Genomic DNA, 118,662 nt, shown 5'->3' on the forward strand with positions numbered 1-118,662 from the left:
AAAAATTAAAGGAACGTTATTTAAATAGTATTTTATGTTATTTGAATTTCTTTTAATTTTTTATAATGTTATTTTATTAATTGAAAAATAATTGAATAATACTCCACATAGCTATATAAGAAGTGGACTAATTTATTTATATCTCCCGTTGAGAAAAAACTAAAATTTTCTTGTCATACCATCCGCATTAGTAGCTACAATCAATCTAATATATACATGTTTTATTTACCCGTCGCACTCATTAAATCTATAGACACAATAATAACCTTATATTTGACCTACCTAATATATTTTCCTAAGTTAAGCATTGTGCCAAAAACTATATATTATATAATAGTCATATATATAACCAATAGCTGATTAAATATAGTATACAACACAAATACTTCGTATATAGCTTAGGTATGGATCGGATACTGATAATTTTATATAAATAAAATATACGGAGTATATATTATTAAGATTTATCCCTACCTTAATTATAAAATGGTTAACAAAACTCTTATAATAGTGCATGGACATTTATATATCTAAAAATGTTCTTTTTACATATATTTTCTCCCATTTAATTTTAAAAGCCTTAAAATTGTCTCTTGAATTCGCTAAATTGATTTAAAAGTTATGTTTATTTCAATATTTAAAGCCATTTACTATTTTCATTTCCTTTTGTTTTAATTTTTCTATTTAGAATTTATTAGACTGTTAGGTTTCAAGATCGAAGTCAATATCTTTTTACCGTACAATCACTAAATCAAAGTCGCTCAACTAAAGTTTTGGACATTGCGTAGCTACACAACATCCAACACATTTAATGATTACATGCAAATAATTTTAATAAAACTACGCATTCGATATAAGTTATTAAACAATTTAACTATATATACATATTGATAGGTTTATATCTTTCATATTAACAAAAATTTATAAATGTTATTATTAATTATATTTTGAAAAAAAATTTAGACTTGGGAGTTTTGTATAAGATAGATAAAGGATAAGTTAATTCCCGTCATATATGCATTGAATTTTGGGAGTTCTATCCGGTTCACCCTTTGGGCTAATCCAAATTCGAGGATCTGTTCTAGGCTATTAGGTTCCACTCCCCTTCCGATTGTTGTAGCAGGGGAGCGAACACAGGTCCTCCCTACCAAGTGTAGTTTCAATTACCACTACACCAACAACCAAACACTTGGTATGGAGGACACGTGTTATAAAATATTATATTATATACATATACTTTTTTATATTATAAAAAAATATTATATTATATACACATACTATTATAGTTAAAAGTATTATTATGTATAAAACAACATAAATTATTGCACATGATTGTTGTATATCTATCCCTTTTCAGTCAAATGTCTAATTCAATTTAACTTTTATTATTCTTGTTTTGATTGGTTATTGGTTTTTTTTTCTTTTTTTTTTTATGCAAGAAAAACAAAAGGTTATTGTAAAAGACATTGTATAGAAAATGAAAGGCTGATTAAAATTAAATTTATGTTCAAGATTATGTATTTTTTTCCAAGACAACATTTCGGCTCAACATTCAATATTTGTCAAGGAGTACAACAAACGATAAAAGTAATTTTTACACTATTTTGTATCTTTATCAAAAACTTTTGTATTCATCCGATTACTTGAATTGAATTTAGGATAACTTGTAGACTATTTTGGGTAACTTTTATCAATAAAGCATAAATAACTTTCATTCATTAGAGGGTAGCTTTTATAATAGCTGCACAATATTTTATTGTACATCTGATTTTTTAAAAATGTTTGTATTGATTTCATAATTGACGTCAAACTAAATTCTATCGATTTTATTTAATTTTCATAAAAAAAAAAAACAATATTAGTCTTTCAAAATACGAAATATTTGTTTCCTTAATTATGCCACTTTAATCATATTGCTTCAAATTAGTTATTATTCTTTAACTTGACTATAAATAAAGATTGGAAAGACTTTATGGATTATTTGTAGTATTGGAAAACATATATTTATTATAAAAAAATTAAATTAATATTTATGTTAGGAAATCATGAAAATCTTATGCATGTATAGAAACTTGCTTTTATTGTTTGAAGTATAACAAAAATAACTATGCTTGAATATGTAAACAATAATTATATAGATATATTTAATACTTAAGATAAACCAATGAGAGAGTGACATTTGTCATCCTCACATTGAGGCGCTTGTCTTTTAGTATAATATATAGATAGATAGATAGATAGATAGATGACAATAAAATAATAAATTTTACCAAAAATAATGGATATATAAATATTATAAATAGACTTAGTGGTAAAAAGTATGAAATATTGTGAAAGAAATTAATTAAACATATACGGAGTAATAGTTATAATGGGCAATTTGATATTTAAGGACATTTATTTTAGATTTTATATAAACTAAAAGTCATAATTTATTAATTACAATAAGTTTTTTTTAGTAAGTGGTTTTGGAGGGAAAACATTTTACAATATTTTGCTTAGTGTTCTCTAAGTTTCGCCTTTAGTGTAATGTAATTGACAAGTATTCTCTAAGTTTCGCCTTTAGTGTAATGTAATTGATGACTCGTTTATTTCATCTTAATAAGCTTATGAGTAGTATAATAGAATATCACTTGACCCAAGAAAAAAATAACCTTCAAAGAGAATATTCTTATACTCATTGATTTGGATGACGTGAATGTACTCTGTAGTCATGTATAACTAGAAGGGGTAAGGAGTGAAGGCTAGATCGATGACTAGTAAAATATTTTCAGTGATATCAAGAATTAGACTCAATGCATGTGTACATAGTATGATAGTACATTTACAAATCACAAAATATCATTTTTTTTTCTTTCTTTTCACATAGATAGATGATGGGAAACTGGGATACAACTCTACTTCTATATACTTCTTATGTATTATTTGGATCAGCCACTGGCCACTGGCCACTGCTATCTCTATCTCAAATTAATATACTTATTCATTTATTTTCAATTTTACTTCATCAATTAATGTAATTTTCAAGTGAAGATTGGAACACAACTTAATAAGATAGATAATAATCATAATATCAAAGATGGGAAGAAGCTTTCATCCAAACCAAATTACAAGTACAATTGATCCAACCTTGTCGGCAACCATTTACAATTCCTTTATTCACAATTAAAGTTGCAAAAATCACTGTCATAATTTCAAGAATATTTACCATTGATTGAGAAAGAATAACCTTAGAACATATCTTAAAAATAATTAATTTAACAACCACCTTTATTAATTTTTTAACGGGTCTAATTCAATAAACATAGTACAGCTGCGCATGTGAATATATTACATAATCTTATAAAATAACCAGCCACCTTCTTGTTTGTGATGATTGATGATCTAAAATGTGGCCTCCATTAACTTAGAAGAAATAATGTAAATTTATAGCCTGCAAAAATATGCTAACCACGTATTGAAATAATTCTCTTAGTTTTCATTTGTTCATATTTTTATATGCTTTGTTAATTTAGAGTAATTATTGAAAGAAGCACACTCTTTTTTAAAATAAGCTATTTTATTCCATTAATAAAAAAAGCTACTTATTTTATTGAATATAATGTGTGATTAATTATGATTAATTGATTTGGAGGCCGGCCTATTACTTCGGTGGTCGTTTACTGAAGTGTCACCAACTGACATGTCCAACAGTCCAAGGCTCTTTGTTCTGCTAATTTTACTGAATTAGAAGTACTCTTTTACTAATAACGATTAACTTCCATTTCATTGAATAATATTAGATGTATGTAGTGATTTTTAATTTGAAGCATCACATTTTTTGAGTTGAAATTTTGATTGGAGTATGTATGATTCTGTATTCAAAGTAAGCTACCAATGTCACCCGATTTTTTCCAACCAATCTGCATATCCATTAATAGGTATTCCGTAAAAAAAATGGAACAAAAAAAATAATGTTCCAACCAATCCGCATATCCATTAGTAGGTATTCCGTAAAAAAAATGGAACAAAAAAAATAATGTTGGCATGGACATTTCTAATATGCGCAACATATAATAACAATAGATTCAGATAAACTCGAAACAAGAAAAATGTATCCCTTACAAATAAGGTACGCGTAATAAAATATTTATTAAATTTTAAATAATATGAGTACTCTAATAATTATAGCATTATTCAATTGTCACATACAACAATACATACTACGGGCATGTTTATATTTACTGAACTGAGTTGAAATGAATATTTTATGAGAAAAGGAGTTTAGAAGCTGAACTGAACTGAAATTAGGCAGAAGTGAACAACCTTAATTATGAATTATTTTTTTTTTGAAACCCCCTAATTATTCACTTAATGCACAAAGTTACATGTAATTAAGTTTAATTCAGTTGTAATACCACCAATTATTGTTGATTAATAAGGCTACACATACAATTGTTGTATGTGGTCCCTACCTACAACTCTAATTTGTCATGTTTTTATTGGTTAAAATAATAGGCACAAGTTCCATTACATTCAATTTATATTTGGCTCCTAATTTTCTCCCATTTTGTGTTGAGGTGTCAAAATTCTAATGGTGTTGTATGTAGGGACAACATACAATGGTTGTATGTGTATCAGCTCTCTTGAATTGTTCACCTTGTTTTCACATATTTTTCAAGAAAAATAATTTCAAATAAGAGTTGAACATTAAAGTTGTTCAAACTTCAATTTACAACTCAAATAAATTATACTAATAAGCTTTGATAAATTTATATAACGATCTTGCTAACGAGCGCCCCAGGGCGTTAAATAAGAATAAATTATATTGGTTGAAATGGTATTAAGTTAGGAATTCATGACAAAATCACGCGTCGTTCGGTGTAATTAATGTTAATTTTACTTTAATATTTGTACTTTAATTCTCTTATCTAACGCCCCGGGGGCGCTCATTAGCTTTTGCCTTTATATAAAATAAACAAAAAAATTATACATACAAGCCAGTTTGATCATAAATGATTAAATGAGATATATATTTCCTTAAAAAAAATTATAAAACAATTACGTATTCATATTCCAATTATTCACGTAATAATAATAATAATAATAATAATAATAATAATAATAATAATAATAATAATAATAATAATAATAATAATAATAATAATAATAATAATAATAATAATAATAATAATAATAATAATAATAATAATAATAATAATAATAATAATAATAATAATAATAATAATAATAATAATAATAATAATAATAATAATAATAATAATAATAATAATAATAATAATAATAATAATAATAATAATAATAATAATAATAATAATAATAATAATAATTCCTGGACGGGTTGTGGCTGATGCAGCTCATCGGAAGCGGGTTAAGTATGAGGCTCGTTGTCAGACGATTGGATATGGGTTCATTCCCTTCTCCTTTTCTTCGTTTGGTGAATTAGAGAAGGAGGATGTTGCGTTGCTTAAGCGAATTCAGAGGTTCTCAACGACGCAAGGCATTGGAGCACCTGCTGCAGCTCATATTTTTACTAGGGTAGGCTTTGCTATAGCTAGAGGAGTGGGGGCCCAGATTGTATCTCGGCTTCCCACTAATTTATTGTAGGTTGTATGACTTTTTGTTTTTGAGATAATAATAATAATAATAATAATAATAATAATAATAATAATAATAATAATAATAATAATAATAATAATAATAATAATAATAATAATAATAATAATAATAATAATAATAATAATAATAATAATAATAATAATAATAATAATAATAATAATAATAATAATAATAATAATAATAATAATAACAGGGTGATCACAAAGGTTACCACTTCTGCAGAATCTGCTTATTCTTTAACTCCTCGACAATCAGCATTATGGAAATCACAACAGGGTGATCACACCTCTGCTTGGCTTCGGGCGGTTCCCATTTCAGGGTTGGGTCAGACGATGAACGCCAAGACTTATCGCTGTGTGTTGTCCTATCGGTTGGGTGTTCCATTGTTCTCTATCTCGACGTTGTGCTCTGCTTGTTCGAGGGTTTTTGCTGGAGATATTTTTGGTGATCACGCGGTGTCTTGTGCTGGAATTGTGGGTATTAAACATCGGCATAATGTTGTTCGGGATACCCTTGTTGATGTTTGCTATCGTTCTGGGATTTCAGCGAGAAAAGAGGTTGACATTGGGTTGGCCGGAGGGAACGACGAGGCCCTCAGACCCGCGGATGTGTTACTTTATTCATGGGATCGTGGTCGTGATGTATGTGTTGATTTGACAGGGTCTTCTCCTTTGACTCAGTCAGGGCTATCTGACTTCTTTCCTGGGCGGGTTGTTGCTGATGCAACTCATCGGAAACGGGTTAAGTATGAAGCTCGCTGTCAGGCGATTGGATATGGTTTCATTCCCTTCTCCTTTTCTTCGCTTGGGGAATTGGAGAAAGAGGTTGTTGCGTTACTGAAGCGGATTCAGAGGTTCTCGACGACGCAAGACATTGGGGCTCGTGCTGCAGCTCATATCTTCACTAGGGTAGGATTTGCAATAGCTAGAGGAGTGGGGGCCCAGATTGTATCTCGGCTTCCCACTAATTTATTGTAGGTTGTATGACTTTTGTTTTTGAGATAATAATAATAATAATAATAATAATAATAATAATAATAATAATAAAAAAAAAAATAATAATAATAATAATAATAATAATAATAATAATTCCCCAAAAGCATTAAAAAATAAACAATCAAAATAAAAAAAATAATAATAAAAGGAAATAAGATTATTACAAGTATATATGGCATTAAAATTAAATGAAATCGAATATTTTGTAAAAAAAAAATATGAAATATTGCATGCTCGGCAACTCGTCCAGCTACTACAGATTTCCATTCCCCCCAAATTTATAATCCCCCACGATTTCCTCGCTCTTTCATTTCCCCTTCTTTCTCTCATTATTCTCCCTACATCCTTGCTTTCCATTCTCTCTCTTCCCTCCTACATTCTTCATCTATTCTTAATTACATACTAATAATTCATCCATCATCCATTTTAATCTTAATTAATTATTATTTACAACATATAATTTCATACAATAAATTAAATGGCAGATGTACCATTAAAGAAACCACCTGGATTCAAAGACTCATCAACACCACCTCCGAAACCGCCTTCTCGTGTCGCTCCTCCAAGAAAACCTCCCATTCCATCATACTACCAACCTAAGAGAAAACGAAGCAACTGTTGTTGTCGTTGCTTTTGTTGTTTCCTTTGCATCCTCCTCCTCATCCTCTTCATCCTCGTCGCTTGTTTTGGTATCTTTTACGCATGGTACCAGCCCAAACTCCCGGTCTTCCGGTTCCGTCCCATTGAATTTGACCGGTTTAACGTATCGGTTAAACCGGACGGAACCGCGGTGTTGGACTCCCGGATTATTATCCGTGTTGAGGTGAAAAACCCTAATAGTAAAATGAAAATTTACTACGGTGAAACTAAGGTGAGTTTGACGGCTGATCAGGAGACCGAGTTGGGGTCCGCGACCGTGGCTGCGTTTAAACAGCCTGCGAATAATGTTACGTTATTGAAATTTACTGCGGTGGTGGCGAAAGGGGTGGTGGATTCGACGACGGGGAAGAGGTTAAAAGATAGGGTGAAAAGTGAGCAGGTGGTGGTAAATGCCGCGGTAAAAACTGTGGTTGGTATTGGGGTGTTTAAGACTAAAATTGGGATGCTTCCTGTGAATGTTAATTGTGGTGGTGTTTCTTTGAAGCAACTCAATGATGGCAAAACTTCTCCTTCATGTTCTTTTAATACCTTGAGATGGTAAGAAAAATTCATCTTTAATTTTTCCAAATGTTTGATTTTATTATTATTGGATAAACGAAATAATATAATCACAATAATCATTTTATCAAGGATTAATAAAATAATTAGAGATGGTAAATCAAATTAATAGAAATGCAAATATAAAATTAAATGATACTCCATTTACGTTTATATGGTACATGCGTCTTGCACATTTCCAATTCAGCTTGATTTTAATTTTTTTTAATGAGTATTTAAAATTTCTAGTAATTATTTTTTTTAGTGTTAAAAATTGTTATGCATGTTTTAACAAAAATGCTAATTACTGTTTAAAATTCTGTGTCATGAGCTAGAAGTCAATGGTTTTATTTTAATATACTTTTATCGGAATTTGCAATGTGAAAAGGGGAAAATAACAAATATCAACTTGTTTGGTCATGAATTTTAGGAAATGTATAACATGTATTAGTAAGAGTACTAAATTACTAATTGTGACGTGATATGTTGGATAATTTTGCCTAATATAACCCAAATAGAAATAGAAATAGAAATACATGGAGGGAAAAAAAACACTCTAAAACGTCAATCAATAATAATTTTTTTAAGAAAAACTAACTCATTAATAAGGTTTTTTTTTTTTTTTTGGAAAAGAACTCATTAATATGGTTTTATTATTGCAGGATCAACATAAAGTCATAAAGTAGCAAATTTTCGACAACATATCATAGCACAAACCCAAATATTCTTGGTATTGTTGGATCCACACAAATTGATAGCGTGTGACAAGATCAATTTTTTTACCTTTTTTTTTTTCTTTTGGGTAACATTTTATCGTGTTTGGGTAATGGATTATAGTAGCTGTTTTACATAGCATTCCAATAGTTAATGCTATAGATATTTTATATTTTTTCTTGATTGAATTACAAGTTTTGATATCTTCATTTTTTTTGTTTATCCGCTTTTGGTTAATATATGCCATAAAAGGTTAACATTTAGCCATTTAATCATAATTAATTGTGATTTATTACTTTGTTAAGAGATGATATTGATATATACTTTGAAATCAACTAGTCTTTTGACCCGTTCGATGCACGGGTTGTTACTTATGTTATTTTTCTTGAAAAGTGTTGGTGGTGGTGTTGAATTTAGGCCCTGTTCTCTTCACCTTAAAAAAATAATATTAAGTAAATAATTTCAGTTCAGTAAAAATAAGTTCAGTTCAGTAAAATTAATTTCAGTTCAGTAAAATTAAGTTCAATTCAGTAAAAAAAGTTTAGTTCGGTAAAATTCAGTTTTCTTAAAAAAGAATTATAATAGAAAATCAGTAAAATTAAGTTCAGTTCAGTAAAAATAATTTCAGTTCAACAAAAATAATTTCAATTCAGCAAAATTAAGGTGAATCAAACAGGGCCTTAGTTAGGTATATATACATAGATATGGTAGGGTATGAAATGACACATTGGTTTAAGTTATATTCGTAATTAAGTTTATGAGATGAAAAGACTATTTTATTGTTAATGTAATGAACACTAATTAGTTTAACTTTAACTTATTATATTGAATATAAAACACTCAATTTTCTTACTTAAATTTGTAAGTTTTAGAATGCATAAAGATTAAAGACTCAAACATTATTTACATATTTTGTTTTTATATTAAAATGGGAATTTAAAAAGAAAGGATTAAGTTAGGTGACATGTGACATGTGACATATGAGTGATTATGGTGACATGTGGCTTAGTATAGATTTGTGGTTTTTGTTTTTAAATACTAAGTATAGATGTATGAGATTGGTCTTGCTACAATAATTAGTCAAATACTTATGCTGTCAAATAATATTATTATCATTTCCTTATGGAGTAATAATTTCGGACAGCTCACAGTGTAACATATCAATCAATAAAAAATGAGCCAGTTTTGATCCCTTTTTAAAGCTATACTTATATGTTATATGTTGTGAACTTGTGATAGGAGTAAAGGATTGGTATGCTTGAATTAGTATGGTAAGTTGTAAGTACATTTAGGATTTTAGGGTCTGTTCACATTTATTTAATTTCAGTTCAGTTCATCTTTAATCTCAGTTCAATTTAGCTCAGCTCCAATCAGTTCAGTTCAACTCAGTTCAATACATGTGAACAGACCCTTAGGTTTGTGCACCAAGTTAAAGATTAACGCGCGGGCTTCCTTTTCATCGTCAAGTGGATACTTTTTGAAATTTAATTAATTAACAACAATAATGCCGAAAAAGTAAAATATTATATCACCACACGTATTACGAATTACTCTGTATACAAATAAGAGCACAACATTCACAAGGTTGATTAGTAGTAAATGGAATATAAAGTGTTTCTAAAATTTGTCATACTCCGTAAAATTATTTCGAGAGTACTTGTGTTGATCTATATGTATGAATTCTTAACCATTTTTTAAAGTTTATTTTATGAAATTAATACGTAAGTCTCCAATTTGTTCTGAAAATGATGCATATAGAACTATATATTAACCTCTTTGATTTTCCTTTTTATACTAGAGGTGATAAAAAGTAGGGCGGGTCGGGCCTTAACACAATTCCTCGTGTCCAAACCCGTAAAAAAGGTAGCGGGCTTTACTAGGCCAGGTTCGGTCTTTTGAACTAAAAATGTGTTTTTATGTTTGCCCAAACTCGCCTATTTTCGAGTTGGATCGGGCCGGACCAATGTTGATCACATCTATTTTCCTTAGAAAGAGAGAGAGAGAAAAAGTATCAAGAGATTCTTGATGAGAGTTGGTGAAAATTAGATGGGGAATTGATAAGAATTGATGATTAAAAACGGATGTCTAAGGACGCTATTTATAATGAAAACAGTCCGGATATGATAAAAAAGAATTGGAGTTTGCAAAGGAATAAAACACGACGCTATCGCCGCAACTGCCCTTGTCGCCGCGCGACAGGCCTGTCGTCCGGCGCTGCAGGACAGTTTTTGCGAATTTTGTTTTTATCATATCTTTTGATCCAGAAGTCCAAATAAGGCATATAATGTGTCGTTAGAAAGCTCTTGAAGTCTAATTTCTAAAACAATTTCAATCAGATTAAAATCCTTTGTAGATAAAAAAAAAATAAAAAAAAAAGGAAACCATTTGAAAAAGTGAGTTTACAAAAAGTAATACTTACTGGATAATTAATTTTAACATATCAGCATTTGAATTGGGATTCCATTATTATCAAGATACACCAAGCTAGAGTAATTATTGTTTATCCAAGTGGCTAAGGTCGTTCCAGAAATACGATGAGCTAAAACATATCTTGTCCTAGATACAGCCGGTGGAAATACTCCTATCTGATCATGGATAGCAAATTGGTGTTGCCGAGTAAAAATGTTTGACTACCCGTACCTATCATGCATGAACTTAAATTTGTTCTAAAACATGGGTTCATATTCATGTTCGATTATGGAGGGTTCAAAATTCACAGATTTGTGATGAAGTGAATCATCTGGCTAAGATCTCATTCATTTCAACTTAAAGTTTTTCAAAGAAAAAAATAAGTTAAGATAAGTAAATACAATCAAATTCCAATAAGCTTTAGTTTTCTCTAGAACTTATTTTGTTATTCACAATTTCATACGAGTACAAAATAATGTTTTCAAAAAATAGTAGCTAGTTAAGATAAATTTCATAAATATTTAGTGCTCTAGATCAACCATTTCATTATTCACATTTACCACTTTGACCAAATAAGTTTAAATATATAGGTACTTATTAAAATGGTCTCATTGTATTATTTTTAAAAATCAACTTATTTATAACTCCATGTTTATAATAATTTTAAAAATTATTGATTAAAGTTTTAGCGCGTCTTGTGTGCGACTGCCTACACCATGTGGTCGTTTGTAAAAGAATAAAGTAACCCCTATAATACTAACCGAGTAACCCCTATAATTGTGACGAAGTGACTCTTGTAATACTGACTAGCTAACCTCTTACCCCCATGATAATGGTGCTAGTTAAATTTTTTTGGGAGTTTAAAAAGTCATAAAGGCCGGGTGAGAATCGATTCCAGAATCTCCTGGATTAGGAAAAAACTCTAATCACTTGTGCTATCTCTCACCGACCGTATGTGCTAGTTAAATTAAGGCATATAAATTCAAACACAATTAGGCAAACAACTATGACTAACATTGGACCGCACAACACTTGCTTTAACAAAATTATTAAAAAACCAGCCCACAAGCAAATGGTAGGATAGGAAGCAAATTAAAGATTCCATCTACAAATAATTAAATCGGATCATTTAAAAAAAAAAAAAAAATCGGACCGCAAATGGAAAGGAAGAATATGGAATCAGAAAAGTAGGCCCCCCAAAAATGAGGTACGCGTAAAGAAGAAGCAGCCCTCCTCACAATTTAAAGCCTTAAATCAAATCAATCTCCCCCATAATTTTTCAACCCTCATTCAACTCTCATTTTTTCCCTCTTTCTTCAACCTCCGTCTTCTGCAATTTCCGCCGTCCTTCTCAAATCTAGGGTTTCTTCCTTCAACTATGGCGTCCAAGCGGATCTTGAAGGAGCTCAAGGATCTCCAGAAAGATCCTCCTACTTCTTGTAGCGCTGGTATTAACATTATTTTTTATTATTATTTTTCGTTTTTTCTGTAATTTTTTGAATTATTTTTGCTGCTGAAAATTCTTACGGAGTAGTTTTTTGTGATTTTACTTTTTTCTACGTGATTTGTTGTTGTTTATGTGAATTCGTCAATGGATTCAGAGCGTTTTTGTTGTTTTTTTTCGTGTGAGATCTGGAAGAGTTATTTTTTATTTTCGTTTGATTTACGGAGTAATTATTTTTGTTTGTTTTATCTATTTTTAAGCATGTAAAAATGCTCTGATTTGATTTTTTCCTTAAAAGGAAAGTGATGACAAAAAGTAAGATTAAGATATTTAGTGACCTCAGAACTCCATTTTAAGATGTCGTCGGAATTTATAGTAATACTTTTTTTTCTGTTTTTTTTTTTTTAGATTGAATATTTCTTTGTTGATTATATATAGATAATCGTTCAAAGGACATCTTCAGGTTGATTTAGTAATTAGAATTAGATAAGTTTGAGCTAAGGCAAGATAAAACTAAGGATAAAATGTTAGTAGCAGGTTTGAGGAGTAACTTATGATATGAATACCGAGTTTTGCCGATACTTAGGTAGTAGGAAACACTGCATTTTGGGTTTCGCTATTGCATTTTTGCACACGAATAGCTAAATTTTTTGAGGAAGGTAGTGTGGTAATTGAGATGCTCCAGACTTTCTAAGATTGTTCTCCTTATGTCAAAGTTAATCAATCTCACTGTGCGATTTCTCAAGTATTATGAGTAGAAGCGGAAATTCCTTGCTTACGGTTTGTTTAAAATATTCCTAATGTATCATCCTGATTGGAATGCTATTGGATATTTACTTTATATTGGTTAAAAAGGGTTCATGATGCATGAGCATGGAGGTTATCTTGGTGATAAATTTTAGGGAACAATGTTTTTCACGAAATATAGACTTTGTCGGCAGGTGTTCGTGAGTTAGGAGTCTAGGAGATGACTGGGGTAAGGTAAGGAGTTAAGGATTAGGAGTGTAGGGACTTGGGAGTCTAGGAGATCACAATCGACTGGAACTATTGAAACTCTGTTGATCCTTGATTTATTCTATTAACTCTAAATTTGGTAGCAAGGAAGGATATGATCTTTGCCCATATTATTGGTAAATAAATATTGATTAGCGGTTCAAAGAACGTGTTAATTTAGTAAAAGTTGCAGGACTTGGAGCTAAGGAATTTAAAAAAAGGCAAGGAAAGAATGATAATAAATTTGAGAAGTACTATTGAGATTGATTTTGAGTTGAAGGATGGCTTAATTGAGGGGAAGATGCATCAGTGCTGGGGTAGCACCTTAAGTGCAGGAAACAGTGCATTTTCAGTTTAGCTATTGCATTTTCGTATATGAATAGTATAAGAAATTAGTTTGGGAATTGGGATGCCCCAGGCTGTTCTGGTTATAGTATAAGAAATTAGTGTGGGAATTTCACGTGTTCTCTCAAGTATTATCGGTGGAAGTGCAATTGCTTGCTTACTTCGAGAAATATTAGTAGAGTATCATCCAAAACGGAACACTCAGATTTTGTTTATATTGGTAGAAAGAACCCATGGTTTGTTACTTAGTGATAGATTTTAGTGTACAATGATTTTGTGTTCCTTGTTCTGAAAGTGATTTCACGAAACATGGATGTTTGTCAGTAGAGTAGATTTGTGTTTGATCTGTTGGGGGGGGGGGGGGGAGGTAAGGAAGTAATGATAGAACTTTGGAGTATAGGAGAAAACAATGAGACATAAACAGGATTAGTGATATTTCCCTTGCTTCATAATTTGTTCCATTACCTTTTGGCAATGAGGGATAGGAGGCTAGAAGCTTTGCCTACAGAAGTACAGAGACATAGTTTCTTCTCTTGATATTCTTGAACTTAAATTAATGATAACTCCTTTGCCTCTAAAAGGTTGGGAGTAGGCAAAAGAATCACCTTAGCTGTTTTAGTTGCGAATTTGGATATGAGATTAATCTACTTTGGAATAGGGTGAAAACTGAAATGACAAGAGTAAAAGTGTGTTTGACCGTCTGAACTTACAAGGTTCATTGATGGCATCCAATATCTTCCTTGAGGTTCTTTACTATGGTTACAGGTAGAATCTAGAATATCTGAATTTGCTTCACATAGAAAAATATATTTACGCTGGAAGTTAAATTTGTGGTTTTCAGGTGGCCATTCTTGGAAGTATTTAATTCTCAACAGGTGTTTATACATTTCCTATACCTTTTCTGTTTTTGATAGTTACTCGAGTGATCACTGTTTAAAAATCTTCTGTTTTTGTGTATGCTTGGAAGAGAGAAATTTTGAAAGCCTTATGTTCATAGTTCGTACTTTCGTATGTTGCTACTGTTTAGAATGTCGTACGCAGATATTATTTGTACTGATCCCGAAAAGATCAATGCTACACCTGTTTTTTTTTTCCCCTTTATTGTTTAAAGCCTCACCACTAGCCCTGTACATTTTTGTGAATTATTTATACACTACCAAGGTGTCTTGGTAGCAATGAAGTTTTTGTTTTCCATAAATAAGAAAGCCTTTTGAAACTTTTTATAAAAGTTCAAGCTAGCTTTTGATGACTTGTTTATATTTTGAATTTTTTTTGCATCATTTCTTGAATTCCTCATCTATAGAAATTTATCCTTTCAGCTGTTTCAGCTCATTGTGTGCACATTTTAGCTATTATGTTGCTTATGTTTATGAGATGAGGTGGAAGGAGCTGATTACATTTATTATACGCTTAAGAGAATTGTTTGACCTGAAACATGTGTAATTAATCTCTTTGTATCACAGGTCCTGTTGCTGAAGACATGTTTCATTGGCAAGCAACAATAATGGGTCCTGGAGATAGTCCATATGCTGGGGGAGTGTTTCTAGTGACAATCCATTTCCCTCCTGACTATCCATTCAAACCACCTAAGGTAATGGATGTTCCTTTGATTTGGATTGTATTCTGGTTTTTTTGGATCCCAAGTATATTGCTACTTCCTGTGCAAGAGTTGAGCTGTCATTTTGTATTTTTGATATTACCTGGAATGGAGCTTTTTGATAGACATTTGTATCTTGGTGTCGTCATTTCACACGGGTTATCATTATGTTGGTAAGATGGTTGGGTCGTAGACTCGTAGAGCTTACAAGTGATCTTTTATCCTGTGTGATCTTAGGCCGTAAAAGTCTTTCCTTGCTAGCTAACAACATTTTTATTCCTTGTTGGGTGGTTGATTGTAGAGAAGGGGGTGGATTTTTTTGTCAGGCTTCTTAAATTTCTGTCGATAAGTGATATGCTTTAGGCTTGCTTGTTTACCAGCCATGCTTACATCTTTGTTAATGTTTCCTTGGAACAATTTTGTGCTCTTTTACCCGTGCAGGTTGCCTTCAGGACAAAGGTTTTCCACCCAAATATCAACAGCAACGGTAGTATATGTCTTGACATTCTAAAGGAGCAGTGGAGTCCTGCATTGACCATATCTAAGGTTCTGCTTTAGAATTTCTATAATATTTATTGTTTATATTGTAGCTGCTCAGAGCATGTTGATTGATATTTTGCGTTTAGTAATTAGCGCGATTGGCTTTTGCAATGTATTGGGACCAGCATTTCCCTAATTTTTATGCTATGTATGTGTATGTGTTAGTCTTGTTACTGATTTTCAGACCTTAGTGGCCTAGATTGAGACAATGAACTTTGTATGTGGCTTTTGGAGGTTTCAAGATTTTCTAAGTAACACTTGGTTGTCAACAACATTGATGCAATTGCTGGCTAGTCTGAAAATTGATTGGGTGGTGTAATACATAAAAATCAACTGGATCAAACTAAGATGGGTTTGTTCAGTCGGCTGTTACTTTCTTCCTTGTCTGTTGACAAACACCAATTCTTGATTGTACTTAATTTTTTTACATCTTTTGCTTGTGTATAGTGTATATGATGAGCCCAGCAGTTGCTTTTCAGTTAGTCTCATCTTCCAGTTTTGCTAAAGTTTTTTTGCTTCTGTATACAGGTATTACTTTCAATTTGCTCCTTGTTGACGGATCCAAACCCTGATGATCCCCTTGTGCCAGAGATCGCTCACATGTACAAGACAGACCGAGCAAAGTACGAAGCAACTGCAAGGAGCTGGACGCAGAAGTATGCTATGGGTTAGTCTGCCTTGTTGGTGGGGAATAAGGACCCCTCCCTCCATTGTGTATAAAATGGCAACTCATTCTTCAATGTTTAACTGTTGCAGCAGACAATGAAAATTGAAATTCTTGCTACTTAAGGTCAAAGCAAACGCTTTGCATTTGTCTGTTGGAACCATTATGTTAATTTGAATTTGTTACATTTGTCTTAGTGTGTGCTTCTTTAACGGGGGAGTAATAAGAACTTCTGGTTTACAAGTTTTTTGGTAGTATGATTTCTCTATTATTCTACTGCACGGTATCTAGGATTGGAATATGTTCTTGTCCGCTTAATGCAGATTGATCGGAAAATTTTTACCCAGCAATCAGGGCAGAAGTTTTATGTAATTTCCAACTCTTTTCCGCTTTCTCCGGTATCTTTTGAAATTTCTGGGTACAATCTTGCATTCTCACGTTAAGAGGAAATCAAATTGAAACGTGCTTCTAATACTACATATGTATAATCAAATTCTTTTTATCTTGTAAGTTGCTCTAAACATTGGCCCACTTCCAATATGATAGATACTAAAAACTTCTATCCGACGGACATCATAAAATTGGTGATTTCTATTGTCTAAATGTCTAATCATAATCAAACACAAGGAGCGAAGATAATAAACGGAAAATGACCTTAGAATCAGAGGCTCAAATCTTCTAAAGCTCTCAAGTCCAATACAAACAACAAGAACTAATGGTGTGATGTTATAGGCCACTGAATCCGTCAATATTGGTTGCCTAATGTAGCCGTGCTAAGAAACGACATTTCAGGTGTCCAATTGAACCTTCTTTGCTCAATTGTTGCTGTTATCATTAGTTTCTACTGTAATTACTCCTCGAGGCGGGCCCCTCGTCTATGACCTCTTTAAGGTGTTCTTGAGAGGAGGAAACATAAGCAACTTGGTCGTATTTGAATCGATCAAAAACTTGTTGAGGAGAAATTTAATCTTTCATTCAATAAGAAACCTCAAAGAAGTTCCCACCTCTTTTAATTTGAAATTTTTGCTCCATTTAAGAAGACATTTTTTCAATAATAGAGGTAATGGGGATGCATAGAAAATCTCCACTCTAAAAACCAACCACTCAAAAAAACACTAAGGTTTTTTGGTCAATATTGTCGGTTGAAATGTTCATAAGAGTTTGGTGTTTGTTTCAATCAGAATACACAACTCTATAAACTAAAACAGACCCTTTCTCCAATACAATTTGGCATCATTAGTAGTACGATTACTAGCTATCAGTTTAATTTATTAACATAAAGTATACTTCCAAACCCAAGAACAACTCCATTGACTTAATGATAATCTGGTTAATTTCTTGATAACTTCATATAGAAGAATTTTATTGCAGCAAGATCTAAGGATTAGTTAAGAATTAGGATACGACATCTCGATTTAATCATGTTACAAAAATCACTGTTTTTCTGTACATTGCTACATGTACTTGATGTGTTATTGTTTATTTGTATTTGCATAAATTGTATGCAATAGGTTTTGTCGGCTTATATCATATAAAGTTTACCCTTGTAATCTTGACTTATATTCCGTATATGATTTAGAGAGACTTTCATGTAATACTTTTAGCACATAAACACGCTTTCAAAAACTTACTTCCTCCAATCCAAAATATTATCAATAATAATTCCAAGCATAGTTTTTATTGTCATAATTCATCATATTTATGTAGAAATTATATATATTTAAAAAATCTTTAAATGATTATACTTGTATTATTGTATATATCTGGGCATTTTGTTAACCTTATCTGTTGAGCAATCTTCTCAAAGAGTAGAATTATTTTCAGTCAACCTTTCTTTAAACTTTATAAGAAGGACAAGCAGAAAGAAACCATATTCAATCAAAATGAAAGAGGCTTTTTGACTCCATGTAAGCTCCAATAATGAATGACCTTTGGCAATTTTTTTCATGTCTATCTTTATTTGGTACACTTCCACCTTTGTGCATTATACCTGTTGCTGATATGATCTCTTCATTTGTTCTATACAGTAATTAATAGTAAATTGGTATATTACCTTAATTAATCATAGTATGCTACTATTCTAAGCATTTAATTAGTTGACTTGGTGTAAAGGTAAAAACACCAATTGGAAGTCGTTAAATGATCCCCCACAATTCAGGGCTACTTCTCACAAATTTCTTAGAAACCTTTGAAAATGAAAAATAATAAGAAAAAGGCGTCATATACTCCGTATTTTCCTAACTTTTTTGTTGTTAAAAGATATCAAATGATTTATTCAAAAAGATATCACCCAATATTTAGAAAAATCTTTCATGATCGTCGTGTAGCGCCATATCTATTATCCTTTTTTAGTACAAACTAAGTAAATAGCCTTGAACAAGAAGCAATCATGTAACACAAGGACTAATTGTAGTAGTTGAGCCATACCAACCAAGTCTTCATGAATGATTGGTTGTATGAGGGATCTTGTTGTTGAACGGATGTCTAGTGGAATAATTGCTTATTAATTGAAAACTAAGCAGTCAGACAATCATAAACTTAAATTAACGGTATATTTAGAATTTTGTATCACAAATCACTCTAAAACATCATACGAGAATATATAAGTAACATACTTCGTATCTACTTAAAATACTAAAATAGTGTTTTTGTGTGACTATTAAATTTAAACGAATAACATACTATTATCAATTGATCACTAGCTATCTACCATTCAAATATAAATGATAATAGAATCCATTTTCACTGGTCAAACTAATCGATACATATATAAACATCATACAAGATTCAAGATGAAATAAAAATTTATAACCAAACTCCATGTCTTTATCCAATTGAATAACCATAATCATAAGAAATTGGTCAAGTCAAGATTCAACTAAGAGTAAATGGTAGTAGAAGGTTTAGCAAGTAAACTTAAGCAAAAGTCTTTCCACGTTTCACTAAATATAGTAGAGTAAAAATAAAAGGTTTGATACATAAATAAATCAATGACAAGCGTCAAAGAAAGCGACGGCAACCAATAAGTGTCAGAGTATCTATCTATGTGTACATCAATCCCACTTGCTTGGACCCCAAGGCTTCCAACATAGACAAATTGAACAAGGAATTTAATGGCCATTTTATTCAAGATTAATTATATAATTATTGGACTAACCCCCTTTATTTGCTTTGCATCCTCTACACCTCGTCCAAAGTTGACTCCTTCAATATAATCCTGATTTTTTTTTTTCTCTCAAGATTTTAGTGACCTCATTATCATTCTAGTTTTGTTATAAGCGTTCGATTATATGCATCTAGACAATATATGTGTATGTCGCATAAAGGCAAATTCTCCTGGCCTATTATGGTAGTGAAACGACATAAATTTGAAAAGTTTAAATGAGAATTTAATAAGTATAAATGATCGATGTATTTTGTGTTAAACAATCTAAGATATTGGTTTGTATTATTTTGCGAAAATTGTAAATATAATATTAATTCCATTTTAAAGATATATGAAGTACTAATTATATTTTAATTTGATATACAACTAATTATACATTTATACATCAATCTAGGTATGATCATGTACGTAAAACAAATAATTTTTTTTTTTTTTTTTGAAAGAGTAAAACAAATAAATTACTTGTGTGTATTATTTCAATTTTAGAAATTGTATCTCCCAAAATTCCTCAAAATCCAACTAATAGAATATAGAGAATTGAAGACGATCAATCCTGTGAACAAAATTATAAATTTATATTTAAAATAATACGAAGTATATAATGAAAATAACCAATAGTATATAATACAAAATATGACCAAATATGTAAATTATGTAAAAGTAATTAAATACGTTACAATCAAAAGAGTAAGAAAAAGTTATACGAATATTATTTATTTAAAAAAGATCTATCATAAGGGAGAAAAGGCACAATACAAATTTCTTCATTTATGATTTGGCATGAGACGTCGTCCGACAAATGAATCATGTGCCATAGAAGTGAGATGGCCTGATTGTTGTCCCAGTTTTGTCATCACTAACAAAAACAAGTATTGAAAACATTGGATGTGTCACTTAATATGTGCTGCTTGTGTTAGACAATAGTAGTAGATGAGTAGGCTCCAAAATTACTATCAATGGAGGCAACCACGAATTAATGAGACATCAATAATCATCACAGTTCAAACATATATTTGTCCCGACCATATATATATATATTTTAAAGGTAGGCACGCTTTAATTTTCTGATGATTAACAAGTGATTTAATAATATATATGAAGTACGAAGTATACCTTAGGCGGATAGGTCAATCCTTCGAGGGAAAAAAAAAGTGTTGATGTAAATGTCAACTAGTCGAGCTAGACCTAATTTAAGGTAATGCATGCTCAAGTTGTAAGCTATAATCCAACATAGAATCCTAGTGATTGTGTTAAATACTCTTCTGACTTATAGCATGATTTGCTAGGTTTGGCAATAATGGTAGTATGGAGTTCTTCGTACTACTATTGGAAGTACACTTCTCGTCAAGCTAATAAATATTAGTATGGGCTTTAAAAAAAAAACTATATATCAATGTCTTATGTCTACTAATTGTAATACCACTAGACACTAACTATGCTATATATAGCCTACATTATTCATGTCAATGAATTAAAATCATAATCATTTGGAAGGATAGAACAATATTTGGTATTCAAGCTCTATGTCAATCCATATTCACGTAAATACTGTCATGCTATCTATTGATCATGAAAAATCTCAATTGGCATAAAACTTGAATGTTGGAAAACGATTGATTGTCGCTCAAAAAGAATACGTGTCGTAATCTCGTATCCTTGAATCAACATCATTGGATCTTCAAGCTCGTGCTTCATTGTTTCTCAACTATATTTACAGTGTAGGTACTTTGGAGATGTTATTGAATGTATAGCAAGAAAAGGGAGAAAACATATCATCGAGCCACTTAACATCAATGTTGTGTTAAAAATAGAAAGTAAGATAAGTTCAATTTAGTGACTTCTTGATGCTCGAAAAAGGGTGTCTTTTACTCATAAATAATGACCCTATAGTTTGAGATGAGTTGACATGAAACTATATAGTGTTACTCCACTCAAAGCTAAATGGGTTCACGTTTATTACACACTTTGAAATTGGTATGTGCAAATTGGGAGGTAATCTTCACTTGAAACATACTTGTACTTGCTTCAACTTTTCTTATCTTTAAGGGATGATCACATTGAAAGTGCAATTTTTCCCAATGTTTGTGTGTCTTTTGTATATGAACTATACTAGTAATGTGCCTTGTCTTTACTATTTCGAGGAAAATATTTGACAATTTTTTTTTTTTTGATTAAATTGATCGTTTGATAAGGTGTCAAAATTTCATTTTATCAATAAATAAATATAAAAAAAAAAAAAAATACATAGATGCATGGTTTTTATGTGGTAGATGAGTAAGCTCACAAGATGCACATGTTTTCATTTATAATCCATAAGACTTTAGGAAGTTTTACTAGGGGTTTTAAATGGTTAGTCTGCAAAAATTATAATAACATGACAAAGACTGTTAAATGACATGAGTTACTGCCTATAAATTTGAAGGATGTGAATTGGCATTTCTAATTACAGGATTTTTTTGGGATTATTGTTCATTCTGATTTGTCTACTTCATGGGTAGCTAGTGCGTAGATTAATCATGTGATGTACTAATGTATAATATAAGAGAAGTGAATTATGTATTTCAATGTACAAGTTATATGTATAATTGTAGAAATAAACAAATCTTCCCTCCCATGCTAAATCTAAAGAGTTGTTGCTCTTGTTTCTAGCTACTTGTATTGTGTGAAATTGTCTTCCACCAATATTGTGTTAATTTACAAAGATAAGTAAACTCGATCCCTACATCTATATATATTTTTTTTTAAAAAAAACGAAGAAAGTTAAATCCCTATAAAATTAAATATTTGTACAAAGTAAAACAATGTCATTTGAATAGCACAAAGTCGTCTTTTAAGTTTATCATTGTGTTGATTTGCAATGATACGTAAATTCCTACTCCAAAATTATACGAAGTAAAACAATATGTCAATCTAAACAATTAGAATGCTAACAAAAATAAATAAAAATAAAGAAGAATGGGGATAGTGGAGACACTTTAAGAACAAGCTGATTTTCATGTTCTGCATGCATCTAATTAAAAATTGCGTAAATTCTAAAATATTGGCCCAAACACCACTAATAACTTAAAGATATCATGGATCACTATCATGCTTAAATCAAACATGCGCCTACATTCTTAAAATTTAAATTATTTATTGATAAATAAAGATTTTTTATATTATAAAATGGACTATTTATTCCTAAGAAAGACCAATAATATCATTCTGAAAACTAATTATTCAACTAAGTGGTTGCTTTATATAGAAGATACTAGGAAAATGGTGGGTCAAATTTGTTCATGAATCATGAATTAATGCTCTGGAGCTAATATATATTAGCTGTAGTATATATTATCAATTTATCACCTTATGGACCCAAGAGTGGGCACAATATTTATATAAATAAATCTCTAAATAGTATTACCAAGATGGGTGTGCATTATCTTGTATGTTTGTAGAAGTCGATCTTATTACAATTTAATTTATTAACGTGCGATGTAAAGTTTTAAAGGATATACCGGTAGTCCGGTATAGTGATTCTCAAAACTTGACTTTACTAATCTGCAAATTTGTGATTTATGTAAATATTAGCAAGATTTATTATTAAATAATTAGATTCATGCAAGAAATAATTAAACAAACTACGAGTACATATATGCTATAGTTGGTACAGAATATTCCGTCTAGCTACCTCGGACTATTATTAAACTACGAAGTGCCTACAATCATACTCATAAAATCTTACACATTCTATTTCAAGTTAAAATAATACCCGTAGTAATCCGTACTAACACTATCTTTGTATATGACAAAATACAAGACGTAGATACGGTAATAGGATAATCAATTTGTCATGTACTCGTAATATATTCATGTATGTGAAGAAAAAAACATACAAAAAAAAAAAAGGCTTTACTTGCTTGTATAATATATTATACGTATTGAAAAAGTCAGGCTACATGCATGTGCAAATGTCGAAGTCATTCTTTCATATTGCAATGCTATACTTACAATGCAAAGGCAAATTTGTGAGATTTCAAAAGAATACAAGATAGTTTGCTCCGTTATGACGATCATAACATTTTTTTCACTACGTTAAATTAAGCATTTAATTTAATACATGAATTAACTTTTTTTACATGTTATACATGCATGATTTTGATTTTTTTTTTAAAAGAATGTACATGCATGATTTACCATAAACAACAACAACAAAAAGGCATGATTTTTTCTATTTCTTTTGATTTCAATTTTAACGTAAATCTTTATTTTTAGAATACAGTTAAAAAAAAATTATTTGTAATTTATGTATAAAATAAGATTATACATAGCATTGATGCAAACTTGCAAGTGATAAATAGATAAAATAATATGAAAAGGGAATATTCACTTATAGTTTATTAGTGGAAGATAAAAAAGCACAAATATATAACTTTGTATCAGTAATTTATCAACAATTAATCGCTTGTGAAGTTGTGATAATGCCTTATCGCCCATGCTCAAATTGATTCAATAAGACTATTGATACAAACTTGCAAAGTGATAAATAGATAAAATAATACATATTCACTTATAATTTATTAGTGGAAGATAAAAAAGCACAAATATATACCTTTGTATTAGTAATTTATCAACAATTAATCGCTTATGATATTAATGTCTTATGACTCTTATCATTCATGCTCAAATTGATTCAATAAGACTTCAAAGAAGATAGCTGTAATGACTAATAAGAGAGTTTGCTAAAAAAAAATTAGAACAAAAAAAAAAAAAAAACAAGGAGTATTATGTTAATGCAATGGATTACCAAAAAAACCAAAAAGATAGTTATGTAAAAAATATTTCATTGATTCTTTTTATATGGTAATGTTTAATACAATTGCAACAATACAATCTTATATCATTAGATCTTTTCTATAATTATCGTTTTAAAAATAAGTTTATATTGATTTAATTTTGACAAGATCTAATGTAATTATATATTATCAAAATATTTAGTACCAAAAATAATTCATAGAAAATAGACCGTAGTCTAAACTAGAGTTGTTCAAGCATTGTACTCCGTAAATTCTAAAGATTGAACAAAATACATTAAAAATATATATATATATATATTGAAAATTATACTTGGCACCCAAATTTTTATGTAGTATTTTTTTTACCAAAAATAAAATAATAATAATAATAATAATAATAATAATAATAATAATAGAAATCTTTGAAACATAAAACTTGACACCCAAATTTTATTTGAAAAAAATACTTAAAATTTTTGAAACATACTCCTTGAAACATATGTCACGTGTAGGCAATTTACAAAAATGCTGACTTCTTAATTCCTATAAAGGCTCTCTTCCCCTGTTTTTCTCCTCCTCTCCACCTAATTTACTTCTTCTACTCACTTCACTCTCTCCTCTTTTTATCAAATCAAAAAAATCAAATCTCCCCTTTTTTTTTCTAAAACCCCAATTTTTCAGGGTTTATCGTTTCTGCTAATTACTCAATTAACCCCTTTTTCATCTTCCATTTCTTTTCTTAATTCATTCACGTGAACAAATCTATAAAACTTCCTTAAATAATGAGATCGGTGAAATACTCTGAACACCGAAGTGTCACTACCAAGCTTCTCCATTTATCTTCTCCTTCTCCTTCCCCTAAAATCGTCAAAATTTCAGTAAGAGATGACGATGCTACTGACTCCTCCGGTGACGAAGAAGACGGCCCCACTTGTCGTACCCGTGTTGTAAAGCATGTTTCCGAGATCCGATTCCAAATAACCCGGCCTGAAATCCCGGCCCAGCCGGTGGCCCAAGCACAAGCCCAACCGCAGCCCAGAAAACAGAGGAAATCTGGTAAGCGGGTTCAAAACGAGAATACCCGGAAATATCGGGGAGTCCGGCAACGTCCTTGGGGGAGATACGCGGCGGAGATTCGAGATCCGGTGAAACGTGCAAGGGTTTGGCTCGGAACATTTGATACCGCCGAAGAAGCTGCCGTGATCTACGACAAAGCTGCTCTCCGACTACGTGGTCCCCTCGCTCAGACCAACTTTCACCGACCACCGTTGCCGGAAAGCGGCGTGACGTCACTTTCCGATGAGTTCGAGGAGGAGGAGGATGAGGTGGGTCAGAGGCTGTGTTCGCCGACCTCTGTTTTGCGGTGTCATCAAGGAGGGGATGACGTGGAGGAGAGAGAAAATGGAAAAATGATAGAAATCGGAGGTGGGGCCACGGGTAGTAGTAGTACTACCACCCCAACTAGTACTAGCAGTAGTAGTTGCGATTTTATTGGTGACCGGAAACCGGAAGATCAGGTTATGAGTTTACCGGTAAATGAAAGTGAGATGGAGTTGGATATATCATGGTTTTTGAATGGATTGTTTAGTTATGATGACGCGCCTAAAACCATACTTGATGATTGTAATGTTGTTCCTGATTATACGTCGTTTGATCATGGTGATCTCGAGGATTTTTCCGGCGATTTTGATCTTGACGGTCCAGATTTCCTCAAATGTGAAGTTGATGATTATCTGTTGTGAGTGTGCAAGCTGCTCGTTGATTCAGTCAACGATTTTTGGGGTCGGAGTTTCTTCTATTAATTAATTAATTATTATAAGGGATTTTGTTCAAAGTTTTTCCCTAAGCTAATTAGTTTATTAAGAAAGAAAGGAAGCTAATTATCTAAATTATATTTGTTATTATAATTAATTGTAGTACTAATATTAATGATCACTACCTATCTCCCTAAGTCCCTAGTTTTCTAAGTGTGCATAAATTTAAGCTAGTACTAATAATTTAAGATTATTACGGAGTATAAATTATTACGGAGTATATGCTAATTATGCTAATTAAGTGGTGAATATTATTGGATTCGAGTTTGTACTTTTGGAAGTTTTTTTTGGTGTTCATTTTGATATGGAGTTTATTTTCGTTGCATTTTTAGTTGACGGTTTGGCAAGATTTAACTTTTGTCACTATTTACTTAAGTTACTTTGACTTTTTTTTTACGATAGATTTAAATAAAATTTAAAATATTATGGATATATATGTATGTTTGGTTGGACAAACAATTTGAAAAAAAAAAAAAATAATGTAACAATGGAATGTGCTATGTGCAAAGAAAACTATAGCTAATTGATTCATGAATAAGAAAAAAAAAAAAAAAAAAAAAACGTTTAAACATATGTTGCTCCCACTTGGATTGAAATACGCAATACTAATCATTAAATAAAATACAAAATACTAAATTATGGTTTATATACAGTTTTGATTAGAACAACATTTGGTTCTAATTGCTCCCACTTGGAATAAAGCCATATGCACATTGTGATTTTGTAACTAACGTGTTCTTTTTTTAAAGAAAATCATCTCTATAATACAGGGTATATTGTATCTCTCTTACTTGGTCCTCACTTCCGCATTTTACATTAAGTTCATGAACAAACCTAACAACACCAATTAAACCTTAGATTACTCATATCACCAAATAGAATTGCCAACAATGTACATAATATTTTGATTTCTAAATATTGTTCAAAGATTTATCTCAAATCTTAAAGAATGGAATATATGTTTGACAAGTTAATCATCTACCCTCCCTCAACTTACTAGAAATAAATACTCCTTGGCAGGCAAGCAACAATAAATAAAGTAGATGAATTTTTATATTTGTACTCCGTATTTTCTTTAAAAATAAACAAAATGCTTAAAATGGTACTGATGATGATGTTTGAAAATTGAAAAAAGAGTTGGAAACAGTGGTGTTAGTGTAAACCTGTGAACAAAGGTGTGATATTGGCCAATGTGTTGCAACTTGCATGCCCTTCCTTTTTCTGTGGTTTTGGTGTTTTTTCTTCTGGTGCAAACTTTGGTAGTAGAGCTCACCTCACCACTCAACTACTTGTAACAAGGAAAGCATATTAACTGTTTTCAGCCACTGTCTTTGACCATTTTTTACAGCACAGTAACACAGTAAAAAAATAATTAATTTTTAACCTCACAAACTGCTGCATATATCTATCTATCTACTTGTCTGGTTATACTGTACTGTACCCTACTTTCTGTGGAAACCTACAAGTAACAGCTATTGAAAACTAAGCAACAATCAGGAAATTTTTACCTTGGAATTGGTGATGTGAGAGCAGGGGATGAAGCTCAGAAGCAGGTTTTCTTAGTACAGTACTTAATTTTATTTTTTTGACTGTGTTGTGGTAAATATTTTGTAGCCTAGAGTATGTAGGGTATTCTTTTTCCAGAAAATCCTAGACATGATGGCTGCTTTTTTTCATATCTTACTGAGCTCAACTGTTTTAACCCATCACCTTGCTACTCAAGCTACCTAGCTTTTTAATCACGCAAATTCTTGTTTCAAAGAATCTAACATTCAAATTAGGTCATAATTACTTAAAGTTACTAGAGATTTGCTAAATTTTTACGAGTTGATTGATGTTTTTATTAGCTACACTTTACAAGTAGATTTTGTTTTTAACATGCTATTTAGATTTTGTTTTTAACATGCTATTTAGATTTTGTTCTCTTTAGCTTAATTTTAGTTCAATTCAGTTTTTATTTTCCTTTTCTCATAAACAATTCAGTTCAGCTCAGCTCAGCTCAGTTTAGTTTAGTTTAGTTTAGTTCAATTCAGTTCGGTAATTCAAAACATACCCTTATACTATTCTCCATGCATGCTAATTTAAATGAAAAATATACTATCACTACCTCAAATATATGTAGTTACTACTGGTATTTGGAATAATGTAAACGAGTAATGTGTTGGTCCATTTTGACATTACAAAAATAATTTAGGTATAGCCGTTATATCAAATTAAGTTACTCTCAACTGAATTGATTAAAGCTAATCATTTTTAGAGAGGATGTCACCCTGGTTAATGTTCAATAAGATTTTGGTGTTTTGATCATCTTTAAGGTCATATCAACCAGTATACTAAACAATGTTCAATACTTTGTGATATTCATTTTAGTTGCCTAGTAGGTATATCCAACAATAATGCAGCTTATGGGTCTATGGTATGTACTTGAAAGTTGAGGGGAAGGTAATCACACATTCACACCCCAACCACATCAGTTCATTTGAAAAATCACAAACTAGATATTTAGGATCTGTTTTGAGTTACTGAAAACAACTTAACTTAACTGAATAGAGATGAAATGAATTGTTCATGAGAGAAGGATATTAGAAACTGAATAAAGCTAAAATGAATTGTTTATGAGCGAAGGAAATTAGGAACTGAACTGAACTGAAATTAAGCTAAAGAAAATTGATGTGGCTGGGGTGTGATTACCTTCCCCTCAACTTTAATAATAATACTTCGTAAAAGTCAAAAGCACATACATTACCTCTAAACATATACAAAAAAAACCAACCTATAAACATTTTCTAAAAATTATCCATGGATCAGTTTTATTGTATGCTAATTTAATGCAAGATTAGCTAAATAAACTCGAACAAAAACAAGACTAGCATTTCTAAAAATAAACCTTTTGGTCAAATACTAAAACACAAAAAGGGGGAGCACAATGTCTAGTTACTGTTGAGAATGGGGTGGCAAATTAGATCTCCACTAGCAAGTTGTAATGCTCTTTATCTACATATGAGCTTTTATAATTTTGTTCAGAATTTTTTGGCCTTAAAATTTCTCCTATAAACCCTACAAAGATTAATGAATAATCATAGCAGGCTCCACCTTATAATCTTTGGGGTGGTCCTCTCTAAATTCTCGTCTCTTTTTAACAAATTGTATCTCTTTTTTGGTTTTATGTATTTGTAATTATTATGGATGCATGCAATATTATTTAGTTTTTATATACAAACCAATCTAATTTAATGAAATTTAATTGCATAATCCGTATTGGGTAGCAACTAGTCAGGTACTTTGCATTGCTATGTTGGTTAAATCTTCTCCTTGTAAATCCAATCTCTTTCAAGTGGTTAGGATTCTTTGATTGGGATAGCTCATTGTCCTGATTAATTTAATTAAAACTTTGAGCACATGTTGTTCTCTCGGTTCTTTCTCTTGTGAAATGCACAAAATGTGTTCTTGGCAACACGTTGGCTGTCATGAGATTTGAGTTGTAAGATTTACGAGAGCAATTATGCACTTTTTGGACCACTGTACCAGGTGTAATTTCGACATTAATACTTGTCATTGAAGGGCTAATCATGTAATTGTTATCGAGATTTGTTGTGGGTGTTGTATCTTGTAAGTGTTTATACGTTAAAATTACGTACCAATGTTTTACAAGATAGAAAAGAGGCCATTAGATCTCATGTACATGACTATTACCCTTGCATAGTTGCATGCTCTGCCAATCCATAAGTTAATGATGGTGCAACCGTGCAAGGTTCATATTATTGTATGCAAATATATAACAATTTGCATCTAATAACAAGGTAATGGCTTTGATCATGGAAGAGCTATATTCTCATTGATCAAAATTCACACACATGTATTAGCCTAGTGTCAATGTATATGTAAACACGTTGAGTTAAACCGACTATTAATAACATTGAAAAATCTTTAAATACTCTCTAAGACAAGTGGCAAGGAAAAAAAAAAAAAAAAACCAAAGTGAGTACTTGTACAATAAAAATTAGCATGGAATGGAATGGAGTAGGATTGTATGTCCTAGTCAGCAAATTTTAACCAAAAAAAGTGCACGGAGGAGAATTCTGGTCCTTGATAACAAACTTATGATTAGGCACTGCAATCTTTTTTTTGTCGCTTTTTGTCGGCTGTCCTCCTAAATCTTCTTCTTCCTTCTCTAATCTTTGTTTCTTTCCCTAATTTTTAATTACAAACAAAAAAATTAACAACACTTAATTATTTTAATTATGAACAGTAATACTAAAAACAGTAAAAATAAAGGCAGTAATACAGTACGCTGCGTTTTGGGTTCTGGAGTAATCCATAAGTTGCTGCTGACTGCTGCTGCATATTCACAGAATCACATAAGCACGCTCCTGGGACCAATCACTTTATTTTGGAGTTTAATTCAAATAAAATTAGTTAAAAAATAAAAAGGAAAATTTTGGTGGCGGGTAATGGGCCCAAAAGCTGCGAGCATAATCTTGGGCTTGATTCTTGGGGCTGTTCTTTGACAGCTAATGGTAGAGGCCCACTGAATGGTGGGCCCGTGGGCCTACACCATTGTAATTTTCTTTGGCGGAGAATTATCAAAATACTGGGCACCATTTGCATTTGTGAATATTCAACTTGCGGATGACTTTGTCAGAGGTAATTAACTACTTTGTTTTGTCTCTTTTTTCGGTGACTAATGCTATCTTTATGAATTAGTACCACATCATCAATAGTTAATGAAAGTAACTTCTCACTGTTGCATCTTGTTAAGAATTTAGATCTTTCACCCTATTGGTTCATTACTACAGGGACCCCCTCAAGTTGGTCAATTTTTGAATATGGGTTTTCAAGTTGGGTGAGTGGGATAAATATGAGGTTTTAATTAAGCTCAACTCAATAGTAACTATCATTCTATTATTGTAATTAGTTTGATATTCTAATTAATTTGTACATATGATAAAAAGTATAAAGTAATTAGTTTACTATATCATTCTAATCAATTGTAACTTTCATTATATTATTAATCCATGGCTAATAATAGTAGCCAATTTATTACGTAGTATTACTTTCAAGACAACTGTGTTGTGAGTTTAAATGTAAGTCTATAAATCTCTTTACATTTTTCCAAATACGCATCTAATTTAGAGGGAAAGAAAAAATTCTAACCCATGAACCACCCAACCTAACCCAAATTCAATTGACTCATGACTTAGCCAACACATACTCAAGCTTATCTCAACCCCACTTTTGAATTATCATGGTTCGATTTTGGATCACTAATCATATTCGATACATATCAAAATAAAATATTTTTAATTATATTTTATATACTTTATATTTTGTAAAAACATTGTTAAAAATATTTAACCACTGTGCATTGCATGGGATTTTAACCTAAAATAAAAGTAAATATAAAACAATAATATACTCCGCATTAAACTAACAACTACAAATGCCCCCAAACTCCCAAAGGCGCCAACTTAATAATTTTAAGTATGTCTAACCACTATTCCGTATCTAGTTTTTACCTCTCGAGGGCGGGTTTAATCATAGCTATATTCGTTAGCATCAAAGGATGGGTAAAAGGAGTGAACGAAGTATTTGCGTTTTATGTGATGAGGTTGAGCCTTTGATATTAATAATGGAGTCATCCAATTTAAAAATGAGTGACATAATATTGTGCCTAGTGAGTAGTGACGATGATTCTAGACAATTTTGGGTGGCAAAAGGCGACACATTCCATCCTCCTAAACCGCCTACGCATGCAATGACCATGCGAACACGTCAATATGTCAACCTCTTCGATTTCTTCTCTTTCACGCTGAATCAAATTCCCGCTTTAATTCTTTGGCGCCCTTCCTTACACGCCACCATTCTCTCTCCTACAATTCTCTCTCATCTTCTTCCTCTTTTCCATTTCCAGAAATTTCTACTTCAACTTTAAATTTCCAGATTACTAATTTCAATTAATCAACACTTCAAAATCACCAAATTAATTCAGAATTTCATCGAATTTTTCAATGGGAGGTGCGAGGAACACTCTACCAACACGATTAGGTGCTGTTGCGGCGACGAATAGGGTTGAATTTGACGAAAATGTTGATAAATCGATGTTAGGGTTAGGAAATGATGAAGATTCCAGAATCAAAACCCTAGCTGATTTCAATTTAGGTTTTGGTGAGCGTGCGATTTCCGCCGCTTCTGCCGCCGTCATTTCCGCTCTTATCGTTAATCCTCTTGACGTTGCCAAGGTTTTCCTCTATTTCTCTTATTGTTGCTTTTTAATTTTGTGCATTGTAATTTAATTTTCTTAATTGAGCTAATGTTTCGATTTTCTTGATTATTTTCCCGATTAGGTTAGATTATTTTGTATTTTGAGCATCAAATTGCCGATTTTAACAATGTATTTGAAATTTGTTGATTATGTGTTCGTAATTATTAGTTTACTGTATAAACTAAGGCGATACTTCCGCAATTTGTTTGTTCGATCATGCTGAAATTTGTTCAAACTCGATTATACATTCAACATTATAAATTAATAATTATTTCAGCTAGAATTGAAGTTGTTTAGTTAGTCGTCGGTAGAGTTGTGAATTGTGATTAGGTAATGAAGATTATTTTTAGTGATAAACTTGACAGTTTATGTGGTTGATTGTTCCTTAGCCAATGCAGCAATGCTGCATTAATCCGCATTTCTTGTTATCAACTAGGTTTCTATGCTAGGATTTTTGAGGTGTATATGTGTGTTTTGCAAGTTGAAAGTCTCAGTGGACTTACTTAAGTTTAGTGCCGAAGTTAATGCATCCGCACAAGGTCTCGTTGGGATTATTGAAGCTTTGTACTGAAGTTAATGCATCCTCACAAGGTCTCCTCCTTCGTTCATACCTACTATCATGAATGTTAGACTATGTAAGTAGGGACTGGACGGCGTTAACTGATGTACTATATAATCTCTGTTTAGTGTTTTATGCTTTCCTTCTCTTTTTATTACAATCTTTAGCAACCTGTTATTTGGCCTTAAGCATTTTGTTATGTAGGTCATATGCATAGTCCATATTGCTTGTTATAGGTAGTGAGAAACCTAACATTGGTTTTGATTAGTTGACTGAGAAACTTTGTTTAGTATTCCTGTCTCTTATTTCTCACATCTCTGTTAGGAATTAATAACTTCAGCTATCAAACTTCTCAGCAATGTCATGTTTTGCATGTCAGTGGATACTATCAACTATGATGTTCTTCACAACAATGTTATAATGCTTTTTATTAATGTCTAATTGTCTATATATGCAGACAAGGTTACAAGCACAGGCTGCTGGTGTCCCTTATCAAAATCAATGTGATCCAGCATGTTCTGAAACAAATACGGTATATATATTTTTTTTCTTCCTTTATTAGAAATAGTATGGCAGATTTTGTTATGAATTGACACTATTAAATACAACCTTACATTACACTTGCCTCACTATGAACAAAAATGACTAGTAGCTAGGAATTTATCGACAGAGCTAAATTTCCTTCCTCTCCAGCTTGTATGATTTTTATTATGATTTAATTTTGTGTATCTTTGAATCGCCAAACTTCCAGTTCATTAATAAGATATTTGGTGACCCAGTTGCTGTTATATGTTTCACTTATTGAGCTTATACATTTTTGAGGTAGGCATTAAGCTTAAAACACAAAATTTATACTAGAGAAGTAAGATGTCCTTATCTCTAATCAATTCTAAGAGCAGTTGTATATTTTCAATTATATGTATTCTGATGCTAAAGACTTATTCATCGACATAAGAGGATTGTATTTAAGTGTTTAGGATAATTTATAGCATGGTTGGTTCATTTAGCTTTTTGACAAAGTCAGTATGCTCTAATTAATGGCATACTTATATACGAGGATTGATTTAAATTTAGAGACAAGGATTGATGTAAACTTATTTTGGCTGGTCCTATCCTGTCCAAAGCCTGTTTGCTAGCCCTCTTATTGGGGATGAAAGACCTCTTATTTAGAGTTCTTGCATATTTGTGTCTTGTGGTTGCCTTTGGACTTGATCTTCTGACTAATCCAGGTATTTAAATTGTTGTCCCAGATGCTTCAAAACCCCAGATCTTCACAGCCACACAATGATATAACTCGTGCTGATGGATCAACATGCGCTCGTGAATGTTCACGATATAAAGGAACTTATGATGTTTTCTTCAAAGTCACACGCCAGGTCAGCAAACAGATGTTTTTGGATGACTTGCTCATGTGTTGGTAAACGAAATGTCTAGGTGAAGGTTTAAAATTTTATATGTCTAGGTGAAGGTTCTTGTGATTGGTAGGGGTGAGGTATTTACCTAAACAGATGCAAATATTTTTCTTATTTGTCTCTGTCTTAGGATTTTCCCCCTCTTAGTGGAACAAGTATTTTGTTACCAACATGCTGCCTTTTGAGTCTTGATGGCTGCAGCGTACCTTTTTTGAGTGCGAATTACATATGTTTTTAATAGTGGGATTTACTGATTTACATGTCATAATCGTCAGATTTTATTCGTGATCTGCTGACTATTGTTAACTAATGCAGTAACTATTTGTTGGGCTTCTTAGTGGATATGTTAGGAAATTAAATACTAGTAGTACGTTTCGCTTTTCATGACATGCCCCCTCTTCTATTCCTACCTTTCCTTATTTGGCTGTTGAATCTTGCTAATAATTATTGAGCCCTTACAGGGATGATTGTGCAGGAAGGATTTTCTAGATTGTGGAGAGGTACAAATGCTAGCTTAGCACTGGCCATTCCCACTGTAAGTATTTTCTGTCTGCAAGGCCTAGGTGTATTTCCATCTGAAATAAATTATTATTAATTTTTTTTTTTTGAATTGTAGGTGGGAATTTACTTACCTTGTTATGACATGCTGAGGAATTTTCTTGAGGAGCTTACGGAGCAGTATGCTTCCAGTTTGAGTCCATATTCTCCTTTAGTAGCTGGATCTGCTGCTCGTACGCTGGCATGTATTACTTGTTACCCCATAGAACTGGCACGAACACGTATGCAGGTATCATTTTTTTTGTCCTTGGTATCTTCTGATACCTTTCACAAAATGAAGTTTGGAAAGTTGTTGCAGTATGATATTATGAATGGGAGTTAAAAAACATGCATCTTTAGTGTCTCTATGATATGCCTTAGTGGCTTTTCTTTTTCTTTGAAGCCTCTTATTGTTGATGTACAATTGCAAATGTGTTGATATTTGTTGCCAACATGATATGATATCCCATTGTTATGGAAACTTTTTCATCAAAATAGGCTTCATTGACTTCATTGTGTACAATTGTAAACAACTAACCAAAATTAACATTAATTGGTGTTGAGTAACAAACACATCACCTATATAGGATAGTATAGTACACAAATGTATAGTATGATGTAAACAAGCTATGTAGTACATGCATGTATTAACATCATAATGGTATGGTAATATGCTATTGCAATTGCTGGATTTAGGTATAATTAATAACCCAATGAAAGATTCTCGTCACCTTAATAGGATCTCGGGGTGCCAAATTGGTGATTGGAAATTCGGAACCATCTCGGCCAGCTTTTGACTATCAGTATAACATAATTTCAAAATAGCCGCATAGTTGAACTTAACTTATTATTGGGACTTTATAAGTAATACAGATATAATTAGAGCTGTCAATTCGGGTAAACGGGTCGGGTAAGAGTGGGTCAGGTCAACTCGGGTCGGGTCAATTTGGATTAATTCCATAACCTATGCGGGTCGGCTTTGGGTTGAGTCATGCTTGAGTTGGGTCACGTCGGGTCATACTTCTTATCGGGTTTAGGTTGGAATTAGGTCGGGTTAATAACAGGTCGGGTTACATTTGGGTCTAGTGAACAATAGATCGGGCTTAATTCGGGTTTTCACGGGTTAAAATGGGTAAGGGTAATTCTCGGATTCGAGTCATGTTCGGTTTAAGTCAATAATTTGCGGGTTAGAATCAGTTTGGGTCACTCTCAGGTTTGAATCGGGTTCGATTCAAGTCAATAATTTGCGGGTTATAATCAGGTCGGGTCATTCTCAGGTTCAAGTCGAGTTCGGTTCAAGTCAATAATTTGCGGGTTATAATCAGGTTGGGTCATTTTCAAGTCGGGTCATTCTCAGATTCAAGTCGGGTTATGTTCAAGTCAATAATTTGCAGGTTACAATCAGGTCGGGTCATTTCCAAGTCTGGTCATATACGGGTTCAACTAACTATAAATAAATAATTATCATTTTTATCAAGCTAATTATTTCCTTTTACTATAATATATATGACAATATACTAGAAAACTATAGTCTATAATTTAGGAAGATAATTATCTCCTTTGACCATACAACAAATATGTATTATATTTAACTTTTAAATTTGAGTTAAATTTGAGGATGATGCTCCTTTCTTTTGCTAGCCTTGACCGACTTGGTCTTCCTAGACAAAATGCTGATCAACAATAATAAGGTGCTCTAAATTGCATTTAAGGTGATTTGAAATCGGGTTAGGAACAATTTGGGTTGAATTTAGGTCGGTCAATAACAAATCGTGTTAATTTCGAGTCGGTTTAGTAACAGACCGGGTTGAATTTTTTGGTCGGGTAAGTAAAAGATCTGGTAAAATTCGGGTCGGGTTAATAACAAGTCGGGTTGAATTTGGGTATGGTAAATAACAAGTCGGGTTGATTTCAGGTCGGGTTTGTAACAGATTGGGTTAAAGTCGGGTCGATTAGGAACGGGTCGGGTTGAATTCAGGCAAGTTAGTAAAAGTCGGGTTAAATTTGGGTTTTGACGGGTTAGGGTCAATTTCAGTTCAAGTCGAGTTCGGTGCAAGTTAATTAAATTGGCCGTTGTAAACCGGTAAATCGGTGCTAGTTGTAAACCGGTAAATTGGCTGTTAAAAAGCAAATTGGATGGTTCCACACACCCTATTAGACTCCCAGAGGATATTAGGGACCATGGTAATCATTTCGGCAATTTTTATTTACGGGCGAAAAAAAGTCGAAAATTTCCAAAATTGAAGGCTAATATCCACGTTTTTTGAGAAATTTTGAAGGTTTTGGCACCATATATGATCATTATTTGTTGTCATAAATGTTCGTGGTAGGTTTGAATTAATGAAATCAATGCAAGTTGTAAACCGGTAAATTGGTTGTTTAAAGACAAGTTGGTTGGTTCCATCCACCCAATAGGACTCCCGGAGGATATTAAGGACCATGGTAATTATTTCAGCAATTTTTATTTCAGAGTGAAAAAAGTAAAATTTTCAAAATTAAAGGCTAATATCCACGTTTTTTGAGAAATTTTGGAGGTTTCGGGGCCCTGTGTCAAAAAAGTCTTGATATTTTAGGAAATATATCTCGGGGTCATATAATGTCGTTTAGAACCATATATAATCATTATATGTTGTCATAAATGTTTGTAGTAGTCTTCAGTTATTGAAATCCGTGCTAGTTGTAAACCGATAAATTGGCTGTTTAAAGGCAAATTGGATTGTTTTACCCACCCAATTGGACTCCCAGAGGGTATTAGGGACCATGGTAAACATTTCGGCAATTTTTATTTCTGAACGAAAAAAAGAGAATTTTTTTTAAAATTAAAGGCTAATATATCCATGCTTTTTGAGAAATTTTAGAGGTTTCGGGGCCCGGTGTAGAAAAGTCTTGATATTTTAAAAAATACATCTTGTGGTCATATAATGTCGTTTGGAACCATATATAATTATTATATGTTGTCATAAATGTTTGTAGTAGGCTTGAGTTAATGAATTCGGGGCAAGTTGTAAACCGATAAATTGGTCTATGTAAAGGCAAATTGGATGGTTCCACCCACCCAATTAGAGTCACGAAGGGTATTATGGACCATGATAAACATTTCAGCAATTTTTATTTACGGGCGAAAAAATTTCCATAATTGAAGGCATTAGTCCTCGTTTTTTGAGAAATTTTGGAGATTTCGAGAATCGGTGTCGAAAAGCCTTGAAATTTTAAGGAATACATTTGGGGTCATATAATGCTTTTTGGAACCATATGTGATCATTATATGATGTCATAGATGTTCATGATAGGCTTTGGTTAATGAAATCGATGCAAGTTGTAAACCGGTAAATTGGCCGTTTAAAGGCAAATTGGATGGGTCCACCCACTCAATTGGAATCCTGGAGGATATTAGGGAGCATGGTAAACATTTTGGCAATTATTATTTTCAGGCGTATAAAGTCTCAAAATTCCAAAATTAAAGGCTAATATCCACGTTTTTTTAAAGAAAGTTTGGAAGTTTCGAGGCCCGGTGTCGAAAAGCCATGAAATTTTAGAGGATACAACTCGGTGTCATATAATGTTGTTTGGAACCATATGTAATCATTATTTGTTTTCATAAATGTTCGTGGTAGGATTGAGTTAATGAAATTGATGCTAGTTGTAAATCGGTAAATTGGCCGTTTAAAGACAAATTGGATAGTTCAACCCACCCAATTGGACTCACGGAGGGTATTAGGGACCATGGTAAACATTTCGGCAATTTTTATTTCTCAGCGAAAAAAAGTAAAAAAATTCCAAAATTAAAGGCTAATATCCATGCTTTTTGAGAAATTTCGAAGGTTTTGCGGCCAGTGTCGAAAAAAAAATGAGTTTTTAGGGGATACATCTCAGGATCATATGATGCCTTTTTTTATGCATAAATGATCATTATATGTTGTCATAAATGTTCGTGGTAGGATTGAGTTATTGAAATCGGTGTAAGTTGTAAATCGGTAAATTGGCCGTTTAAAAGCAAATTGGATGGTTCCACCCACTTAATTGGACTCCCAAAGTGTATTAGGGACCGTGGTAAACATTTCGGTAAATTTTATTTTCGGGCGAAAAAAAGTCAAAAAATTCTAAAATTGAAGACTAATATCCATACTTTTTGAGAAATTTTGGAGGTTTGGGCCGTAGAGCTGTCAATTCGGGTAAATGGGTCGGGTTTGGGTCGGTAAGAATGGGTTGGGTCAATTCGGATTAATTCCATATCCTATGCAGGTAAGGTTTGATTGGGACATGCTTAAGTCGGGTAATACTTCTTATCGAGTTTGGGTTGGGTTTAGATCGGTTTAATAACTGGTCGGGTTAAATTCGGGTCAGGTGAACAATAGGTTGGTTTAATTCGGGTTACACGGGTTAGGGTAATTCTCGGGTTCGAGTCGGTTTCGGCTCAGGTCAATAATTTGCAGATTAGAATTAGGTCGGGTCATTCTCGGGTTTGAGTCGGATTTGGTTCAAGTCAATAATTTGCGGGTTATAACCAGGTAAGGTCATTTTCAAGTCAAGTCATTCTCGGGTTCAAGTCGGGCTCGGTTCAAGTAAATAATTTGCGGGTTATAATTAGGTTGGGTCATTTCCAAGTCGGGTCATTCTCGGATTCAAGTCGGGTTATGTTCAAGTCAATATTTTGCAGGTTACAATTAGGTCGGGTCATTTGCAAGTCAGGTCATATTCGGGTTCAACTAACTATAAATAGATAATTATCATTTTTATCAAGCTAATTATTTCCTTTGACTTTATTATGTATGGCAATATACTAGAGAACTATAGTCTATAATTTAGGAAGATAATTATCTCATTTGATCATACAACAAATGTATACTATATTTAACTCTTAAATTTGAGGATGATACTCTTTTCCTTTGTTGTCTTGGACCGACTTGGTCTCCCTAGACAAAATGCTTTGAGCAACAATAATAAGGTGGTCTAAATTGCATTTAAGGTGATTTAAAATCGGGTCAGGATAAATTTGGGTTGAATTTAGGTCGGTCAATAACAAGTTGTGTTAAATTCAAGTCGGGTTTGTAACATATCGGGTTGAATTTTTTGGTCGGGTAGATAATAGGTCTTGTAAAATTCAGGTCGGGTCAATAACAAGTCTGGTTAATTTTGGGTCAGGTCAATAACAAGTCGGGTTAATTTCTGGTCGGGTTTGTAACAGGTTGGGTTATATTCGGGTCGGGTTAGGAATGTGTCGGGTTGAATTAAGGCCAGGTTGGTAACAAGTTGGGTTAAATTTGGGTTTTGACGTGTTAAAACGGGTTTGGGTCAATTTCGGTTCAAGTCGGGTTCGTTGAAATTTAGTTAAATTGGCCGCTGTAAACCTATAAATCGGTTCAAGTTGGAAACTGTTAAATTGGTCGTTTAAAAGAAAATTGGATGGTTCCACACACCCAATTGGACTCCCATAGAATATTAGGGACCATTGTAAACATTTCGGCAATTTTTATTTCAGGGCAAAAAGTCAAAAAATTCCAAAATTGAAGGCTAATATCCACAATTTTTTTAGATATTTTGGAGATTTCGAGACTAGTGTCGAAAGGGCGTGAGATTTTAGGGGATTCATCTTGGGGTCATATAATATCGTTTGGAACCATATATGATCATTATAGGCTGTCATAAATGTTCGTGGTAGGATTGAGTTATTGAAATCGGTGCAAGTTGTAAATCAGTAAATTGGCCGTTTAAACGCAAATTGGATGGTTCCACCCACCTAATTGGACTCTCAGAGGGTATTAGGGACCATGGTAAACATTTCGGTAATTTTTATTTTCGGGCGAAAAAAATTAAAATTCCAAAATTGAAGACTAATATTCACACTTTTTGAGAAATTTTGGAGGTTTCGGGGCCCGGTGTCGAGAAGTCTTGAAATTCTAGGGTATATATCTCGGGGTCATATAATGCCGTTTGGAATCATATATGATCATAATTTGTTGTCATTAATGTTCGTGGTAGGCTTGAGTTAATGAAATCGGTGCAAGTTGTGAAACGGTAAATTGGTCGTTTAAATGCAAATTGGATGGTTCCATCACCCAATTGGATTTCCAGAGAGTATTAGGTACCATGGTAAACATTTCGCCAACATCTATTTCCGGACGAAAAAAGTCAAAAAAATTCTGAAATTGAAATCTATACTCTTTGAGAAATTTGGGATGTTCAAGGCCTAGTGTCAAAAAGTTTTGAGATTTTAGGGGATACATCTCGGTGTCATATAATGCCGCTTGGAACCATATATGATCATTATAGGTTGCCATAAATCTTCGTAGTAGCCTTGAGTTAATTAAAACGTTGCAAGTTGTAAACCATTAAAATGGCTGTTGAAAGGCAAATAGGATGGTTTCACCCACCCAATTGGACCCCTGGAGAGTATTAGGGACCATGGTAAACATTTCGGCAATTTTTATTTCCGGGCGAAAAAAAGAAAAAAAATTCCAAAATTGAAGGCTAATATCTACGGTTTTTGAGAAATTTTTGAGGTTTCGGAGTCTAGTGTCGAAAAGCCTTTATATTTAAGGGAATACATCTCGGGTTCATATAAATGCTATTTGGAACCATATATGATCATTATATGTTGTCATAAATGTTTGTGGTAGGCTTGAATTAATGAAATTGGCGCAAGTTGTAAACCGGTTAATTGACTGTTTAAAAACAAATTGGATGGTTTCACACACCCAATTGGACTCCCGGAGGATATTAGGGACCATGGTAAAAATTTCGGCAATTTTTATTTCCGGTAAAAAAAAAGTCCAAAAATTCCAAAATTGAAGGCTAATATCCACGGTTTTTAGAAATTTTGGAGGTTTCGGGACTTGCGGTCGAAAAGGTGTGAGATTTTAGGGGATACATCTCGGGGTCACATAATGTCGTTTATAACCATATATGATCATTATAGGTTGTCATAATTGTTCGTGGTAGGATTAAGTTAATGAAATCGGTGCAAGTTGTAAAGTGGTAAATTAGTCGTTTAAAGGCAAATTGGATGGTTCCACCCTTGAGGGTATTAGAGACTATGGTAAACATTTCAGCAATTTAATTTTTATTTCCAGGGGAAAAAAAGTTAAAAAATTATAAAATTAAAGGCTAATATCCACGTTTTTTGAGAAATTTTGGAGTTTTTGGGTAAAGCTGTCAATTCGGGTAAACGGGTCGGGTTTAGGTCGGTAAGAGTGGGTCAGGTCAACTCGGGTCGGGTCAATTCGGATTAATTCCATAACCTATGCAGGTCATGTTTGGGTTGGGTCATGCTTGAGTCAGGTCACGCCGGGTCATACCTCTTATCGGTTTTGGGTCGGGTTTAGGTTGGGTTAATAACAGGTTGGGTTACTAACAAACTTTTATGTAACCAATTAGTGGTTTTATATGGTTCCAAACAATAATATATGACCCTAGTTAGCATCTCCTACCATCCTTTAAGTTTTTAACACCTAGTCCCGAAATATCCGAAAGTGGTCTAATTTTGTGTATTATAGCCTTCAAGTTTGGCGTCCGGAGAACTTTTTTAACCTGTCAAGATTATGCTTTGAGGTGTTTTGAGGGGTTCCCAAAGGCCCCTAAGAGGCCTACTTGGTGCCCGAAATCCATCTCATTCATATCTTGGACACCCTTCAATATCATATCCTAAAATGTCGTGCCTTGGCGTTGTTACCTTGCTTGGCGTTGCATTGGTTTACTTTGGCTCTAAGGCAAACCAAAACATTACCCCTTATTCCATAACCTATGTGATACATCCATGCATAAAATCATAATGGTACAGTAAGTAGTGAATTTGGATATAATTGATAACCTGATGGAGGATTCTTGTTTTTAGGACCCTGATATGTCAAGTTGGTGATTCGAAGCATCTCTTCCCTTGACTATAATGAATATTATTGTGAACTAATGTCATTTTTGGGACTTTATAGACTTATTGGTAAACCTCTTATGGTTCCAAACCAACTTATCCTAGGGCACCTCACACTTTCACTTTAATTTGGGTAAATTTTCCGAAATTGATCCTAAAGTCTTGATTAGTAGCCTGCAGTTTTGGGTGGTTTTCAATATCTTCGAACATGGGTGTACTTTTTATGAACCCCACAACATCTCGGAGGCCATTTCTTGGTGCCGTTCACTTTGTCATTAAGATGTCGATCTAGTCGTCTACTCACACGTCTCCTTTAACTCATGATCACCATGTGTCTCAATGCGGCCGATTAGTGACTATACATGGTTCTAAACAACATTATATGAACCTGGGAGGCTGGGATACATCCTTTACCATCTTTTAAGTTTTCTACACCAGGTATTCTTTGAATGTGGTCAGATTTTCTGTATTATAACCTTCAAATTTGGCTTGCGGAGAATTTTTTTGGACATGATAAGATTATTCTCAGGATCCCAAAGGGACCTAGGAGGCCTACAGGGTGCCATTAACCATCTCATTCATGTCTTTGTCCACCCTTCGTTATCATGTCTTATGATGCCTTGACCTTGGCCTTGTTGCCTTGAGTTGTGGCTGTGTTGTCTTGGCTTTGCCTTGCCTTTCCTAGGCTTAGCATTGCTTTGGCCCTAAGGCAAGCCAAGATGCTACTCTCAATATTGCCAAAAATAGGTTTATTCTAAGGATGTGGTGTTTTATGCTCTTTTCGCCTTAAGACATGGGTGTGCATTCGCTTGGGCAGCAGCACCTAGCCCCCATGCTTAAATGTGCCTTGGCTATGGCAGCAGCAGCACTTAGGCCATGCGTGCCTTGGCTAAATAAGTAAAATAGTGACGGCAGCATCAGCTCCCTGAAGGCCTTGGGCAGCAGCTGCGCCTTGGCCTCCCCCATACTTGATATTTTTGCACCCAAGGTACTATACATAGGCGTTTGTAGTCAGGTTGTAATTATGTTTTCTGTGAACCATAATATAGTCCTAGAATAATGCGTGATTCCATTTGGAACCTAACTGTATTAAATTTTGGTACTACTATTATTATTAATCCAGCTATGTTGTACTTATTCTCTTTCTTAAAACTGTAGGCATTTATAGATCCTCGAGCTGGTGTCAAGCCTCCAGGAGTTTGGAAAACTCTGATTGGGGCTGTATCCCCTGCCAGAAGTGCAAATCATTTGCAAAACTGTATGTTTTCTCGTCATTGATGGGCTAATACTCTCTTACAGTTTTGTGGACAAGGGTTCTGGGACAATTTTATTGAATTTAATAGTTGATTTAGATTGTCAGAAGAATAGAATCATACCATGTTTACCTTTTAGTACATTTCACCCTCAAAAAAGAAAAAACATCTTTACAGCCTAGAAAATGAGTTAAAACCCTTGTGTAAGTGTTGTGATACTTACATATATTTGTAATTTAGTAGAGTGGAATGAATTTTGAATCTCATGACCTGAAAAATAGTTATTGATCAGCATATTTGTTTGATGTGTACCATTAACTCTTGGTATTGTGCCACAATTTTGTCTGAGATCCATAGGGGCAATTAGAGAATTTTGTTGGTGTCTTTCTCACTTTGTTAGGAAATTCTTCCTGAATCACTCATGAAATCTGTATTTTGTTACAGTAAAAAATTATCGTGTTTTGTGGACGGGTCTTGGAGCTCAACTTGCTCGTGATGTTCCTTTCTCTGCCATTTGTTGGGGAACACTTGAACCTGTGAGTTTAACTCTTGAAGTAGTAGATTTATTCATTTTTTTTACAGATGCATATTCAAATTGATGTTGAGGTTGCGTTACTTGTATGGTTTCAGATCAGAAGAAGAATTCTCAGTTTGACTGGTGATGAAATGAATGCAACGAGTGTTTTAGGTGCAAATTTTGCTGGCGGATTCGTTGCTGGTGCCCTTGCTGCAGCTGCCACATGCCCTCTAGATGTTGCAAGAACTCGGAGGCAGATAGAGGTGGTTTACATTAACTGTCTATCTTGGGATTTACAATCACTTTCTACCTCAAATGTGATAAAAAATTCACTTTGACTTGCCATTTATCCATGTACAACTTTGACCATTAAATGTTTCAATCGTCTTAAGTATAAATTATAAAATGACAAAAAGCTTACATTTGAAAATATGTACTATTAGAAATTGTTTTTTCCTTTGTTTAGTACAAAATTTTTTAAGTGGAGCAGCTAATAAAAAAAGGAGTATGTAGTAGGGGATACTGAGCAGATAAATTGGCATAAAAAGATGGAAATCACTATCTGGAATGGGTTTGGAAAACATGGGTATATGAGATGGCAATGGAAAAAAGTTGTCCGAATATCAATGTAGTAATGGTATATGTTTTTAGCTCTAATGAGTGTTCATTTTGGCCTTAACAGAAAGATCCAGCTAGACAGAGGAGGATGACGACACGGCGTACATTGATGGAGATATGGAGGTAGGCTTTATCCTGTGCTTTTAAGATTTCTATTTGGGTTTGAATACTTAAAAAGTAGAGTTGTATTTCATTTTCGAACTGCCTAGAGTGCCAACTATACTGTTGGTGTAGTCTCTGTAGTCTGCTGAGATGTGGACTGCTTTTTGATCAGTTTTGCACCCTAATATGTGCAAGAAGCATTGGCTCTTATGCAGCTACATAGTACTATGGTCTGAATTTACATGAGTTAGACAGATATACAGGGGTTGTCTGGTCATTTTGTTGATGATATTTTCATTACACATTATATCTGGGTTTTTTTTTTAAATTTTATTTATTTTATTTTTAATACTACCTCCGTTACACATTATTTGCAACGATTTGACATAAAGTAGAGAGGAAAAATGATATTTTTAACGGAAGTAGTATGTAATTTGAAAGGGTTTCTTTTCCTAAATGCTACACATACAATTGTTGTATGTGGTCTCTACATATAATTCTAATTTGTCATGTTTCTATTGGCTAAAATAATAGGCACAAGTTCCATTAAATTCAATTTATATTTGACTCCTAATTTTCTCGCATTTTTTGTTGATATGTCAAATTTCTAATGGTGTTGTATGTAGGGATAACATACAATGGTTGTATGTGTATCAGCTCTCGTTTCTTTTATCTTGAAATGTTTCATTAGAATCCTAAAATGTCGGCTGACTGTATCACATTAAATAGCAAATCGAGGTTAGAGACATTTAATTGATATTGTCATCCAAGGATATTTCTCATAAGATTTTTGCTTTTTCCTTGGAAGGGACTAGGGCTGTACAGAGTGCGGTTTAGACCGCACCAAACCGCAATTATGCGGTTTGAAATTTGCGGTGCGGTTTCTAAAAATGACCAAACCGCGGTTTGCGGTTTGGTGCGGTTTCAAAAAATATTGAGACCAAACTGCACCGCAAACCGCACTAAAGTGCGGTTTGCGATTTTTATACTATATTTTCATTAAAATTATATAAAAGAACTAAATTATATGAGCTAATCTTTAACTATTAGTTAATTAAAGATTAATTAAAAGAGTTAGATATTCGAATTATAAACTAATAATTATAAAATAAAATAAAAGTTTTGTTTTTAAAAGAATAATTACAATTTTAATATATTACGGTTAAACCGCAAACCGCGCCGCAGCAAACCGCATTTTGCGGTGTGGTTTGGTGCGGTTTTTCTAAAAGTGCGGTTTGGAAAATTACAAACCGCACTTTTACGGTTTGGTGCGGTTTATGATCCAAACTGCACCAAACCGCACCGCGAACACCCCTAGAAGGGACCAACTTGAATGTGCGCTTGAAATATTGCTCTTCCAGTAGTGTAGCTGCTAGAGCTGAAATCTGAGAATACACATTCTATTCTGGCTGTCGTCAATGGTCATGAATACATCCTTATTTAAAAACTGTAGTAGTACCAAATTTACTTTATTTTGCTCCTGATTCTCACTAAGTTGCTTTTTTTTCATGATTAAACAAGAATTGGCAAGCTCAAACTTTGCTAATAAAATTTGTTAATTTCCTCATTGCAGGGGTGGAGGCTGGAAAGGGCTATTCACAGGAATTAGTCCTCGGGTTGCCCGTGCTGGTCCTTCAGTTGGGATTGTAGTTTCGTCCTATGAGCTTATGAAATATGCCTTATATCGTAGGCACTTGAATGGTGAATGATCTGAGTACAGTATATGCTTCTATCTGGTCCATGCCAACCAAAACCTTTATAAGACGTGCCACACTGATGGAAGTTGGTATAGTGTGCATGGTATTCTTTGACCTCACAGACCCCTGCATTGTTCGCTTCAAATTTTTTTTTTTTTCATAGAAACTATTCTTTTATTCATCAACACAACGATACCAAGTTTGTAAAATTGAGTTTTGTCATTCAAGTTTAAGCTGAGTTACTAAAATTGTTGTGAATAAGAAAAAGATACTGTATCACTAAAGCTGTAGTGATACCATTGGTTGATATCAATTTTATAAGAAGTGCACACCTTTCATATATGTTACTCTATAGTGATACTCCTTAAGTCCTTATTACAGAAACAATTGCACAATCAATTCACACAGATTTTTGAACATACAGTCAAAAGATACAGGATTTTAATTAAGATAACTAAACATGCCAACTAAGGCCATTTACCCTAATTTTAAAAGCTCAACATCTGACAAAACTGGTGAAAAAATGGCAGTAAATAAGTCAAATCCGTAGGGTATACACACCGGCTAACTACAAAACCATGGTCAGAACCACTGAAGGGGTTCAAAGAAAGATAACGGGTGAAAGAATATAAAAATTAATAACACAGTCAATCTGATTAAAATTACCGTCAAAGCAAAGACTGGTGAAAAAACCAGTGTAATAACATGCTGCTTAGTGTGAATCAGTACCGGACAAGGTCCTGAAGACATTCATAAAAGTGAGATATGTCAATCTTTTCTTGGCCAGAGTAAATGGCTTCTGCTTTACCTCCTTGTTCACCTTGAGCAGCCATTTCAATTAGCATGTACACTTTCTTAATTGGCATCTGCAATTTGACAAACAGAAATTAAAAAAAAAAATGAAAAATCGAGGGGCAAGAAAAAAAACTATTGGGCACAAATTACATCAAATTCAATATGTCCCAAGAATCCTTGATAGAGTATAAACTATAAGCTACTCTAATGTAAAAGAAAAAAAGTCAGTTAAAATCAATACAGGGAAGAAAACTGAAAGAGGATGACTTACATCATTTAGGGCCTCAGCAGCAGAATCTATGTCATCCTCTGAGAAGACATTTAGTTGCTTCAACACCTGAGCAAGGAGAGAGAGAGAGAGAGAAAAGTAGAGAACAGATTAAAGAACCCAATCAACATAGAAAAGGACACGAGCTTTACATAAAAATGGAGCAAATAGCAAAATCACCCATATCTTTTGTTTTTGCACCAGGCAAACCTTTATGCTAACCAGATAATAACCCAAAATCATAACTTATGCAATCTACATAGCAGGCTACCACTTACATAGCCAGAATAGTATAACACCACTCATTAAAAACACACAGGATATCCAGACCTCATTACAAACCAATGTTACCTAATTCGTGGTATGTTTGGTACATATTAAAGGCATGGGGGCACAACTCGCTACCTGTTTGGTAAAACTAGTCTAAAAATGTACCATTGTACCATGATTGTAATGTTTATTTACCAGGCAGCTGATTTGTACTATGTTCTACATTCAAACCCCAGAAAGACGTACTTTCTTTCCAACATGCGCCACAATCACGTTAAAAAGAAGCCCCAGAACAACTTTAGATCATGCGTTTACATGGAGAAAGATTAGCTAACCTTTCGTGCATCTTCAGTTTTCAAAGTTGGGACATTATAGGTGACAGAGAACGCATCACGAATGCCAATTGAATCCAAGAAACCAACTTCACTGGTTGTCCCCAACACAAGAAGTTTCTTTCCCTGGAGACAAATGATCAAGTAATGAGACTTAAGATATGGAATAATGCACTGACGTACAGCACAGCAGCAGTCAATGGTAAGAAATAAATTGATATCAGAGTTACTATGGTTCTCATATAGGAGTTCTAAACAATCAACTAAGTTTTCAATTTGGTTAAAAAAAAAAAACTAGATAACATAAATTTCTACCAGATTAGTCTTTATGGACAATGCTAAAACGAACAAATTGTAATCACACCATCCTTTTGAGCCCCCACATACTTTCATCATATCTTTAATCCACATTATAAGTCCAAATCCTGATTTACATGCATTGGAGCATATGACCAATACACCAGAGAGATGGATCCCAAGTGAAAAGTAAAACCATAGCCACCTAGGGAATAAACTTGTTCATCAACCCCAAGGTCCAAACTAGGTTACAATACCCACATGCTAATGACAAGTTAGAATCATCATCTCTCACAAAACATGGTAGCAAAGCAACACTTCCCTCTCCTCTCCTCTCCTCAGCATAATTTCTCTCCCCACTAGCCCTTTAATACCACAATGTATAGCACATATAGAAGAATTAAGACTAATCTTAAGGTTTCAAACTCGATTATGTTGCTGAACATTAGTGGAAGAACAAAGACCAGTTGCGCTCACAGGGTAGCATCTTGTGGACCATTCCAATTAGATGTATGAATATAATCTCGAGGAAAGAGTTATACACCACTTTTGATTTCAAACTTCAATCCACAATCAAGTCATAAGTCGATACACAACTATGGATCATGGAACCAAACTAAGGTCATCCTATAATAGCTTCCTGTTCAATGTCTCTTACAGGCATATATTTACTAAAGTAAATTATTACATAATCTACGGACACTATACTCATTCACATGCATGCGAATGTTGGCTATGATTGGACCTTGAAGCTGCAGAGGATGTTAAGAGTAGACGTGCTAACAGAGTAATAGGTATACTTCCTAGTAAAACATACATGAATTTGCTAACATCACATGATATTTGCACTCTTGCCACTTGTTTACACTCACAACAATGGCCTAATAAATAAAGGCTAGGTACAGCATAATTGCATTGCGACAGAAGTTTCAATTTTTGTTACAAGGGGATTAGGAATCATGATAAGCAAATTGTGAATGCAAATATAACATTACAGAGGTCAGGGAAAAAAAGACCACAGGGTTTTCCATTAAACTCACACATTTATCTCTCAAGAAAATGATATTCATCAGCAGATGACAGAAGTGAGTTTTTTCTGCACCTATACAGTTGCTTATGAGCAACTACAGGCTTTTAAGCTAGTCTTCGAGGTTATTGTCAAGTGAGTTTTAAATGACATGGGTTCATAATTAGACTAAGTTGTTAACTGTTGAGAAAAAAAAGAGGGATGAGTAGGAAGGGAAGCTAGGAACCTACAAATAAGTAGATAGAAGAATTCGAAAACAGACAATTAGTTAGAAACTTCTGTATAGGGAGTAAAACCTAATCTTAGAGCAAGGAAAATTTCAAGAGACACACCAGTGGGGGAAGTCGTTTCAAGAGGACCATCAATGTTTGCGAGATGATATTTGAAAACCGAGGGCCAATAGCCACATATTCTACAAGCCTGCAAGATAGTATTGAGTTTATGTCCAACAAAAAGAAACAAAATTACAGGAAGAACAATAAAACATAGTCAAAGTCACCTCTCAATGTCATCAAGTATTATTACGCTCAGCGGTGACCTATAAGCATCTTCAAAGACCTACAATTAAAAATTCAACCAAAGGTGCATAATCAAATATTAATGACAGCACTACGTAAGCGGACAAAAATTACAAAGGGAAAAAATAACATGGATGCCATAATGCCACATGCACTAATGTGGCAGTGGTGTGATTGTACATGTATAACACTAACAAAGTAACAAGTTTAGAGATACATGATAATCAAAATAAATACACATTCTGAACATAATTACTATACTTCATTTTTCATAAAAGGTCAAAAACAACAAAAGAAAGAGTAGTAAAAATGAACCTTGACAATATGTGCACATTTAGTACTCTCACTGAGACCAATCATGGATTCCGCTGATACCTACTCATTATTTACACAAACAGAAATAAAACATGTTACAGTCATGGATCTTGAAAAATGGCATGATAAAATCAACAAGTACAGAACTTACAATCTTCACATATGGAAAATCACTACAGATACCAACTGTAGCAGCCATTGCAGTCTTCCCACTAAACACAAACAAAATCAGAAAACTGTAAATAATTATTCAAAAAACAGCAAGGAACAAAGGCAAGGAAATGTAATTGTTACCTGCTACTTGGACCTTCCAGAAGACAAGTCAAAAGTGGGCTGCCTTTGCTAAGTTTTACTTGTTCTGCTAGCAGCATAGTGCGTTGCTGGATGTGTTCATGGCGTACACCACAATCCACCATTCCATTGAGCCTACAAGTTTTAGTAGAGATGTGATTATAAAACCTTTAATAAAAAATATCTACATAATTAATAGGAGGCATGCTAATTACAGCCAATATATCACAGCTTCTAAACTACCAAATGGAAACGAGGTATTAGCCAAAGCTAAATAACAAAGTAATATCCCATATGAAAGAACCATAAGACCCTTACTATCTTACCTGCATCGTTCAAGATCACCGGTGGATGCTCCAAATGCTGGTTTGACTTCTCCTATAGCTTCCAAAAAGTCGTGCATAGTAACTTTTATGTTTTCCTCATCCACTGGCTTATTAAGATCATCCATGTTTAATTGCCGGTTCAGAGCATATGAGACAGCACTTTTAACAACACCTTCGAGCTCTGCTCCACTATAATTCTTTGTTCTTGCAGCTGCATTAATGTGTAGATAAATTTATATATACCCTTCACATCATATTACCAGATGTATAAAAGTTGTAGTGCTAAGATTAGGAAGCCTAAAAACATAGGAAAAAAAAAAAGTTCAGTTAAATAAAACACCCTTCTTACAAGGGGACAACAGGCAAATAAAATTCAAAAGCCTACAGTAAATACTGTTACATCATTTTATCAAAATGCTTATGAAACTGAATGCCACAGGAGACAAAGAGAGTAATTTTCTACTGTCTAAGGCACATCAATGTGAAATTTTATCACCATAGTTCAATATAAAGCAACAAGAAGATACTAGTGAGTAGTGACCTCAAAAGCATTTACAACAAATTCACATACCCAGTTCAGCCAAATTGATGTCTGGTGCAAGGAAAGAATTTTCTTTCATCTTGGTTGTATGAATTTCAAGAATTTGCAAACGACCAGCTTCATCAGGGAGGCTTATCTCCACTTGAACCTCTAAACGCCCAGGCCTGTCCAGAGAAAACTATCACCATGGCTATACAATAGTTACAAAATTGACTTCAAAAGCTGAGCGGATTATCTAATAAAAATGGAATGTTCATCAATGAAAAATCGGTACCAGCAAAGAGCTCACCTTAAAAGTGCTTCATCAAGCAAATCTTTTCTGTTAGTCATCCCAATCAACAAAACATTATTGAGTGCCTCCACCCCGTCAATCTAAAAAGCAAGAAGCTATCAGTATATTGGCTATCTTACTTTTTATCTGTACAAACACATACTATTTTACATTTTAGAAAGCCAATCTTTAACCTACCTTGGTTAGTAGCTGGTTGACAATGCTATCATGGACACCTGTACCATCCCTAGTAGAGCCTCTAGACTGCAAATTTTAAAGAGAAAAAACATATCAGAAACTTGGTCTAAGCATACTAGAAAAGATCTGCAAAATCAATATAGCTTCTTCGTTTCTATGGTGACTATTGTACTTTCCATTATAATGTGATTAATGTCCCAATTGAATATCCAAATCCATAAGGGTTATTAACTTATTATCAGCACCAGTTTTATTTTTTATTTCAAGCTATCTCCACTGCATGTGTACATAATGGATCAAATCCCCCATCAACTAGCTCATTTATTACTCCAGCATAAGTAAAAAAATCATTAGGAATTTAGAACAATATCAGAACGAAAAGATTTATGTAAATATAGAGTAATCAGAAGGATAACACAATGTTTCATAAACAATGATTCAGGCAATCAAAAAAGAATAACAGTGTGAACATCAATTTTCTGAAAAATGATGTGCTCAGTATGGGACAAGGGCTTCCATAATCCACATAAACTTTGTACACGCAGGATTGACTACAGCAACTAGGCAGATAATGAGGAATGACAATTAGTTGTATAACGTGTGAAGCTTCATGTGCAAGCAAGCATGCACATGTGTGTAGTATCCAGGGTATAAATTAAAAATTGGAACCCTAGTCCCTAGGGTGATGACGAAGAACTATAAAAAATAACTGTCATTGCTCTCGATGCCTTACCTTACAGATAGCATCTATTTCATCAAAGATAATAACATGCAAGTCACTTTGATCCCCTGAAAAGTACAAATTAAAAAATTAAGCAGTAAAAAAGAAAACCATACAATAAATAATGTAAAAAAAAATCCATTACTTTCTTTTTGATCAGTGACAACAATAGAGCCAGCACAAGCATAACTCCAAATGACACCAGCCATATGCAATGTATACATCTCACTTTACCTCGAGTTCTCTGGTCTTGTTCAGCATCAGCAAATAGATCCCTGATGTTCTTCTCAGTTTCACCAACAAACTTGCTTAATACCTCAGGCCCATTGACAATCTGGGAAAAACAAACATATAAGCCACAGCCATATAGTCTGTGTTTTGAGGCTTCCAAAGAGGAATGTATTGTATTCAAAACAAATTATATATATTCTTTTTCACTCAACATACCCCCCTTCCCCCTAAAGGAGATCAAAGTTACTAACATGAATCCCTTATACTAGTGTACCTGTCCTTCACTGTCCAAATGCAACAGATCAATTTTCACAAGAGCCACCTCATTAATAAAACTTTGAATCAGAATCTCAATCCATCAATCAAAGTCTAAATTACCGGGTTGAATTAAGGGACTGAGATCAAAGTTCTCTTGTCCAAGAATGGTAATAAATATGCAGAGAGTTGAACACAGGGAATGCTGGATGTCATCTCAAACAGGGCGTGAAAACTTAGTTATTTTTTTTTATTTTTTTTTTATAAGCAGGAAGCAATGATTAAAAGTCTGGAATTTGAGTGGTCAAGAATTCAGATCTAAGGATCAGCACAGATCAAATTGAACAAGTTGTAATTAAAAATAATCGTAGTAGGAATGAATTTGCCAACATTTCTCATCGTCTAAATTATAAGTCCATAAAGGTTCACTTGAAGTACCTTTGGATCCTTTCCATTTAACACCTTTCCTATCTGACGTGCCATCAGAGTCTTGCCAGTGCCAGGAGGCCCATACAGAAGCATTCCTTTCACATGCTTGATGCCCAATCTATGGTAGTCAATGCGAAATATGTATCAGTCATTTATAGAATCAATATTTCAACAACATACCAGCTAAAGCTTAAAAATTACTTGCTAGTGACATGGGGAGGAAAAACCCTAGAGGCAAAAGCTCTTCGGAATATATCTGCAAACTCTGCACTCAGACCACCTATACCAAGTGCCTTCAAATTGAATTCTTTATGCTTAAAGAGATTGCTGCTAGCTGATTCACGTTGATTGATTATCTGAAAATTACATTAAAAACTGTCATTCTACAGCAATTCTAACAATCATAGATAACTTCACAATATCAAAATATTAGAAAACTGGAAACATACAACAATCACCTAATCCAAAACCAACTTCTAGTAATACATGTTCAAGAATGAAGAGTTTACCTTTATTCCACTGCCTCCTGCTGCCTCAAAAATGATATATGTGTCTGCTGACAGCATCCCTCTTTCAATATCTGAATTTTCCTGCCCCTCAACAACAGCCTGGTTGACTGTGAAAAGAAAATTATTGCCTAGGTACTCAAAAGTTACTTTTTGGCCCACTGTCATGATCTGCATAAGGTCATTGGGAAAATATATTAGAGGTGCAATGGACAAGCAAGAAAACAAACAATATATCCTCTTTAACCCACCTTCTCCAGTACCGGATTAGGGGAACACCCGAACATACCAGCATTTCTGCCTAACAGACCATCAATAATAGTCCTTGTTCTCAAGTCAATTTATTTGACAAAAAGATAAAGAATTTAGCTAACACATTTATATGGTGTCCCAAAATAAAATTATCGATCTTTATAGAATTGTACCTTGGCCTTAACATACATGCAAAATCAATTCGGAAATCATAAGTATGGAGGTAGAATAATAGCTACCAGTTAAACAAATTGCTTTGAGAACACGGAAAAGATTATCCCTCTTGTTTCCTCATACATGTTAAATTGTCCTCATTGATTTCAAATTGGCAAAAGGCATACCAGGAAGATTGTCTAACAATGTGGAATTGTGTATTTATAAAAAATGAACAAAATCCACGCAAACAATTTTAGACAACCTTTGTAGGGGGGAAAAAGCTAGAAGTGTCAAAAGTTGACCTGACCCAAAATACTGACTCAAACCCGATTATTAACCGAACCATCTGAACCCGAAAAAATGGTGACCCAAACCTGACTTGAAACCAACCCTAGACCCGAGTTGACCCGAGTATGTGAGACCTGAACCCGAACATGAACTGACCTGGAGATGACCCGACCTGAGTGTAACCCGTAAATTATTGGCCTAAACCGAACCCGACTTGAACCGAAATTGACCCAAACCCATTTTAACCCGTCAAAAATCCGAATTAAACCTGACTTGTTACTAACCTGACCTGAATTCAACCCGACCCGTTCCTAACCCGAACCGAATTAAACCCAACCTGTTACAAACCCGACCCGAAATTAACCCGACTTGTTATTAACTTGACCCAAATTCAACCCAACTTTTTATTGACCCAACTCGAATTTTACCGGACCTATTACTAACTTGACCAAAAAATTCAACCCGATCTGTTACTAACTCCACTCGAAATTAACACGTCTTGTTATTGACCCGGCCTAAATTCAACCCAAATTATTCCTGACCCGATTTCAAATAACCTTAAATGCAATTTAGACCACCTTATTATTGTTGATCAACTAATTTTGTCTAAGGAGACCAAGTTGGTCCAACCAGCAAAAGAAAGGAGCATCATCCTCAAATTTAAGAGTTAAATATAATATATATTTGTTGTATGGTCAAAAGAGATAATTATCTTCCTAAATTATATACTATAGTTCCCTAGTATATTGCCATATATTATAGTCAAATGAAATAATTAGCTTGATAAAAATTATAATTATTTATTTATAGTTAGTTGAACCCGAATACAACCTGACTTGGAAATGACCCGACAAATTATTGACTTGAACAGAACCTGACTTGAATCCGAGAATGACCCAACTTGGAAATGACCCAACCTGATTATAACCCGCAAATTATTGACTTGAACCGAATCCGACTTGAACCCGAGACTGACCCAACTTAAAAATGACCCGACCTTATTATAACCTGCAAATTTATAGACTTGAACCAAACCCGAATCAAACCCGAGAATGACCCGACCTAATTCTAGCCCGCAAATTATTGACTTGAACCGAACCTGACACGAACCCGAGAATTACCCTAACCCGTGAAAAACCAAATTAAACCCGACCTATTGTTCACCCGACCCGAATGTAACCCGACTTATTATTAACTCGACCAAAAGCCGACCTAAACCCGACCCAAATCCGATAAGAAGTATGACCCGACGTTACCCGACTCAAGCATGACCCAAACCAAACCCGACACGCATAAGTTATGGAATTAATCCGAATTGACCCGACCCGAATTGTCCCGACCCACACTTACCGACCTAAACACGACCCGTTTACTCGAATTAACAGCTCTACCCGAAAACTCCAAAAATTCTCAAAAAGCGTGGATATTAGCCTTCAATTTTGGAATTTTTTTAACTTTTTTTCACCTAAAAATAAAAATTATCAAAATGTTTACCATGATCCCTAATATCCGGGTGGAACCATCCAATTTGCCTTTCAACGACCAATTTACCAGTTTACAACTTGCACCGAATCCATTTAATCAAGCCTACCACGAACATTTATGACAACATATAATGATCATATATGGTTTTAAACGGCATTGCTTTGAGGAAACAAAACAAGAGAACAATAGCCGCTAAAGCTATGCTTTTGGAAGGCAGCGGCCGTCAATTGGTTCCGTCAAGCTAGCTATATGCTGTGTATTATCAACTATTTCTACATAAGGCGGCAAGGCGGACCGTTACCCCCTAACCCCTCGGGGGGACTTATATGACCCCAACATATATTCCCTATAATTTCAAGACTTTTCTTAACCAAGGCCCTGATAACTAAAAAAATTCTGAAAAAGCGTGGATATAGCCTTCAATTTTTAAATTTTTTGACTTTTTTTAGTCCGTAAATAAAAATTGCCGAAATGCCCTCTAGGAGTCTAATTGGGTAGATGGAATCATCTAATTTGCCTTTAAACAGCCAATTTACCGGTGTAAAACTTGCGCCAATTTCATTAACTCAAGTCTACCACAAACATTAATGACAACATATAATGATCATATATGGTTCCAAACGGCATTATATGACCCTCAAACCTCTAAAAATTCTCAAAAAGTATGGATATTAGTCTTCTATTTTGGAATTTTTTGACTTTTTTTCGCCCGAAAATAAAAATTACCGAAATGTTTACCACGGTCCCTAATACCCTCTAGGAGTCCAATTAAGTAGGTGGAACCATCCAATTTGCCTTTAAACGGCTAATTTACCGATTTACAACTTGCACCGATTTCATTAACTCAATCCTACCACGAACATTTATGACAACAAATAATGATCATATATGGTTCCAAACGACATTATATGACCCTGAGATGTATCCCCTAAAATCTCACGCCTTTTTGACACCGGGTCCCGAATCCTCCAAAATTTCTCAAAAAACGTGGATATTAGCCTTAAATTTTGGAATTTTTTGACTTTTTTTCGCTTGGAAATAAAAATTTCAGAAATGTTTACCATGGTTCCTAATACCCTAAAGGAGTCCATTTGGGTGGGTAGAACCATCCAATTTGCCTTAAAACGACCAATTTACTGGTTTACAACTTGCACCGATTTCATTAATTTAAGCCTACCACGAACATTTATGACAACATATCATGATGATTTATGCTTCCAAACAGCATTATATGACCCCGAGATGTATCCCCTAAAATCTCACGCCTTTTCGACACCGGGTCTCGAAACCACCAAAATTTCACAAAAAGCGTGGATATTAGCCTTCAATTTTGGAATTTTTTTTACTTTTTTTCGCCTGGAAATAAAAATTGCCGAAATGTTTACCCCGGTTCCTAATACCCTCCGGGAATCCATTTGGGTGGGTGGAACCATCCAATTTGCCTTTAAACGACCAATTTATCGGTTTACAACTTGCACCGATTTCATTAACTCAAACCTACCACGAACATTTATGACAACTTATAATGACCATTTATTGTTCCAAACGGAATTATATGACCCCGTAATTTATCCCCTAAAATATCATTTCTTTCTGACACCGGGCCCCGAAACAATCGAAATTTCTAAAAAAAACATAGATATTAACCTTTAATTTTGGAGTTTTTTTAATTGTTTTTCGCACGAAAATAAAAATTGCCCAAATATTTACCATGGTCCCTAATACCCCACAGGAGTCCTATTGCGTGGGTGGAACCATCCAATTTGCCTTTAAATGACCAATTTACCGGTTTACAACTTTCTCCGATTTCATTAACTTAAGTCTACCACGAACATTTATGACAACAAATAATGATCATATATGGTTCCAAACGACATTATATGACCTCGACATGTATTCCCAAGAATTTCAAAACTTTTAGACACCGGGCGAATACTTCAAAATTTCTCAAAAAGCGTGGATACTTGCTTTTAATTTTTGAATTTTTTGACTTTTTTCCCATGCGAATAAAAATTGCCGAAATATTTATCATGATTCCTAATACCCTCCGGGATTCTAATTGGGTAAGTGGAACCATCCAATTTACCTTTAAACGGCCAATTTACCAATTTACAACTCTGGCCGATTTATTAATTCAAGCCTACCACAAACATTTATGACAACATATAATTATCATATATAGTTTCAAACGGCATTAAATGACCCTGAGATGTATCCCTTAAAATCTCAAGGCTTTTTGACAATGGGCCCCGAAAACTCCAAAATTTCTCAAAAAACGTGGATATTAACCTTCAATTTTAGAAATTTTTGACTTTTTTTCTCCCGTAAATAAAATTGCCGAAATGTTTACCATGGTCCCTAATACCCTCTAGGAGTCCCATTGGGTAGGTGGAACCATCCATTTTGTCTTAAAACGGCAAATTTACCGATTTACAACTTGCACCAATTTCATTAACTCAAGCCTACCACGAACATTTATAACAACATATAATGATTATTTAGGGTTCCAAACGGCATTATATGACCCCGAGATGTATCCCCTAAAATCTCATTTCTTTTAAAGGCAAATTGGATGGTCTCACCCGACCCGAAATCAACTCGACTTGTTATTGACCAGACCCAAATTAAGCCCGACTTGTCATTGACCTGACCCGAATTTTACCAAACCTATTATTTACTCGATCTAAAAATTCAACCCGATATGTTACTAACTCCACTCGAAATTAATACGTCTTGTTATTGACCCGACCTTAATTCAACCCAAATTATTCCTGATCCGATTTCAAATAACCTTAAATGCAATTTAGACCACCTTATTATTGTTGATCAACTAATTTTGTCTAAGGAGACCAAGTCGGTCCAGCCAACAAAAGAAAGGAGCATCATCCTCAAATTTAAGAGTTAAATATAGTATATATTTGTTGTATGGTCAAAAGAGATAATTATCTTCCTAAATTATAGACTATAGTTCCCTAGTATATTGCCATATATATTATAGTCAAAGGAAATAATTAGCTTGATAAAAATGATAATAATCTATTTATAGTTAGTTGAACCTGAATATGACCTGACTAGGAAATAACCCGACCTGATTGTAACCTGTAAATTATTGACTTGAACATAACCCGACTTGAATCCGAGAATGACCCAACTTGGAAATGATCCAACCTGATTATAACCCGGAAATTATTGACTTGAACCGAACTTGACTTGAACCCGAGAATGACCCGACTTGAAAATGACCCAACCTAATTATAACCCGCAAATTATTGACTTGAACCGACTCCAACCCTAGAATGACCCGACCTTATTCTAACCTGCAAATTATTGACTTGATCCGAACTCGACTCAAACCCAAAAATTACCCTAACCCGTTTTAACTCGTTAAAACCCTAATTAAGCCCGACCTATTATTCACCCGACCCGAATGTAACCCGACCTGTTATTAACTCGACCTAAACCCGACCCAAACCCGATAAGAAGTATGACCCGACTCAAGCATGACCCAACCCAAACCTGACCCGCATAGGTTATGGAATTAATCCGAATTGACCTGACTCGAGTTGACCCGACTCACTCTTACCCGACCAAAACCCGACCCGTTTACCCGAATCGACAGCTCTAGAAAAGGCAAACAAAAAGATGGGAGGAGCTATAACTTACACTCTCTGAAATAAACTAATACATCACATGGTCTTCCATTTGAATGACAGTAGTCTATAAGGTGGTAGCACAAAAGATGGGGAGGAAAGGTTGGTGCAACATTAGCATGCTTTTTCTGAAACTAGGAAGTTGGACGTTAGGTTAGGTATTATGACTGTTGAAAATGATTTTGAATGTTTTGTTATGAAAGTCCATGAAATGGTAATTACTGTCACAAGAAATGGTATTTTGGCCTTCAACAATTGTATGTTTAATCCTTCAATTTGTTTGACTAGTAACTGTGACAAGACCAAAAAGACCAACATTCAATAAATGAGGTCAAAACCATCTTTCAATACAATGAGAAATCTAGTGACACTGTCCTGGTGTACACAGAAGCTGCAAGGAATCAATATTTGAGGGAGGGGCACATTAGTCATAGCCTATTAGTAGTGTCTTGAGGAATAAGTTAGAGTAAGTTATGAGACTTTTTCTATAAATAGGCCTCATTAGGAGGAATAATGATCATGCTGAAAATATTGTTAAGCTTTGCTTATTTTTGGAGAGCTGCTCTTCCTCTCGAATGAAGAGTGATTGTATTGTTTGATTACTCTGATCATCAATACAAATATCTGGTACTTAGCTAATTTTTTTCTGCTTAATCATCTTCCTAATCTCTCTGATCTGAGCTAATTCCTAGCAGCAGCATCACAGATTACAAGCATGCTTATTGAAACTCCAGATAGTCCCTAACATTTTAAAGAAAAAAAAAACACTGGAGTGAACCAAAAAAAAAAAAGAAAAAATCAACAAACTTGCCTGGTCAACAATCAATCAATCAATCAATCAATCAAAGCCTTAATCCCAAAAGTGGGGTCGGCTAACATGAACCAAATTTGATTATTCCGTGTAGTCATCAACATAAATCTTTCTCCTCCATCCCTTACGATCCAAAACTTCATCCTCACGTAAATCCATGCACTTCATATCCTTCCTCACTCCTTCCAACCAAGTCATCTTTGGTCTCCCTCTTCCTCGTTTAATCCCTCCATGGTCCCACTCTTCCACTCTTCGCACCGGTGCACCCTCGGGTCTCCGTCTTACATGTCCAAACCAACGCAGACGATTTTCCCTTAATTTATCTACAATGCCCGCCACACCTACTTTCTTGCGAATAACCTCATTTCTGATTCTATCTCTTAAAGTGTTTCCACACATCCACCTTAACATGCGCATTTCCGTAACCTCCATCTTTTTAATATGCTCTTTCTTAGAAGCCCAACATTCTGTACCATAGAGCAACACTGGTCTTATGGCAGTCCTGTAGAATTTTCCCTTCAACTTTAAGGGAATGCTGCGGTCGCATAACACTCCCGTGGCCGCTCTCCATTTAAGCCACCCTGACTTAATCCTGTGGGTCACGTCTTGATCAATGTCACCATTCTTCTGGATGATCGACCCTAGGTACTTAAAACATTCACTCATGGTCAAATCCTTTCCATCCTGGTCAACAAGTCTCCTCTTAATCAATTGGGTCACAACAACAGCATCAACCTGACAACAAAGACATTTCAGGAATAGATTCATAGAAACAAAAATGTATTGCATCAAAAATCAATACGTGTACAGGATAAAAGACATGTAAAAGTATCTAGTTCCATAAAACACCCACGGCAAAGAAAATTGAAGCATCAAGTTGCCAATACAAAAACATATCTTTCGAGAAGTAAGCAAAAGCATGAAACACTAATCTGCTATAAAATCTTACAAAGTAACAAAACTTTAAAGAAAATTTACTTGTTCATCTCTTGCTTTTGCTTTGGACAAATAGTCCAATTCAAGAGTAAGCACTGTAATTTGATTATTCTGAGGAGGTATGAATCTACAAAGAAAGATGCAAAAAGAAAAATATCGTCAATAATGAAGTATGAAAATCATCAACTGGTTTGAAATTATCAAAACATTAAACCACCTAACCTTTTGACAGTAATGGGGTCCCCGGTGGAAACCCTCAGATACTTCCGTTGGACAGAATTAAGAGCTATGCTCCCACTGGGTATATCATCATGAGCAGTGGGCAGTAGTTAAGGAGAAAACAATGCTGACAGAAATTTAGGTAAAGAGCACGAAAAAGTTCAAAGAAACATGTTAAGATAACTCTCACATTTTGAATAATATGCACACAAAGAACCACAGCTTGAAAGTCAGAGCAAAACTCTAATTTATAAGTACAGAATGAGGCTAAAAGGTAAAAACAAAATAATAGATGATAAATGCCAATGATGAAAGATCATGCTTAGATCCTAGGCAATCAACATGAATAAACTTACATCATATGCACTTCAGCATTCAAAGGAAATGCTAATCATAGTCAATCAAGAGTTGATATTAACGGTTCCTACTTTTTTCAGCTGTATGTTGCTGCGTCAGCGTGCCTATAAGATATCCATGGTTTCTTCAAAGTACATATGAATACTCTTTATTCTTAATTTTTAAGGACACCTCGATACTAAACCATCTAGCAGACACATGATGCAGATAGAGGAAGAGCAGCAAATAACAATTAGAAGACAATAACAGTTACCAATTTTGTCCAACTAAATAATTTGTAAATGCAGACTTTCTATTATAGCAAATAACCTGCAAGTTTCTTATTGAAGTTCAAAATCGAGCCAAACCAAACAAAAGGACAAGAACACAATATTGTGACATGCAACCTGAACCTAAATTAATTTGGTTGGCACATAAAATATGGTTAGAAACAAGCAATCAACACAATACATTCTGCAGCTGAATTCAAAATAACTTCGAAAATAGAATCACATTGTCTATAACATAACAAATAAGAGAATGACAATCCAAATAGCAAAATCACAATACAAAATCGGCGTAAATTTCAACAACTAGATTGAACGGAACAAATAGCAATTGAAAAGTAAGACTGTAAGAGGAAGGATATCCAACGGAAAGGACCCAAGAATCGCCAACATAGGCAAAAACCACGCGCGATCCAGGAGCAGCAAGACGGCGAAGATCAGCAACAGAGCAGTAGGCGAGATTAGTGGATACCAGATCTCTCGCCGGCGTGTTGGTGACGATCATGGTGTCATTCGCCATTTCTGTACAACAACAAAACTTAAGAGAGAAAAATATACAAAATGCAAATGTCTTACAATCATATTATATCACAAACCATTACAAAATCATGAAGCTCAAAAACTAACAAGTAATTTATTACAAAATTGAGCTAAAAAACTTTCGAATTGAGCATTATTCCAGGTCACTGAAAATGTACATCAGAGCAAGCATAATCCACTAAAAATTCGATTACAAATCTAATTTGAGACATCCGACATTGATTTTGAATGTAATTCATGATTTTCTTGAAGTTCATGAAATCTCTAGAACAAAAATGAACCCTAAATTTGATTGAAAACCCTAGAAATCGAAATTCGACATCAAAATCAACCGCAAAATGCAACAATTCACTGAAATTTCAACGCAAATGAAGGAGAGAAAGCAAGTGAATTACCGCGAAACAGAATTGGATGAAAGAGAGAGAGAAATCGGTAGAAAACGCCGATAAATCGAAGGTGAGATGAGACGAAGAAAATGAAAAGAATTGAAATGAAGAACAGAGAAATAGGAAGAGACTTAGTGACGAAGAAAGAAGATCTCGCGCAGACCAGACTTGTCTTTCATTTGTCTCAGACTTCCTTCTCTCCACCTTTCCTTTTATTTTTTCCCGCTGTTACGATTTTTTTTTTTTTTTTATATAACTAAATTGGGGAAAAGTATTTTATATTTGTTGCGTTTTATTCACGTAAATTTCTGTAAATGGAATTACAAAGTAAGGAAAGTATGAATGGATATGTGAGGTAATTCTTGTGTTATTTAAGACAAAGTTAAGTTATATACAAAGTCATGAGCATAACTCATGTAAATTGTGGGTCAAAGTATGAATGAAATGGTTTCGGATGTCAAGTACGTATTCTCAAGGTTATTTGGGAAGTATGATAGGTACCTAGATACATAACATTGTCGGATTCAAAAATGATATGTGGAAGCAAAATTTGAAGGCTACAATTACACAATACATTATATTTTCGAAGATTTTGGGACCTGATGAGTAATGGTAGGTCGTTTTATATTGTTTGAAACCTTGTATGAACTCTAGTCGATCATTTAAAGATCAAATGTGACATTGAATTAATGTATAGAGCTTTGCATGGACCATTGGAACTGGCTAAATTAAGAGCTTAAAGACAAAGTGAATGCTTCCAACCACCCATATTGGGTCTCATGAGGTTCATGGGAAGCACCCTAACCACTTTCCTTTTTGAGCCCGAAAAAGTAAAAAAATTGTCCAATATTGAAGGCTATAATTCACTTTTAAACCCATTTTCGAGTATATTTTCCAAAATTAAATAGAATGAAAAAAGTCCTAATAATGAGTCTACCAATAAGTCTATAAAGTCCTAATAATAAATTTTGTTGATTATATGGCATTATTGCTATTTCGAAAATATGTTGTATAATCACGAAAAGCAAAAGAATTCTAATCACTATTCAGACATCCTAGGTCCTACTAAGGTGTCAAGTTTCCTTCATCAGTTTACAAAATATTTACCACACCATTGTCTATGCATGCCTTAGTGCCTTTCATAGTTACATTTGTTGTTTACAATAAAACCTGTATTGGTGTTTGCTACTCTAAACACTATGACCCCTCATTGTTAATTTAGGTCATTCAGGACTTTCAGGTTCAAAGTGTGATTAGGTGTATTCCTGATGAGCTTCTCAAATGTCATGTTAGGCCGGTGTAACATTCCAAGTTTTTACCCAAATGGCCAATATAGATCCTGAGGCTCTACGCTGGAGGTTTGAATTCTGTCAAATTCATGCAAGCTCTACGCTGGAGGTTTGACATTCACAAGTCATGTAAATGTCTCAATTTGGCTCAGCTAGCACTTGGGCTCGGCTTAAAATGGATACTATTAAGAAAAGTTTAAACCATGAGAGGCTACACACGTCAAAAGTGTACTACATTTCTATACATATATGACAGCAAAAACTGATAATTAGATTATGCACATCAAAGTTGGATAAAGCTGATCTAAACATAAGATATCAACTGAAGATTACAATGGAACTATGAAAGTAAAGCTTCTGTCTGCCTCACACAGCCAAGTTTGGATCTACCATTCCTGCACCGCTGCCTTCCCCAGTCATAAGGTGGTCAGGATCCTGAAAAACAAGTTTAACAATAAATTTATGATGGGCAACAGACAGGACAGACAGCAATTTCAAAATTATATACATTACCTCCATTCCCCATTTGATGTAATCTGGGGATTCACATGCCTTGTATTCATCCACCAAACTCTCAATTATGTCTCTTGATTCGTCAAATTCAGATAAATCATTGTCCTGTAGGTATTACATCAAGAGTCAAACAAATCTTACTAATAAGGTATGGTTAACTTGGAATCAGAAGAGATGATTGCATACTTCTGGCTAACTTTGTTTTTATACAAGTAGAAAGTTAGCTAAACAATGACTACCTCATACTGCAGCGAAGAACAAGTGCACACAGAGCAATGCCTATAAAAATAAGGCTGCCAAAGATACTGGCATTTATTTGTCAGGAAAAAAAAAACAGTGACAGCTCCACATCACATCAAACACAAATCGGATACAGGAAGTGCACATAAAGGAGATTATGACTCTAGTAATGAAAAAGATATAGAAGTACAAGCCTATATGCCCTAAAAGTGTCTGGATGATGGCCAGGATTTAGTTCAATCCTGACTCGTGATCCAGGAAGCTAATTCTGGTCGTAAGCACAAAAGTATTGAAAATGAAAGGCAAAGAGGTTATTACAGCAAGCCATATTGACAGACAACAATATCAACTGAGTTCAATAAGATTCCAAATCAACCCAAGAAGGCACAAGCACAGATTGTGAAAAATGATGAAAAAACAAGATACAAAAACAAATAAGAAAATTGACAAACTGATAACCATGGAATGATGAAATACTTAAAGATGTACATAGTAAGAAAAATTAAAGATTTAAAGGCAAGCCACTGCTACTTACAGCAAACATTGGAAATTTTCGATAGTTGTCCAGGAAAGCTTGCTTCTTCCTCAATTTCTCGTACTGACTTAAGCACTTGCTAAAGAGATGACGGATGCTAGTGTGGCTTGCCAACATGAGACCACTTACCTAGCAAGTACAATAAAAAGAGAGATTCTCTCTGAATCACTTACACAAGGAAATGTATTAAGCTGTTATAACACTTGCTCCTATCTAGAGCAACAAAAGATGGTCTAAATCTAGAAAGACATAAAAATAAATCTCTTTTTCAGACAACCATAGATTCTAACGATGGGAGGAGACAAAAGAGAGGGAAAAAAAAAAGATTCAGTAAAAACTGAAAGTTTACCCTATGTGCTGTCTGGACATATGGTGATTTCCTGGACAGAGCAACCTGAAAGTGGAATATTTTGCAGGACAAGAAGATCAATTAGAATATTGCAAAGTGCCTTGATTAAATATGTATTTTCCAGTAAAAAAAAATAACCTGAATGCTGGCAGGACCCCACTCAATGAAATTGACCAACTTTCTTTCACGAATACGCTGCAAGCTTTCATGAACCTGATCAAGAAAAAAAAACAAACATCAGGTTCTGTTGTACTTCAAAAGATTTACCTTACATTTGGAAAATAGCAGTATTTACAATTTGTTATTTGAGTTTGAACTATGCAGAAATAATATCTGTTTGCACGGAAAACATGTCTCCATCTGAGCTCATGTCCCATAGAGATTTTTTGTTCATAGCCGCCTGTGTTATGAAACATGCTTTAGGAGAAGCCTAAGACCTTCAATTAGACTTTCTCAAAAAAGATGCCTCTTGCACCATGCAGCAAAATCTCTATTAGGTTCAATAATTAAATAGAAAAGGATAGTCCCTAAGTCTCAATATATTTCAAAACCATTACATCACACCAATTCTTTCATCACAGCTACTAATAATGGGTCTTGTCTGATTTATGTTAACATGACATTAATTAAAATGAACAGTTTTATGAACTTGGGGAAACAGAAAAGACTAAAACTGAGGGGTGTACCCATTCATTTATCCTTAACTGGCACAAAAGGTTCCAGTGATCCATTCTAAATAAGAACAACGGCATTAATAATACTATACAACGGATGTATATGCCGCTAAACACTCCACCTAATCCTCAGCTAATGTTCAATTAGCCACTTTTTGTTTAGTTTACTGTCTATTACCCCTACATCAATATATCTAATAAACACACCTTCTAACTTAGAAGTTAGAACTTGTCCTCTTCAACTAAAATAGGTATTCTCGTGTGATGTAGTCTGGTTACAACAAGAATAAGTACTCGTAATACATTTCTCAAATAACTTGAAGAGAACAAGTTCTTAATCTTATATGAAAAGTAACCACCTAATATAAAAAACTACGACAAAATATTGAAGTAATAGCTTTTCGTATTACTTCCTTTGTTCTAAAATTTTATCCCTCTTTTTACAAGTCAAAAACTTATTAAACTTACTAATTGCCCAAGTCACATGATTGATTAATGTATACACACCTGATAAAACTTTTCAAACAACTATAAGAACAACTTCATACATTGTTAATGGCACATTAAGAAGATCCGTTATATTACAAAGTAACTCTTTATAAATAGTCACCACCATGTGTCCATGTGTGTGAATTAAGTGAGAGCCATAATGACAGAGTGTGCATATCTGAATGAGCAGGCTTTACAAGTTCTCAGGCAACTGAAAAATAATGCATCAGGAAACCTCAAAGACTTATAATTACTCAGAAAAAATTACATTATCAGCAACCAAACTTTTATTACCTGGGTTGGGTCCACTTCACCTTGAATGATGTTTAAGATTGATATATACTTTGCTTGACTAGCTTCTTTGGTTCGAGCATAAGAAGAAACCATAATATTCTTAGTCTGCAGAATAAATCACAGTAACAATTAAACCATTTACAAAAGTATATTTAATTTCTTACCAAAAAAAAAAAAGCTTTTCGAATTAAATTTGCCTGAAACAACTTTTAATAGAATCATAATACAATTGTCAAAACAAAACATGCCTGAAGAAGCCTTCTCATGACATCTAGTACAGTAGTTTTTCGAATTAAATTTGCCTGAAACAAATTAGAAGCAAAGTTAGCCATAAATTGAACAGCCAGAGCTCTTAATCCTAGACTCCATTCACACTTGTATATATATATATATATATATATATATATATATATATATATATATATATATATATATATATATATATATATATATATTTGTGACATAGATTTCCAGGAAATAAAAACAAAGATCAGGTTCACATATACTTGACAATTTGACATTACCTGGCGCTCAACCGTAAGCGGAGTATATCCAGTCATAAGAAAATGGCATCTGGGTGTAGGAATCAAAGAAGCAAGAAGACCGACCAAATCATTGTTCATATACCCTGGATACCGCAATGTGGTAGTGCTGGCAGACATTACAGTAGATACCAGTGAATTGGTCTGAGCGAAAGTAGGATTTGATAGATGAAGACGTTCCACTGCAATTCTGTTTAATGCAGTATTATCCAAAACAACAACACAGTCTGCATTGAGTGTCAGACGCTTAAGCGTCAATAAAGAGTTGTACGGCTGCACCACAACATCACTCGTCTCCATCTGATTAGGAAACACACTATATGTCTGAACTAGTTTTTTGCTGTAGCGATCATTCAGGGTTTCCAGCAGATACGAACCCATACCTGTAAAAAAAAAAAAAAAAAGGTGTGAATGAGTTTAGGTCACACAATGCCATGCACAGCATAAATCTAATTCCAGCCACACTTCATGCAATTTTAAGGCACATCAATGTTCAATACTCCATTGCTTCAAACCTTAATGACCTTATTCCATTCCCATTCACAAGTATATATATTTAAAGATTCAATGCCTTCAGAGGAACCCAGAAAAATATATACAACATCACCACTTTTATAGCAGCAAGCAGAAGAAAGCAATATATTCTAAAGGTGCACAATTAGAATATTTCTGACCTGACCCTGTTCCTCCAGCAATTGAATGGCATAAAACAAAGCCTTCAAGACTATCACTTCCATCTGCTTCTCTATCAATCATGTCCATGATGTCCTCTTCAACATTCTTTCCCTAAATGTGCAAAAAGTCTACATCAAATGTAGAACCAATCCAATATCAACATACAAGAGACCAATACACTAACCTACATCATTCACATTACTTTGCATATCCCCTTGTTCAATAGAACCAAAAGCGATAATTATTTGCCTCTTGATCACTCAGACTGACCTTTAGTATGTCAACCAGCTAAGAACATTTATGTGCTGTAATAGAGGCAATCATATATACCACCCTTCACTCGTAAAGATTATATGTAATGGTGTCAGTTTTGACAATTATAGATTCAAGCTTTGATTGAAACACTTTATGTGATTTACAATCTCCCTGAATAAAAGCAAGATGTCTTGTCCCCAACCCAATCCAATTGATCATTGAGGATGTCGGTTTTGTTTACTAAAGACAACAGTATATACACAAAGCTTTCTTACAAGAAGATAGGACAGGATACTTTAAAAAGACCGGAGAAAATTAAGCCAAAAGAAATGGATAACCTTAAATAAGTAGCTTGAAAACAATAGTACAGGATGATTAAAAATGAGATTTACATCAGAGATATACCTGGTGGTATCCACTGGCCCAGTTGTTTCCAGCACCCCCTCCATGATCTGCAACGAAAACATTTTCATGATTGTAGAGATTTCGGTATTCACTATTTTGTATACCATTAATTACTCTAGGCTCCAAATCAATAAGTAATGCCCGTGGTATGTAGTGCTGGTCATCAGCTTGGTAGAAAAACACATCTTTCCTGTCGCCTCCCTGCAGATAATCCATGCAAACAGCACACAATTTTCTTAAATAAACTATACACAAGACACAGCAGACTATATAGTCTGATACAGATATAGCAGACCAACAACAATAATTAAAATGGTTGAAACAGATATGTAAAAACATAGACTATATAGTCAATACAGATATGTAAAAACATAGACTATATAGTCAGTCAATCAAAGCCTTAATCTCATAAGTGGGATCGGCTACATGAACCAAAAGTTATCATTCCGTATAGACAATATAGCGATAGAGATAATAAGTTGAGCAGTTCACTGCTTCACCATCATGGCATATACATACACCCAAATATCCAATAAACTTCAACACTCGGAAATTAACCTGCATACTCTTCCTTGATCAAAAGAGACATCACAAAATACATATGACCTATCCTATACAGAGCACTTCTATGAGCCAAGAGTTGGGGCATATCACCAACGGGCTCAAATAATCCCGGCATCCAGTGATACCTTCATATCGTGCAACAAGTCCAAACAGAATATCATATAGTGAGGTTATCTACCAAAATCACTTGTCAAACGTTTGAGTAGAACATAAGCCCAATATAGTTACATACTACAGCACTCCACCAAAATTTTCAAAGTAGGACTTAATCACTTACACAAGCCCAACAAAAACAAAAGAAATGATTAATTTCTGTACATGATGAATAACTTATCGATTGGTGAAGCGCACACACTAAGTAAAACATGAGAAAGGTTCCAAATTTAAAGACTGCCTAAAGGATATTAATTACCGGAATACTAATTAAAGATATACCAAGTCACTATATTAATTAAACTTCTCATTTCACTTCCATTATGTATGGCTGTAAATGAACAACCTTCAACACCTTATTTTATTTCGTTTTATGGTCAAATGACTATCATCCTGACAAAATTATGCGCTGCTCTAATCCATACACTAAGTCACTAATACCGAAGAAATAGCAGCTCCGTTAGCTACACATAACAATTTGACACACAAATGCTGAAAGCATACTAAAAAGGGGTTCATGCATCCAACCCCATCGTATTGGGATTTAGGCTTTGGTTGTTGTTAATGATGATGATAAACATGATAAGAACCAACATAAGCTTATCAAATTCCCAATTACAATACTCAATTCTTAAATTATACAAGCAGGCAATTCCCATAAACCCTAACTTTAGCTAAATATAGAATGATCCATCAACTAAACAGACAGTTTTTCACAAATCAAATCACGAATAACATTCTATTGTTTAATTCAACAACGAAAGTAGAAAAACCAAGGCAAAAAATAAAATCAACAAAACCCAATAATTTCCTCTCATCTCGTGAAAAATTACAAACATATAAAATCAATTTCTCATTTCAATCAACAAAAACCCTAAAAATAAAAGAAAATGGGGAAAAAAGTATTAAAAAAAGGGGGAAACCTGAGTAGCGAAATCTTCGAGAATGCCATCTTTACTGATACCGTGTTCAAGACAAAGCTGTTTCCAGAACTCCATGCCAATTTGATTTCCACATTGTCCGACTTGAAGAGTGATGATTTCTCGAGGCATTTTTGGCCGGATAATATCTAGGGTTTTTTGGGGGGTTTGGTTTAGTGTCTCACTCTCACTTTACTCTCTCTCTCTGGCGCGGAAGAGCGTTTGAAAAGAGAGGGAAACCCAAACAAAATAATGATGAAAGTGATGGGGATGTGTGAACTTAACATAAACAACAGGGAGTAATCATTGCCAATTTTGTGATTAATCAGCTGCGTTACTGTTACTCAACTAACACAGCCTTGGTTTATTTTTATTGCTTAACATCCTTTGTCATTTACTTAAAATCGTATGAGACGTTGAGTTAGGGTCTATTCTGATTTATTGAAAATGAATATTTTATAAAAGAAGAAAATTTGAAACTGAACTGAAATTAAGCCGAAGAAAACAGGCCCTTAGTTATATATATTGTATGTCGTCGGTAATTGTTTTATTTAATCCAATTAATTGGTTTTATTTAAAAAGCTTATACGTGCTCATAATTGGTGTTAATTGGTTTTATTTAAAAAGCTTATACATTTAAATGACATTGATTTTACTAATAATTTAAAAGTTAATTTATTAAACATTTGACTTGTAATATGCACCTAAAAAAGGCACATATATATACCACGAGATCCATCATTCCATCCACGTACAATATAGCTGCCTAGCGGCCTAAGCATACCATGTTTACAAGTCCAAAAGTACAGTAAAGCTAAGGGTGCGTGTTTCCGATCAATAAAGGCTGGTAAGAAACATATTATAGCTAGCTTAGCACACATTTAAATAGTAATTGCAAATTCATATATCATTCTTTAGATTCGGAAAATTGCTAGTAACACAACCAACATCGACTCAACGTGATACAAGGATGAAATTCAACTCTACTACATAGTTAATCATTAAACCGTCAAGGAGAACATAAAGATACATGAACATGAACATGAACACGAACACTAATTAGGGACGAAATCTACCACAGGAAAGCACCCATGGCAAACTTTCTCTTGTGAGCTAAATCACCCGAAACAGGCAGTCCATACTGAGTAAGCAAGCAATCAAGCCTCCATTCAGGCATGACCTCGTAGTCGGCTCGACTATACTTGGGGTAATGGACTGGCATTTGAAAGAAATGCATCTGCCATTGTTGCCCTCCTTGCTGCCCATTTACACTATTACTATGTTGTTGCCTAGTTCCTACTCGCTCCATATTGTATGTATTTTCTTTCTCCTTACTAGTCTTACACTACTTGATCTCTCTTCTAGTATAGTTTACATGCATGAAATATGATCTAGTTTATATAGCCAATTTGTGTATGTTTTTTGTGGACATTATGTTATCTAGCCCTACAATTAATATCTTGTGGAGATACCAAGGCTCGTGATTTTGGGTGTCCATCTGTCCAACTAAATTGAGTGATACACCCCTTGGGGAAGAAATTTATATTTCCTACCTAACTTTTGAAACTTTATTGTATAGAAAGATTTATATTTTCACGTTAGGAATATTACAGATGTTACTTTATGCATTGTTATTAAGTAAAGTAAAAGTATAAAACTTTTAATAACACGAATGGCTCGTGGAGTTAAGATAAATTAACGGTCGTATTAAAATAAACTAGACTATAAATCAAGACCAAAATAATGAATAATTTAAGTCTATGGGATGTTCAATTATTAGTTACGGAGTAGCACTTAGCACTGTTTAGAAATTTTGTGGTGCTAAGATGATCTAAACATTGTATTGGTGGTTGAGTAATAGTAGATGTTTAATCTGTCGCTTGGAGTTTGCTATGGTCAGATTGATCACCTATTAGGCTATTATATCCTCTTTCTTTTTTTTTTTTTTTTTTTTTTCTTTGGTGATTTAGGAAAGTTATAAGATAATCAAATTAATAAATATACAAATGGAAATTCTTTTACCAGTTTATTAATTATTTCTTTCATTCATAATATACGCCATTGAGACTTGAGAGTAATTGACTATAAATCTTCTTTAACTATTAACGTTAGATCACCTCCATAGGTCAATTTGAATTTTAAAAACTATATGTAGACTTGTAGTTAGTTATTATTTTTAACCTTTAATAGTGAAACTCAAATGTTCAATTGTCTCCCCTGTCTATATATTTAATTTATAAGTGTATAAATTAACATTTCATTTCTTCTCAAACGAGAGGTATTTCAATTTTTCCTCATGAAAGAAATACGTATAATAGTGATTTCAACACACTGTATTAGATAATTGTTTTACTACCTCCGGTCCAAATTACTCGCAACTTTGGAATATTTTATATCTCACAAATAATACCTCAAAGTTGCGAGTAATTTGGACCGGAGGTAGTAAGTCTTTTTAATAATTTTCATTGTATTTGAATCACGTAAAAATGTAATACACGTCCTCTAATTTGGTGATAGGCCTCATCTTTTGGAGTTGCTCAACCCAATGAGATCATTATTTACTTACATATTATTATTGACCACTAAAATTATTCAATTCCTGTCCAAAAAAAAATTTATTATTAGAATTAATGGGGCAAACCAGCAAAGGCTTGGAGAATTGGAGTTGCTCAACCCAAGGAGATCAATATCAATTAATTTTTTTTTATTTTATTTTTTTAAAAATGTATGAATATGACAGACCAGTAGACCACCAATCAATTTTGAGTATGTACGGAGTATAAATTTTTCTCCTTAAAATAATACAGCCCGACATCTAAATTGCAAAGTCAGAACATGTAGAAAATTACAGGCCACAAAACTTGGTTTGGGGCCTTGATGTTTCTTCTTTTAGTTATAACCACCAGTTCACCGTTAAACCTTTCCACATCACTCCCATCATTGCAAGATCTGACTTTTAGCCTATGTTCAATTCAAATGGCCTATCTAAATTTATACTCCCTCCGTTTTTTTTATATGCATCACTTGGTGATGCGCGGGGTTTTAGAAGGGTAATATAATATTGTGAGTGAATGAATAATTTATTACAGTATAAGTAAGATGGGGACCATGAAAGAGAAAGAATGTGAGGGAGAGTAGATATTTTTATTATATAAGTGGGGACCAGGAGAGAGAAATGATAAAATAATTTAAGTGGGGTTTAAAGTAAGAGAGAGAAATGATAAAATATAGTATAAAGTTTCCAAATAAGGAAGTGATGCATTTGATGGTGGCTGATTTAATCAATCATGATCAGGGTCGTTGGGATATGATGGCTCTTAACCAACACCTTACTGCTCGTGATGCTGCTTTGGCCCAAGGAATTCCCTTGAGTTGCAGGACTATTAGTGACTCTATGTACTGGTGGCCTTCGAAAAGCGGGTGCTACTCAACTAAGTCAGGTTATTGGTTGGGTCAATTAGGCGCTCATAATGGTGTGGGGGGTAGTCTTGGGCTGCCTGACTCTGAGGGGTGGAAGGCTGTGTGGAGAATTGATGGGCCGCCAAAACTTAAAAATTTTCTGTGGAGGGCGTGCTCTGATTCTTTGGCTTCAGTTGAAAGACTTACTAAGCGCCATATCCGGAGTAATGGCTGTTGCCCTCTCTGTAGACGTGAGGATGGAGTATAATTCATGCTATCTTTGATTGCCCCAATGTTAAAGGAATTTGGGACTGCTCGCCATTTGCTAATCTGTTGCTTGATGCGCCTGATTCTTCCTTTTTGCTGCGCTTTGTGTGGTTTAAATCGAAGGTCAGTTCTGATGAGTTTTTATTGTTTGCCTCGCTTTCCTGGGCTGCTTGGGCGTATAGGAACTCAGTCATTTTTGAGGAACCGTGGAAAAATCGGGATATTGGGGCTATGGGTTTTGTTCGCTTGGTTCGTGACTACAAGAAATACTCCAGCTTGGTGGGCAGTACTGTGCGTGTTGGGGGGTTCGCCCTCCCGTTCTGTTTGGGTTGTTCCTGCTGAGGGGCGCATCCGTATCAATTCTGATGCTGCTATGCTCCCTGGTGAGGTTGCAGGGCTGGGAACTGTGCTGCGTGATGATACGGGTAAGGTGTTAGCTGTGGGTGTGTGTAGAGTGGCTGGTGTTGTGGATGTGCAACTGGCTGAAACATTGGCTGTCAGGTTGGGGTTGTTAATTGCTCGTAAGCTTGAGCTGAGGTTGATCGAGGTCGAGAGTGATGCTCTATCTGTTGTGAATGCGATCAACTCAAATATTGTGGGGTTTGGCCCTTTGGATCTGTTGTATGATGATATTCGTTATCTTAGTAAATTGTTTGATTTCTTTTCTTGTAATCATGTGAAAAGGGGGGGCAATTGCGTGGCTCATTTGGCTGCTAGGCTAGAGGTTGATGTTGGTGTTGAATTGTTGTATGTTGACTCTATTCCGCAAGGTATTTCTACCTTGGCGTAGCTTGATCTTTTTTAATTCCTAATCCGTGCTCGCTGAGCGCTTTCTTTCAAAAAAAAATGCATATAAAAAAAAACGGAGGGAGTACTTCCTATTTTGATTAAACTCTAACCTTATTTGTATACAAATTCTAAACAAAAAAATTAATTAACTGAGTCATCGGATTTATAAAAATACAAAATTTTCAAATACTGAGTCATGAGATGTGGGCCGAAATCTCCAAAATTCTCAAAAAGCCTTCAATTTTGGAGTTTTTTTTACTTTTTTTAACCTAGAAATAAAAATTGCCCGAAACGTTTGCCATGATCCCTAATACCCTCCTGGAGTCCAATTGGCTAGGTGGAACCATCCAATTTGCCTTTAAACGACCAATTTACTGGTTTACAACTTGCACCGATTTCATTAACTCAAGCTTAACACGAATGTTTTTGACAACATATAATGATCATATATGGATCCAAATGACATTATATAACCCCGAGATGTATCCCCTAAAATCTCAATGCTTTTCGACACCGGGCCCCGAAACATCCGAAATTTTTCAAAAAGCGTGGATTTTAGCCTTTAATTTTGGAATTTTTTGACTTTTTTTCGCCCAGATATAAAAACTGCCGAAATGTTTACCATGGTACCTAATACCCTCCAGGAGTCCAATTGGGTGGGAGGAACCATCCAATTTGCCTTTAAATGACCAAGTTACCGGTTTACAACTTGCACCAATTTCATTAACTCAAGCCTACCACGAACATTTATAACAACAAATAATGATCATATATGGTTCCAACGGCATTATATGACCCCGAGATATATCCCCTAGATTTTCAAGACTTTTCGACACCGGGCCCTAAACCTCCAAAATTTCTCAAAAAGTGTGGATATTAGCCTTCAATTTTGAAATTTTTTGAATTTTTTTTGTCCGGAAATAAAAATTGCCGAAATGTTTACCATGGTCCCTAATATCCTCTGGAAATCCAATTGGTTGGGTGGAACCATCCAATTAGCCTTTAAATGGTCAATTTACCGATTTACAACTTGTACCGATTTCACTAATTCAAACCTACCACGAACATCTATGACCACATATAATGATCATATATGGTTCCAAACGGCATTATATGACTCTCAGATGTATCCCCTATAATTTCAACCCTTTTCGGCATCGGGTCCCGAAACCTCCAAAATTTCTCAAAAAACATGGATATTAACCTTCAATTTTGGAATTTTTTGACTTTTTTTCGCCCGAAAAATAAAAATTGCCGAAATGTTTACCATGGTCCCTAATACCCTCCGAGAGACCAATTGTGTGGGTGGAACCATCCAATTTGCATTTAAACGACCAATTTACCGGTTTACAACTTGCGCACCGATTTCATTAACTCAAGCCTACCACGAACATTTATGACAACAAATAATGATCATATATGGTTCGAAACGACATTATATGACCTCAAGATGTATTCTCTAAAATTTCAATACTTTTAGACACTGGGCCCGAAGACTCCAAATTTCTCAAAAAGTGTAGATATTCGCCTTCAATTTTTTATTTTTTTGACTTTTTTTCGCCCGTAAATTAAAATTGCCGAAATGTTTACCATGGTCCCTAATACCCCCCGGGAGTCCAATTGGGTAGGAGGAACCATCCCATTTGCTTTTAAATGACCAATTTACCGGTTGCAACTCGCACCGATTTCATTAACTCAAGCCTACCACGAACATTTATGACAACAAATAATGATCATATATGGTTCCAAACGACATTATATGAACCCGAGATCTATTCCCTAGAATTTCAATACTTGTAGACATCGGGCCCCGAAGACTCCAAAATTCTCAAAAAGCGTGGATATTCGCCTTCGATTTTTGAATTTTTTGACTTTTTTTTCGCCCATAAATAAAAACTGCTGAAATGTATACCATGGTCCATACTACCATCCCGGAGTTCAATTGGGTAGGTGGAACCATCCAATTTGCCTTTAAACGACCAATTTACCGATTTAATACTTGCACCGTTTTCATTAATTAAAGTCTACCACAAACATTTATGACAACATATAATGATCATATATGGTTCCAAACGACATTATATGACCCCGAGATGTATCCCCTAAAATCTTAAGGCTTTTCGAAAACGGGCCTCGAAACCTCTAAAATTTCTCAAAAAACGTGGATTAGTCTTCAATTTTGGAATTTTTTTTTACTTTTTTCGCTCGGAAATGAAAATTGCAAAAATGTTTACCATGGTCCCTAATACTCTCTGGGAGTCCAATTAGCTGGGTGGAACTATCCAATTTGCCTTTAAACGGCCAATTTATCGGTTTACAACTCTCACCGATTTCATTAATTGAAGCCTACCACGAACTTTTATAACAACATATAATGATCATATATGGTTCCTAACGACATTATATGACCCCAAGATGTATACCCTTAAATCTCAAGGATTTTCGATACCGAGCCTTAAAACCTCCAAAATTTCTCAAAAAGCATGGATGTTAGCCATCAATTTTGGAATTTTGTGACTTTTTTTGCCCGTAAATAAAAATTGCCGAAATGTTTACCATGGTCCCTAATACCCTCTGGGAGTCCAATTGAGTTGGTGGAACCATCCAATTTGCCTTTAAACGGCTAATTTAATTACCTGTTTACAACTTGCACGGATTTCATTAAATCAAGTCTACTACGAACATTTATGACAACATATAATGATCATATATGGTCCCAAACGACATTATATGACCCCGAGATGTATCCCATACAATATTAATACTTTTCTACACCAGGCCCCGAAACCTCCGATCCAAAAATTCTCAAAAAGTGTGGATATTAGCCTTCAATTTTGAAATTTTTGATTTTTTTTCGTCCGGAAATAAAAAATGCCGAAATGTTTACCATGGTCCTTAATACCCTCCGGGAGTCTAATTGGGTGGGTGGAACAATCCAATTTCCTTTAAGCGACCAATTTACCGATTTACAACTTGCACTGATTTTATTAATTCAAGCACACCACGAACATTTATGACAACAAATAATGATCATATATGGTTCCAAAGGGCATTATATGACCCCAAGATGTATCCCATAGTTTTTCAAGACTTTTCGACACCGGGCCCCGAAACCTCCAAAATTTCTCAAAAAACGTGGATATATTAGCCTTCAATTTTGGAATTTTTTTGACTTTTTTTCGTCTGCAAATAAAAATTGCCGAAATTTTTACCATGGCCCATAATACCCTTCGGGAGTCCAATTGGGTGTGTGGAACCATTCAATTTGCTTTTAAACGGCCACTTTACCATTTAACAACTTGCACCGATTTACCAGTTTACAACAACCAATTTAACTTGCATCGAACCCGACTTGAACCGAAATAGTCCCAAATCCATTTTAACCCGTCAAAACCCGACTTGTTATTGACCTGACCTAAATTCAACCCGACTTGTTATTGACCCAACCCGAATTTTACCTTACCAATTACTTATCCAACCCAAATATTTAACACGATCTGTTACTAACTCGACTCGAAATTAACACGACTTGTTATTGACCCAACCTAAATTCAACCCAAATTGTTCCTAACCTGATTTCAAATCACCTTAAATGCAATTTAGACCACCTTTTTATATATTGTTGATCAAAGCATTTTGTCTTGGGAGACCAAGTCGGTCCAGGCCAGCAAAAGAAAGGAGCATCTTCCTCAAATTTAAGAGTTAAATATAGTATATATTTGTTGTATGGTCAAAGGAGATAATTATCTTCCTAAATTATAAACTATAGTTCCGTAGTATATTGTCATATATATTATAGTCAAAGGAAATAATTAGCTTGATAAAAATGATAATTATCTATTTATAGTCAGTTAAACCCGAATATGACCTGACTTGGAAATGACCCGACCTGATTATAACCTGCAAATTATTGATTTGAACATAACCTGACTTGAATCCGAGAATGACCCGACTTGGAAATGACCCAACCTGATTATAACCAGCAAATTATTGACTTGAACCCGAGAATGACCTGACTTGAAAATGACCCGACCTGATTATAATCTGCAAATTATTCACTTGAACCGAATCCGACTCAAACCCAAGAATGACCCAATCTGATTCTAACCCGCAAATTATTGACTTGAACCGAACCCGACTCAAACCTGAGAAATTACCTAACCTGTTTTAACCCGTGAAAACCCGAATTAAACCCGACCTATTGTTCACCGGACCCAAATGTGACCCGACCCAAACCCGATAAGAAGTATGACCCGACGTGACCCGACTCAAGCATGACCCAACCCAATCCCGATCCGCATAGGTTATGGAATTAATTTGAATTGACCCAACCCGAGTTAATCCGACCCAAACCCGACCCGTTTACCTGAATTGACAACTCTAGATGTGTTGGTATTACTTTTGGAATATAGCCTTATTTTGTGTGCAATTCGCATGTCCTTTAATGTCTAATGTAAAGAAGTGTCTTTAACTGTGCTAGATTGAGTTGACTAACATGAGAGCGATAGCTTCCATACAAATGATAACTTCAATAAAAATCACTAATTTTAAAAAATGAATCAACTTATATAGTGTACATAATGTCTGTTACGTATATAGATTATATATTTGGTATTCTATAATTTGAGAATGAACTGAACTATCGAAGGTCTTCAATCCTACAAATGCTAACTTACATCATCCTAGAATTAGTTATCACAAAAATGAACATATATGGTTCATAAAAATGCAAGTTAGAAAGGTATATATAGAAACTATTTTCTATCCATGTCTTTGGCTGAAATTCAGCAATGAAAGCAGCAACAAGGTTGAGGGTAGTTGGTGCATTGCTAAAATTAGAATCAGAGGAAAGATCCCAAAATTTGGAAGAAAGAAATTATGCAGGTAGCTTCAATTTTGTACCTGCATGAAACTCAGGTAGCTTTAACTGACAAATTCTTGTTTATAATCTTGCTGTTATTCTGGAAAAAGACAGTTGCTACTCTTCCAAGGCCAATTCATCTTTGCCTGTTTTTGTAGAAAGTTGGTAAGAGATACAGGAAGCTTGTATACATGTATGTTCAGCAGTTTGGCTAAAATTTTTTAAAATTTCATTTGAATCATTCGAAGCCAGTTTGGCAGACACGGTATCATCAGAAACATCTGTCAAATTATAGCAATAAGATACAAGGGTATGTAATCTTTTCAATACCTGAGAACGTCTAACTATAAATAACTCTATTCAAGTTCCAACATCACAGACCCATTTCATGCTAACACAAAACTCATACAAATTATCAGCCTGGTGAAATCATAAAAATCTAGGAATGGAGCAATTTCGGCAGGTTGGTGAAGTTCTGGGGAGTCTGAAGGCGTTGATGGTATTCCAACATCACATTCAAATCAATAAAAGGCAATGCTGTTTTCTTCTTGATGCATTTACCTTAGCATATGAGACAATTGCAGATGAAATGAGAAGCAACTTAAGATTTGAAGAGAAACATAAAAAATGGAAAGTCCTTGAACAACCCTTCAAGGAGCTCTACAAGATACTGCGAGAAGCTGAGGCATACGTTAGAAACTGCTTCGAAAGCAAGAATTGGTGGGCCAAAGCCATAACATTATACCAAAATCGAGACAGTATAGAATTCCATATTCATAACCTTCTTTGCTGCATTCCGATTGTTATTGAAGCAATAGAAACAGCCGGAGAATTATCCAGCTGGGATGATGATCAGATCAATAAAAGGAGACTCGTGTGGTCAAGGAAATATCAAAACGAATGGAATGACCCAAAGCTTTTTCGATGGAAATTCGGGAAACAATACGTGGTTACTGAAGAAATCTGCAACCGGATTGATGAAGTTTGGAAGGAAGATCGATGGATTTTACTAGATAAAATCCAGCAAAAGAGAATACCTGAAAGTCCTGGATCAACAAAGTACGGTCAACAGCTCATGAATCTTCTCTTGAAGAATCTGGACGAGGCAGGGTCCTCGAATGGAAAGCTCTTACCATGCTCAGTCTTGCTGAATTCAAAAGACTACCAAGTGAGAAAGAGGCTGGGAAATGGAGGTGAATACAAAGAAATCTTTTGGTTGGGTTAAACCTTTGTTCTTCGACATATCAAAGGAGACATAGAGCCTTTAATTCCGGAATTATCTCAACTATTATCGCTTTCCCACCCAAATATACTACAGTTTCTCTGTGGTTTCATGGATGATGAAAAGAAAGAGTGTTTCTTGGTCACAGAGCAAATGAGCAGGAATCTCAGTATCCATGTTAAGGAATTTTATGGCCCGAGGAAGCGCATTCCACTAGCTCTTCCTGTTGCACTAGACATAATGCTTCAGATAGCAAGAGGCATGGAGTATCTTCACTCAAAAAAAATATATCATGGAGATTTAAAACCTTCAAACATTCTTGCTGAAGTCAGAAATATTTCTTCAGAGGGATTTATCCATGTAAAAGTTACAAGATTTGGTCTATCATCAGTGACAAGGCACTCTCAGAATAAATCAAACCCAAGTGAGGAACTATCATTCATCTGGCATGCCCCAGAAGTCTTAACAGAACAAGAAGAGTCAAAAGGTGCAACTGATGATGCAAAGTACACAGAGAAGTCTGATGTGTACAGCTTTGGTATGATCTGTTTTGAACTTCTCACAGGAAAAGTCCCATTTGAAGACTCCCATCTTCAAGGAGAAAAGATGAGTCGAAACATTAGGGTTGGGGAAAGGCCACTCTTTCCACACCACTGCCCTAAATATATGACAAATTTTATTAAGAGATGTTGGCATACGGACCCAGATCAGCGGCCAACTTTCTCATCCATTTGCAGGATACTTCGTTATATCAAAAGGTTCCTCATGATGAACTCAGACTACAGCCACCCAGATACCCCTGTTCCTTATATTGATTACTATGATGTTGAGTCAGGGTTTCTAAAGAAATTTTCTTCTTGGATGAGCAATGAGCCATATCCTGTTTCAGAAATCCCATTTCAGATGTTTGCATTTCGAGTCATGGAGAGGGAAAAATGTATATCTAATATCAAAGATGCCTCAGAATCTGGCAGTGAAGCAGCTTCTATGTCTGGAGATGATCATGCGACGGCTGCAGATGATCCTCTTCTATCCATCACGGAAAGGAAGAATCCAATTCCTGATGATAATACAAAAAGGAGGCTTTCATTAAATAGTAGACTAACAGATTCAAAAGCAAATAAATTTCCAGGTATACTTACAACTAGCACCATATGTCACCATATGTCAATAATTTCTCCCAAGACATATATTCACTAAAAGAAGAGAAGGGGGAGGGGGGGGGGGGGGGAATGAAGCAAAGATAGAAGAAAACAAAACAAAAACTCGAGTTACAAGAGAGCTCAACACTGTTATTTAACATAAATCAGCTTAAACCGTTGCGTTATCTTAGGATTTATAATTAAATATGACCATGATATTTGACAACATGAAAGGCAGAATTGATGCTTATAAATTACATCACATATAAATGTAGTGTTTAAAACTTAAAAGTAAAATCCTTTGAAGTAATATAAAAAAGAGAAATTTGTGAAAAAGGACCTTTTAAGTAGTCGACTTTTTGTAAAAGGACCTTTTAAGAGAAGTTGTGAAAAAGGATCTTAAGTTGTATTTTGTTTTTAGGGGGTACTTGGGTGAGTTTTCTGGGTGGTCAACGCCGGAGCTCCGGCGTTGACTTTCCCGTGTTAGTCACGCGAGTTAAACAAAAAAAAAAAATCAATATTAAAACTCTTGAGTTTACTTGAGTCAAAAATCAAAGGCTTCTGCTGGAAGCACATAAAGAAAAACATTTATTTTGTTTGGTATCGCAGGAACACAAAAAGGACAATCTCTAAGACCACCTCAACTTTTACGCTGTTCACGTAGTATGCAGTTTACACCTGACAACCACATGCTTCTAGCAAATTCCCGGATCCGGAGGAAGTCTGGCCATGCATCAGATTCTGAACTATAATAAGCTACTAGGCCGCCAAAAATCTTATGACAAACAAGAGAACACAGCCAAATCTGTGTGTTGCCAAAGCTTATACTCCGTATTAGTTTGGTTTCTATTTATTTATACATCTTTTTATATATATTTTGGTTTCACTTTTGTTTAGTTCTCAAAACACATTTACATACACTGTAAATAGAAAAGGTAGTACATAGGTAACACTGTAGCTCTATATGTAGGAACAAGCACAGATCAGGTAGGAAAAGAAAAAAGTAGTTCAACATAGCTTCACTAGTTCTTTTGGATTTCAATTAAAATATTTAATGTTTGATTTCTGAATTATAATTTAAAATCACACAAATAACTTCTTGCATAAGGTATCTGAAACAACAGAATATGTTTTTTTTTTGCCCAAAAAATAGCCGCTACTAGGGAAGAGTAGTAACAAGCAAAATAAACTTGCAATCATTTATAGTATTTCAATATCTCATTACATAATGTCCGTGTAAATAATGACAGGGCAGAACTAATATTCGACCATAAGATGGACATTACACAATTCCCGTGCATTAAGATAATATTGATTGCAGACAGATGGATTTGATAAAAAAAAAAAAAAAAAAAAAAAAAGTATTTATAGCTATATTACGAATATAATTTTAAAAGGTAGGAAAAGAAAACCCAATCCTTAAATGAATAGTCAGAAAATAAATACCTGTAAAGTCATATATAGTTCAAACTTGTGAAATTCCCAGCAGAGCTTCAATACAGCATCTTATAACCTTCCCAGAAACCTGCCGATTAAAAAATATATAAATAAACATTCAAAATGAATAGATATAGAAAAGCAAGAAAAAAGTCTCCTGTCAGGAAACAGAACATATCAACATACATACCTAGAGTACAGCTTGTGTGCAAATAGCAAAACAGGCAGCTGATTTTACTGGAGCATCTTAAATCCTTTTCAAAGTAGCTGCTCGGTTGATATGCAATGAACATGTAATTTAAGCTCAATGTTGGGTTTACTATGTCAAATTCCAGAGAGGTCTCCTCTATCCTATGATCCTCAGGCCGAGACAATAAATAATAGAGAGAGGACCAAAACTTGAAGAACACAGCATTCCCTAACAAGCAATGTTCTGGAAGGAAATATCAAAATAAATGACAAGAGACCTTTCATATTGTTGGATATTGAAAGTGAAGCTTTCAACATCAGATAGCTACTCAATTTTCCAGTTATATAACAGAAATGAAAGGATCCCAACTCAACCACCGTACAGGAAGCCTTCAGCAAGGGAACTACTTTATCTCCTTTGAGTAGCAAGGGAACTACTTTATCTCCTTTGAGTGACTAGTTTACTTGTCATGGATAGAAGTTCATCTTATGGAAAACCTTACAGCCTGATAGCATCCAAACCCAAAGGAAGTCAAACTTCTCCCCCCATCTCCTCGCTAATCTTTACTGACTCCTTGGTATAATTATGACTTTAACTGAATCTCTTCCATTGTTGTCTAATGAAACTTGATTCTCAAGCTTCTTTTGATTTGTTTGCTGCTATTTATTAAGAAATTATGCCACCACTGACAAGCAAAAATATTCCCAATATGGACTCATTCACTCACTGATGAAGAAGCATTCGGGATTTTATCAATCATACCAGTTGCAATAACCTTATGCTTCCGCTTGAATTAGCAGCAAGGACAGTGTTTGATTTGCTTCTCCAACAGACACTTGATACAAAAAGTCCATCATCCTCCCTAACCTCATGCTGAGACAAAGGATTGATGGAACTAAGTTTGTAAGAGGTGATTGGCATTGGCAAGGATTTGTAGTAAGTGAAAACCTGCAAGGAAAAGAAATATTGAGTCATTATGCTAAAGTAGAACAACAATGGATACATGACGCATTGACGCATGAAGGTCCAAGAGAAATCCATCATTTAGATGCTTCAAAGTTTTCCAAATGAAAGTAGAAACATTAAAATCTAGGGAGAGACCAATTCAAGCTAGTGAAGAAAAAAAAAAAAAAAACACTGTCAACACATAAAGATACTGACTCAAGTGAAAAGTCCAATGCTAAGATTTAATGTATTTGTTATTGAAAATTCCAGGATAAAACATGAAATATGATGGGACTATCAAAGTTAAAGCTATCCCGAATCTCATTCAAAGTTGACATTGCTAATCACCTCTATGCAGAAAGGGCATTTATAAAAGCCATACTTTTTCATATGAACAGTCAACCATGTCTTACCATAAAGGCATACACCTGTCTTACCCTAAAAGTACTCTGATTCATATCTAAGCAATCAACTCCAAGCTCAGGATATTTATGTTTTGATTTCATCCATTGTGCCCATAAAACAACACTGAACTGCTCATGGACTGACTTTGTCTATGAGCTTGTTCTTGAAGAGATTGTTCATGTCAGAACCCAGAAGCTAAATTATGATTAATGATGCTAGCAGCTATTCTTTTTATGGGGAGTGGTCCGCAAAATTAGAAAAGTTGATCAGTCAATTTTCATTGACCACATTTATTAAAGTGCAATAGTAATTTCAACAATAAAATCAAAGCCAAAAGTGCAATTTCATCAATTAGGAAGTACGAAAATTTAAAGCAACTGATATAAAGATCACAGGTTATAATGTGTATTAATAAAGACGATATAAAATGTATTTCCACCGTTCCAAATTAGATGACACGATTCTTTTATCACGTTTGCCAATGCAAAAATTCAATAAAATATATCTTTGATTATAATATTGTAAAAATACTAAAAAAATAAATTTAATTAAGTACACATTGAAAAGAATTAACAAGATCCCACGTGACTGTTTTTTAAAATTATATATCTAAATTCACAAATGTTAGTCAAAGCAAAGTTATGAATAGTGTTAAAAGTCAAAATGTGTCATCTAATTTGGAACGGAGGAAGTATATCAAAGATCAAACGGCACCAATTACCTAAAATTAACATACCTCATTGCTTTCTGAACCACACGCTATGTATCCATCCGAAACAGCCAAGCCTACAAAATGCTGCAAAGACGAAAGAAATAAATAAGGAAACTAAGGAAGTGACTGAGGCAATCAGAAATGTACTGGGAAGAATAAGTGCGGAAACCTTCTTATTAGTATGACCACCAAAGGTTAAATGACAAGCATCTGAGGACATGCCAGATAAACTTGTTTTGTTAAGATCCCAGAGCTTTAATGTATTGTCTGTTGAAGCAGAAACCAGTGTTCCAGAATCCATGAATTTGACATAGCTAACAGTCTTCTCATGACCAGATAATGTACACCAAGGGATTCTCATGTGCCGAAGATCATAGCCATAAATCTTGTGGTCAGCAGAACCAAACATCAATAGATGAGAAGAGTAAGGGGAGAATTGTACACAGCAGACATTGGCAGGACTCCAGATGGTACAGGTTGATCTTTTCTGCAAAAAAAGTAAGATTATCAACGTTAAAGATAGTCAAAATTAAATGTTCCTAGCAAAGAGAAGCAACATATACCCTCAGATTCAGCATAACAACACATAAAGATATGAGGGGGGAATAAGAAGTAATACTTCATTAGTACTCCAGAGTTTCACAGAGCAATCGTCACTTCCACTGGCATACATTGTTGGGTCAATTCGTGAGAAGTCAATTGACCAAGCCCTTTTCTGATGTTCAGTGTGCTGTGAATATGACACGCCAGTGCTTGCATCCCACACCTGAATTTCATTTATGGAAATTGAACATCATGTGATGTTTATTAGCTTTTATAAGTATAAATGCATAGTGAAGAAAAAACAAAGAGTAACCACCTGGACAACACCATCATAATCAGTTGAAGCCAAATAGTTCCGGATGTAGCTGTTCCATGAAATGCAGCTAAGCTTGGATTTATTTCCTATTTCAATCACAGGATAGTGGATATCAATAGTATCATTTACAAGAGCAGAATACTCAAATATCTTGATCTTTTTGGATGCTCCAGCTACAGCAATGTATTCTTCATCACGATCAAAGCTCAGAGAGCATATAACATTAGCAGAGTTTAAAAGATCACCATTCCTTAGAGTTCCACGTAACTCAAATTTACTATAGCAAGTAAATTTGCAGAGTCCTTCAAAAAATACATCCAACCCACATGCAGACTCCTGATTTATATTTACCAAATCATTCTGTTTTTGCATCTGAGACCAAGTTTCCCTCTTCTTCAACAAGTCTCTATCTTCTCTACCAGCACCAGCTTTTGAAGTAGTTTGGTTTCGCAGTAAAAAGTAAGCCTTCTCAAGCTGTGACATATCATCTCTTAATCTATCCTCATTACTACCCGATCTAGTAATAGACTTGATAAAATCTTGAAGATTGTAGTCTCTTTTAGCACAAAGTGGGGATGCTCTAGAAGAAGGCTTCCCCAATAAACCTTTTATATCAGTTTCTATGCATCTAATATCTTCAACTAGTTTCATTGCATGGTCCTGCTTTTTCTCTTTCAGAGAAACTATAAAATCCAGCAAAAGCTCTGACTCAGCCATATTAACATCATCAGTAAACACTGCCAATTCATCACTAACATTTAACTCTTGGGATCCGGAAAAAAGGTCAGAGTGAAGTACCTCCCTGTTACAAAAGAAAAAAATAAGTCAGACAAATGGTACATATTACAACATAAGTCCATAGCATACGAGATGAACACAAAAGCATCAAGTTAGTCAACAACAATATGCACAAGCAGAATGTGTCAAAGTCATATACCCAAAAGAAGCACAGGCACAAATAGTGCTTTATTCAAGTTTCTCAGGTTGAACTACCCATCCTAGAAAACCCTGAACTTGTTTAACTCCTGCTGACATTTGTCAAAGAATTTCACCTCATTGCCAAACAAAAACAGAAAACACACGCGCGCACACACACACACACACACACACACACACTAATTAGGATTGAATTTCTCAATTCCAATGGAAGTACTATATGCAATTTTTAGGAAGCAATTACATGACTTGCATACCAGAACATATAGCTGAAAATGCCATCATACTCCTACTACTCCTTCCGTCTAATAATAATAGCTCTACAACATGATTTTTGTGACAATCTTGTCAATCACAATTCACAAATGCAGAGGTGACATTTTGGACAACTGTAAAGATAACTATAGAATGATAATCTTACACATAATAAATCTAGTGATGTTTTCAAATAATAGCTATAAATTTGGAAATTAAATGATAAAAGTTGGTGGACTAGCCTATTACTTACATATTACAGACAATATATATATGCAAATGTTCAAAATAAGCTCAATGGCATAAAATGCTAACGTACTGCAATCCAGATTTCAACTTATATATACAAAATTTAATCGATTATCTTTAATACCAACCTTTGTTCAGAATAAAAACAAGGGGGTTACATAATGGGATACCTTATTGTTGGACGAGATGATGGATTAGGATGGATGAGCCAAAGACAAAATCCAGCTTCTTTTGGGTTTTCAGACAAAAAGAATGGTGGCAGAATCCGACGTTGCATGTCAAACATTGCAGCACAATGAGTATCCAAAGAATCAAAAGAGCAAAGCAACTGTTAAAAGAGAAGAAATTCAATAAGATCACATAGCCAAAAAAAAAAGAAAGAAAGAAAGAAAAAAAAAAAGTATATCAAGATGTAACAGTAACTAATATGAAAACAATCTTCTCTCCTCTATCACAACAGCCAAGATCTTAAGCCAAAGAAATTTACAAATATGCAATGACGTGTTTCAGGTGGAGATGTTCTGCTGTTATTTATACATTATTATTTTGGGGAACTAAAGGGGCATTTCACAAGGCAAGGGAAGGTGAAGTTGAGAGAAATTATGTACCACTTCCACAAAGTTACTCTAGTTTGATTAATTGAGGCATGAAGCTCCATAAAACATTATTTTATAATGATACCCCTGCCCCAAAATACTATGCCTTTCCCCCCCTAGGAGGATCACAACCCCATATGGGTATGACATAGTTTTCATTTTTTTTTCTTGGGCCAAGGGGGATGAAACCAATATCTAAGCTTCCATATATCAGATTAGCATCATATAGGGTATTTAACGTGGTAAAAGTAGTGTAGGTCATCAATTCTTGGTGATGAATCACAGGCTTCAACTACAAGACATCTGAGGGAATATGGTGAGCTGCATGGTGATTAGACATTGAATAAATCTTAATTTCTTTTACAAATTTACATACTAATTCATTCACATTATCATCATATATGGCCACTTACCAAAAGTGTTGTCAGAGTTATTAGCAACACCAATATCACTAAACCATTAGAATGTCACTATACCATTAGATCATAAGCAACAGTCGCCATAGCTTCATTCTAAGAATGAGATAGTAAGCTCTTAATTAGAAAAGAGTCATAATACAAAGACAAAATGTTATACACCGTGTGATTTGACTAATTTAACTATAATAGAGGAGGGCAAGACATAACTATAATGCACTTAAATTTGTAAATCATAAAACATACTTCGTATATGACTAGTTACTGCAAGAAATTAAAGAAAATAGTGGTAGAGGACCTAGAGTGATTAAAACAGTTAAAAGAAAAGGACCAAATGATTATCCACACTTGGTAAGGCTAAACAAAACATATCCATCTTTTTACGCAATTTATTTAGTATGGAGTAGAGGTTTTTATAAGAAAAAGAAACACACACACACACACACACACACACACACACACATACGCACGCACGCACGCACACACACGCACACACACGCACACAAAATTGGTCTTTGAAATGCAAATGAGTGACATAATAATTTCTGTGTTTCCTCACCTCAAAAAGCAGCACTCCAAGATTATAAATATTTGAAGAAACTTTACAATCGTTCTCATTAAGCTCTTCAGGACAAGTATACCACTTCTCCTCCAGCTGGAGGTTTGTCAGAGGAGACTTCTCCAACCCAGTAACCCCATGGCTCATCATGCTCAAAGTTCTGTTGTTGGGATAATAAGAAACAGATGAGCTACCTATATCATTTTTGGTTTCTCGAACTGTAGCAGTCCTAACCCCAGTTACTAAGGAGGCTGAAAATGCATGACTATGGACTTTCACAACTTTCTGTTGCTTCAGATCAGAGGTACAGAAAGCACTGATATCTTCTTCTGGGAGCCTTTTCTTGCAGCCAGCAAAGAATTTAGGAACATGCAATTCCATCTGGGTTGATGAGCCAATGTAATTTAGCTCATTCGATGGAGTTATAACAAGATATGATGGCCGCAATTGTTGTAGGACAACACCTTGAGAGTGTGCTGAATTTACAAGCTCAGCAATTTGCTTGAAAAAATTAAGGCTTTCAGCTTTGTTCTTCACACGATGACCAGGCTTAAGCCATTCTCTCAGGTCAACTCCATCATGGTTTGCAATCCCACTGCTGCAACGTAGCAAGGGTTGTATTTGGTCTTCAGAAGTCATGCCTGATGTAGCTAACCTCCTTCCATAGCTCTCAAAATTGCCATCAAGCCCATCATTGTCCAGATTGATTTCATCTCCTAACCGCCCATCAATGACCCCTTTACCCTTAGCAGTTTTCTTCCCAAAAAATTGTGAGAAACTTGATGTGGATAAAATTCTCAACCTGGCATCCTGAGGAAGCAATGCACTTTCGGTATTGAGATTCTTCCCATGCAATACATTCGAGCACACTCTTCCTGTCTCATCAACGTGTTTGGCCTTCAGATTTCTCATATTCCACGCATCAATATCACCTTTCCTAGAATTCTCTTTAATGCTAACCATAAGCTTATCCTTAGCTCTTGAAAGTGAATCTCTTCGAGGTATTGTATTCCTAGGGCCAGCTACCATCTGAGACAAGTGTGGCCAGTGACCTTTCTTCAAATCCGCATCTTTACTACTAGAAAAATTGGATATATCTAAGACATGGTCCTTGTTATTTTCAAATTTTAAATTATTACCTACATGGCCTGTTTGTGCAGGTGACTGGGGGCCAGCATTGGCAACATAAGACAACTCCAACCCTGAAATTCTCATTCCAAATTGCTCTGAATCATTGCTTCCAAATGTGTCTATACAATTATGTTCTGTAGCCCCCTGCAATTGACTTCTCACCGAATCGTAAAAAACAGGCGAAACCAACTTAGGGCAGTCCTCCTGCTTCAATGGAGAATCTGAACCATCCATCTCAATCTCTTCTAGATCGTTAGCAGCCATTGCCTCCACAGAGGACTTTACAGTGCCAGTAGAGCTAATTCACTCATCAGGGTACCCACCTCAATGTTACAACACTCATGCCAGAACAGATCAGCCTCATCAGAGCCTTCTCTGAAAAAACAAATAGATTATAATCAACAGAAGATTTTGTAATATATAAAGTTTTAAAAGTTCCAGAAGTCATTATCAGCTAACCAATTCAGAAAAACAAAGAAGCCAAGAGACTAGCAGAGGTGTGGTATACAGCGCGAAATTTAATCAATGTGGTCTCTTATAGATAGATGCACATGGAAAAATAAATAAATAAATAAAAATAAAAAATAAAAAATGAAAGCCTAAGCCGTGTGATACAGTTAAAGCTACATTCTAACTGAACAAAAATAAAATTTGAGATAATAAAAAGAAGAGAATAACATCAAGCTCAAGCACCAATTGATGTCCCATGATCAGCCTGGTAAAATATCTTTGAAATCTGGATCTCATTCCTTTCTTTTCCACTAAAAAGAAAGAAATGGCAAGTCCTTAGTCCTTGGTCCTAACATAGCATTGATTCCTTCCTAATTTTTAAATAAAAAGTTGAAAACTACTCTCAGGAGAAACTATGTTGCCATTACTTGAGCAATTCATAAAATTCTTCATTGGAAAAGCATTGATTAACCTCATACAGCCTATCCTACAAGGGTATAACCTCTATCGAAAAAAGCACAGCTTGGTTCGCGTAAAAGCAACCTCACAAGGGCATTAGCCAGCTCTCACTCCACCACAACCATGATTACAACCATCACAAGCCATGACATATACAAGGCGGTTGTTTTCATTCAACTCCCCTTTAAAAAATTACATATTGTTTAATCTTCAAAGTTCACAAGTAGCAAGTAAAGGAAACTTCAGTGAAATGTTTCGTTCAGACAATCACAATCAAACCTCAAAAGTTGGCCAACAAAACTGGCTACCCCAGTGCTGATTAGAGCAGACATTAGCATTTAGCAATCATATACAAGTACAACTTTAAGAGCCATAATAATACACCAAAAAAAAAAAAAAAAGCATAGCAATAATGCTTCTCCCAACAGTTCCAATTCAAAACTCACAATCAGATGCAGTAGCAATACATTATCAACTACTTCATCCAACTCCAAAATCACAATAACCCAAATCAAATTATTGAAAAACAAGAAAACCCCAGATAAGAAAATAATATCAAACTCCATAAATTCAGTAAAGAGTAGAGAAAGAAGAAATCATACCAGAGGAAAGAGGTAAGTGGGAAATTTAGAAGAACAAAAACAATCTTCAGCTTGTGATCTTCAAAATGGTTAAAAAAAATTAGGGGGAAAATAGGTTTCTGAAATTATATTTTACTCCAAAAAATAAATTATTAATAAAAAAATAAATCCAATCTTTTTTCAATCAAAATTGTGAATTCTCTGAATAGTATTGTTGCCAAACTAGGGAAGAAAGGGTAGTTTTAAGTTTAAAGATTGTATCTTTTTTCGAGGGGCGGCCATCCATATCCAGATTCGCTTGCCAACGCCGAATTTCCTAGACCACAAAAAAATTAATAAAATTGGGTAGAAAAATAAAATGCTAAAAAAAAAGAAAAAAAGGAAAAATGAAAGTAGAAATGGTAGTGAAAGTAGAAGTGTATTAAATCCATTAATGGATGACACATACATAATCTGATATCTCAAACAAAACAAGTTGAAGTGTCATCTCGCCAATATACTAGGACCCCCGCAATCAAGGGTAGCCATTGATGTCGTATCAGACTCCTTTTCAATTATTGGAATTTTATTTTATTTTTTTATTTTTATAGAAGATTTTTTCTTTTACTTTTTAATTTTTTAAATACTTGTAGAATTTTCCACTTTCATTATTTTGAAGAATTACCGATCTGGTCAATTGGCCAAGAATTATGAGTTAACTAGACTTAATCCTAAGTTTACAATTTACATAAATAGATTGTCTAACACAAGAATTATTATTTGAAATTTTCAATTTTATTTGTTTGAATATTATTTTTTTGTTTTTGTTATCTTGAATGATTTTGGATAAAGTTTTAACACAAATATTTGTATGTGGCTGGCCACATGGTGCGGCCAGGGTTACTTGTAGGGTGTTACTGGTTTTGTCAGAAGTTACTTGTAGGTGTTGTATTCTGGGGTTACTTGTATGGGTGTTACTAGTTTTGGTCGGGGTTACTTACAGGGTGTTACTGGTTTTGTCAGGGGTTATTTCTAGGTGTTACTTGTATTCTGGGGTTACTTGTATGGGTGTTACTGGTTTTGGTCGGGGTTACTTGTAGGGTGTTACTGGTTTTGTCAGATGTTACTTGTATGACTGTTATTGGTTTTGATCAGGGGTTACTTGTAGGGTGTTATTGGTTTGGTATGGGATTTTGGTCTGGAGTTACTCAGAATACAAGTAACACATACAAGTAACTCCACGATACAAGTAACCCATACAAATAACCTCATAATACAAGTAACACCCTACAAGTAACCCCAGAATACAAGTAACCCTAAAATACAAGTAACTGTGCCGCACCATGTGGCTTGCCGCACTGAAAAACCTCTGAAGTTTTAAACATAATTTACTCTTGGAAACTTTAAAATTGATACTCCATAATTTACAACTTTGAATGCATAATTAATCAAATAAAAAACTACTCTAAATTTGTCATAGTTGAAACCCTGTCAAAATATCTTATAATCATGGGGATCATTCTAAAAAGTATTTTCCATTAATGGAGGAATTAAATTACCTAGTCTATCCAACCAAACAATTTTAATAATTCTTATGAGTTACAATTTCATGACCATTGAGATTTCACGGGAGTTTTCACTTCCCACATCCAACCAAACCAAGCACTAAAAGTTTATCATAGCTAAAAAGCGAGTAATCAAAACACCTTATAACATGAGGTTACAGGTTATGGGTTCAAATTTCATTCAAATCAATTTATAATCAAGGCTAGAAGAGTAGTTGGTATTGATGGTGTGTATACAGTATACCCATACCCTTGATCCTTGGAACATACTACTTACATGTGTCTCAATCAGAGGCGCAATTTTGTTCAATTGTTAAGTCAACCATTCACGGATTATGTTATGTATAATGTTTGCTAAGCTCACCACTTTCCAAAATTCAAGGTTACTTGCTACTCCAAAGTAAAAACACCTATATTTTTGGTGTTTTGAAAGAACATTTTTTTTTAAAAAAAAAAAAAAAAAAAAAAAAAAAAAAAAAAATCCTATAGTACTATTCAATCTTATTGGAGGACTTCGTAAAAAAAATAAAAAAAAAAAAAAAAAAAAAACAGAGCTCTCAGTCTTTATTTTCTTCTATTGGTTAACCGGTTATTCCTTTTTCAACTCCATTTCAGGTACGCATATTTTCATCTTGAATTCTTGATTACTCCGTATTTCTTATTTTCTGTAGCTTTTGATTCATTTTTTATACTCCGTAATTCCGTATTACTCAAGTTTTCAATTTATTGCTATTTCTGTTTTCTCATAAGATCAAGTATATGATCGTCTTAAAATTGCTATAATTTTGATTCATTTATAATATTCATGTAACTATGATTTCATTCAGCAGATATATTATATCATCATGATCATGATCCATGGTAATGGCAGCTATAATTTCACGTTCATCTTCTTTTTTCGTTTTTTGCATCGCATCTGATCAATTTCTGGGTAAATGTCAAAAGTATGTTACATAAAAACAATATACTTCTTATTTTCTACTTAATTTTCCATACTGAAGCTCATTTTCCCTTAATTAAATGAAATAAGAAATTTAAACATCATTTTATAAATTTATGACTTTGTCAATTATTCTTAACCAGATGTTTCTAAGAGAAATTTTACTTGAATTAGTTTAATTTACATATTCAGGTGTTAAGGAAGGTTGATAAAAATAGTAAAAAAATGGCTGAAATAACAGAGAAATTATACTATGATCAAGAGGAACAGAATCAGGAAAATGAAGAGGAAAATGAGAATGCGTATTCAGTAAGGCCGGATTCGTCGTTCCTTGTTGAGTTAAACTTGGTTATGATCATTGCTTCCCTTAGTTTATCTGATCAAGAGGTATTGGAATATGAGGACATGAATGAGATTAGTGTTAAAGAGCAACAAGATTTTAAGGCCCTTGTATCAAAGTTGCGTGCTCGTAAACGTGGGTTCGACGAGCTTAAGATTGCTGATCGACAGGCATCGCGATCAAAATTGCAAACCAAGGTTCTAGATTCCAGGTATGTTCAACTTATGCAGGGATCTTGTAGTAGTTTCTAGACATAGACTAGACCTGACATATCTTTTTAAGCCTGTCCTGTATCTGAAAATGGAAGTCGGGTCTACATATGACTCGAATTGACTCTATCCGAACAACTCATGTACCACGAAAGGTAGGCGGTCCATTACGTCCCGGATCATTAGATAGGAATCCGAAAATGAAGAGAGAAACAAAAAATATTACTACATCTCGACTAATTGCCTAATATGATTTCGGCACTTATTACATCTTTTTTCTCTCTTGTGATCAGGCATGGCCGAAAAATGTGAAGAGCTTTGTGTAGTTATTATAACTGTCGTGAAAACTCGTGATGGCGTAAAATCTTAAGCGTATTCTGTACTAGTCTGGTAGTCTGAGTTTAATGGCTGTATAGTATGAGTCATTAGTGTTCACTTTTAAGGATTTTGGCTTGATTATCTTCTGTAATCTTAAGTGTAGCTGCTCAGGGATAGATAGAGGATAATATCCTAATTCCTAAATATACAGATCTATGAGAGATCTTTGAAGACTTATCTAATTATCTCCCAGTTCTTCTTTGTAAATCTTTATGTAAATAATACACATGAAGTATTAAAGTAACAGTTACGAGACTTACTACAGCAATTGATACTTCCACGTAATTTCTTCATCGTAATATACTTTCTCCGTTATAAATACTTGCAACGGCACATAATTTAAGAAAATGATCGATATGGTATATTAACAGTATCAAACTTAATTATTAAGAGACGTAAGATTACAAGCATGAAATTAACTCATCAAAATTGTTGAACAAAGCAAATAAATTGAAAGGATTTTTCAATTACTACAATTAATTATAAAATCCGAGCATGGCCAAGGAGTCAAGGACAAGTTTTGTACTATCACAGTAGTCTCGTCATACAGCCGATGAGAGCCACATAAAATTTGTACTTTAAAAGCATCTTTGATTTTACAAAGGCAGCATGGAGCACTTAATTCCAAGCACAAAAAATCAAGCAGGAGATGGTCTATGCAATATACAAGGGACGGTATAGCAGACGTAAACATCCAACAGAAATGTCTCTTAGAAATCTGCAAATGGATCCATCAATTTATTATTTGCAACTACTTATTACAAATAAGCATTCGAAAAACTGAGAAAATTAGAATTTTCTGAAGGATCCCTAGACAGGAAGTAACAGAGAAGCAACATATAAAACAGGCTAGCACCTGGTACTCTAGTTTAGCTTGTTCTAATCGGGCAAAAATACAATACATCAACCAAAATTTACCTATTTCTTCCAATTGCCTACCAAAAGAAGAAAAAATATATCAGAGTTTAAGAGCCCGAATCAGCAACTTCAGTCTGATATTCTCATTTCAACTCCCAAGATGTCTTTCACCACCTCATATGTCACAAATGCTATTGATATGGATGGCACAACCTGGAGAAAATACGAGATACAAGCATAAGCCACAAATATAAGTAACTGACTCATATGTACTATTTCTGATCATAAAGGATACTGGGCTATAAGCCACAACAAGACTGGCAGCAGCAGATAGTTTGAAAGCATATTACAAGGTATGCTGAAAACTGACCTTTACTGAATTAGGGACCAGGCCTTTGTACAGAGCTCCGAAACCCTCATGTCTAACTGTCTTTCTAAATGTATCAATCATGCCATTATACTGCAATGGGACCTTGCCCCTCCCGTCACCAGTGACTATAGATGAAGCGTTGTTCCACCCCACCATTTGCATCCTTCTGCGAATAACGTCGAGAGGGTAAGCAACGGTTTGGCCAATAGTCCCCGCCACAGCACCACATCCAAGCCTTGTTGTCACGCTCAACTCACTATCTTGGACTAATCCAAATGGCCTAGCTTTCACTAACCATTCCTTTAATGACTCATACACGGCAAAATTGAGGCCAACATACGGAACCTACAAGTGACAAGCAGATGAGTAAGAACAAACATTAAAACATGCAAGCAAACCTGCATAAGGCAAAATCAATTTGCATGTACGATTTGAACAGCAAACAAGCTAAGAAGATCTAGCAGACCAATCATAGAACTACACAAGACTTCAGCTAAATGAGTGGCAGTTCCACCAATACTTTGTATATTAAATTTCCAAGAAAAAAACCCTCCCACAAAGGATCAAATTCTTGAGCATAAGGCATATGAGGCCCACTATTTCTTATCCACACAGCACGCATATATATATCAGCAACTTTAGCCCTAAAATTTGGTCTATGCAACGGATTGCGTAAAGCACAGCAAGAATCAATATCTATTTACTAACTAATTGAGAACACAAGCTATGTTTCAGCCATATGTATGTAGTTATTGCTTGATAACTAGCTGATGCAAAATTAACTCCAAACCAAAACTATTGAACACACTTGAAAGTAAAACAACTGGATCCAGAGTTTTTTAAGTCAAAGAACTTACAACTCCAATAACAGAGGGAAGCCAACCCTTGTATAAAGCTCTTGGACCTTCCTCACGAAGAATAGTGGACAGTGCATGGATCATGCCTCTGTACTGGTAAGGTGACTTATCAGTCTGAAAACACAGGTCACAGGCAAATGTCATTTGAAGCAAATTACAAAAGAACCTTAGTGTGAATTATAATAATATGCAGAGATGTTAATTCATAATACCTGTACAGTAATCCTGCCCCGCACCATGTCCATAGGGTAAGTTGCAGACATTGCTATGATGCCAGCAGTCGCTCCGGCCCCAAGGCGCAACAAAGGAGTGAGTTCAGCGTCCGCTGAAATTGACAATCAAAGCAAGAAACATATTATTTCAAAGGTTTAACCAGAAGTCCAGCATCAGAATTCAACTTCCAATAGAATTCCAAAAACTATCACATGATAAAATCTCCGAGAAACAGATATTTAATGTGCTAACGCGGTTGGTAACTTGGCATGGTACAGACTAGAGAATTGACAACAATAAACATGCATCTGCAATTAAACAATATGCAAGGATGTTTATATGAAACAATCATGTGGATCATTCAACAAACTCTTATCATTCTATACCAAACAAGGATGAGGCTGAGTCAGATTGTACCTCCGATTTCGATATGGCCATGTTGTGATCCATACTTAAGCTATTATAGTTGCTAAATATATAAAAGAATTATGATGTCAATGTAACTAGAACCTTAAAGTTTTGTGTGAAACTTTTACACCTTCTCATCTGTACTATATAAATGAATTCCTTACTAGAACAGCAGCTGGGCAATATTATACGGGATAATTCAGAATTAATCAAATTTATCATGTAGGAAATAATAAGATACAACAAGAAACACAATGAACCCGTGACAGCAGGGTAACGAAGCAAGAAAAAAAATCACACAATATAAAAACATTAATAGGAATTAAAAAAAATTAGGAGTACCATTGCCGCTCTGTTGTCGATGCAGCCATAATATGCCCCTGGAAAGAAAAAAATAATAAGAAAAAAAGAAGAAGAAAACAGTAAAAAGCAATCAGCACTCACTACTTACGAACGATTAAATGGGATATCAATTGACACTTGATATATCCATCTTTAGACATGTCTTTTTTTAATAAAGTACACTTTTTGGTCACTTGTAATAACATACTAATAGAGTAATAGAGAAGACTAAGCCTGTAAACTACAGGTCTATAAATTTTAGAAGCTCAAGAATGCTACACCAATGGTGCTACACTAGCCAGACACCAATTCAGAAGCAAATGGCACATTAGGGCCTGTTCTCTTCCGTTGAAATTTAGTTCACTTCACTTCAGCTCAGCTCAGCTCAGTTCTTAATTTACGTCTAATGATATTGCTAATGATATAAAGCCAAATTTCATTCTTTTAAGCTCTTATTACGACGGCAACGACAACGACAACAACAACAACAACAACAACAACAACAACAACAACATAATAATAATAATAATAATAATAATAATAATAATAATAATAATAATAATAATAATAATAATAATAATATTAACAATAATAATAATAATAACAATAACAATAACAATAATAATAATAATAATAATAATAATATTAACAATAATAATAATAATAATAATAATAATAATAATAACAATAATAATTGAAATAAAAATACTAATAATAATAATCAATAAATAATAATAATAATCATCAATAAATAATGATAATAACAATAACAATAATAATAATAATACTAAAAATAATCAATAAATAATAATAATAATAATCAAAATTAATAATAATAATAATAATAATAATAATAATAATAATAATAATAATAATATTAATAATAGTATGTACATTTGTATATACACATATGTATAGTAATAAATAATCAATAAATAATCAAAGATCACTAATCCGTAGTTAGAAATCACTAATTAATATGTTCAGTTCAGTTCAGTTCAGCTGAGTTCAGTCAATCGGAACAGGCCCTTAGATACGACATTGCCCGTCTCTTCAATTCTTCATCTTAATTTTTATTTCACGGCCACCTTTAAAGGGATTCCTAGCAACTGACCAAGTTCAGAAAATCCCAGCAAGAGTTGCATAAGTTATGCATATGCAACCAGGGGTTGAGGAGGTAGAGACAAGTGTCTAGAGCTAAAAATAATAAATTATATTCCTCCTAAGACAAAAAATAAAAAAGTAAAACTTGCACATGAGAAGCAATTTCAAAACTTTACATGGCAACTAAGATCATGTTACTCAAATGTAGAAAAAGAAACTTACTTAGATGCTTGCTCATAGCTGAAAAACTTGACTGCGGAATTTGGCACAATACGTGCACAATTTGTTCCATTACCCTTGAACAATCCTCGTAATCCCTCACTCTGCCATATATATTTCAACCCTTGAACGGTTCCGTTGTATTTAATGCTATGTGGATTTTGAACCTGGAATATTATGTTTAACACCGCAATTAAAAGGTGAGATTTTCCTTATTTTCTGCTGAAGCTGATAAATTACAGTACTAAACCCATTAGAAAGCAGCTATGACGAATAGAAGAATACCTGGAGCAATATTTTTAGGCGTTCTAAGGGAGCAACAGCAGTTCGTGACCTGAGACACATATCCAATGGCATGAAACATAAGAATTATACCCCAAATTTTTCAAAAGGTCATATAGAGGCAATCAGGCAAATATCCCCTAAATTTTACAAAACCATACAGAAAACCAGAAAAGCAATCATATAGAGTAGAGGAGCAGTAACTTAGCAGTACGCACTGCATATTCAAACTGATAGTACAATGCTACAATGCCACATTGCCACTAGCTAGGACCCTTTATCTTAGTGCTTCAGTCCAGTGATCATAGCCAAAATTATGATCAATTGAAAATTTAATTAACTCCATGACTAATATGAGTAATATCCTTCTCCTTTCTCCCAAAATCCGAACTTTTTGCCACATAAGAAAACCATACTTTTATCGTTCCTTCAGCAAGTCTTCTCCATTTTCCCAAATATATAAAAAGGAACGAAAGTAAAGAAAAGGACATCAAATTTAAAGCCATCTCTTTCTCCCAAGAGAGTTAAGTTAAGCACCCAAAATTAACCTATACAATTACTTCTGTGATCATCATAAATGAAACCTACATCATATAACAATGTTGGAAGAAAGTAAGAAGCTGTTAATCTTCAATAATACAGGCTTCTTGGACCAATAAAAAAAAAATACATATCCCAAATCAAGAACATCAGCACACCATTGCTTCTAAGGATCAAAGTTCAACATCAAATGGCAAATCCAATCACAGCCATCTAACAAGTAGAGCATGAGCCCCATGAATTCTCTCCTAAAACCAACAAGCTAAAAGAAATAACCCAAAAATTTTCAATACTCAATAAACCACAAACTCTACCTTGCAGCATCAAAAGCTATTGTAATTTTGAACTGTGACTAACACAGTATCGACCATGTGACCAAATGATAAGTCAAGCATCCAAATAATCATAAAGTTTTATTCCTCCCCGCTTTCATCTACAACTTCATTCTCAAACACTGCTGCTTCCTAAAACCTTACTTTCAACTCCAACTCCTTTTTCATTGCTTCTTTTGATCCCAAATATAATAAACACTTACAAACTTCAAAATTTACAACAAGAACTTGTCCCAAAATTTGTTTCTCCCTCCTTTTTCCGGCGATCCCACAAAAACAACCCCATGAATAACAGACTAGTATATTTGCAGATCCATATCAATAAATCTAGATATCACAAATTCATAAAACCCAATCCCCCAACACTTGAAGCTTAAAAATTTTAGTGCTTTATAATTGCGAAATAATAACAAGATCCAAATCCAAAGGAATGAAGCATCACTTACCCAACAATGAAGCTAATAAACCAATTATAAAGACAGCATTTTTGGAATAATCTACAACAAACAATGCACATCCACAGCAACAACAAAACAGGGACCACAGATTCATCCAAACCAAAACAAAATAACGAAACTTACCAAACATCAATTTAAATAAAATTTACATAAAACAATAAATAAACGATCAAATTTTCCAGAAACCAAAAAGATCACAGAGTTTCTTCAAAAATCAATTTCATCAAAATGCTTTCAATTTCATCAACATTTTAGAAACTCAAAGAGTATGAGTGAGAAAACTAACACTCCGCCGGCAACACCACCAGCAACGAGAGACTTGCAAATGGTAAGAATAGCATAACCAGGAGCCTTAACACCTTCTCTAGCAATCTTCGCTTCTTCCGCCAAGTTTACAATCGTCGAAACAGCTGCTTCACTCGTCTTCACATCTTCCGACGCCATTAAAATCCGAAAATAATATTGAATTCAAAGAATCGGAAAAAAAAGGTACAAAAATGGAATCGCCGGAACCCTAGAAATCGAGATCGGAGATTGCAGAAATTTCCGGTACAATTTGATCGATCGAAGAATGAATTCGTTCGAAAGAGACGGAAATTTCGATCTCTCCTCTCTGATTTTCTCTCTCTAAGATGAATCAATCTCGAGTTTCGGAGACGAAATTGGGGAAGAGAGAGAAAGAGAGTGAGAGATTTCAGGTAGCAGTGAGTTGGTGACGGCGTTTGTTGGTACAAAGTAGAAAATGGAGTAGTAGTAAGTGAAATTATTAGAGGGTGTGAATGGGTTGCTATTATTATTGTAGTGCTACTCTACTCGCGGGTTTAAGGAGGTGTGAGTATCACTCGCTGTGGTAGCCGTCCACGTGGATGACTGTGGCCCTCGTGGGGTCTTTCGTAGGCTAAAAAATTCAATTGTTTTTCGACCGCTATTGGGTTGTGCTAAGGTCCAAAATCGAATAAGAATTGTTGGAATTTCATTTTGATGGATAGGATATGGGAAAAAAAATTATTTTAATTTAAGTCGATTTAGAGTTTTGGACTTGATTATTTTGATTTTGGTCGATTTTAACTTGTTTAAACAAAGTGATTTTAAATTTAATATTCCGTATTTTACAAAAACCAAAATTTGAAGATATTTTTTTCACAAACTTTATTAGACTTTGTCCAATGATAAACGGATATATAATTATGTAACTTTTTTATCTTCATGAAATAAAATCTCATAACAAAAGTTATTCAAAGAATGTAGTTTTGATTAGAATTCCTCAATATGGGCTACATTTAGTCCCTTTTGGATTGAGTTGATCCAAGTTTAGGTTTGGATCAAATTCAATACAACTCTAACCATGTTATTGATGTGCTCAAATGCATGATTTTGCATATTAACAGGAGTACTACCGTTCCAAAAAAACAATGTTGGCCAGCTCGAGATCCTAATGATGATTATGTAGCAACAAATTGACTTGTATAGAGTCCGAGTAACTAACAAATGACTTCAATTACAAGGAGTTATTTCAAATTGTGAGTTAATTTTGTTTGGTAATAGATTGTTAACCATACAAAATTCTTCATAAATCTAGTATACCCGCAAATATTTTTAGGTGACAATGTAAATATCTAAACTAAAAATCCAATGTTTTCACTACATAAACAAATATAAGATGAACACTGTCATTTAACCTAATGATTCTAATCACATTTAAGTACAATATATCTATAAATCGAGTGATACACCAATGTAAACTAAGGTTCAAAAAAATGCACTTTCGAGAAAAAAAAAAGAAGGGAAATTCTCTTTGGTGAACTCCAAGTTTTTAATTTTCTAAGTGGTAAACATTCTTAAAATTTATTATCAATGGTAAACCTAAATTTTTTAGTACCATTGATAAGTGTTATTTTAATAAAAATCCTTAACTAAAGTTAATTTTTTTTATTTTTTTAAATAATTAAATTATTATTAAAATATATTTCAAAAACAAAAAAAAACAAAAAAATAAAACCCTTCCCCACCCAACTTAGCCACCAGCACAGTCGGCGCCACCCATCCACTTCCCCCCCCACCAACGTCGGCGCCACCATCCACTTTCCCCCCACCAACGTCGGCGCCGCCCAGATCCACCTTCGTCGGTGCGTCGGCCTTGGATCCCCCACCTCCACCTCCTCTCTTTCTCTCAATCTCGATCCCCTCACTAGTAGAAAAAAGCAATTAGCCACCGGTTCAAAACCCCCCTATGCCACCGGTTTTGAACCGGTGGTCATTTGGGGGGTGGCAATAATCTGATGCAAAAGCCACCGGTTCAAAACTGGTGGCAAAACAAGTATTGCCACCGGTTAACCGGTGGTAATTACAGTTGGCGGATTTTATTTTTTTTGGTATTAAACATTTTTGCCACCGGTTAACCGGTGGCAATAACAGCTACATAATTTTTTTTTTCCTTTTTCTTTTCTGCTGCAATTATAATACCAATACTATAATATAAAAACATTCAATGTAAGGCAAACAACATCACATGAGCGCAAAAGAATTGTTATTGTAAATTGTTATTGTACAATACTAAAAAAAATTAAAAAATTACATTGAATTATAATCAAACAATGAAATTCAGCTTTAAATTATTGTACAATAAAAAATAATAAATAAAAAAAATACGTCTAAAACAATTTTTCAAAATCAAAGTCTTGAATCTTGTTGCATGTCTTGAATCTTGATGCATCAATTAAGACCTGCATAAATTAAACCCAGAATTAATAAAACTTACCAAAAAATGTGAAAAAAAAAAAAAAAAACAGTACCCAAAAAATTCACGAACTCTAAATTATAAAAAAAAAATAAAAAAATTCGCGAACCCAAATATTTCACAAACCCAGAATAGTTCACGAACTCATGCATGTACCTAGACAAAAAACGATCCAAATATTTTGAAAATCAATTAACCCCAAAAATTTAGAAAATCAATTAAACCCAGAAAAATTTCGAAATCACTTAAACTCAGAAAAATTTCGAAAATCAATTAACTACAAAAAAATTCGAAATAAATTAAATTTTAATACCCAAAAAATCAATTCCGAACTCCACCATAAATAACAAAACCCACCCACCTTAAACCACCGTAACCACAACCACCACCACAACCCACGAATTCCACCAAAAAAAACAAAAAACAAAATAAAAGTAAGAAAAAAGAGAAATTACCTCGAATTTCACCAAAAATCCCCCGAAATTATCTAGAATTTGGGTTATAAAGGTCAAATTCGACCATGAAAACTCTAGATCTAGAGTTTTCATGGTCGAATTTGACCAGAAAACCTTAGGCGGTGAAAGTTAGTGGCGGCGGCGGCGGTTTTCAAAAGAGGTGAAGAGGAGGGAGGAGGCGAGGGAGATAAGAGAAGAAGAGCAGAGGGGATGAGGGGACGAGAGAAAAGAGAATGAAGGTGGACTGAGCTGAGAACGAAGATGAGAAAATGGGTATGGAGGAGCTGTGAGGAGTGAGGAGAGATAAGTTCAGAAAGAAAAAGGGAGGAGAGAGAAGATGAGGGGGCTGGGTTTGGTAAAAGGGGTTAATATATAGGAAGGAACAAAAGGGGTGGGTTTTAGAAAAGGGCGGGGCTTTTTTTTTTTTAACAAAGCCACCGGTTTGAACCGGTGGGATTAATATTTTTCCCACCGGTTCGAACCGAACCGGTGGCAATACTAATCCCTCAAAATCCCGCCCATTTTTTCCCCTATTTTTGCCACCGGTTTTTGAAAACCGGTGGCCATTGAGCGGTGCCTTTTTGCTTTTTTCTACTAGTACCTACGGCCCGACCTACTGCTGCTCCTCTCTTTCTCTTTCACCGCCTCACTACCGACCACGGCCCCACCCCAAACCACCCCGAAAACCAGCGAACCTCCCCGTCGACCCTCTTTCCTAGTTCGCAATCCTTTAAAACTACCCCAAAACACCAAGAAATACCCAAACCCGTTTAGGGTTTCGAAACCAAACCCAAACGGGTTTCAATTTCTGGTAGTTTTGGGTGGGTTTCTGGTGGTTTAAACCCTAATTCGACGTGGGTGTATGCGGTTCGGTGGTTGTGCGAGGCTAGTGCAGCAGGTGGATTGTGGGTGTGAAGGTTCTGTGATTAATTGAGGTTGATAGTGGTCGAAGATGCGAGGTCACGGAGGTGGTTGATCGATGGTGTTAATTGTTGGTGTGTTGTGAGAAGGTGGTGCGGTGGCTTTGGTTGTGGCCAGCGTCGGGGAAAGGGGGATCAAGGCTCCCTGGTGCCGGAGGCTCTGGGTGTGGGTGGTGGCCGGTGGTTAGTTCACTGTGGTCGTGGCTGGGGGAGAGTATACGTGGTGGGTGGGTTTTTTTTCATTTTTTGTAGATTTTTTTTTTTTTTTTTTTTTTTTTTGCAAATGGTTATTTTAAAAGCTAACCATGGTTAAAGAATCAATTAATTATATTATTAGTGTTGCCAATGAAATTTTAAAGATAACTAGAGTTCACCATTGATAATAAATTTTAAGAATGTTTACCACTTAGAAAATTAAAAACTTAGAGTTCACCAAAAAAATTTCCCAAAAAAGACTGAATGATAAAAAATCGATGGGCGAACAAATGAAGAAAATGATGGAACTACAACCTACAATTGGGCCACAAATTGAAACTATGCCCACTTCCACAACAAACCCAAATCCTTAGAAATAAATTCCCACTTTTACTTAAGGTAGTTGCTTTCACTTATTAAATCCAACAATTAAATGAGATAATTTGCAATTTTTGTGGTGTAGTTATATTCAAGTTTGGATAGGAAACAAAGATAGTCTCAACTTTGATCTTTCGTTAAATTGAGAAGCCAGTGTCCTTTAGTAGTTTTGATTGATCTTGTTGATTGGTCAATTTTCAGACAACTAGCCACACGCGTGGACCGTGCGAGTATCAGTCACGCGCTTTCTTTTTTGCCACCTGTCAAAAACTTTATGGGAAACTTTCCTTTTTTGTATTTTTATAATTACAGGATTTTTTGTAACGGAAACCTAAGTAGTTAACGGCAGTAGTCTTTGACTTTCCAAAAACCCCTACTAAAACCTCACTTAGTAATGGGCTTGATAATAATTTATTGAAGGAAAAATTGCCCATTGGCCACTTGACAGTTTAAAATTGGGCCTGAACAAAACATTAGAAAATAGGACTCAGCATAAAATGGGCTGAACTTGTTTTGCTCTAAGGCCCAATTAAATTCAATAACAAAATTGTGTAACACATAAAGTATGAAACAAGAGAATGTTTTTTTTTTTTTTTTTTTTTTTTTTGAAAAGGTAAGAAGAAAAAATTATTTGGGAAGCTCTTCTAATGAGGGAAATTTATAATGTGAAAAAACACGAAAGACAAGAATAATTGATATCTTAAAATATAACTAGATCTAAATTTATATTACTCCATACTTCGTGTATGAAACACGAGTAATAGCTTTATGACTAAATGTCAATGAAAGTGGTACATATATTTTCAAGATGTGCAATACAAGTTATGAGCTATAGACCTTATAGTACTTAAATAATTGTTGAATTGAGGGAAATCATAAACTTAATAAATAATAAGTGAAAGTTTCATGTGGAGAGTACATGGGTTGGACCTTGGACGGTATATACTCGTAATATTAAGCGTTTTCCTTTGTTCGGTTTGTAAAGATCAGGGTGAAGAATAGTTATGTTAGTTGAAATCTCTCTTTTTTTTTTTTTTTTTGTAATTTTCTCTCGGCCATCATTTGTCACCCTCCCACTTCCATTTTAATCCTTTTATTAAGGAACCAAACAAAATAAAAAAACTCCTTTTGTTTTACTGTTTAACTTTGGTAGTCTTATATGAAATCATTTACTCCCTCCGTTTTTAAATACTTGCTCCATTTTTCCATGTGCGGAGTTTTAGGAGAAATTGGAGAAATTAATAAAATATGGAGGTAGTGGGGTAGTTGAGAAAATAAAAAATTGTAAAAAGCAAAAGTATTAAAAGAATAGAAGGAGAGAGAGTATTATATTGTAAAAGCTTTCCAAAAAAAGGAAATGGAACAAGTATTTAAAAACGGCTGGAAAAGGAAAGTGGAGCAAGTATTTAAAAACGGAGGGAGTATGTATTAAAGGACAAACTCATTCATAAATTTTTTTTTTTTAATTTTTTTCTTTTTTTTATTATTGTTTTTGGGAAAAGAATTAAAGTACAATTTGCATTGTGTTTTTTCTTAATTCCTATGTACAATTTGGTTTTTGTACTTTTAACTCCGATCCAGTGTATAATTTGCATTGTGTTTTTCTTAATTTATTTCCATATACAAAAAATTGTTACATTATAAAACATTTCCTACCAAAAGAGCCTTAATAAACATTTTCAGGTAACATATTGTTCAAATAAAGTAAAATTCATATGTATAGATAGATAGATATTTATAAGACAATGTGGTATGTGACCAGTATACTATACACACTATTAATATAATTATTGATTACAAGTACGGAGTATACCATGCATGAGGAATTTTAGAGCAATGGTTCAATGTCAAAAAACGAGTACACACGTAAGACTCCAATTTTGTATAGTCTCTACTCTCTCTAGTACATCAATCCAACTCTATATAGTACAAATCAATTAAATTTTTCCTGTCCAAAAAACCTATTGGATTTTAGCCAAATTAGAAATTTAATTTAAATAAGAATAGCATGAAAAAAAAGCGAAATTTAGCTCTTAGGGCCTGTTCTCTTACGTTGAAATCCAGTTCAGTTCAGTTCAGTTCAACTCAGTTCAGTTCAGTTCAACTCAGTCCAGCTCAGTTCAGTTCAGTTCAGTTCAGTTCAACTCAATTCAGTTCAGTTCAACTCCTAATTTCCTTCTCTTATAAAATATTCATTTCAGTTCAGTTCAGCTCAGTTCAGTTCAGTTCAGTTCAGCTCAGCTCAGCTCAGTTCAATTCAGTTCAGTTCAGTTAAGTTCAGTTCAGCTGAGTTCAGTCAATGAGAACAGATCCTTAGCTCACAAAAGAAGAAGTAGACATTCTATAAGAGAATATGGCCAAGATAAATTTTGACAAATATTTTTTTTTTTAAAAACAAAAACCAAATAACGAAACAAAGGCCAAAAGGCCCAAAACCAAATCAACAATGTCTGTCATGGATTCATGATAAGGAAATTTAATTTTGTGGCATTTCCATGCGTGAAAGTAACGTTGTAAGAAATCCAAAATAATTCGTAATGTATGTAATAATATTATTTTAAAATTAAAGAGATAATAATTTTTTTTCCCTTGTTGTTTTGAGCATTATTAGAAATTAGAATCATTGTTGAAGTAATGAGTAATTTTTTTTAAAGGGACTATTTATTATTATTACGTTATGTGTATGTGCTTAATCTCTAACGAAGTTCAAGTAGATCGATGGATGGATTATTATCTATTTGTATTTAGGTTTGTTTTAACAAATTGAGCAACAAAGTTTACTACGTGGAGTATAAATTTTGAATTTTCCATCACCACATTAATCACCTACAAATTAAACTCTCTTTGAAATTCTTTTTTATTTGAGGCCTAAAGGTATAATTAAGTATAGAATTTAAAGCTTATTTGGTACTTTGAGGCAACATTTAACGTGTATTAGTTGCACTTTATAAGCTACTTCATTAAATCAAGGTACCACTGTACCTTCCACGTACAAATTAAAGTTAAGGAAGAAAATAAATTATATGATGTAATATTGATTGATATGTAGGATAATCAAACTACATGTGTTATACTGCCTCCATTATTATGTGCAAGTGCGTAAGTTTTGGATATTATTTGTGAGATATAAAAAATTCAACAATCACACATAATAGTTAATGAGAAAGTTTTTAACTTCATATTGAATTATAGTAAAAAAAAAATTAAAATAAATTGTTGTGATGCATGTGTTGTTTCATCTTATGTTTTAACCAATCATCGAAAATGCATTCATCACTGATCAATTAATATATTTTATGTACCAAAAAATATTCATTTTACTGGGTACTACTCCATGAATCTTTAAATTATCTAGGAGACAATAAAGAAAAGGTAAGTAAGCTAAAGCAAGAATTCATGTCTTCGTTCATTGCTCTAGTTCGTTTGTTACTGTACTGCACCGTGCATTTACGTTCCACTTAATGCTATAGATTGCATTCAGTAATTACCAATCATTAAGTAACTTTTCACATGTTTAAAAGTTGTAGAAAATTAGTTAGATAACAGCTGAAGGATGAGCTGTAATTAGAAGCATACCAAATTAAATATGAGTACAATCAACAGTAGTAACATACAGTGAAATTAAAGTGATTAGATTCCAACTAAATAATGTCTACGAGTACTACACATCAATTACAGAGAGCAAATCAAATGGTACGCATGTATAGTCGGTGTCGTTTGGTTCACATGAGAAATTTCCATAAATTGCAAATTTATGGAAATAAATTCCTATAATCAAATTTATGGAAATCATCTAAAATTGTTTGATTAATAATGAGGGAAGTTTGAGCCTGTTTGTTAGGCCTTATTTTGGTTAGCATCCATTTTCAATGTACAAATTATGTGATGCTATTTGTAATTACAACTATGGCTTTAGCCACTTAATATAATTCCTGTTTGTGTTTAAAAAAAAAAAAAAACACAATGAGAGAAGTAACTTCCATGAGAATTTCTACTTGATTATCTAGGGCGGATTAGGCAAAATATTTCTTAAATTTTGTGAAAACTCAAAATTTCTAGGTTCCTCCATTTCACCAAATTTTTGTCAACCAAATAACACATAAAAGTTGCAATTCTTATAATTTAAAGTTTCGCTTCCCATATTTTATTATGTCAAACAAACAAACCCTAAGATCATCACGTATTCCTAATTTAAAATTTGTGTTTCACGCTGGCGACCATATATGTTGCCCGTCAATGTCTCCTTTTTGTACTTCAAAAAATAAATAAATAAAAAATAAAAAAAATTCAGCAATTACATTATTATTGTCACTTCCAGGCCACTAAGACGACCAACAGCTACCACACCTCTTTGGGACAATTACATACATGATGCATCATACTTCATACATGTTATGCCCTACCCAAAACTTTTTTAAAAATTTCTTAGTTTTCTACCTTTTTAATTTTATTCATAAGTGGAAAAATCCATTTAGAAAATTAAACCAATAAATTCAGGGGCTTGGTGATGTACATCACGAGTGAGGTGGATGGGTCCTCCTCCATAAAAGCATATTGTTCCATGTTAAGCCGAAATTTACAATGGGTCCTAATTTAATCTTTCATTATCTAGATAATGATGTTTTATACATACATACGTGGAATAATTCGACTTGATATCTCGTTTTTGTAGCAGAGTTAGTTTCAATACTCACAATTTACTTGTCTCATTTTATTCTTAGAATGTCCTAATTTACTAATTACTACTTGACTCGTTCATTTCCCCCCTTACATTTTCGATCAATTGCACGAAATCTTGTATATATGAACTTACGACAAGTAAATAAAAATAGTGGTAAATTTTTTATTTTTTTGTAAACATAATGAACTTGTATTAGTGTTGATACATATGTACTCTTAATAGATAGATAATAAGTTGATTAAGATATATTCGTAGTAATTTTGGCCCTACTTAATAAGTTGATTAAGATAGCCACTTTTCATGCGAACTGTTTACATTAACTTTTACGTGCTAGTGGTTATCATTCTAATCAGTTTGTAACTTCATTATAATTGATTAATTCATACACATATAACAATAATAATGATGATAATAACAACAACGCATGCATGATAATATAATATATTATGTAGAGTAAATTAGTAATATGGTTAGTTGTATATAGACTTGGACTATGCCTTAAATATATCTTAATTATATGATGAGCTACAAACATGCATCTGTTACAACAAACTCTTTAGTCAATCAAATTAAAATTTAAACACCAACTTCCTTTTCATTAAGTAAGACAAAAATTCTTTCAAAAAAAAAAAAAAAAGTAAGACAAATTAAATATTACTCCTATTATTATTAATAATAACCTTATTAGTAACACGTATTCTGCATGATATATGGCAAAAAAGTAATATATTGACTGCATTTTAATTTTTTAATTATTCCTTATTATTTTAATTATTAGTATTAAAATATGCAAAGGCAATGGAATAGATAATTAGGAGATTCGGTAAAATACGACTATGCTAAAACAATGGGGGACCCTAAAAATATAAACTACTCCGTAAGACAACTATTATTGTACTAGGTTAAAGCAACTCAGCATCATCTAGAAGCTAATGAAAGTAAAGTATAACCTCAAATTATTTAGTACGTCACTCTATGTCAGTTCATTCAATTAAAAAAAAAAATCACATTAAGAACATGTTATGTTCATCTTAAGGGTTATCCAAATTAAAATTATAACTATAAAAAAAATTTAATAAGCTCTTATAACTTCATCAAATAGGTTTAGATGAGATTAAGTAAATAAAAATTATCAGGTGAGTAGAAGATTTTAAACACACCATAATTAGTGATAAGTAAATTGTGCGCTCAAGCATGATTGAGAATTTGAGATCGGGGGACTTTATATGTTTATTATATCACTAGTAAGTACCCCGGGCGATGCCCCGAGTTCCCTCCGCAATATATATCTTTATGTTTTAAAAATCCTTACATTAATTCGCTACTTATAAAGACAGGTTAAAGTTGTGTTAAAAGTATTTAAAAGTTATAATTATTTATCTTATGGGTGTCACACTAATTCATATTTGTTGTTTACATGACGTGACACTTGGCGAAAAATCAAAATGCCAAGTTTATTTGTTTTGGTTGATTAAAGTGTATCACAAATAAGTCCTGTTTTGTACAACTTTATAAATTTATGAAATAAATTTAATTTAACATATTTATAAGATATATTTTTAAAGTTACAATCTACTTATTCATATGGAAAATTAGAAGTCCTATTAGAAATAAAACTATAAATAACTTTTTATCAGAAATAAAACTCTAAATAACTTTTTTATCTTAAAAAAATCTATCTTAAATTCTCTTATCTAGCGTAAGAGGTGGCATACTAAATCTTATATGTCGCCTACGTGGCACGACACTTGGCGAAAAGTTAAAGCGCCAAGTGTCGCTGTTTCGTGGCCTGACTAAAAGTTTAGCTTTATATATTAGTTATTATATGATATGATTATTTCCTATGAATATAATAATGTCTATTCTTCGCATAGTCTCATTAAAAAAGATGAAAACATAAATACTTAAAAATCCATAACTTAATGTTGTAAATTTGAATTTTTTTTTGCCCTAAACATAGATTAGATTTATGTTGTGACATGACTACATGAGTATAGACTCACTTATTTTCTTGATCCAGCATAGTTTATTAGCTAGCTAAACTTCTTTTTCCTGATAGAGGAAGCTAATTATTATATGAGTTCGGACTTATTCTTACTAACATTTCATTTAAATTTTCTAACGTCTTTCATCGACATTTTAAATTTATATAGATACTTCCTTCATTAAGTATTAATTGCAACTTTAGGGTATTATTTGTGAGTTATAAAATATTTTAAATTTGGACGTCAAATTATATGTGTTTTTGGAATTGTACTGTGTTGGGTGAGTGGACTCATGGTTAAACAAACTCGCCTAATTATTTGTGATCTCAACTTATGTAAGAGTGAGGTGATGTAAATGTAATGTGTTCACATCACTAGTTAACATCTTTCAACACCAATACCACACCACCTTACCACACAGAAATTGACGAAGAGTAGTGGTATTTTGTGCAACACTCGGGGAGCCAAGGCAACATCTCGTTCACTCAAAAGTACAAACTTTATACGTTGAGAGGGAGATATAACTCAAGTGGTTAGAGTATTAAGAGACCTTGGGATCGATTTTCATCACCCGCCCTTAGCTCTCTAAACATACACATATATACACTCAATTATTTATTTTTCCCAACCAAAATCATAATAGTCCTTGATTTTAATGTACATATCTTGTTCCAAGTAGCCTTTTAATGTAATACGCGGTATTCGATAATATACGAATCACTATTTTTGTTATGTAATTAAGGAGCATAAGACCGTTAATTATCAACTAATTATGCAAGTTGATGATACTTTCTTTTGCAAAAAAACAAGAATGGAAAAGAATCTTATCCCCTTTGTTGGATTAAAACTGAAAAGAACCAAACCCAAATACCAAATATCGGCTATATGTTATTTCAAACTCCAAAGTGGGCAGACAATTTATTGTTTTTTCTCTTAAATTAAAGAGTAATATTAATTAATAAAACAGAAAAATTGCGAATGTGCATGAATAAAACGTGCATTATTATAGTATAATGTAATGGTCCATGTGATAGTGCCAGCCATGTTCATCTTCTTGCATGCCCAATATTAAAAGCTGTGACAACACAATTATAAAAGTTTTTTTTTATTTTTTTTTTATTTTAAATATTATATTTTTCATATTTCATTTTTTGGTTTTAACTTGTAGTGAATATAATGTTTTTAATATTTAAATAATACTTGGTAAATGTTTGTATATTAAAAAATAATATTGGATATACATACTCATAAGAAAGGATTAAAATGGGCATTAGCATTAATAACTTGGAAGATGACCGATTGTGATATGTTGCACTTGAAAGTCTTTGTACATCATATATACTTTTAAAAAATTTTGTCGTACGATAATTAATAAGTACAAATTAAAGGTTTAGAATTTTCTAAGATGGCCTGGATCCGTGATGAGATTGTATGTAGTGAGTACTTGAAATGTTCTTTGGCGTGGCGTGGACTTGGTTTAGTAGCCAAGTTTATAATGGTAAGTCGTCTTTCCATCTTTTATCCACATATTGGCCACAACTACAAGTTAACATGATGATTGCATATATTTGGGAAAGATACTTTAAACTATATATGACGTGAAAATCTTTAATACTCCATAAACAAGTACTGTATTTACTTCATACTCTTAGTCAATATTAACTTCGTAATACATTGACATTAACAATTGCCCCTTTTTTTTTTGGTGTTTAGAGAGCTATAAGGTCGGGGATATGATCGTGTGAATCAATCCTAAGATCTCTTGAAACCATGGGCCTACCCATTAGCGCTATCCAAGCCTAAGATCTCTTGAAACCGAGAGAGAAACTCTCATACCAATTAATTAATGGATGTCTTAATATTTACTTCGTAGTTCGTACTATACAATTCATAATAAACTGATATTGACAATCACAAATTAATTAATGGGTGTCTTGTAATGGTTGTCTTGTGTATTATCCACAAGCAATTTTTTGACACGTTTATGTTTTTCATTGAAAATGAAATTTACCGATAAATTAAAAGTACGAAGCAATAAAAAAATGGTAGCATTTAATTTCCTTTCCTATTTATTCTCTACATCAGCATGATCAATTCTAAGAGATGAATTTGAGCTACTTTCATCGACAAATTCACAACGCTCTTGTATCTCGCCAGTTGGTGAGAAATCTATGTCATACGCGCATAAGTACTCCCTACTCCTTACTAATGTACTAAAATGCTAGTATGCTACACATAGTTAGGGCTTTTATGAGATTGATTGTTGTTTCTTTTTCACCTTCACTAATATCTTACTTCATATGAGAAATGGCCAAATGGGCATTGTTTCCATTTTTTTTGTCTCCAAAGTTTGTACCACCTCCGCATCTATAGCCTTTGACAGTCGCACCATCACATGCACTAGTTAGACGGTTAAACATAGCTATTTAATAGAGAATATACGTAAAATAATCTCTTTTTAGTTTTTGATGTGTTTTATAAATGAGTATTTTTACCGTATTTTAGATAAATTTACTATTATATGTTTGTTACATACCAGTAATATAATCCAGACTCTTGTTGTAATTAACCCATTGATCAATGGAAATAGTACAGACAAATAAAGCTCAACAATCTTACATTATCAACTTGTTCTACAAAAATTGCTATCAATATAAACTTGTTCATTGTGAATACGATAGCCTAGTAAGACTACCTACTAAACAACTATTTTATGGTACTAATAAGTCAAAAATGTTTGAATGACTATATCTTATTATTATAAAATAAAAGAATATTATTTTCTTGTTAAGAGAAGATATTTTTATACTAAACGTAGGTTAGTTTACGCCTAAAAATTTCAATCCATTTTAAGCCTATGTTACATCTAATTAGGTCGAACCAAATTTAAGGTGGATAAACACTGTACCTATAATAACTTAAAGAGAAGAAACATGACCCGAAAAATAATGCCACATATGCAACGTCACTTTCGATCAACTCTAAATATCTGATTAGGGTATGGAAGGGAAGAGGAGGAAAAGAGTAAACCAAATTGCATCTATCCAAATGGGAAATGTGACCAAGTTTCCAATAGTGACTTTAATTGATGAGATCTTAGTAGTTCACGTGTTAAGTTCGAAATTGGTCAACTCCATCCTAAATTTTAATTTACTATTATTATTATTATTATTATTTTTATATTAAAAAATTTTGTTTTTGTTGTCTTTGCTCAAATACTTGGATCTCTCTATCACAAACACGGTAATGTGGGGGACATTACATTAAGGCCTAAAGTGTCATAATGGGATAATATTTATCTTAATGCTTGCTGTCATATTTTAATTTTAATTTTAATCTTTATTTTAATTATTATTATAAGAAAGTGGAAGTTAAAGTTAGCCCCCAAAAATATAAAAATAGTGGTTTGATGTAATAGATTAGTTGCAAGTTATGATGGAAATCTGTCAATTTTATTTAGATAGCTTAATTGATAGAATTGTACTTCTTTAAACTTCCAAGCTAATTACTACCTTTAGTTAGTGTTTTTGTGACTAATTAATCAGCTTATTAGGAAAAAGCTATCCTACCTTTTTGACCATTTTATCTTTGAGCACGTCTTCTTTTGTACACTTGCTCATTTAGGACAACTCTACGTTTACCTAATAGGCCAATATCTGAATCGATATTTATGAATCTTATTTTGTGTCAATTTTCTATTAACGTAATTAATATTCACCCTATTATTAATTTAAATTATTGTCTTCTACGTTTGAACACACATGTTTAAAAATAGATTAAGAATGATATAGGTTTTTTAAGTTCGTAAGAAATATTACTCTGTAGTTGAAAAGACGAAGTAACAATAATTTGAGTGAGAAAGATAGTGAATGACAAACCCCACTTCATACGAGAAAGGAAGAAATATTGAGATTGAGAATTTGAGATTGTTAGCAAATTAACCAACATCACATGGGTTGTGTAAGTTGAATGATGTGAGTTGTTTCGATGAAATACTAGGGACAAACTATAAAATTAGATGGGTATATTTTTCATGGAATGTAAATTTATCCTAGAATATAAGTTATATGGATATAAAAATTACAAATTTTTATAAATAAAATATGTTAATTAAAAAAAAAAAAAAAGAA

General features: G+C 34.0%; 9 protein-coding genes, 1 long non-coding RNA gene and 1 pseudogene across 15 annotated transcripts; 6 read left to right on the forward strand and 5 right to left on the reverse strand.

Moving 5' to 3' along the window:
• Positions 1-6,957: 6,957 nt before the first annotated feature.
• LOC145638599 (NDR1/HIN1-like protein 13) lies at positions 6,958-8,829 on the forward strand. The gene is made up of 2 exons (XM_081689587.1): positions 6,958-7,811; positions 8,474-8,829. The coding sequence occupies exons 1-2, from the start codon at positions 7,093-7,095 to the stop codon at positions 8,490-8,492; spliced, it is 738 nt and encodes a 245-aa protein (XP_081545713.1). The 5' UTR covers positions 6,958-7,092; the 3' UTR covers positions 8,493-8,829.
• A 3,350-nt stretch (positions 8,830-12,179) lies between these two features.
• On the forward strand, positions 12,180-16,760 carry LOC145639630 (ubiquitin-conjugating enzyme E2 28). Its single transcript, XM_081690917.1, has 4 exons — positions 12,180-12,382; positions 15,180-15,307; positions 15,755-15,859; positions 16,382-16,760. The coding sequence occupies exons 1-4, from the start codon at positions 12,313-12,315 to the stop codon at positions 16,523-16,525; spliced, it is 447 nt and encodes a 148-aa protein (XP_081547043.1). The 5' UTR covers positions 12,180-12,312; the 3' UTR covers positions 16,526-16,760.
• An 8,266-nt stretch (positions 16,761-25,026) lies between these two features.
• On the forward strand, positions 25,027-26,347 carry LOC145638600 (pathogenesis-related genes transcriptional activator PTI6-like). The gene has a single exon (XM_081689588.1). The coding sequence runs from the start codon at positions 25,241-25,243 to the stop codon at positions 26,198-26,200; it is 960 nt and encodes a 319-aa protein (XP_081545714.1). The 5' UTR covers positions 25,027-25,240; the 3' UTR covers positions 26,201-26,347.
• A 5,707-nt stretch (positions 26,348-32,054) lies between these two features.
• LOC145639632 (mitochondrial carrier protein MTM1-like) lies at positions 32,055-47,435 on the forward strand. Of its 2 annotated transcripts, none has more exons than XM_081690919.1 (10): positions 32,055-32,511; positions 33,551-33,625; positions 34,344-34,469; positions 34,981-35,040; positions 35,122-35,292; positions 44,065-44,164; positions 44,604-44,695; positions 44,790-44,939; positions 45,359-45,417; positions 46,970-47,435. In XM_081690919.1, the coding sequence occupies exons 1-10, from the start codon at positions 32,281-32,283 to the stop codon at positions 47,103-47,105; spliced, it is 1,200 nt and encodes a 399-aa protein (XP_081547045.1). In that variant the 5' UTR covers positions 32,055-32,280; the 3' UTR covers positions 47,106-47,435. The 2 variants fall into 2 exon arrangements, with proteins under 2 accessions (XP_081547045.1, XP_081547046.1); XM_081690920.1 differs by lacking the exon at positions 32,055-32,511 and adding an exon at positions 33,032-33,169.
• Positions 47,436-47,512: 77 nt separating this feature from the next.
• On the reverse strand, positions 47,513-64,239 carry LOC145639631 (vesicle-fusing ATPase-like). The gene is made up of 22 exons (XM_081690918.1): positions 64,040-64,239; positions 63,467-63,626; positions 62,485-62,580; positions 62,305-62,389; positions 62,011-62,061; positions 54,688-54,855; positions 54,380-54,534; positions 54,188-54,296; positions 53,498-53,597; positions 53,276-53,331; positions 52,543-52,608; positions 52,363-52,445; positions 52,104-52,237; positions 51,533-51,743; positions 51,210-51,341; positions 51,067-51,127; positions 50,916-50,975; positions 50,582-50,640; positions 50,415-50,502; positions 48,762-48,884; positions 48,160-48,225; positions 47,513-47,959 (listed from the first exon to the last, which is right to left on the reverse strand). The coding sequence occupies exons 2-22, from the start codon at positions 63,622-63,624 to the stop codon at positions 47,816-47,818; spliced, it is 2,205 nt and encodes a 734-aa protein (XP_081547044.1). The 5' UTR covers positions 63,625-63,626; positions 64,040-64,239; the 3' UTR covers positions 47,513-47,815.
• A 1,271-nt stretch (positions 64,240-65,510) lies between these two features.
• LOC145638601 (tubulin gamma-1 chain) lies at positions 65,511-72,203 on the reverse strand. The gene is made up of 11 exons (XM_081689589.1): positions 71,931-72,203; positions 70,291-70,491; positions 69,630-69,741; positions 68,938-69,338; positions 68,662-68,715; positions 68,414-68,518; positions 67,095-67,169; positions 66,957-67,001; positions 66,608-66,736; positions 65,833-65,937; positions 65,511-65,754 (listed from the first exon to the last, which is right to left on the reverse strand). The coding sequence occupies exons 1-11, from the start codon at positions 72,057-72,059 to the stop codon at positions 65,686-65,688; spliced, it is 1,425 nt and encodes a 474-aa protein (XP_081545715.1). The 5' UTR covers positions 72,060-72,203; the 3' UTR covers positions 65,511-65,685.
• A 9,485-nt stretch (positions 72,204-81,688) lies between these two features.
• Positions 81,689-84,359, forward strand: LOC145640694 (light-sensor Protein kinase-like; annotated as a pseudogene).
• LOC145639633 (protein SUPPRESSOR OF PHYA-105 1-like) lies at positions 81,983-94,293 on the reverse strand. Of its 3 annotated transcripts, none has more exons than XM_081690923.1 (11): positions 93,809-94,293; positions 92,310-92,672; positions 91,167-92,195; positions 89,766-89,923; positions 88,156-88,957; positions 87,916-88,062; positions 87,466-87,783; positions 87,321-87,380; positions 85,235-86,182; positions 85,054-85,132; positions 81,983-83,525 (listed from the first exon to the last, which is right to left on the reverse strand). In XM_081690923.1, the coding sequence occupies exons 2-9, from the start codon at positions 92,559-92,561 to the stop codon at positions 85,991-85,993; spliced, it is 2,958 nt and encodes a 985-aa protein (XP_081547049.1). In that variant the 5' UTR covers positions 92,562-92,672; positions 93,809-94,293; the 3' UTR covers positions 81,983-83,525; positions 85,054-85,132; positions 85,235-85,990. The 3 variants fall into 3 exon arrangements, with proteins under 3 accessions (XP_081547049.1, XP_081547048.1, XP_081547050.1); XM_081690922.1 differs by having other exon boundaries at positions 91,167-92,672; positions 93,809-94,103; positions 94,236-94,289; XM_081690924.1 differs by lacking the exon at positions 93,809-94,293 and having other exon boundaries at positions 92,306-92,446.
• Positions 94,294-95,816: 1,523 nt separating this feature from the next.
• On the forward strand, positions 95,817-97,457 carry LOC145638602 (uncharacterized). 2 transcript variants are annotated; one of them, XM_081689591.1, is made up of 3 exons: positions 95,817-95,946; positions 96,464-96,822; positions 97,114-97,457. In XM_081689591.1, exons 2-3 carry the CDS (start codon positions 96,497-96,499, stop codon positions 97,130-97,132), a joined length of 345 nt encoding a protein of 114 aa, XP_081545717.1. In that variant the 5' UTR covers positions 95,817-95,946; positions 96,464-96,496; the 3' UTR covers positions 97,133-97,457. The 2 variants fall into 2 exon arrangements, with proteins under 2 accessions (XP_081545717.1, XP_081545716.1); XM_081689590.1 differs by lacking the exon at positions 97,114-97,457 and having other exon boundaries at positions 96,464-97,079.
• A 248-nt stretch (positions 97,458-97,705) lies between these two features.
• Positions 97,706-103,927, reverse strand: LOC145639634 (mitochondrial adenine nucleotide transporter ADNT1-like). 2 transcript variants are annotated; one of them, XR_014114922.1, is made up of 9 exons: positions 103,468-103,927; positions 101,855-101,903; positions 101,573-101,736; positions 100,247-100,284; positions 99,496-99,608; positions 99,284-99,397; positions 98,427-98,771; positions 98,117-98,269; positions 97,706-97,916 (listed from the first exon to the last, which is right to left on the reverse strand). XR_014114922.1 is itself a non-coding variant. In XM_081690925.1 (8 exons), exons 1-8 carry the CDS (start codon positions 103,623-103,625, stop codon positions 98,186-98,188), a joined length of 1,065 nt encoding a protein of 354 aa, XP_081547051.1. In that variant the 5' UTR covers positions 103,626-103,927; the 3' UTR covers positions 97,918-98,185. The 2 variants fall into 2 exon arrangements, 1 of the variants encoding a protein (XP_081547051.1); XM_081690925.1 differs by lacking the exon at positions 97,706-97,916 and having other exon boundaries at positions 97,918-98,269.
• Positions 103,928-105,742: 1,815 nt separating this feature from the next.
• LOC145638604 (uncharacterized) lies at positions 105,743-106,770 on the reverse strand. Its single transcript, XR_014114675.1, has 2 exons — positions 106,374-106,770; positions 105,743-105,904 (listed from the first exon to the last, which is right to left on the reverse strand). It is a non-coding gene; the product is annotated as an uncharacterized LOC145638604 (long non-coding RNA).
• Between the last annotated feature and the right edge of the window lie 11,892 nt (positions 106,771-118,662).

This window comes from Chenopodium album, chromosome 7, assembly GCF_948465745.1.
Source record: "Chenopodium album chromosome 7, dcCheAlbu1.1, whole genome shotgun sequence".
Classification (NCBI taxonomy): Eukaryota; Viridiplantae; Streptophyta; class Magnoliopsida; order Caryophyllales; family Amaranthaceae; genus Chenopodium; species Chenopodium album.

Coding starts and splice junctions, on each gene's coding strand:
- LOC145639634 (XM_081690925.1), bottom strand. CDS start 103,625: ATGGCGTCGGAAGATGTGAAGACGAGTGAAGCAGCTGTTTCGACGATT. Junction 101,737..101,854: donor GCCTAAAAATATTGCTCCAG/GTATTCTTCTAT, acceptor ATAATATTCCAG/GTTCAAAATCCACATAGCAT. Junction 98,270..98,426: donor TGGTCCCTAATTCAGTAAAG/GTCAGTTTTCAG, acceptor TATTTTCTCCAG/GTTGTGCCATCCATATCAAT.
- LOC145638601 (XM_081689589.1), bottom strand. CDS start 72,059: ATGCCTCGAGAAATCATCACTCTTCAAGTCGGACAATGTGGAAATCAA. Junction 68,716..68,937: donor CGCTTACGGTTGAGCGCCAG/GTAATGTCAAAT, acceptor AATTTGTTTCAG/GCAAATTTAATTCGAAAAAC. Junction 67,002..67,094: donor GGGGTCCTGCCAGCATTCAG/GTTATTTTTTTT, acceptor TTCCACTTTCAG/GTTGCTCTGTCCAGGAAATC.
- LOC145639630 (XM_081690917.1), top strand. CDS start 12,313: ATGGCGTCCAAGCGGATCTTGAAGGAGCTCAAGGATCTCCAGAAAGAT. Junction 15,308..15,754: donor ATCCATTCAAACCACCTAAG/GTAATGGATGTT, acceptor TTACCCGTGCAG/GTTGCCTTCAGGACAAAGGT. Junction 15,860..16,381: donor CTGCATTGACCATATCTAAG/GTTCTGCTTTAG, acceptor TTCTGTATACAG/GTATTACTTTCAATTTGCTC.
- LOC145638599 (XM_081689587.1), top strand. CDS start 7,093: ATGGCAGATGTACCATTAAAGAAACCACCTGGATTCAAAGACTCATCA.
- LOC145639632 (XM_081690919.1), top strand. CDS start 32,281: ATGGGAGGTGCGAGGAACACTCTACCAACACGATTAGGTGCTGTTGCG. Junction 35,041..35,121: donor TAGCACTGGCCATTCCCACT/GTAAGTATTTTC, acceptor TTTGAATTGTAG/GTGGGAATTTACTTACCTTG. Junction 44,696..44,789: donor GTTGGGGAACACTTGAACCT/GTGAGTTTAACT, acceptor GTATGGTTTCAG/ATCAGAAGAAGAATTCTCAG.
- LOC145638600 (XM_081689588.1), top strand. CDS start 25,241: ATGAGATCGGTGAAATACTCTGAACACCGAAGTGTCACTACCAAGCTT.
- LOC145639633 (XM_081690922.1), bottom strand. CDS start 92,561: ATGGCTGCTAACGATCTAGAAGAGATTGAGATGGATGGTTCAGATTCT. Junction 87,784..87,915: donor AACTCTGGAGTACTAATGAA/GTATTACTTCTT, acceptor CTTTTTTTGCAG/AAAAGATCAACCTGTACCAT. Junction 87,381..87,465: donor GTGGTCATACTAATAAGAAG/GTTTCCGCACTT, acceptor TCGTCTTTGCAG/CATTTTGTAGGCTTGGCTGT.
- LOC145638602 (XM_081689590.1), top strand. CDS start 96,497: ATGGCTGAAATAACAGAGAAATTATACTATGATCAAGAGGAACAGAAT.
- LOC145639631 (XM_081690918.1), bottom strand. CDS start 63,624: ATGGCGAATGACACCATGATCGTCACCAACACGCCGGCGAGAGATCTG. Junction 62,062..62,304: donor CAAAAGCAAGAGATGAACAA/GTAAATTTTCTT, acceptor CTTTGTTGTCAG/GTTGATGCTGTTGTTGTGAC. Junction 52,238..52,362: donor CTTGATGAAGCACTTTTAAG/GTGAGCTCTTTG, acceptor TTCTCTGGACAG/GCCTGGGCGTTTAGAGGTTC.